This window comes from Nyctereutes procyonoides, unplaced genomic scaffold, assembly GCF_905146905.1.
Source record: "Nyctereutes procyonoides isolate TBG_1078 unplaced genomic scaffold, NYPRO_anot_genome, whole genome shotgun sequence".
NCBI lineage: Eukaryota > Metazoa > Chordata > Mammalia > Carnivora > Canidae > Nyctereutes > Nyctereutes procyonoides.
Genome location: NW_026575082.1, coordinates 16,799,017 through 16,942,716, shown reverse-complemented (window position 1 = coordinate 16,942,716; position 143,700 = coordinate 16,799,017). Strand labels below are relative to the sequence as shown.

Below are 143,700 nucleotides of genomic sequence, written 5' to 3'. Positions count from 1 at the left end.
AAGGCAGAGGGGGAAGAATGCTCCCTGTGGGGAGCCTGATGTGCGACTCAATCCCAGGACCCCGGGATCACGACCTGAGCCAAAAGCAGACTCTCCACCACTGAACCATCCAGGCATCTCATAATGGCTCTTGCCCAGTTTTCCCCTCTATGTCTGCCTCCGCACCTGCCCTAGCTCTTCTATGTGTGTCCCGCCAACTATGGTTTGGTGTTCCCCATCTTGGGAGCTGTAACAAACTGTTTTTTTCAATGGTAATCATTTCCTGATCCGCTGACCTTACTAAACTTCAAATTTTCTCTATTGATACACTATATTTGAAGACAATGGACAGCCCTGCTTTTAGAAAATTGTTATGTTTTTATTATTTATTCTTTAATATAACTATTTATTTATCTTATTTATTTTGAGAGACAAAGAGAATGTGCACATGAATGGGGGGAAGGGAGAGAGAGAATCTCAAGCAGACTCCATGGTAAAGCAAAGAGCCTGATGTGGGGCTTGATCCCATCACCATGAGATCATGACCTAAGTGGAAATCAAGAACCAGTGCTTAACCGACTGAACCATCCAGGTGCCCCCATTTATTCTTCTTTTAAAAAAGAAGTTGGGGGAGAGGCAGAGGAAGAGGGAGAGAGAGAATCCTCCAGCAGACTCCCTGCTTAGCCCGGAACCTGCTCGACCCCAGCACCCTGAGATCTTGACCTGAGCCTTAAGTCAAGAGTCAGCTGCTTGACTGAGAGGTTCAGTTGCCCCTTTTTAAAATTTTTAGATGGCAAGAGCAGCAACATCTGGTGTAATAAAGGAAAGAGGCTAACATTTATTAAGCTTGATGGTATTGGGACCTGTGCCATGCTGGTTCTCAGTACTGCTTTCCACTGACTCTTCGCATCCATCCTGTCTAGTTATCATTAGTTTTTTTTTTTTTTTATAGATAAGGAACCTGAGGCCCAGAGAAGTTAACTACTTGCCCGATGCCACTGAGTAAGTGGTGTATATGGAAACTGAATTTGAGTCTGAACTTGGAGAACACAGGATTAGGGGAGGAAGAGAAACAGAAACTCCTAAAACAGAGATTAGGAGTCTGTAATGTCGTAGTGGCCAAGAAGAGAGACTGTCCAAATGAACTGGCTAAGTGGTAATTTCCTTTTCTTAGGACATTCAGAAAAAAGAAATGTTTGGGACACCTGGCTGGCTCAGTCAATAGAGCATGTGACTCGATCTCCAGGTCATGAGTTTGAGCCCTATGTTGATTGTAGGGATTACTTAAAATGTTTGTTTGTGTTCGTTGGTGATGGTTAACAGTTGATTAATGATCTTATCTTGTTCTAAGGTATGTGTTTTACTTTGTGTGTGTGTGTGTTTTAAAGATTTTATTCATGTGTTCATGAGAGACACAGAGACAGAGGCAGAGACAGAGGCAGAGGGAGAGGCAGGCTCCTCTTGAGGAGCCCAATGTGGGACTAGATCCTGGGACTTCAGGATCATGCCCCATGCCGAAGGCAGATGCTAAAACACTGAACCATGCAGGGATTTTTAGATCCCTCTGTTTTACTTTGGATCTAAAAATATAAGGGCTTCACCTAATCACAAATTAGCTATAGTAGAGGAAGAGGCGTGTTGAGCCTCAAGATAGGTAAGATTCCAAGTTAATAAAACACCTGCTCGTACTGAACTAGCAGACCTGCAAGTGGCTGATGTATCTCAGACCCGAGGTCATCCCCATCAGTTAGTTCCGTGTGATACACACAGATGTGTTGGGCATACTGAACAGTACCTTCGGAGTTTTCAGATTGATGCTTTACACGCAAAAACAATGCAGATGTACCTCTGGTTTTTTAATGTGGTCTATGAATGTCATCTCAAAATAGAAGAGATTTAAGGCATCTCCTTTCTGGGATATTGCTGAATTTCCTGCCTGGTTAAAGTCCATTTTCAGCTATGTGATTCATGACACCACCACAAGCCCCAAATTGTTTGAGATGTTGGGCAGAACAGCTGTGCAGGGTCTCCAGCCATGTACTTATAGGATCACATATGTTTCAGGGTGTCTTTATACTGCCCAGTGAATGTGGACGTTAGAGGATGCAACACATGCCAGAATCAGTGAAATGGGCACACACCTGACAAGACCAGCAGCATTTGACGGCAGGCAGCGTGACCAATAATAGGGTGTGCCGGACATCCTTAATATGTCTACTTAGTGTGTGTCCCACCCTCTTTGCTATGAGCCAACAGTGGGAGGGTGGAGTTGGCGATGTGCCCAGCTAGTTACTCACCCCGCCTCCTCTCTCGTGGGTATGGTTGGCCATGTTACACAGGTCAGGAGAGATGAGAAAGGAGAAGTCCCCTGAGAGTTTCCAGAGAAAGCTTTGCCTTTCCTGCAGGATGAAGGCAGAGGCAACAAATCCAGCCTTCACCTCCCCGTCCCTCAAATGGCGATGTGATGTCTGCAGCACAGCAGGTATCTCAGAACCACAAGATGGACAAATTTGAGACGGAAAGCCAACTTGCTAGAATTGATGGAGCAAAAAATAGAAAGCATCTGGGTCCCCATTGGCATTGATGAACAGCTGTCCCAAAGCCAGCTATTGTCTAGTCCCCACTACCGTCGATATTTCATTATGAAAAAAAATTTTTTTAAGATTTTATTTATTTATTCATGAGAGACACACAGAGAAAGAAGCAGAGACACAGGCAGAGGAACAAGCAGGCTCCCTGCAGGGAGCCCGATGCAGGACTCGATCCCGGGACCCCAGGATCATGACCTGATCCAAAGGGAGATGCTCAACCTCTGAGCCACCCAGCCGCCCCTCATTATGAAAAAATTTAAACATCCAGAGAAGTTGAAGGAATTGTACAGTGAACACCCACCACCTGTCTTCATTGTCTTCATTTTATTAGATTTGCTTAATTGTGTGTGTGCCCATCACATGTCCTTCCCACCATCCCTCAGTTGTTTCTTCTAAATTTTTTTTTTTTTTATTATTTACGATAGTCACAGAGAGACAGAGAGAGAGAGAGAGAGGCAGAGACACAGGCAGATGGAGAAGCAGGCTCCATGCACCGGGAGCCCGACGTGGGATTCGATCCTGGGTCTCCAGGATCGCGCCCTGGGCCAAAGGCAGGCGCTAAACCACTGCGCCACCCAGGGATCCCTGTTTCTTCTAAATACAGTTCTTTTTTTTTTAGCTTTTTTTAAAAAATAGATTGATTTATTTATTTATTTATTTATTTATTTATTTATTTATTTATGATAGACATAGAGAGATAGAGAGAGAGAGAGAGGCAGAGACCTAGGCAGAGGGAGAAGCAGGCTCCATGCAGGGAGCCCGACGTGAGACTCAATTCCGGGTCTCCAGGATCACGCCCTGGGCTGAAGGCAGCCCTAAACCACTGAGCCACCTGGGCTGCCCTCTAAATACAGTTCTGAGGGGCGCCCGGATGGCTCAGCAGTTGAGCATCTCCCTTTGGATCAGGTCATGATCCTGGGGTCCTGGGATCGAATCCTGCATTGGGCTCCCTGCAGGGAGACTGCTTCTTCCTCTGCTCGGGTCTTTCATGAATAAATAAATCCAATCTTTAAAAAAAAATAAATGCATTTCTGAGAATACTGCCCCCGTACATTTCAGTATGTATGTCATTAAGTAGATTATTTGTTTACAATCCTTTTTTTAACTGAACATTTTACTGAGATAATTACAGATTCGTATATAGTTGTAAGAAATAATGCAGATTCTTTATTTATTTTTTTAATTTTTATTTATTTATGATAGTCACACAGAGACAGAGAGAGACAGAGACACAGGCAGAGGGAGAGGAAGGCTCCATGTACCAGGAGCCCGACATGGGACTCGATCCCAGGTCTCCAGGATCGCGCCCTGGGCCAAAGGCAGGTGCCAAACTGCTGTGCCACCCAGGGATCCCTGCAGGGAGATTCTTTTTTTTTTTTTTTTTTTTTTTTTTTTGCAGGGAGATTCTTATACACGTTGTCTCGTTCCCCCTAATGATAACATTTTACAAAACTATGGTAGATGGCCATCAGGATATGGGCATGGATACATACAATCCACTGATCTTATTCAGGTTTTCCCTATTTACTTGTACTTATGTGTGTGTGTGTGTGTGTGTGTGTGTGTGTGTTCACATGTGCATCACATTTTATACAATTTAATATCTGTTCAGGTTCATGTACCCATTACTACTGTCAAGATACTGTGTCTTTCTGTGTGTCATTTCTCTTAAATCGAACTTACATAACTTTAATGTTTTTTTAAAAAAATTTTTTTTTAATAATCTCTACACCCAATGTGGGCCTTGAGCTCAATATGCTGAGATCAAGAATTGCATGCTCTAGAGGATCCCTGGGTGGCTCAGCAGTTTAGCGTCGCCTTCGGCCCAGGGCATGATCCCGGAGTGCCAGGATCGAGTCCCACATAGGGCTACCTGCATGGAGCCTGCTTCTCCCTCTGCCTTAGAGAGCTCTGCCTCTGTGTGTGTGTGTGTGTGTGTGTGTGTGTGTCTCTCATGAATAAATAAATAAAATCTTAAAAAAAAATTGCATGCTCTATGTAATCGGGCATCCCCTCACTTCAAATTTTTACCTTAAAATTGTATCTTAAAAATATATAATGAAGTGCACATATCTTAAGGGTATCATTCTGTGGTTTTGGTGAATGCACACAACCTTGTAACTTAAATCCTCATCAAGATATAAAATCTCACCATTCTTCCAGAAAGTTCCCTCGTGTCACTTTCCATTGTTTCGCCCACACAAGGGCAATCACTGTTTTGATTTTTTTTTCTATCATAGATTAGCTTTGCCTGTTCCGAAACTTCACATAAATGGAATCACATGGGAAGTGCTCTTTTGTGCAAGCTTTCTTTCCCTCAGGAAAAATGTTTTTGAGATTCAAGCGTATCGTTGAACATACCTGTAGTATGTTCCCTTTTATTGCTGAGTAATATTCCATTCTACAGATGTACCATAGTTTATCCATTCTCCTGTTGATGAACATTTGGGTTGTGTCTGGGTTTTAACTGTTATAAATAAAGCTTTATGAACACAATTGTGCAAGTCTTTGTAGATGTTTTTTTTAAAGAATTATTTATTCATTTTATTTATTCATGAGAGACACAGAGAGAGAGAGCCAGAGACATAGGCAGAGGGAGAAGCAGGCTCCCTCAGGAGCCCAATGTGGGACTCGATCCCGGATCCCAGCATCACGACCTGAGTCCAAGACAGATGCTCAACCATTGAGCCACCCAGGTGTCCCCAATGTAGATATGTTTTCCTTTTCCTTGGGTAGATAGATGGGGGTAGAAGTGTTGGGTCGCAGATTAGGTGTGTGATTCATTTTCTCAGTAACGTATGAGCATTTCAGGTCCTCTACAACCTCATCGATATTTGGTGTGGTAAGCCTTCTACACTGCATTTTGTTTTATTTAAAGATTGTATTCATTTATTTGAGAGAGAGAATGAGACAGCATGCACGTGTGAGAGCCAGCACGAGGCTGGAGATGCAGAAGGGCAGAGGGAGAGGGAAAAGCAGACTCCCCACTGAGCAGGTCCTGGCATCATGAACTAAGCCAAAGGCAGACACTTGACCTACTGAGCCACCCAGGCACCCTCTCCCACCTTTTAAATCTTAGCTCTCTGGAGGGCATATAATGATACCTTATTGTGATTTTACCTTGCATTTCCCTGATGACTCATGGTGTTGGGCACTTTTTTCACGTGTTCAATGGCCATTTGGGTATCTTTTTTGGTCAAGATGGCAAAACCACGAGATGGGGGCAGCCAGGATCCCTCTATCATGGCTTGGAGGAGAACCATATGAGCAGCACAAGTTGTAATGTGAATAAGAAAGAAACTTCTGTTTTGTGAATCCACTGAAATGCCATCCTATTTGCTTCAAGAATTAAGCTATGGGGCACCCAGCCAGGGTTCTGGGATCAGGCCCTGAGTGGGGCTCCCTGCTCGGTGGGGAGCCTGCTTCTCCCTCTCCCTCTACCTGCTGCTTCCCCTGCTCATGCACTCTCTCTGTCAAATAAATAAAATCTTAAAAAAAAAAAAAGAGCTAAACTGTATGTTATGTTTTTTAAGATTTTATTTTTTCATGAGAGACACAGAGAGAGAGGCAGAGACACAGGCAGAGGGAGAAGCAGGCTCCCTGCAGAAAGCCCGATGCGGGACTCGATCCCAGGACCGCGGGGTCATGCCCTGGGCCCAAGGCAGAAGCTCAACCACTGAGCCACCCGGGCGTCCCTAAACCGTATATTAAATTATACCTCCATACACTTAATTTTAAAAAAATAAAAGGAATGGTGGAGGAGGGGTTGCTCCTGAGAAGACAGGAACTCAAAGGGTTGCTGAGCTGACCCTGGACCCTGCCCACCCAGGACTCTGGGCAGGGCTCTGGGCCCTGAGTTTTCATGATAGGATTTAGTCCTATCTCGAACATTTGTAATAGTAACGAAATTGTGCTTCTCCCCAGAGGTCATCAGGCTTAGGCTCTAGACTAGAGCGATACAGATGGGCTGGAATTACTTTACATGGTTCAAAAAACCCCAGCACCTGGACTGTAAAATTGAGAGGCCAAATCTCGGGCTTCCGTGTGGGCTCCAAAGCGGCTTACCTCTCGTGGTCTGGGAGCCCCTGATTCTGGGCCTGGCCGCCTGCAGAACTCAACTGAGACCGCCAGGAACCCCGAGAGGCACAGGTATTCCTGAACACTCTGGACTGTCCTTGGCTGCACCTCCCTCACTCCCCCAGCCCTTCTCAGCTGTATTTGAAGTGCTTGCAATTTGAAGAAGTGAAGAACCAGCAAATACATAGGGTTGAAATGAAAAACGTTTTCTCCAGGGTTCAACCAAGTCCTGGGGTTAAGACTTGTTAGTGGAGCCCACCTGCTAACCTTTTAAATAGATAAAAGGCATTTCAGTCTCTGGCCATGAAAAACTATAGGCACTCCCCACCCCCTCTTTGCCTCTCCTACACCCTGCTCCCCCCACCCCAAAACCCTATAATTAAAAAGGCTCTTTTCAGGCTGGAATACAATTCAAGCACAATCATTATGAAAACCCTGCCCTGTTTCTGTGGTTACTGACAACTCCCTTTTGTGTAAATCTCATTAAATCAAACCAGGGACTCCTGATTTTTTGGGGCCATTCTCAGGGAGAAAAAACTACGTTGATTTTAGAAATCATGTGGCAAATCTCAGGTATGAGACCCCTCTGAATTCGAAGATAATATTATTTATCATTCTGAAACCACTGACAAATCAGCCATGAAATATTGATCATGGTTTTTGTCCCTCCACGTGCTTTCTCTACCATGGCAGTGTTCTTACGGTTCCCTCTCCTGTAGAAGGCAGCTTTCTCTGACAAGCTGGCTTATTTTTAGGCCTTTGAGAAGACAAATGAAATCACTGAAAATATTGCTCGAAAATGTTCCATCCATTTTCATCCTATACATTTTCAGCGCTTAGGAGAAATTGGCTTCTCACGTGAAAAGAATGATTCCTATTCAAGCTGGAAGCGGCAGTGGGTTTTCCTTATACCTTGAAAAGCTTGCAACGAAAAGTGGGTCTCATAGAAAATCAAAGCCAACAGTGAAATTTCCCTATATCTTACAGAGTAGCACACAACATAGAAAACTTACACTTTCTCTCTGGGCCTAGAGGTTGTGTTAGCTACGATGCGTTTCTCCCTTAATTTACCTCTTTCTCATCCCATTCTAGAATTTCCCAAGTCCTTAGTTGTAAAAACATTCCTCTTGCCCTTTGACTTTTTCCATCAGAAGATATAAATAGCTCAGACTGCCTTACCCTCAAATGCACAGACTGTATCAGGCCCTGTTCCAGGCACCAGGGCCCCCTGTTCTGCTCCCTGTGGGTTTACGTATGCAAATGCCTTTCCTCGCATTCTTCCTTGCCACTGTGCCAGGTCCCAGGGACTGGAAACCGGCTCCTCGGGGACTTCATTTATTTTTGTTTTTTCAAAGATTTTATTTATTTGTTTGAGAGACAGAGAGAGAGCATGCGGTGGGCAGGGAGCACAGGGAGGAACAGACTCCTCACTGAGTGTGGACCATGATGTGGGGTTTGATCCCAGGACCCTGGGATCACAACCTGCGCCAAAGTCGGCTGCTCAACAGACTGAGCCACCCAGGCGCCCCTTGGGGACTTCATTTATTTATTTATTTTTTTGGGGGGGGACTTCATTTAAAGGATTAACTTCCACTAATTCATGGATCCTTTTTTTTTTTAAGATTTTATTTATTTATTCATGAGAGACACAGAGAGAGAGAGAGAGAGAGAGGCAGAGACACAGGCAGAGGGAGAAGCAGGCTCCATGCGGGGAGCCTGGTGCAGGACTAGACCCCAGGACCCCGGGATCACACCCTGAGCCAAAGGCAGATGCCCAACCATTGAGCCACCCAGGCGCCCCGATTCATGAGTGTTAGGTAGGGATCTTCCCCATGCTGGGCCTTGCTCCAGTTCACACGTATTTGCTCACTTAGTACATGGTTGCTGCAATCAGTGACCGATGTGTCAACTCAGGAGGGACAGACACCAGGTGGGAAGAGGATAAAATATCCCGAGTGTGCCCATTCAGGTACTAGCTGGAAGAGAGACTCGGGAGGCCACACTCAGGCGTGAGCGGCCCCTCTCCGTGTCTCCAGGCTCTGCCCCCTCCACCCCCCCCCAGCTGCTCCCTGGCCAGGCCGCTGCCGGAAGTCTCCTGTGCCTATTTTATCCTGCCTGTTATTACACAGCATTGTTTCCTTTGTGTTTATCCAGCACCAGACCCCAAGGTGTTATTATTTTGGGTGGTCCTCCAGCCAGCACACTGCTCTGCCCCGGATGCCCTTTTACAAATGTGAAGAGAACCTCTCTTACCCACGGGGAATACCAAGGATGCACTGAGGCCCTTGAATCTAGACTTGTGGGGCCTTGGCCCTACATACTTCACGGAACAAAGATAACCTTCTGCTAGAATAAGTCACAGATAGAGATGAAGAAAGAAAGCTTTAGATCAGAACCAGAAATATCTTTACCCTGAATGAGATAGCAGAGACCTAGGAAGGCCTTGGGAGGTTGATGAGCGGAGGAGAGTATCAGACAAAGGGAGGAGGGAGGAGAGGGCAAAAGGGAAGAGGATTACAGAGGTACACCCTTTTGTGAGATTACATAGTGATTAGCACAGTGGAAATGAATATTTATGAAGCCTGCGTTGATTATACTGTATTACGGGAAATCATTTGAATAATCATGAATATGTTTCCATGCATTTGGACCTAATGGGATGGTTTTCCGTCTTTAATGAGGCACTGGCGCGTGTTTGAAGAGCCTGGGAGAGGGGAGTGGAAACAGAAAGCAGGGAATGAACAAAACAGGTCACTGGGTTTCAGCCCATGGTTTTCTCACTGCATTGCTCTCTTATCATTGCAGCCCTGCCTGGATAGGTCTGAGGAAAGGATGTCGAAAATCATGAATTGGGGGCCCATTGGTGCATAAGCTAAAGGGTTAAGTGACTTTTCCAAGGTCACACAGCTATGTAATGGCTGAACCAAGGCTTCTGATACGTGTCCCACAGCACTTCCAAGTGCATGGGGTGAATTAACATCCCCGTCCAGGTTATGCCTACCGTCCTGCCACAATCATTACGGTATTATGCTTTTCACTGGTAAATGTGTTAACACCTGGGATGATAAATGGTTCCTTTGGTTAAGCGGTTTGAGGAAGGCATCCATTTATTTATTCTAGGTTCCGGCCCTGGTGGGATGATGGCAAGGGCCCATGAAGGATGGTGGCAGGAGGGCAGGTGGAGGGAGACAGGAGAAGCATGGAGAGAGGGCAGCCCTTCTATGTTCTCCCGAGTTGCTGGGTGGCAGGGAGGAGCAGAGGTAGAGGAAGGGCTGCCACAGTGTAGATGGTTCAAGATCAGCATATGGAGGTGGATTTGCTTCTCAGGGAGGACACGCATGAAGCCAGCCATGCATCAAGCAGGATGCCAACTCGGTTATTTCCAACCAAGAGAACCTGAGTTCCCCTGGGTGCAGGCTTGCTCGCGTGGGCAGGGCACCCCGGGGGGAGCCTGGATGCGAACCCTGACCTGGTCCTGGCGGCTGCGAGGTGACCTTGGGCCGGCCCTCAGGGCTCTCCGAGGCCTGGGCTGCGATGCGGCCAGGAGCATCCTGGAGGTGCCCGGCCCTGGCCACAGGCGGGGACTAGTGCGCGGGAGGGAGTAGCTGACTCACTGCTAGCGGCTCCCCCACCGCGGGAGCGGGCACCTGCGGCCCAGAGGCCCTGGGTGGGCGCCATCAGAGGAGGACAACAGGACGGGAGTCTGTTTTCCCCTGGTTCTAAGCTAACCACCCCCCTTTGAGTGATTGACGCATTCTTTCTTTAGATATGCTAATGCCCTCAATTAGAGTACAGTCTAGTCTTTCCGTGGCAGGCTGGGTCTCTTAGACAACTTGGCCTATTTCGGGACTTTTCATACGAGATTCTTTTTAATAGTTCACCCCAAATAGTTCACTCTTAACCTTATTTCTCTGCGTTGCTTCAGGAGTATCCCCGTCTGGATAAGGCCAGAACCAAGGCCCACTGGGGCCTCCAGGTACCCATTAACAAAGATATATGTATTTTTTTTAAATCTACTGAGACCCAGATTGGTTTCTTTTTTTTTTTTTTTTTTTTTTTAGATTTATTTATTTATTCAGAGAGAGAGAGGCAGAGACACAGGGAGAGGGAGAAGCAGGCTCCATGCAGGAAGCCTGACATGGGACTCGATCCCGGGTCTCCAGGATCACACCCCGGGCTGCAGGCAGCGCCACACTGCTGCGCCACCGGGGCTGCCCAGATTGGTTTCTTTTTAAACGGGGAACTGTATCTCACTTTCCCAGTCCATAAACTGGATTGTCTAGTGAGTTGTTAGGAAGAGTGAGTGAAGTAATCCTTGAAGAAGGATTTAAATGAGAAAATCTTGGGTGTCATAGAACTTGCTGTACGGTGGGTCCTCCATAACTTTGTTGACTGTATCATGGTTATGGGTACTCTTGCCAAGTGCCAGGCACTTTGCCCTTCTTTGGGAATACAGGGGTGGATCAGACAGGGGTCCTACCCTTACTGAGCCCACAGTCTACAAGGGAGAAAGGCAAATAAGCAACCCTGGTGATGTGGAATAAAGGCAACGACTGGGGACATAAGGGTGTTATTACTGGAGCTCCTAGCTGGAGGACCTAAGTCACTGACAGGGTCGCTAAGGTTCCCAAGAGGAAGTGGCCTCCACCCTGTGACATGAATAGTGAGTAAGAGCCCAGCAGAGGTAGAGAATTGGAGTGCCCAGGTCCAGAGCTCTCAAGGCAAGAAAAGACCCTCTTCCAACATAAAGACCCCCAAGAACTACGGGAGTGTTTCTTGCCAGAGGATTTGGGCCTGAGAAGACGCTGGGAAGGTAAGCAAGGGTTGGATTTGGGAGGGGTTGAGTAAACCACATAAAGGAGTTGGACTTTGTCCTAAGAGATGGGGAGTGTTAGGAGACAGGGTTCCACAGGCTCCACAGAAATTAAGAGTGTAGAGGGAAGGGCTTTGGATGACTCAGGGCTTTCAAGCTTGGACTCCATGTTGAGCAGTGATCAACAGAACATGGCGCCAGACCATCTGGGATTGAGTGCTGACTCCATTGTTGAAAGATGTGTGTTGGAGAGGCCTTGTTTGTAAACTGAGATAATAATCCCAGGTTCTCGTGAGAGAACGTGGGTTAAATGAGATAATAGGCACAGAGCAAAGGACTTTGATAGGACCTGCCATAGAGTAGGTGCCGCAGAGCTGTTGGGTGTGGTCTTTGCTAAGATGGCTCACACGCCAAGAAGTCGGCCAGGTCAGAGGCAAGGCTGGCTCTGTAGAGCACACCTGAGGGATGCAGGGGAGGGAAGCTTACAAGCTGCCAGAAGATGGGGACTCCAGGAACTTGGAGCTCCTCCTCTCAGGTTAGTCCTGCTTCCTTACCAACTCAGTTACTAGGTTTCCAGAGCTGATTAGAAAAGGAAGAGCCTCCGGAAGCAGATCCCCTAGGAAAGGCTGAAGGTACCCCAGGCAGCTCAAGGAAAATCCAAGAGATCCTAGGAGACACGGATGCAAGAACCACAGAAGTGGAGCAAACCGGTCATTTTGAGCACAGGGGGACTCCTGTCCACCCGAAGCACACCGAAGCCTTCACTCTGTTCTAGTACAACTACCGAGAGCACAAAGGTGCCGTGCAGAATAGCGAGCGTTTGCCCGATGAGACAGGAGAATGTTTTATGAACTTCAGAAATCTTTCTATGTGGGACAGACCGTAATAGATTCATTCACCAGAGGTCTTTTTTTTTCCTTTTTTTTTTTTTAAGATTTTACTTATTTATTCATGAGAGACACAGAGAGAGAGAAGAGAGAGAGGCAGAGACACAGGCAGAGGGAGAAGCAGGCTCCATTCAGGGAGCCCGACGTGGGACTCGATCCGGGGTCTCCAGGATCACACCCTGGGCTGAAGGCGGTGCTAAACCCCTAAGCCACCGGGCTGCCCCATTCACTAGAGGTCTAACGCAAAGCAGCCCAGTGCACGATCTCTGGTGTTCCTATTCTGCACTATGGCCCCGGCGGGCCTGGCTGTCTAGGTCTAGGTCTGGTACCTGTTTAGCTTTTTCTTTCCGGGGGTTGCTTCTTGGATCTTTACAATTTCCCGGGCAGGTTTTCAATAGGATCGGCGTAGATTGCCAGCCTCCCGTTCTTCCTGTGTCCCACCGCTGTGGTCCTGGTACTTGGTCATTCATTCCCTCCAAGAGGCCCTGAGATGTATGTGCACCGCGCATGACAACCCTGGAGGGTTGAGGCCCAGCAACGCTTAGAGGAATTAGCAAGAAAAAAAAAACATGCACAGCATTTTGTATATATAGGTAGCTGTTTTCCCATGGGTTCTTTTTGTTTTGTTTTCTTCTCTTTTTTTCTTTTTTCTCCAGATGCGTGGGGTATGGAACAGGAGGAAGAAAACAAATCCTGGTTTCCTTCCGGTTGGAAAGTCTTCAAGTTAAAACCGTGGCCAGAAGCGCTCATTTTCTGTCGCTAGGGTAGAAAAGGTGTGCTTTTGGAGCTTCCTCGGCCTCTCTGGCTTCCTGCCTCTGGAAAAGACCCATAAGAGGAATGCCACGGGTCACAAGAGTTACTTAGCTGAGTAAATACACATGAGTGATTGGGGGGGAATTACAAAGTCTCCTCTAAGTAACCGAGTCAAAGCTAACAATGCTTGGTTGTCAGAACATCAAATGAAGCTGCCTAAACTATCACCCTAGACACGTCCAGGCATTTTAAAGACTAGCTGTTGAGGACAGTATTTGATGGATGTAGTTTTGTTTTCTAGCTTATGGGAACCAGAGCTCAATGGAGGAATAACAGAGTGAATGCGGTTGGGAAGGAAATCCGGTGATTGTCGATGGTGGGGGGGATGCTTGGCAGGACAAGGAATGGATAGGGAGGGGGTAGGTATAAAAGAAAAAAAAAGGATTGTTTTTACTGCCCCATTTATGGCTCAATTCAGATTTGTGTCAGTAGGATTTGTAAGCTGTCCTTTGCCTGGGGTTTGGCAGGTTGGTATGTACTGGTGGTCTTAATCCAGTATCTGGACCAGAAAGCAAACGTTTACATCCTTGGAATCCCCGTTACAATTGAAATTTTTCCAAGGAGACAGCGGAAGCCAGATGGGAATGTGTTGTGCATTGCCCTGTTAGCACTAAGTCCTCGGTCGGTGCCGTCCCTCCTCCATTCCGTAACACTCGCGAGTGCCTACTTTGTGCTAAGCCTGAACACTAGAGGCTGGGGATTTAGAGCAGTGAATCCAACAGACCACGTCTTTGCCTCATGGAGTCTATATTGGAGTGGGCGGGAAAGATGTAATATAAGTAGGGCCATTAGCTTATTTAGTAAATAAGAATATAAGACACTGGGGGATGGGGGTGACTGGGTGACGCGCACTGAGGAGGACACTTGATGGGATGAGCACTGGGTGTTATTCTATATGTTGGCAAATTGAACACCAATAAAAAATAATTTTATTAAAAAAAGAATACAAGACACTCAGTTAAATTTGAATTTCTGATGATGATCTTTGAGTCTAAGTAGGTTCTGAAGATGACATGAATTTTATTTGGCAGTCTTAAAAATAAAGCCAGGTCGTGGTAATGCTATAGGACAAATAAAGCAGAGTAAATGGCCAGCTGGAGATGTAAGGGTGCCATGGTAGTTAGGGGGGGTCAGAGAAGTCCCCTTTGAGCAGGTGACAACCGAGCAGAGAGGTGAGGGATGGAGCCAGGCAGGTAGGTGGCCTTTGGAAACATCATCCAAGGGAGCAAGAGTTGTATGCGGAAGGCCTGTGGGTCTAGCTTCAGGACTTGGGCTCTGGCCCAGCAGGCACTTACCTCAAGTGTGCTGGTCGACCTGGGGTCTGCTCACAGTTGGATTAACCTCCCATTGGCTAATGCTGCCATATGCTTATCAAAGTCCAAGTGGTTGAGTGGGAAAGGACAAGGAGGGAAAATGAAGCAGGGTGGTGTGGGGGATTGTTGAGCATGGCCTGAGGATGGAATTCAGGCTCAAAGCTCCACACTGGGCATCACTAGGTACGTCATGCTAGGTACGTCACTCCACGCTGGAGAGGCCTGCTGGGGTCTCCGAAGGTAGGTCAGTCGTCAGATGGAAGGACTGCTTGAAATCCCATTCTGCAGGCATCAGAGTTTGGCAGGAGTCTGAGTGCCCCAGGTGTTTCTCCACCGTCATGCATGCTTCAGCCATGTAGCATCCTTTGTCGGGAAAATGCCCTGGATGACAGATCAAGGATGGTTTTCCAAATGCTACATAGAGAGGCACAGCTCTAGAATGAAGGGAGGCCTTCTCTGGCCTTGTATTTGTTCATGGGCTTTTGCTGTTTAATTCTAAGTGCTTATTTACACCTTTGCTAGGAACAGTAATACAAAAGGAAGGTTTTTTTCCCTTCTGTAACAAGCTTCCTAGCAGGAACAACAGAAATATTTTAGAACAAAATAAGGAGGTTAAGAGGGGTGTCTGGCTGGCTCAGTTGGAGGAGCTCAGTTGACTCTTGATCTTGGGTTTGTGAGTTCAAGCCCCACATTGTAGAGATTACTTAAAAATAAAAAATCTGGGCAGCCCGGGTGGCTCAGTGGTTCAGCACTGCCTTCGGCCCAGGGTGTGATCCTGGAGACCCAGGATCCGGTCCCATGTCGGGCTCCCTGCGTGGGGCCTGCTTCTCCCTCTGCCTGTGTCTCTGCCTCTCTCTGTCTCTGTGTGTATCTCTCATGAATAAATAAATAAATAATCCTTAAAAAAATAAAAAATATTTAAAAAAATAATAAAGTGGAAAAAAAAATAATAATAAAGTGGGATGCCTGGATGACTCAGTGGTTGAACGTCTGCCTTCATGCTCAGGGCGTGATCCTGGAGTCCCGGGATTGGGTCCCGCATCAGGCTCCCTGCATGGAGCCTGCTTCTTCCTTTGCCTGTGTTTCTGCCTCTCTCTCTGTGTCTCTCATGAATAAATAAAGAAAATCTTTAAAAAAATAAACAAAATAAGAAAATAATAAAGAGGTTAAGAGACTAAAAGTCGAAACACAATTCTTTTCCCATATCTGCCCAACACGCCCTCAGATCCTACTCACCTGATCATGCAGGAGTCCTATGATTGTCTTGGATTTACAGATAGCAAGATTTGCCCCTCTCTTATGGCAAGACACTGGATTTACTAAGGATAAAAGGATCAGACCTTTTCATTGAGATTTTTCTTATTTGTCCAAATGTTTTGTTATTTGGTAGATTCCAGAGGGGAAGGCCTGGGGAATACTGCTGCAAATGGTCCCTTTCCTCTCTGGCCACCTGGCCTTCTGACCTCAGACATGAAGGATAAGACAACTGGCTACCCCAGCCCCAACCCGGTATATTGAGAACTTAAGCTACACCTACTATCTGCATTAACATTACTTTGCTATTTCATTGTCTTAATTACCATTTCAAACTTCCAAAACTTTCTTGCCCAAGCAAGCACTTTGATTGTTTCTTAGAGGAAATTCTTCAAAGACTCATCACTCTTTCTTTCTTTTTTTTTTTTTTAAGATTTTATTTATTTATTCACGAAAGACAGAGAGAGAGAGGCAGAGACACAGGCAGAGGGAGGAGCAGGCTCCATGCAGGGAGCCCATGGGAGATATGGGACTCGATCCCGGGTCTCCACATCCCGCGCTGGGCTGAAGGCGGCGCCAAACCACTGAACCACCCAGGCTGCTCTCATCATTCTTTCAATGGAAAGAACACAAGTGTTTGTGCTCTAAAATTCTTCAAATCCTTGTCTTTGTTGTTCCCACCAATCCCGGACTCTTACACCTCTTAGCCAAGGTCCTGCATTGAGGGACCCACCTTAAGCCAGGCTTCCATTTCTCAGTAAATTCTGACCTGACATCCATCCTCTCTCCATCTCCAGACACTGCCTAAGCTTTCACAGCTTTGCTCTCTTACTCGCCATGGTAAACCTTGAACTTGGCTTTGCCTTGTCAACAGGTTGTGTTGGTTATGTTTGGGGAGCCAACTTCTGACAAGAGGGACTTTTCCTTTCCTTTTTAAAGATTTTTATTTAAGTGAGAACCTGAGAGATCACAGAGGGAGAGGGAGAGGGAGAAGCAGACTCCCTGCTGAGCAGGGCGCCTGATGCCAGGGGGCTCCATCCCAGGAGCCCTGGGATCATGACCTGAACTGAAGGCAGACGCTTAACTGACTGAGCCACCCAGGTGCCCCAAGAGGGACCTTTTTCTTTTAGAGAGGAATAACATGGTGCTATGCATTCAGTGTAATACTCTAGTTGCTTAAGGGCGTTGGTGAGAAAAAGAGGTTGGTGATTAGTTGAGTCTCTGTAAGAGACCAGGTGATAGCTGCTTAAAACCAGGCACCAACTTAGACAGGAGCAGGGTGAGTGCTGTGAAGGCTGCAGGAAGAATTGGCCCCAATCATCTCGGGGTTGGGGAGGGACGAGTGGTAGTATAAGGGATGGAGAAATTAATGTGGTGCCATTGAATAATATGCTGGTGGTGGAGGATGGACGAAGAGGAGGTACATTTTTGAACTTCTTGAGTTGAAGACAGTTGTCAGTGATTTCTGTAATTTGCTTGGCAATTCACTGTGATCTGGAGTTAGAGGAGAGATTAGTGCTAGACACAGATTTGGGGGGAGCGTCAGAATAGATATTTGAAATTGTGAGTGCAAATGTGTTTACCCGACAGGTGCAGATTTAGAAAAGGAGAGGTTCAGGGTGCACCTGGCTGGCTCAGACCATAGAGCATGTGACTCTTGATTTCAGGGTCATGAGTTCAAGCCCCACTTTGGGGGTTTAGAGCTTTCTTAAAAAAACTGGGGTGCCTGAGTAGTATAGTCGATTAAGTGCCTGACTCTTGGTTTTGGCTCAGGTCTTTATCTCAGGGTTATGAGCTCATGCAGTGCCAAGTCTGAGATTCTCTCTCCTCCCTCTGCCCCTCTTGCTCGTGCATTCTCTCTCTCTCTCTAAAATAAATAAATCTTAACAAACAAACTCCAAAGATAAAACCTTGAGGAAATTTGTATCTAATGTAGGAATGCAGAAAAATCAGCTAAGAAGAAATCCTTTGAAGGAATGATCTTAAAAAAAAAAAAAAAAAAAAAAAGGAATGATCTTTATGGAAAGGAGAAAAACATCACGGAAGTTAGGGGAAGAGAGAAGTTCCAGAAGGGGCTGGTGGGAGGTGTCCCATGTAGAATTCCCAAAGTAGAGAAAATCTTTCAGACTATCCTTTCATTAAGGGAGACAGACAAAAAGGGGTCAGAGGGTTTACTTTATGCCCCGAGAGAATGTGTCATTTGTTATTCCCCTTGACTTGAGTTGTGTTTAGAAGGTAAGAGTAGGATGTGCTAGTTAAAAGAATCTAGACAGATGGGTAGCACCTGGAGGGGCATATTTATTGCTTCCTCCGCAAAGCTACTGAGCTTTGTGCACGGTATCTAGTGCCTGACGAAGCTTCCCTGGTTGTGGTTTATGCTCTGACTTTTCCATGGCTACAGCTGAGTTGACAACACTGTGTCATGCACTGGGATGGACAAGATGGGAGAAACCATCAGGGAAGAGGCACAGTCCGAGAGAGATAGGCCAGGAACTCTCTGTGAGTGATGCAATCCAGGCAGCTTTTTACAATTTGGTGAGAGGCTGGGGTGGAAACTCAAAAAGAGTGTGATGATGTTATTTATCTGATGCTTGAAAAAGTTGAGCTTGCCCACTCAAGGGAATGTTTTGAACCCACTGGCTTTTTTTTTTTTTTTTTAAGATTGTATTTATTTATTCATGAGAGACACAGAGAGAGAGAGGCAGAGACACAGGCCAAGGGAGAAGTGGGCTCCATGTAGGGAGCCCCATGTGGGACTCGATCCCTATCCCGGGTCTCCAGGATCACAGCCTGAGCTGAAGGCGGTGCTAAACCGCTGAGCCACCCAGGGATTCCCAGCACCCCCCCTCCACTGGCTTTTAAACTCCTGCTCAGTGACACCTATATGTTCACTCATAAATTCAAAACAGGGAGTACTATGGTAATATGTCATTACATTACAAATTATACACAAAAATAGAAGTCAGAGGAGGTTGAAATGATGATGGACTAAACAATGTCATTAAAATTTAGTTTTCTTTATGGGCGCCTGAGTGGCTCAGTTGGTTAAACATCTGTCTTTGGGTCAGGTCATGATCCCAGGGTCCTGGGACAGAGTCCCCTATGGAACAGGGAGTCTGCATCTCCCTCTGCTTCTGCTCCTCACCCCAGTTCGTGTTCTGTCTCTCTCTCTCTTTCTCAAATAAATAAAATCTTTTTAAAAATTTTACTTTTCTTGGGGATCCCTGGGTGGCGCAGCGGTTTGGCGCCTGCCTTTGGCCCAGGGCGCGATCCTGGAGACCCGGGATCGAATCCCACGTCGGGCTCCCGGTGCATGGAGTCTGCTTCTCCCTCTGCTTCTCCCTCTGCCTGTGTCTCTGCCTCTCTCTCTCTCTGACTATCATAAATAAATAAAAATTTAAAAAAAAAAAAAAAAGTTTAAAAATTTTACTTTTCTTTAGTAGCAGTATGAAGTATTTTGCTCTCATTAAAATTCTGAATACCGAACATTCTTCTGTTTTGGAAATCTTGGAATAACACATTTATGATAAAGCGATTTGAAGACCTTGTTCTAAATTCAGTTTATTTCAACTTTACTTGTTTTAAACATTGTCCTCGTGGGAAAAGATGCTTCACAAAGTTATGTACTATAGGAAGAGGTTGATTATTTTCACCTTAATGATCATGCTCATTTTGCTTTTCTTTTTTTAAAAATAGATTTTATTATTATTATTATTATTTTTTTATTTATGATAGTCACACACACAGAGAGAGAGAGGCAGAGACATAGGCAGAGGGAGAAGCAGGCTCCATGCACCGGGAGCCCGATATGGGATTCGATCCCGGGTCTCCAGGATCGCGCCCTGAGCCAAAGGCAGGCGCCAAACCGCTGCGCCACCCAGGGATCCCCTAAAAATAGATTTTAAAGTAATCTATACCTAAGTGGGGTTCAACCTCACAACTCCAAGATCAAGCATTGCATGCTCTTCTGACAGAGCTAGCCAGGCGCCCCATAATGTTAATTTTTCAATCCCACCTACCAGCTAAGCAAAAGATTTAGCTGAAATTTAGTTGATGAATCTGTTTCCCAAAGTTAGCCCATTGCTCCTGCAATGTAAATTGCATTTGCATTTTTATATTTTAAACAAATATAGACTCAAGCACCCTGAAAGTCTTAATGTGCGAACTGTTGCTAATGGTTTAGAAAATTGTCTTTGACATTTTAAGTGTACATATCTGATGGTTGTCAAAGGTAATATTCATACATAATTTTTAGCACCAAACTATGAATGATTTCCAAACATCTGTTTCTAAAATGCTTTCTCCATAGCATGAGTTTTTTTCCTGAAAGCAATCACTTTCTTTTTCATGGCTAAAGTGTTCTCTTTACCATAAAGTGACAGATTAAACATTTTTTGTTCTAACAAATAACTTTCTGCCAGATAGCATATTATAGACAGCATTTACCAAAGAAAAGATCAGCAAACTTGAAACTCCTTTTTTTAAAAGGACAGTGAATAATTCATCTTTAAGTTCTTTGCCATGACATTGCAAAACCACTGTGTGATACAAAATATTCCAGTAGTCATGCCTTCTCTTTCAAAGGGTGATAAAGAGTCCCTTATAAAGAGACAGTTGGAAAGTCCTTCATACCCCCCTTTTAAAAATGAAATTGACTTCACTGATAATATACAATATACTGTAGTACAGGGTCAAGGGCAGGCCACTCCAAGATGGACCATGCTGGCTTGGACATTATTTCGAGTTAAAAGCAATCCAAACCTAGCAGATTCAGAAAAAGCTCTTTGCCTCCCCCTCAACTGCCTGGCTGTACCAGGAAAGGAGGTATTCAGAGAGATTCCTCTTTACCTAAGAAATTTATCTGCATAACAGAACAAGCTTTGTTTTCCAAACATCTCCTCTCACCTTCCTGCCAATGGTCTTTTCTCCCGTTTGTGTCCTCAGACCCTACCAGTCTCTTTAAAAAAATGAGCTCCTTTCAAGTACCTCGTTGCCAAACTGTTTGGAAAAGTACCTCGTTGCCAAACTGTTTGGAACTTCCATGTCTGCATGGATTCCTCTTTTTTTTTTTAATTTATTTTTTTGTAAGTCTTTTTATTTATTTATGATAGTCACAGAGAGAGAGAGAGGCAGAGATACAGGCAGAGGGAGAAGCAGGCTCCATGCACCGGGAGCCCGACGTGGGATTCGACCCCGGGTCTCCAGGATCACGCCCTGGGCCAAAAGCAGACGCCAAACCGCTGCGCCACCCAGGGATCCCTGCATGGATTCCTCTTACATATGTTATTAGATTTGATTTTCTCCTGTTAATCTGTCTCCAACCTTTTTTATTCTTAGTCCAGCTAGAAGGACCTTGATCTATAAACTTCTGGCTTCAATTTCTTGGCTTCAGTAGCTTATCTGTGAATGGTTCGGTGCTGAATTTTGTGGGTTGGAATTTTTGTAATATAATCCCAGAATTTTTAGATTCCTGTAAGGAAGCTGCTTTTTTAGTTGTTACTGTTACACAGTTAAAAAAAAAATTATATACATGGGGCGCCTGGCTGTCGCAGTCAGAAGGGCATGTGACTCTTGATCTCGGGGTTGAGTTCGAGCCCTACGTTGGGTTCGAGCCCCACGTTGGGTGTAGATTACTAAAAACAAACAAAAAAAAACTTAAAAAAATTATATGCACATATTATTCTGGCTAAAGAAGTCATTTACTGTTAAGAATACACCATCCCTGCTAAACTTTTTATTGAGTGGTTTGTAAAAAAATAAGCTTTTTCGGAAATGTCCTCATGGAACAGGATCAAACATATACCCTGAGCAGCGGCATGTTAGAAATAGCTGCACTTTTCTTCAACAGTAGAGCAATCCTCCCACACTGTGTAATTTATTCTAATACGTGTTTCTTCAAATCTACAGCAATATTTTCTAAGCGTCTTCCAACTGTTTGCTGACAAATGAATGTATTTTATTTTGTAGTCATGTTTTCTAGTTATTATTTTCATCTTTGAACATTTGTTTGTATTTTCTACCTTTCCAGGAATAACCAGTAGTTTCCCTAGTGAGTTGTGGCTTTGGGTCTTTTGGCATCAAATAAATGTATCATTAAGTTTAGCAAAAATTGTAAAGTACTTGACCATCTCTTATCTCTAAATGTCATTTAAAAGAAAAAAAACCCAACCCCATTGGTGTTTAATCAATCGTGATGTTCTGAACCCCTGATTTTTACTTTATTATTTATTTATTTATTTATTTATTTATTTATTTATTTATTTATTTATTTATTTATTTATTTATTTATGAGACACAGAGAGAGAGGCAGAGACACAGGTAGAGGGAGAAGCAGGCTCCTTGTGGGGAGCCAGACGCAGGACTCAATCCTGGGACCCCAGGATTACAACCTGAGCCGAGGGCAGATGCTCAACCACTGAGCCACCCAGGCATCCCTGAACTCATAACTTAAGGGTTTTATTTAATTATTTGAGAGAGAGACAGAGAGAGTGAGAGAGAGAGCACACAAGGAGGCAGGGGGCAGAGGGAGACCGAGAAGCAGAATCCCCGCTGAGCAGGGAGCTGAGGCTGGGCTCCATCCAGGACCCCCGGATCAGGACCAGAGGGAAAGGCAGATGCTTAACCGACTGAGCCACCCAGGTGCCCTTGAACCCCTCAGTTTTACATGTCTTTCTGTGTGTGGTGGCAGTGGGGAGACCTCAGTGAGCCAAAGTTATGTGTTCCTGATCTCACAAGTTTCTTGTCTCATTAGAGAGCCAAATACACCTTAAATATGGGGTGAAACAGACAATTTAGGGACACACATCACGGGCACCCAGACTCAGCTTGTGTATGGGGAGGAGAGGTCAGGGAAAACTTCTTCAAATGAGTGACATAAGTTAGGCTTAGGTGTAAAGTCAGCTCCTGGGAGTTAGGTAGACCAAGGGGGTTGGGCAGGGTGGGAGATCTCCCAGAAAAGGGAAAAAGCGAGGTGAAGGCCTGACTGTGGGAGCCATCAGGTTTCATTCAAATCATAAAAAGTTCAAGGAGGCTGCTTCTTGGAATGGAGGAGGGAGGGGCAAGGGAGGTAGACTGGCAACGGGGTTGCATTATTTACTGAGCCTGCACCTTATTTATTCTAAGGATAGGATGGAGAGACGTGAAAAGTTTTGAGGAGAGGGGCGGCAAGGTGAGATCTTTAGAAAATTTCCTGGAGAATGTACTGGAAGATGGCCAGGTTGGAGGCACGAAGATCAGTTAGGGAAAGGGAACCAAAGCTATGGGTGAGGTGTGGGGAGAAGTGACTAGAACTAAAAGATATGGGAGGTTGAATCCACAGCACACCATGATGGAGTAGATGAGAGGGAACGGTGTCATCAGAGAGTGGAGTCAATGAGTGTCATCAGAGAGTGGAGTCAGTGGGGAGCTGGGTCTGGTTTGGTGGGAGTCTGGGGCCGAGTGTCCTGGAAGCAAGCTCTGGAGATACACATGTGAGGGAGTGAGGAAGGCAGGATTAGGCTGAATGAGGAGTTGAGCCACGGTGCCATGAGACCAAGGAGCTCCTAGGGTTTACAGGAACTGGGTCGCTTTTCAGAATCAGCCCAGATTAGGCAAGAGGGCTACTAAGCCCTTGTATCTCTCTCTTTTTTAAAGATTTTATTTATTCATGAGAGACACACAAAGAGAGGCAGAGACACAGGCAGAGGGAGAAGCAGGCTCCCTGCAGGGAGCTCAATGCGGGACTCATCCTGGGACCCAGGATCACGCCCTGGGCCAAAGGCAGGCGCCCAAACCGCTGAGCCACCCAGAGACCCCCCCTAAGCCCTTGTATCGGTATGTCAGCCAGACATGGGTTGCTTGCTATCTGGGACTGGGGGCTGGGGGTGGAAGGGGTTTGGGGGTCGAGGGGGTAAAGGGGGTGCAGTAATCTTAGTGGAGACACTTCCCAGGAGCTGGCACAAGTAAGTCCCAAGGCAGTTTGCAGGGAGAAACTCAGCTGTGAAAGGTCGACAGCCAATATTCTTAGCAGCTAGGGGATGGGGGGGCAGGTGGGGAATACATCCCCAAGAGAGTTGCTGGACACTGGAGGACCCACTACAGTGGCAAAAGTTCTAACATTTACTATGGGACATGTTTACTTTTAGGCGCCTGTGAACTTATTATCCATGCCTTAGTTCACAAGTAACTAGATTTTATTTATTTATTCACAAGAGACACACAGAGAGATAGACGCAGAGACACAGGCAGAGGGAGAAGCAGGATCCCTGCAGGGAGCCTGACATGGGACTCGATCCCGGGACCCCAGGATCACGCCCTGGGCCAAAGGCGGCACTAAACCGCTGAGCCACCAGGGCTGCCCTAACTAGTTAATTCCTTCCTATCTTCCTTTCTTCCTTCCCAATCTCTACACCCCACATGGGGTTCAAACACACCAAGAGTCGCATGCTCTAGCAAGTGAGCCAGCCAGGCACCCCAATAACTCGTTCACTTCCAACTGTGGGATGTACGTGGCATTATGCTAACTGGTGAGGATGGTGGGGATGTTGGGGATGAGGCAGAGGCAAAGATGAAGATTCAAATAGCACAGTGCCCAGGGAGCGTCTGTCTGTACCGGAGAGGACCAGTTCTTCCCTGGTGGAACCGAGTCCTCATTGCCTGCCTGTTCCCTTCTCCTCTTTAAAAGATTAATCCTGATTGCCCTTCTTTTTCTCAGATACCTTTCTCAGATAGCTTCCCTTCCCTTCTCTTAGGATCAGAGTGTAGGAAACAGGCCGAAACACCAGTTCCTTTCAAAGAATCTCAGACACTGAGAATCACAAAGCATAAGGAAATCTTACAAAATTTTCAGCAGGCCTTGCCCTTTGGCCCAACGTTCCTGAAGATGATTCTATGCTGGTGTACCAAACTCCAGGCGCCTGGCTTTTCTTTGATTCTCTAGAGTTCATCAAACAACACTTTCCTTTGTCTCTATCCTTCCCTTTCCTTGGGCAAGGTTGGCTTTCCAGCAGTTAGGCCCTGAAGTAAGAGATAAACCTTAGTGGATCCGTCTAGTGGCCAGGGCTCAGGAAGTCATTCAGCTATCTGGGGCCTCCTACATAAAGCCCAACTTTGAACTGTTAAATTAATTAAACAATGAGGCCAAGGGACTGAAGTGGCTCGAATGACACGGTGGCGCCCGTGTAGGCAAATCAAAATCTAAGCCTGTAAATACCTCAAGGCTACATAGTGGAAAAGCTAAAGACGTCCAATCACAAAACAGTCCATTGGGCTGCAAGCTGTAGCCAATCAAATAATTTCTTTTCTTTGTTTCTGCACCTTCTCTGTCTCCCTCTCCCTGGGCTCCTGTGGGTGGAGCGCTCCTAACCACTTCCGGTTTGGTACTGCCCAATCTGAGTTGATTTTTGCTCCAATAAACTCTTAAAATGCTTAATATGCCCCAGTTTATCTTTTTTGCAGACCGAGACCCCTCTTCCCCCACATTGAGGTCTCTGAGTGAAAGGGCTTTGCGGGCATTTCCAAACTAAGGTTCAAGAGAGGGGATGTGGCTTTGCCACAGAAAATCTATTTATAAAATCACTAACAATGGATAAGGGGAATCCTTTCCCAGACCTCCCCTCAGTCTATTTCGGGTAGGCTAGTAATAATTTAAATCTGATTATGGCTTCCGTCAAGGGTATATTTTTGGAAAATACAGAAAAAAATCCTGATTCTACCAATATTTTGATGTTAAAAAGATGGATTTTCTTTTCTTGGCTGGTCACTCAGCTACAGATCTTTAAATTATAATGCTAGTGTTGAAGAGTGTAATCATTCCTTTAAAAGCAAGCCAGCAAATGTAACCTATTAAACTCTATAACCGCCTAGGCTGACCTTAGTTTTGAGGCAAAAAATGTGTAGCTCAGGTCAGGAGGCTGTCAGTTTAGGAGTGGTTTGCAAGGCCTCTCGATGGTGAGATAAAGAAAAAGCTTTTTCTTCTCGTTTTTTGGTCTCCTTTTCCTCAAGGAACACACCTTTTGTGAGCTTTGTCTAACAAAGGAATTTCCGAATTCATAGTGGAATTTGGAGGTGAAGTATTATGTGTAGACTGATATCTATATGCGCTTGCAAAGCCGGTTTCAAACCACAAAAGGATTAAAAAAAAAAAAAAAAGAAGCCGAGATTTTGCAATATACTGATTGGAAGAAAAGCTAAGACATTGAGAGTTAGCAGTAAAAACAGCAACAAACAAAATCCCGAACGATTTGGAATTCCTTTAGTTTCTGTTTGGCATAAGAATAATATGATTTCTTTGTTCTGTTCTTTCTTATCTCCAGCACTCAAATAAGCGTTTATTTCATTCGTGCAGTCAAGTTACTTCTATTGTTACCCAAAGCAGAATGGTGGCCAAGATAGCCTTACATATGTAGATAATAGAACGAACCTTTGTGTTGGTCTTTTTGATCGTGGGGTGGTGTCATTTTTTTAAAAAACTGACACCAGAGAGTGTCTTTTTCTGCTGTGAAACTCAGTAGTTTTATAGAATGGGCTAGGATGGGTGGTTTGCTTTTAACTATTGGCCTACCTGGCAAGAGGGTTTCTCTGAAATCCTCTTGGTAAAAATAGAATTGAAGACAACGTGCGAGAAATCATTATTTTATTTTATTTTTTATTTTTGGCTGTTTATGGTTTTTAAAAGCAGATGCAGCATTATCTGTTGCCGTTTGCGCAAATGATGAATTGTGCTTTCAAACTAATTTCCTCCAGCGAGTCTGACCCAAACGCTGGGCTTTGTAAAAAGCTCTGCTCCAAAAGTATTTGGCATTACGAAGCCACGAGGCAGTGGTACAACTGAAGACTCTTTATGATAAAAATACGAAGTCCAGACTTCAGTTTTGGCAATACAGTTCTTGTGACCATTCGAACACTGCTGTGCTGTGCTTTTTGACTCTTAGGAGAAGGAATGGGGGAGGGGCAAGGGAGTATGTTAAGTAAACAAAGATCCCAAATCTAGGGAGCCTAGGATTTACTAGGATATGTGCATTATGAAATTTCGTATGTTGGAATATGTACAGTGTATCAAGGTTTCAGATAAGTAGGTCCTTGTGTGCTTTTCAATGCATGGAGTGTTTTTACTTGCATGCCTAATAGAGGCCCACCTTTGGGAGAAGCAAAAAAAAAAAAAAAAAAAGGCCTCCTTTCAAATGAAATCAAGCCCAGGTAAAGTTGAAACTCAACCCACGGAGCTCTGGCACCGTTTTCAGGCTAAAAGAAGATGAGAGTTTCAATTTCATCATCTTGTAACACTGATAAACGTGATGACCCGGCTGACAAAATTTGCAGATTACAAAGGTCTTTCTAAACACGTGTAAATATGTGTGCCAATTTACGTGCAACTCCAAACAATTTGCTGTTTGAAATGAAAGACCCAACCACTCTTCCGCGAGGCAATCATTCGGTTCATTTACATGAAAAGTCTTAAATAGCAAAAATGCTACTTTCAATTTACATCACAGTGTCCCCATAATAGAGAACAATGGCTCCCTCAATGGAAGTTCGTGCAAAGGGAGAGGCATACTGAGATTCCAAAACAAAAACAGAAACAACAACTTTCCAGCATACTTTGCAAATATTAACCAATTAATCTAGTTTAAAACATAATACACAGCCACAGCTTCCCATACAGGGAGTCTTCCGTGCTATTCGGGTAATATTCGTTATCTCTAGAGGCCGTCCATTCACACACAAGTGAGCCTTTTTAAGAGCTTCTGGTGACATTTTTTTTTTTTTTTCAGATCCTTCCATTTTGTCCTAGTTCCAGGGCAAGCACGATCAGCTTGACGTGGGGTTTCTTTCTCCTTTTAAAATACCTTTCAGCTGAGTGCACGTCTGTGAAAGAGGCAGGACCTGGGACACAGGGCCCGGGTAAGGAGCACACCTGATGTGCTGGGAATGCACTGTCTCCTCCTTGGACGTGTGAAACGGTTTTGCACACCTCTGTGCGGGGTGTGCAGATGTATCTTTCTGCTTTCTGTAGGCTATGACCACCTGCTGTATGTACAACATGTGCTTGCTAGATTTGTACACCGTCTCCCTTCTTGAATTTAAAGGCCTGGCTAGTACATCTTATTTACTCAGTATCATTCCATTAGGAGAAAAAAAAAAAAAAAAAAGCAAAAAAACCCCCAAAAAAAACAAAACAAAAAAACCCCCCAACAAAACCCACACAGCCCCACAAGAACTGAACATGCCATGTTCCAATCTGGCCCCAGTGGCTTTTTTCTCTGAAAGCAAAACGTGTGTCTTTTACACCAACCAGGGCTCCCCCCCACCCCACCCCAGGGGGTGTCTTCCATTCTTTTGCGGCTCCAGTTTAAGGCGAAAAGGGCTCCAAAGCGCAAGTACACAGAGGGAGAAGCCCCTGCTTCCATTCCACCTCCAGGGAGGAGTTCAGATTTAATGTGAAATGAAGGTAGCGTGCTCTCTGCTCACTGGCCTGCCACCATTACGGGGACCACAAAACAGCACCTTGGCTTCAAGATCCCGGGCAGAGGCTCGCGGGCTCTCTCGACCACCTTTGGCGAGGCCTTGCATCCTTCCACTCGAGTAAGTTGCGGCTTGGGGCCACGGCAAAGGGCTGGGTGAGAGCCCGAAATGTCGTTTGAAAAAAAAAAAAAAAGAGAGAAAGAAAGAAAGAAAAAGAAAAAAGAAAGAAAGAAGAAAAACAAAGCGAGCCCACAAGCAGCCTCCGCGCCCCCCGCGGCCCCAGCGCTCCGGGGCCTCGCGCTCTCGCCGCCCGGGCCCCGCGCCCTCCCTCCCCCCGCCGGCCTCCCCCCGGCCGCCCCCTCCCCCTCCGCCGCGCTCCCTTTTGTTCGCTGCCGCTCGGGCCGCCGCCGCCGCCGCCGCCGCCGCCGCCGGCCCGCAGCGCCCCGTAGGCCCCGGCGAGGCTGCCCGCCGCCCCGCGGCCTAGAGCGCGCCGCCCGCCCGGCCGGCCGGGGAGGCGCGGGGCCCGGGCGCGCGGCGGGGCGGCGGCGGGGCGGCGGGGCGGCGGCGGCGGCGGGGCGGCCCGGGGCCGCGGCTCCGCACACGCACACGCAGCCCCCGGCGGCGGGGATGCCGCGGACACGCCCGTAGCATGGGAGCCGCCGCCGCCGCCGCCGCCGCCGCCGCCGCGACGACGACAGCAGCAGCCGCAGCCGCAGCAGCAGCCGCCGGCGGCGCCGCGCTCTCCGGAGGTCGTCCGCGCCGCGGCCCAGGCGCCCGGGCTTGACCGCCGCCGGGCCGACCCCGGGCAGGGGGTGGGTGCGCGCCCGCGGGCCGGGGGGCGCGGGGGCGGCGGGCGAGCGCGGGCGCGGGCGCGGGGGCGGCGGGGGCGGCGGCGCCGGGGCCTCGAGCGCGGCCCCGCGGGCCCCTCGGCCTGGCCGCCCGGGCCTGGCGCGCCCTGGCCGTGGGCGCCCCGGCCTCGCGCCCCGCCGGCCTCCGCGGGGGCCCCGAGGTCGAGCGGGCTCGCTAGGCCCCGCAGCTGCCCCGAGGGGGCCACGTGGGCGCCCGCTCTGCCCCCAGGGCTCCTTGCAGCCCTGCGAGGCCCTCTGCCTCCTGCCCCTGGACTCGCGCGGGTGCATGGGCTGGGGCGGGGGGGGCCCTCCTCGTGTCGCCCCCACCTCCAGGCACCCGCCCTCACTACCCCGAGGTGAAGGCATTTGGACTCCCCCCTCCTCTTCCACCTCCCCCCCCACCCCCAGGTGCTTGAAAGAAGAGAAGGTTGGAGGAGGAGGAGGAGGAGACTTGGGGGGGCTGCTGCTGCCGCCGGTGGTGGTGGTGGTGGTGGTGGTGGTGGTGGTGACAGGGCTGGGAGAGAGAGAGGGACGGGAGGAGGGGGCTGGGTGGGGTGGGGGTGACAGGCAGAGAGGAGCCTGGTCAACAAGCCAGCACCACTCTGCGAGGAGGCCGAGGCCGCTCCCGCAGCCGACGCATCCAGTGTGAGGAGACACACATAAGCTTGCTTTCTTGGGGGCTCTTTGTCAGCCACCAACACAGAGAACACACACTGACACACACGTACACAAAGATGGGAGCCAGGTTGTGGGAGGTAAGTGGGGGAAGGAGAAGGAGGGGGAAACAGTGTCTGCGGTGGGCTTTTGGGGTGGAGGGGCCGGGGGGATGGGCCCTCAGGGGCTCTGGGGTGCTGGTGAGGTGAGCCTTTCCAGGGCTGTGTGCTTGTGCGCAGGGGGAGGGTGTGTGTGCGTGGGGGGGGGACACACGATGAGATGACCTGCCCCTCCTCACGAAGACCTAAAAGGGAAAAAGCAACCCCCAGCGAGATCCCCTCCGTGCTGATGATTTTCAGGGACTTGTTGGCAACTCAGCGAGGGTTGCCATAGCTTTTTTATGTAGGGTGACCAGAACCGGCTGAAACTGGTTTGAGGCAGATCAGCTCCTGAACACAATGCAGTCACTGAGCTACTACAGTGGGATAGCAGCTTCCTCCCTTCATGGCAGCCAAAAGCAGAGGAGCTTGCAGGAAGGTACCATCCCAACACAGTATGTGAATGCACACTTAGACACCACACAGCACTGGTACGTGACTAATGGAGCCCTTAAAAGATTCTGTGTAGAGAAGATGGAAAAAAATGTGCAGGTTTGCAAGGTCTGAGATTACTTGGGCTTTTCCTGCCTTTTTCTTTTGCTTAAGGGATGGACAAGGAGCTGAGATTTATGACCCTTATTAAAGAAAAAATGTGCCTTGCTAGGGTGGGGACACTTGGTTTATGCAGTCTCTCTCTCTGTCTCTCTCTCTCTCTCTTTCTCTGTGTTTTTAACAAAACAAAACCAAAATGAACTGATGGGTTTGTGATGGTAGTTTGTTTGTTGCTGGAGAATGCTACTTTGCATGCTTTTTTTTTTTATTTTTTTTTCTCTTGCAGGGGATGTTCTGTTTTGTGCTTTTCCTTTTAGAAGCTACTAAAGGGTGTTGGGGATACTTCTGACTATTATGAAGGCCAAAAGGTAACAATATTGTTCTAGGAAATGAGCATAAATGCGTTCCAGTGATGCTGTAAGGCATACATGCTGTCTTTTTTTTCCTTGTAGGCCTGTTGACTGGGGCTGCTTTTAACCCTTTCATATTTGCAGAGAATGCAACCGTGTGACAGTAACTGAACATTGGGCCAAAGTCTTTCCAAAAGGTCAAGGTTCACAAGGTGAGAGATGATATTTTGAGCATGAATTTAAGTGTTTATTTGAAGATCCATGCAGAGACAGGCAGACAGTAGTGGCTTGGTACCCTGGAGATGATTTTTGGGTTCAGAGTGGAGAAGAAAATACTCTTAATGTTATCCACATTTAATGGGATTAGAGTGACTTTATGATGGTGTTGCTATCAAGACAAAAATCAGAATGACTCCATTAACTCGCATGTGGCTGGTCCTTTAGAAGAGGCAGGCCTGGAAAGAGGCAAGTTTAGAGAATAGTAGGCACCAGGGCCTTGTGGAGAATGCACTTGTTTTGCATAAGACTGAGGCAGCACACATGTAGCATTATCCCGATGATGACAAAAAAAAAAAAAAAAAGAAAAAAAAAAAGGAAGGACTTGGCCAAATCGAGGCAGCCTAGCCTCCTTTTTTTTTTTTTTTTTTAGGATTTGAGGCGTCTGAAGGTAGATCTGCCTTTTGTTCATTCATCACCTTCCTTTTTACCTTGCGCTCTGTGTTAACCTGAAAGGTTTTTCACTCCGAGTCAAGTGGTGGAATGGCTTTTATTGATTTTGGGGGCTGTTGACGGTGAGTTTGCCATTGGATTATTTGTGGCATACATTTTAATGTGGAATGCTAATGCAGTACCAGGAGGAAACCGGCTAGTCTGGCTTCATCTGTGAAAAGATGCCTGTTAACTCAGAGCTTTGTAGCAGGAGATGGTGGAAAATGTCTGATGCCTTGAGAGCTTGCAGTTAGATTCGAGCTGGCGTTTTCTGTGTACCCCCAAAGCCAGAGGTTTTCGAGGAGCAGAGAGAAGAAAGCAGTAATGAGTCTAACAAAGTGAAGAACAAAGGCTGTGAGCGCTTACAAGGGGGAACACTGAACATTTTGCCTTGGGGTTCCTCGTGAAAAGAGCTGCAACTTCCCCAAACAGGAAGCCAGCAGCTCCAGAATCCTATCCAGTAGGATCTCAACAACAGAGAGAACTAGTTCTGTTGTCCTGGTTTGGTAGAAGGACAGTCAAGAGGAGCCCATAGAGGACAGGATTGAAAATACATTTGTCCCCTACTTTGAAGAGGGTATGTTGTTCCTCTTCTGATGTGCGCAGAGTAGAGCCTTTTCAGAGATGCCGAGGATCTTAGAATATGTTAAGTTGTGTGCTGGCAGTTGGTGGGCAGAGTGTCTGCAGTGAAGGGTGTCAAGTATGCAAGGGTTTTTATTGTTACGGATTTTTTTTTTCTTCATGGGATTGCAGAGCATCCAGTGTGTGATAAAACTGGCAAAAGGGAAACGAGTGCATGGTTAGCTCAGAATACTTTGTGTAGTATTTAATAAAGATAAATGTAATCTCGGCCCGATATACCAGTAAATAGCTCACACGATGGAACAAAATTCTTTACAAATCACTGTGCTAAAATTGGTTTTCAATTCTACATCATTTTCGACTGCCAGAGGTTCTGTGCCTGAGTGTGGTAGAAATCTGCTTGCATAGCAGATCGCAATCCACGTTGCATGATATGCTGCTCCTGCTTTTCTGGTGCCAACTAAAACTCAGATGGCTAATATGATAAACCTTAATTAGCTTAATACAATAAGCTGTTTTATAATTTAGTCCTTCACTCCTGTCTTTAGAAAGTCAGTGATTTTTAACTCTGACAGCTAACCCCTTGCAATGAATGTTTCTTGGTAGCATGTTTCAAGAGCCCTCTTTGTAAGGCATTGCATGTCACAGAATGTTCTGGTTTGCTCTCTCTGTGGTTTTTAGCTTTGTTACCCCCCCCCCCCCCGCCCCCCTCAAGGCTCCTGGAAAATCGCATTTGTTTTGCATTTCGGCCAGTCTTTCCAGCTGCAAGTGCTGTTTAAGCTTGGAGAGCTGGTTCTCCAGGGCTGCAATCAAGGAGCTCATCTGTGGACCGAGGTTTGTCTCAGGTGGCGATCTCCTGCTGAGGTATAACAATGTAGCAGGCCCAGGTCTCTGGGCGGGGGAGACAAACCGACAGTTTTCTGGGCTTGGGAATGGGAAGTGAGTGTGGAGAATGAGCAACAGCATTCTGCTTCCTGGAAGAGCCAGGAGAGAAACTGGGTGGCACCCACACTAGGGGCCGGGCCTGTGCCCTTGCTGTCACCGTCGCCATGCAGACTCGCCACACCTGGAGCCAGCCAGAGAGCGCCTGCGGCTGTCTCCAGGAATGACAGATCCGCCATCCCCTCTGCAGGAGGAATGTGTGGGTTTGGCTGAGGAGGATACTCTGGAAAGAGTGTCATTGGGTGTTGAACCTTTGTTTTCATCCCTTGCTTACTTAGAACTATTTTTTCCCGTGTTGAAAAACCTTAGAGCCTGGACTTTTAGGACTCTTGGGCCTCCTGCCTGGTCCTGGAGGGGAGGCTTGTTTCCCCCCCCACCCCCCCCACCTCTTTTCTCCTAAAGAGATTCCCTGCCCCACCCACCTTGACCTCTGTAAAGAAGGTTTTAGGAGGGAGGCAGCCAACCTGTTGATGGTATTTCCTGCCTGTACCTTTGAAGAGGATGAGGTAGAGAATTGTCGTTCCCCTGCCCCTTCAGCTCTTCCTTTGAAATGTTTTCTTGGGTCTGTCTTCTGTTGGGTTTGAGTAACCTTCCTCCTGTCCTTGTTGAGCTCCATCTAGCTGTCCACGGCTGGAGAAGAGGTCGCCCTGATGTGGGACTGCAGGACAGTGGCCAGTGCGAGGGAAACCGAAAGTATATGGAAAAGATTTGGGGTGGCTCCCTCCTCAGTCCCCCAACATCCCTTCCTAATCAGTACAGTAACCACATCCACGGTAAACATTAAGGAAACCTACACCTGTGTGTTCATTCTCTTCGAGGGATGATCTTTAACCAAGTCGTGGTTAAATAATTAACTTTTTAAACTTTAAAACGGACATACGGTAAAATTTCCTCTGTGGTATATAGTTTTATGGGTTTGGACACAAGCGTAATGCCGTGTGTATCCACCACCACGGTCCGCGGGGGAATGGTTCCATCACCCCCACGACTTCCTGCCGTACATCGGTCGTCAGATACTTCCCACCCCAACCCCTGGCAACCACCGATCTGTTCTGGCCCCATATTTGGTCTTCTCCAGAATGCCATACAACCAGCTTCTTTCACTTAGCAGAGTATTTGAGACTCATCCATGATGTCGTGTCTATTTGTACGTGCTGCTTTTCCATTGTCAAGTTGTAGACCGCTATATGGACGTACCACAGTTTGTTTATCCGCTCCCCAGGATCTGTGGGTTGTTTCCAGGTTTGGGTTGCGTTAGAATAAAGCTGCTGTAAACATTTGCATATAGACTTTTGTCTGAACGGAAGTTTTTATGTCTCTTCCCTAAATATTTCGAGGTAGGGACATGGCTGGGTCCAATGGTAAGTATGCAAGAATTAGAAGTCTGAATGAAGACACATTGAGCTCTTCGCAGCTCATGAGAGAGCTCTGGCCTTGTCAGCTGCAGTGAAGACTTCCCCAGTACGAGATTGCAGGGAGCCTTATCTGAAGACACACGAGAGATGATTATGATAATAGACCACTCACTAACGGGATGACATGCTTTATAACCCAGAACTAATCGGAATTAGCCAAAAGTGGAAACAAAAAACTGCCAGTGGTAAAATATCCTTTATTTCCTACAGCAATTATTTTTAATCTCTTCAGAAACATTTGGCAGTTTAATTTTTACATTTGTCTTCAGGTTCAATACCACGCCAAACAATAACAGAATCACAGTTTTGGAAAGTGGTACCGAAGATCTTTGTTGAAATCTGAATTGCATAAACAACGTATTATTGATTCTAATTTGTCTGAGTTATTGACTGCCAAAATACGGGGTCGCTTTATTATTTGAAGTTACTGTTCAGGTTATATCCTTTTAAGGAAGTGGAAATATTTAAGCAAAATCTAGGCAGTGAATTGGGGAGATTTGGGAAGCGTGATTTTTTTTTTCTTTTTTTAACTTCCTTTTTTTTTTTTTTAAAGATTTTATTTATTCATGAGAGAGAGAGAGAGGCTTCATGCAAGGAGCCTGATGTGGGTCTCAATCCCAGGTCTCTAAGATCATGCCCTGGGCTGAAGGCAGCGCTAAACCTCTGAGCCATCCGGGCTACCCTCTTTTTTTTTTTTTTTTTTAATTTCCAACATTTTTTAGAGGATAAAATAGCATTCAGGAATGGTAAGAACAAACAGACCCAAGGTTATGGTGCTGTGGACAGAGGAGAGCCCTAGAAGTGGGACTGATCTTAATTTGGGGATTATTTTATCCCTTTTAGACGAACTGAATGTTTACTGTGCGCCAGACATTGTGCTAGGCGCCAGGAGTATGAGGGGTAAAAGAACCCAGAGAGAAAACTCTAGCAGGAAGTAGCCTAGGTATGCTATGATAGGAATGTGAATGGGCCACCTAATGTCCAGTGTCAAGAGGGAGGAGCCCCTGAAGAGGTGGCTTCTGTGCTGAACTGGGAAAGACAAGAGTAGGTATATCAGGCAAAGACTAGGGAAGGAGTACAAGAGTCGGATGGAGCAGTTTATGGAAAGGCACTGAGCAAGCCTGGTGGTGTGAGCGGGGGCGGGAGGGTGGGGTGGAAAGTGGTTGAGTAGGAGATGACATTTGGAGGCAGGCAGGGGCCAGACTTCTGAAGGTCGTTCTGACGGTGCATTCCGAGTGGGAACTTCCTCATGTGGGCGGTATTAGCAGAAAGCTGGTCTCCAGGCAGTGTCCGAGGCTGGAATGGAGACTCTCTAGGCTGGAGGCAGGGAGGTCAAATGAGGGTACCACCACAGCAGATCCAGGAGAGAGGAGAACCTGACCCGAGGCGATAACAGTGGGATGGGGCAGTAGAGGGGGCAGCTGTGTGTACCCGATGAGAAGGCGGGCCCTGGTGGAGAGGGAGGAGCAGAGGATGGCACCAGGTTTGCTCCTTGAGGCTCCTTGCTACTGGTGGCTTTTGCCTGTGAGCTGCTGTGTTCAGCAGGCAGGATAGATTTGGAGGGTGGATGTGAAGGGGCTTGATACAGTGAGTTCAAGTTGGGTTGAGTTGCCCATAGAGATGCCCTTCCTCACCAGGATCTCTTTGGGCTGGTCTGGACTGGGATGAATTGGCCTAGAACAGAGATGATAGAGAAGAAAGGTGTAGAAAAGGTTGAGTTTGAGGTTCCATAAGATAAGGAGGCTTTGTATAGTCAAAGCCTGAAAGAAGGAGGAGCTGAGGAACTTACTTAATGATGCATGCTTTGGAAAATTGGAGGGTAAGGCATTTCCAGAGAGGCAGAAAGTAATCACAGTAGCTGACTTCTGCAGACACTGCAGCCCGTCTGGTGGGCCTTTGCGCTTGTTGTCTCATGTGATACGGAAACAGTGAGAGGAGCTGGGTGCCTTTATTCCTTCCCGTGGTGTAGGTGGGAAACAGATGAAGACCTTGGCCAAGGCCTGCCATCTCAAAGGAGACTAGAGGCAGAATTTGAAGCCTGTTCCTCACCACTAGGCTGTTCTGCTTTGGGGACCAGAATTGGTGGGGATGAGGAAACCATAGAAGGTGTTTAAGGGTATGGAGGCTAGGAGGTGGAGCCTGAGAGAGGGCATGGGTAGGTGCTAGACAGACACTGATAAGGTTCACATTAGAGATTGTGGTTGATGATGACTGAGGTGAGAACATGAAATGGAGAAGTTTGGGACACAGTTGAGGTTCCCTTGTAATTAGCTCTGTTTTCTCCATTGACCTCACTCATCATGGAGAGAGGACAGTATGTACATCAGAGATGGTGCAAGAAATAGTGGTTGAAAAGAGTACAGTTTTACTGGGCACTATAGGGTGAAGATACAAATTGGAAGGGAGAAGGAACAGAGAGGTTTTTGTTGTTATTTGTTCTTTGAAAAGGATAAACTCAAAGTAGTGCCGAGAAGAATCTTTTGTTCAATAATAAACACAGTTAAAGAATTCCTTGAATCATCTGCAGACAGGAAGTTCTGAATTTTTCCTCTTTTAGAATGAGAGGGCGAGAGCAAATCCTACTTGATCTAAATCTGGAGACTGAAATAAGTAATTTTTAGACAGACTCACAGTGGCCTTTTTAGCTGTTCTGTCGTCCCTCCTAAGTAGCCCTTGGTCGATGGTCGTTAGGGACAGGAAATGCAGGTTTTTTGGTAATGTTTTCAGTGAGGTCTCAGTACAACTTTACGTAATTAGAGATTCCAGGCATCTTGCAGGACATAGAGAGGCCTGAAGATAAAATCAAGGTGTAGTTCTTGAATGTTTTCTCAACCTAGCCTTTTCTTTTTGGGACACAAAACTCTTGCTTACCAAAGGCTGACTCATTGGTCTCATTATGGGTATTGATTTTGATAGTTTGCCTCCATGAGAAGCAGATTCTTTCTAGGGATCTGAATCGTAATTAGATGGTTGAAAAACGTACCAAGTCAGAAAATTCAAAGCCCTCTGGGTTTTTTTTTTTGGTTGGTTTGTTTTTGCATTTGTTTTTGTTTTTAAAGATCCCCGAGCTGGAAATAGTTCAAATATTTACACTTACCTCCTCCTTTTCTGGAGTGAACCCAAATTGGGCAGAGGGGAAGGGTCAGTAGGTGGAACTAGAACTCAGCACCCTGGACTCCCAGTCTAAGATAGCTTGCGTCATTACTGTCTCTCTGCCTTCCAGCACTTATTATGTGTTGGGTGGTGTATGAGCCAGCTCAGAAGTTACAGTCCTTACATCATGCGAACCACACAGGTACTCATTGGTAAGCTGGTCTTTAGCAGTTTTGCTGATTTAACATAGCAAGAGTGGAAGAGGTAGTTTGAGGTCTTTAGTTTGAGAAGTGATCATGTCTCGTGTTCTAGTTAAATCTGGGGGCTCAGCCACGGAGATCTTCAGTGGCCTTTGCCTGGCTCTCAGTGCCCTACACCTGTCTGCCGAGCCCTTGATGACCTCAAGCTGCATCCTACCACTGTGGGACCTTGAGCGAGTTCCTTAAGTTTTTAGGCCATACTTTTCTTGAGGGTTGTTAATGAAGATTAAGTGCATATAAAGTGCTTAGCAGAGTGCCTGGTACACGGTAAGTCCTTCCTCAAATCTTAGGTATTCTGTGTTCCTCAGCTTCCCTGGATTAGGGGAAGGGCCCTTGCTCTGACATTCTTTTTTCAGCTTGGAGGGTGTTGTTTCTTCTGTCCTGCCTTTTACCTAGTTTTTAAGTAACTTTGTTTTGACCCATGAAAAGACACAGTGTCTCCTGCGTTGTCTGGTGAGGTCTTCAGTGATAGCTGCCCTATATCCGGTTTAAAGTGGGGGAATAGAGGCATGAAGGTAGTGTCCTTGTTCTCACCGGGCTGTACGTTTATTTGTAGTTGGAACATGTTGGGTAAATTTTGTCAGTAAGGTCTCCTACTTCAACTGTCTTTGTTTCCAGAAAAATCCACCCTAGTCACTGATGGTTATAGTCTAGTTGATGTAATTTATGTTAACCAGAGTTACAAAGAAACAAAACCTGATTTTGAAAATATGGCAGGTTAGCCCCCACCTCTGTTCCATCCCTTTTTCCCATGGCACTTTGCTTTCCACATTGCTTGACAGCGACCAGATATTCATTATCTTGCACCGTGGGATTTGGTGGTGATAGAAGATTGAGTGTAGAAGGAATCGATGGGTAATATTTTCATGTCTAAAACTTCTCTGTCAGTATAGTGGGTGCTAGCCTCATACTGCTGCTAAGTGCTTGCAGTGTGGCTAGTCATATCTGGGATAAGCTGTAAGCATAGACTATATACCAGGTTTTGAAAACTTAACACCAAAGGATAAAAAAAAAGAATGTAAAATATTTCACTAATACTTTTTCATGTTGATTATGTGTTGAAATGAGGCTATTTTAGTTGAATAAAATATATTACTAAATTAAAATTTTATCCCCCCCCCCCCTTTTTAAGTGTGACTTAGAAAACTTAAAACTATATATGTGGCTTTCATTCTTTTTCTGTTGGACTGAGCTGGTCTGGAATGTTGGATGGACATCTAAAGAAATTTAGCAGTGAAATTTCCCTGGTGCCCTAATGTGTTCATGTTCATTGATCTTGAGTTCCCCTTTTGGCTGGAAAAGATAGTGTGAGAATGATGCAATGTCTTCTGGTTACAGAAATTTGTGTTCCCTTGGTTTGGACTTCTTTTGTCTCCCAGATATTCGTAGTTCATCTCTCTGCATTACTGGATCTAGACAGCCATGCCAGGCTGGTGTCTGCTTCTGAATGGAGAGGGAACCAGTGTTTATCCCAAGTTTACCGTGTGTTAGATGCTTACACTTAACGTCCCCTGTGAAGTATAATTAACATTTCTGGGGGCACCTTGGGTGGCTCAGTTGGTTAAACATCTGCCTTCAACTCAGGTCATGATCCTGGGATTGAGCCCCATGTTGGGCTCCCTGCTCAGCAGGGAGTCACCTTCTCTCTCTCTCCCTGCTCCTGCTCTCTCTCTCTCTCTCTCAAATAAATAAATAAAATCTTAAAAAAAAAAAAAAAATCTCTGGTGAGACTCCAGTGACTGGCCTTGGATTTGGACCAGGGATGAGTTCGCTCTGAAGTCATACCACTTTTCCAAATAACAGTACCTGCTTGGTGCTGGTGTCTTGGACCTCTTGCTCAGAGTCCCTTACCTGTTCCTGGGTACCCTCGTTTAGATAGCATTTCTCACACTTTAATTTGCATGCAAATCACCTTGGGATTTGTTAGATGATACAGATAATGATGCAGTTGGACTGAGTGGGCCCAAGACTCTGCATATCTAACTAGCTCACAGGTCATGGTCATCTGCTGGTCCCTGGACTACACTTTGGGTAGCAAGACTCTCCACTGTTTCCCTTGGTTTTGGACCTGCTTCCTTTGCTTCCAGAGTGATCTGATTCTCCAGAACTTGCATGACTCTGCAGGGGCTCACCCTGTCTTTGCATATGATACCAGTGAGTACAAATGGTGTCAGAACTGGTTTTTGGTCATAGGTGCTGAGACTGGCATGATTTCCACGTATACATGATCTGACCAGATCAGTTTATTCCTGTTCGTACATAACTGCATCATTTCTTTATTATCTTAACTCCTTGACACCTGTGGTCTGATAAAACAGAAGATAATTTTAATATTGAGATATGTGGCAGAGGTATTTATGTTCAGTCTTTGTGATGAAGACTGGCTTTGAATTGACACTTGAGGGTGACTGTGCCATGTTTGGTTCAGAGTATCTGATGAGAGAGGAGGACTCAGCAGTTGGCCTGCCACTATTTCTGCTTTTGTGCCTGACAAGGAATCGAGGTGACTTGTGACTTTTCCTTAGAATAGGAGTTACGGTGAGCCACCTCACGCAGAAGTGTTGAAGGATGGTTGTTCATCAACATCACCTGCTTCTCCGGCACATGATAAAGACAACCACCCTGGAGTCCTTGGATCAGGAGGTCTTGTGGGAAGCTCTTGATCTTTGGCCAGACAAGAAATTGAGTTTCAGGAACTAGCTTTTGGTGTATTATGTGTTTGAACTCTAAGAGACTGCAAATTTTTTTTTTTTAAAGATTTTATTTATTTATTCACGACAGACACGGAGAGAGAGAAGCAGAGACACAGGCAGAGGGAGAAGCAGGCTCCGTGCAGGGAGCCCAATGCGACTCGATCCTGGGACTCCGGGACCATACCCTGAGCTAAAGGCAGGTGCTCTACCAATGAGCCACCCAGGTGTCCTGAGACTGCAAAACTTGAGTGTATTTTTAATTTAAAAGTTTTTTTAAACATTAAAAAATTTTCAATCTCTAAAAAATTATTTTTTTGAGAGAGAGCACACGAGCAGGGAAAGGGGCAAAAGGAGAGGAGGAGAATCCTCAAACAGACTCCTTGCAGAGTAGAGAGCCTGACATGGTGCTCGATCCCAGGACCCTGAGATCATGACCTGAACTGAGATCAAGAGCTGGGCATTCAACTGACTGAGCCGCCCAGGTGCCCTGTAATTTTTTAAATTAAAAAAAAAAAAATTTTATTTAAGTAATCTCTACACCCAGTGTGGGGCCTGAACTCATAACCCTGAGATCAAGAGTTGCATGTTCTTCATACTGAGCCACCCCAGGTGCCCCCAGTGTATTTTTTAGACTTGGGGATATGCACTGATTAGATAAACGAATGATAAAATGATGTGTGTTACGCGAGCTAGCTTACCATCCCTATCTCTATAAGAAAACTCCATTTCACAGAAATTCTAGTTGAATCTCAGATCTTATTGGAAATCTGGACTCCGAGTTCTATGATATACGAATCTGGCACACCGAATAGGATTTTTAGTTGTTGGCTAAATCTGTCGGCTCCCCGTTTGGCGCAGAATCCTGTGCCTGGTGTGGTGGGGGTGTCTCCCTGGCCTGTGAGCGCAGCTGCTGAGGAATCACAGATTGCCGGCAGTGGGGAATGGGGTGGAGTTGGGGGAATAGCAGAAATGCCGGGTGTTCAGGATGGGCAAGGCCCTTTGTCTTGGGGCCAGCCCTGAAGAGAGGGGTTGGCACTGTGGATGTTCATCTGAGTTGGGGGTGAGGTTGGAATGCAGTCCAGAGCCTTCCTGGAGCATGCCCCATGTCAGGATAAGTTAGGAGTCAAAAATTAGATAGAGGGCAGCCTGGGTGGCTCGGCGGTTTAGTGCCGCCTTCAGCCCAGGGCCTGATCCTGGAGACCCAGGATCGAGTGCCACGTCAGGCTCCCTGCATGGAGCCTGCTTCTCCCTCTGCCTGTGTCTCTGTCTCTCTCTCTCTTTCTCTCTCTGTGTCTCTCATGAATAAATTAATAAAATCTTAAAAAAAAAAGATTAGATAGATGCTCAGAGGATGTCAGAAGGCAAAGCAAAAATGGATGGTCACATGTCTAGGGGACAGGCAAGAACCAGCAGAACAAGTGAGTCTGTAAAAGTACAGGACAGCAGCAGCCAGGTGGTAGGAACTGTGTGTGCTCATGGGGAAGGCCATGGGGTGATTGTGGGGTGCATGAGCAGGTGACCCAGTGAGGGTAGCATGAGCTACCAATGCCGGTGATCACTGGGTATAGCTGAATCAGAACCGACCTCACACGGCAGCCTTCATGTGATGCGGTGAGTGAGGACTCTTGTTGCTCAGGTGGCCAAGGTTAGGAGAATGATTGGGATGACAGCAACTCTTTATACACAAGATTCACATGGAAAGTCATGAAAACACATGCCAAACTGTTTGGAGTTTACGTAACCTCACAGGACACATGATCAAGACATCACATTTCAAACTAACACCAGAAGAAAAGGAGCTGATTATAAGGCCATGGCTGCTGCCGGGAGGAGGTCCCGTGTCTTCTTGTGCTAAGATTACTCTGCATTCTTTTCGGGGCCACATATTCTCTGCTGTCTCTCTCTGTCTCTCCCTTGGTAGAACTAACTGCATTGCGTTCTCTTTCTGGTGTGCTTGACAAATGTGGCTGTCCACAGCCCCTGTGTCTCCATGTCTTCATCAAAACTACTAGTAACACTGCCCGTATTTCTTAGGCCCCTTCTGATTCTTCAGGCCACAAGCTAATTGGTCCAGGTCTAATCAGGTGTAGCTTGGAGGGCAGAGTTGCTGCTAACCCTAAATGGGTGGTAGTTTTCATTGGGCTAATGAGACACCCCCAAGGGTTGGTCTTATTTTATGCCTGAGAAATTTGAGGCTAAGCTGTTGGGAGTTGGCATGCATACCTGGGTCTTTCTGACCCCAATTCTGCACCCTTTACCACTCTTCAGTATAGTAGCTAAGGTGTACGAGCTGGAATCTTTGTCAGTTTGTTGTTTACTCAAAATCACAAAAAACGATGTTTAGCTTTCAGCATTTGCTCCGTAAATGTATAGCAGCAGCCGTTGTCTGAGTTAAGCATCAGACTGAGACGCTGGAGGTAGGAAATTTGGGCAAATGGCTGGAGGAATTGTTCAAGGCTAATGTTTAGGGTCCCATGGGTACATGGATGTATATTTGAGGCCTCTCCTAGGTAGGGGTGTGAGTATGTGCGTGCGTGCACGTATGCGTGTGCACACGTTTGGGGCCCCTCATAGGTAATATCTGTTTGGCAAAAGGCAAATCTGGTTTATCGGGCCAATGTTAATTTTGGGAAAGATGAAACACATAGTTTAGCACTTGAGTAGTAATAATTAGGCTTTGATTGTTTTGATTTAGATGATTCATAGAATTGTAAAACATTTCTGTTCCTCCGTCTAAAGCATTAGGACATTGTCGACCTCCGCTGGAATTTCACATGTACCTCTAACCTCTTTGGTTACACGGTGCTCTTAATTCAGGTCATGGAGGATAGGAAACATTTTTTCTACGCCTGTTGTGCTTCTCACAAGACCTTGTGAGGCTGCCTATCTGCAAGAGGCACTTAAGGATGCTCATAATATCGCAGGTAGTGGTTGGGAATTCTAATGGCATCAATCTTATTATCCTCTATCTGAGAGCACTGGAGTTGTGGCTTCATTTCTTCTAGGACTTCCTCTATGCTAGACTATCGCAGACCTTGTTTTGATGTTATGATAACTCAAAGTAATTAGTACTTAACCATATTCCAGATATTCCAGATAGGAATAAGTACCTACCTGGATTTTTTTTTTTTTTTTTAAGATTTTACTTATTTATTCTAGAGAGAGAGAGTGAGTAGAGTGGAGAGGAGCAGACTCCACACTGAGGACAGAGCCCAACATGGGACTCGATCTCACAACCCTGAGATCGTGGCCTGAGCCGAAACCAAGAGTCAGACGTTCAATCGACTGAGCCACCCAGGCTCCCCTAGACTCTTTATTTAACCTTCACAGTAACTGTGAAGTGGATCTTATTTTTTCCATTTTACACATGAGAAAACAGAAGCTTGAAGAGGTTAAGTAACTTGCCCAGAATCTTGTAACTTGTAAAGGGAAGAGCCAGGACTTGTTCTAATTTGTCTTACTCCAAAGCCTGTGCTTTTAACCACTGCAGCATACTGTGGTTTATAGGTGTCATTTCTACAGCCAGTCGGTGGCAGGCTCAAATATCTTTGAGGTTCAAAGCCGCTGCTTCTGGGTCAACCAGTATTTCTCCTATTGTCAAGATCCATGAGGTATTTCTGGCTCACTCCACGACACTGATGTGGCTCTGGCTACTGAAAGTAGGTAAACATTGAGAGATACCTTGCTCCCTTGCCTTAAATTTTCTTCCTTGACCACATCTATGTGTACCTCCTTGAGTGCCTGTGCATCCTACAACACAGATAGCCTCCTTTTGGCAGTAATTGTAGACCCAGCTGAACAAGGTTTTGATCATCACTTCTGTGGTGTTAAAGTTAAGGCAGAGCCTCTTTAGAATTACCTTTTTATTCTTCCTTCGTATTTGGAGATGTGTTCCCTTGCTAGCTCTTGAGTTGTCTTGGGGTTGATGCGGAGGTTCCCTGCGGAGTGGAGCTACCTGGAGAAACACGGAGTTTTTTTTTTTTTTTTTAAGATTTATTTATTTATTTATTTATTTATTTATTTATTTATTTATTTATTTATTTATTTATTTATGATAGACAGAGAGAGAGAGAGAGAGGCAGAGACACAGGCAGAGGGAGAAGCAGGCTCCATGCTGGAAGCCCGACACGGGACTCGATCCTGGGACCCCAGGATCACGCCCTGGGCCAAAGGCAGGCGCCAAACCACTGAGCCATCCAGGGATCCCCAGAAACACAGAGTTAAAAGTCGTTCTGGGAAAATGGACCGGAAGCATCTCCCCGACACTCCACTCCAGAACGTGTTCCCTTTTGCTCCTACCATCTCCCAGGGAGAATAGTTGCTTACGCCTTGTTTCCAACGTGTCCCCATGATGGCTCGCTCAAAAGCTTATGGCCTCCAGTACTCCTGGGTGATGCTCCCAGCTTGGGTCCCCAGAGTGAAGATTCTTCCCACTGGGCGTTCACAGCAGCACTTGAAAGTTCAGGGAAGAAAGCTGTGTGTGCGTGTGTCTGTGTGAAGCACACATGTGCTTAACCCAGCTTTTCCCACATTCCTGGGCTGTGTAATCCCTTCTTTCTGGCGGAACATTCCTGGGTGAACATCCTTCCCGCTGTCAGTTGTCACTGATGAACTTAGTGAAAAATGGGAGGGCCTCGAGAGGAGTTAGGGCAAGAGCTTCCTCCAATCTCTTCCTTTTAATATAACGATTGGTGAAACGATGTGATTCATACTGTGTTTTTCTGCTTTCTCTCTACTCCAGGAAGAGAATTTGTGAGCGAGTTTATTTGTAAAGTCAACAGCCAGTAGGCCTACTGCGAGTGATAACTTCGGGGCGATGCTCTTTTAGTTGTATGGCGTAGTACCTTTCATAATTCCAAACACGTTTTAAGTGAAACTGGTGTCTGGTGAGTCGTTTGATGCTCAAGTGAGGGCCTCACTCTGGAACGTGAGAGCAGTTGTGATAAGGAGGCAGAGAGCCTTTTGTGCACGCCCTTCCTCAGCTGGTGGAGAGGAAGGGGGCCTGGGTGAGCTGAGCTGAGCCAGAGCAGTCACCTGCCACCATCCCCACCTAGAAGTCTGGTGTGGATGACCTGGGGGATGGGAGGAAGGCAGGTTTATGGTGATTTTAAGAGGATTAGATCTTGGTGGGAGCAGGACAGGGTCATGAAGGGAAAATCTCTTGTTTATTTGGAGCCAGATTTTTCAATTTTAGCTCTACAGACATTTGGGGATTCACAGTGCTGTGTTGTGGGGCTGCCCTGTGCTTTGCAGGATGTTTGGCAGCATCCCTGATACTGAGCGCGCACCCCTGACCCCCTGCCAAATTGTGATAACCAAGAATGTCTCAGGACCTCGCTAGAGATCAGTGTTGGCAGTGGAGGAGAAGGGGCGAAATCACCCCACTTGAGAACCATGGACTTCAAGCCTTAGAGCCAGAGCAATACTTCAGAACTTCGGGTAGTTAAGAATTCCAAAGACCTCCAAGGGAAGCAAGCAAGCATCTTGAAACTGTACAAATCCCCTGAGAAGTGCATGATAACCTGGAGCTACTGGTTTTCTCTTCCGTATTGTCTAGAGCTAGAGGCCTCAAAAACATTTGCAAATATTTTAAATTTAGTATTTAAGATGAGAAAAAAATTGCTGGTAAGATGAGTAAGAAACCACAGAAAACAGACTTGCTGGTTTGATTGTAGCATTTCAGGGACAAAGGGTTCCATGCAGGATTTAGGGTTTATGTGTGAAAACGGAGAAGGCTTATTCAGGTGACAAAGGGAAATTACTTTGAAGTTCTCCATTGTATACCCAAACTATCAATTCTGATTTAGAAAATCTATACTTTGCTTCAAGATAGAATTTGCTGAGATGCTGCTAAAAAATGTGGTATTTAAAAAATGCCAGAGGAATGCTAAAGCTTTTATGGGTTTTTCTCTTGAACGAGGAATCCTTTGTTTTAGCGCTTAAATGGACAGGTGATTTCTCAAGTTTGATATACTGGAATTCACCAAACATGTTTCATTAAAAAGAAAAAGGCGCTTTACATCTAACTAGTAGTGAAGAAATTTACGATTTTTTTCCCTTGCTTTCTCACGAAACTATTTGAGCAGAGGCTGTAATGAACTTTCCTGAAGCTTATTGATGGTGACCGGTTTAGCCTAGACCCTTTCAGTATTTCTGTAAACTCATTGATGAATTAGTAAATCGCCAGCACCAGGGTCTTTTAGTTAAAAGAACATAAATCCAGTGGGAAATGGGGTTATAGCAAAAGTACCTTTCACAGAACTTACCAAGATTGATAACTTGATCCCAAAGTTCACAGGAAATAGAAACTTGCTTCCACTTCCCTGTAGGTATGAGATTTTGAAAATGCACACCTAGCCTGGTGGATGAACTTCGAAAAATATTTCCCCCCTGCCTTCCTATCCCCTGCTCTTTCTGGATTTGAGTGTCAGAGTGTTTGGTGTGCATCCTACACCTTTCTGTGAACTTGACATATCTATTCATTTTACATTTCTGTATGTATGTATACATTTCTGTATGAAAAATAAAATGCAGTATGCTTTTTTTTTAGTTTTAATGTAATTTAGATACTGTTTTATGACCTGATTTTTCCCCCCTACTAAATGGTGTATCTTGATTGTTCTGCATCAGTACGTATGATACATCTACCTTGCTTTTTTTTTTTTTTTAAGATTTATTTATTTACTATAGAGAGAGAGCAAGAGCGAAATATTTTTCGAAGTGAGGGAGGGGTTGAGGGAGAGAGTCTTCAAGTGGATGCCCCACTTAGCGCAGAGCCCAGCTTGGGGCTGGATCCCAGGACTGGTGAGATAAGCTGAGGCTGAAACCGAGAGTCAGAGGCTCAACTGACTGGGCCACCCAGGTGCTCCGCATCTACCTGACTTTAATGACTGCATAATTTTCCATAATAAAGAATATATTATAAATAATGTGAGTGTACTTAACGCTATTGAACTACGTACTTGAAAATGGTTAAGATGGTAAGTTTCACATTATATGTATTTTACCGCAGTTAAGAGGACGTACCGCAGTTGATTTAATCATTTCCCTGCTGATGGACATTTACATTTTTTCCAGAGTTTTGCTTCACCAGACATTTTTTAGACTGATGCCTCCCATTTAGGGAGATATATTTTTTTTGGTTTAAAACATGCCACCCCCCCCCCCCCCCCCCCCCCGCAGCCTGGGTGGCTCAGTGGTTTAGCACCGCCTGCAGCCAGCCCAGGGCGTGATCCTGGATTCCCGGGATGGAGTCCCACGTCGGGCTCCCTGAATGGAGCCTGCTTCTCCCTCTGCCTGTGTCTCTGCCCCCCCCCCCATCTCTCATGAATAAATAAATGAAAATCTTAAAAAAAAAAAAATAAAGCATTGCGCCTATGCCATAAGATCAATGACATGTCATCCAGAGACAGGAAATAGGATCCTTGGCCTTTTTTCCTTTGGGGGGGTAAAAAGAAAGGATAAGAGCAGTTTTTTTTTTCTTCCTTCTTTCTGAACTTTAAGGATTTATTGGCTGTGGGCGTGCTGCTGGGAGAGAGAGAATCCCATGGTAATCTCCTTAGCTGAAGGTTCTCTTTCATTATTCGCTAGCTCAGTGGGTGTCTGTCTGGGCAAGCCCTTGCCCCAAGCACCTTTTTATTGTCATACACTAGATATCTGCAGTGACGTCAGGTGGATTACCTGGTTTCCAGAGGGATTCCTGGAGGTGAAATGAAGGACAGCCCTGGGGAGGACGTTTCTATAGGCAGGTTTGGCTAGCCCGGCAGCCTGGGTTGTGCGGCCTGAGAACTGAGCTCACTGTTCAGGTCCCAGCAGTGGTTTGGTACTCAGCACACTCTTACTTCTGTGCTGGAGTTTTTCAAGCCAGAGCCATTGCTTTGAAATGCTAACCTGAGGGCAGCCCTGCCCTTTAAATTTACATTCTGCTTTCTAAAGAAAAACCTGAGACAGGTATTTTTGGAAGCTTTGTATGTTCAGTAAGTAGATATTCCACTGCTCAAGAACCTCAGCGCTCTGGGCAAGTCAGCGCAATTCTATTTTTGACTCTTGAGCAAGCAAAAGAAAAACAGTGGTCATGTGAATTGACTGGAGGTGCTGAATTTGGGTATGTTTGGTACAGGTTTCGTCACAGGGTGCTGGATCCAGCACCCTGTGTCCTGTGCCTCTTGGGTCGCTGAGATGGACTGGTGGGAGAAGAGGGGAGATAGAGAAAGGGTCTGATCAGCTGCAGCAAGCAGGGAGGGACTTGTCACCGTCCACCTGGGCCCCCAGGAGAGCCACAGAGCAAAGCAGAAGCCCCCCACGTGTGAGTGTGCAGGAGCGTCTGGGTCATATGAGACAGGCCAGTATTGCTAGAGGTGGTGAACGTGTCGTCTTCCAAATCCTAGACCCTCTCTGAATGCCGGAGACCATGCTGAGCTGGGGGTGAGCTGTGGTCAATCCCACTTCCTGAGGAAGTGACTGAGGTGGCCAGCTTTTGAAAGCTGCTTCACCCTGCAACCCCCCCCCCGGGGGGGGGGAGCCAAGAGGAGTCAAATCACATGCACATTGATTTTCCTTTGAGCAGGGGCTTTGAAATGAAAGGAGCCCTCCACAGAAGTTTCTGTTAGGTTAGCGCTTTGCTTTCAAAAATTATTTCCCTGCTCTGCTATTGTAGTTGTCTTGCTGGGGATGTCCTATATTCTGGGAAATCAGAACATCAAGGAGGAAATCAGAACATTGAAGGAGCAGAATGTAGTCCGTAAGGGTTTTCTGGGATTATGTTCTAGTCTAGGTTAAGAAACCCCATGTAAAAAAAAAAAAGAAGAAGAAGCAGCCCATGTATTTTATTTTATTTGTTTTTTGTTTGTTTTTAAACCCATGTATTTTAAAGGACTTTAATCATTTGAATAATAAAACACACACAAAAAACTAAAAATAAAACAATCTTTATGGAACGTTTAATTTTATAAGGGCATACTCAGGATGGAATTCTTAGTTTTTTTTTTTTAAATACTTAAAATTTGAGAGAGAGTGTGTGTGTGTATGTGTGTGCGAGTGGGGAGGCAGGGGAAAAGGTTCCGGAGTAGACTCCGCTCTGAGCACAGAGCCCCACGTGGGACTTGATCTCATGATCCTGAGATCACCACCTGAGCAGAAGAGAGTCAGGCGCTTAACTGACTGAGCCACTCAGGCACCCCTTAGATAGTTTTCTTTATAGAGGAAAATGTGGGAAACTGAGTGTTTTGGAATTTGTATGTGATTTTAGCAAAGTACGAAGGAAAACTAAATATTAAATCTCTTAATTCCACATGAAAGGGCCGTTTTGAACATATCCTATTGTGGCTCAATATCATGTGTTTTCTAATTTTGTGAATATGAAATCTGATATTTTCATTTCGAGGTTTTTTGGTTTTGTTTTATTTATTTATATATTTTTAAAAGGTTTTATTTATTCATTCATGAGAGACACAGAGAGAGAGGCAGAGACACAGGCAGAGGGAGAAGCAGGCTCCAAGCAGGGAGCCTGATGTGGGACTTGATCCCGGGTCCCCAACGCCCTGGGCCAAAGGCGGCGCTAAACCGCTGAGCCACCCGGGCTGCCCTGTTTTGTTTTGTTTTTAAGTGAGAGTGTATCTGAATGTTTGCCTCTCCTGGCCCCTCTTTCAGCCTAGTATGGACTATATTTTCTCTTTTCTTGATTTTCTTTTTTCTCCCCACGCATTTAGGTAACATGCAAGAGTTAAAAGATCTGAAGTTATTTAGATAGAGGTAGAGAAGCCCTGAAGTTCCTTCCCTGTTCCCAGGTAGCTGGCACAAATAAAGGGTGCTTGTTCAGGCTTTACCTGAAAGCCATCGGATTGTCTTTCTTGAGCCGTGGAACGTATATCCATATGTTATGTATTTTACTTTTTCTTCATAGTACTTTTACTTTGGCTCTTCATACATATTTTACATTTTCTATAATATACAGTTATTAAGAGAATAGCAGTCACATTAACTTGAACGTTCGATTTAAAAGGACATTTTTTCCAGACGTAGAGCAGGTGCTTAAGAAATATAAACTCCTAAATAAAATTAAGTACTCTTGTCAGTACTTTAACTGTTATAACCTGGGCTTATCCAAACATTTGCTTTTCTTCTACCCATAGGGCAGTTAGTGTGCCCAGGGCCCCATTTCTTCCCTGGAAGGGTGGTTATTACCTGTTTAACGACTTCTAGGTATTTCTTTTTTTTTAAACTTTTAATGGTATCTGTTATCTGCTTGCTAAAATTCTCATCAGCCTCAATTGGTCTGGTAAAAGAATTCTTTTCTCTCTCTCCTCCTCTCTTTTTTGAGAAATAGAAAAATGTAACAAAAAGTATAATATTAATTGCATTTCAAGTATGACCTGTATCATCACCAGCCACTATTTTAATTGTGTATGTCTCTCTGTACCCACACCCTATTCCTCTCCCTGTCCCTCCTCCCACCTCCTCCCTTTCCCTTACCCCTCCTCAGCCGCCTCCCCTCCCCTTTCCCTGCCTCTCTTCCTCTTCCTCATCCCTTGGATCTCTTAGGCAGATTGCTCCTTCTTTTTTAGAGGGACCTGGGACTCCCCCCACCCTTTTGTTTTTTAAAGATTTAATTTATTTATTCATGAGAGACACACAGAGGCAGAGACTGAGGCAGAGGGAGAAGCAGGCTCCATGCAGGGAGCCCGATCTGGGGACTGTGGCAGAAGCTCAACTGCTGAGCCATTCAGGTGTCCTGGGACCTGGGACCCTTGTACTTAGGAACATTTAAAAATCAGCAGATAAATGGGTTGTGCTTTATAAATGGGGTTAAAAAGTTTTCTTATACTTGGGTTTTGGTCTGTGGTTTTGCATATGTAAGAAGCCTCTTGACTTAAAATAGGAATTTGACTTAAAAGTTTGACTCAGGGTACCTTAGAGAGTTGACTAGCTACCTTAATATGTCTTTCTGACCAGTTCTTTTTTTAAAATTGCTGACTCATATGAATTTCTTTCGCATCCTCAACCAGTGTTTGCCTTTTCTCTTGAAGCTTGGTGAGCTTCTGGATTCATCCTCTCCTTGAACTGGGGGAAGTAGCTTATTTTGATAAGGCTTCCCTTCAGGCTAAGATCCCTTCGGAAAGTGGAAGTGAAAGCGTACTGAGATATCAGATATGGATAAATACAGATAAATATATTGCACATTTATGAATAAATGCTTATCCACAGAGAAGCCTAGTTTACTGTGAAGTCAAGAATTTGTCATCTCTCGATGGATAGAACGACAGAAGCTAAACATAAGGGTTATGATTTAAGAGTGAGAGTAAATGACTTTAATGTCTGTTTCCTTCATCTTTCATTTTACCACATGAGTTAAAAATACATCTTCAGAATTTTAAAGCAAATGGGTGAAACTCAACACTGTATATCTTAAAGGTTATTTTTTGAAGTGTTCTTATTTTTGCAAGAATTCTCCAAGAAAGGTCTCTCTCGTGGTTCCTTGCCTTGGCAAAATCTTTTTGGAAAATATCAAAATCTAAATTTAAAAGGGTATTCTTGAACAAATGTATGCACTGAATTAACATGAACATATGTCCGGCATGATGGAAACATGCATAGACACGGAAAGATATTGTTGAATGTGACAAAGCCTATTATGTTAAAAATGTATATGTGTATTTATATTTATGCGTATGTATGCATTTAGAATTCTGTATATCTCAAATGTTATCAGAGCTTACCTCTGACTAGTGGGCTTCCTAAAGACTTTTGCTTCTATTTTTGGGTTTTAGAGGATTGACGAAGAGCATATACTACTCTTACAATAAAAATGGTTTCAAAATCTAGGGATGAAAGAAAAGTATTATTTTTATTTTGAGTAAATAAAAGGCAGCCCTTTGGCTAAATAGAGCTTTTTTTCAAAGATGCTACCTTAGCATTTCAGTTAAGAGGTGCTTCTAATGGAGTGGCAGTGTTTACATGGAGATTTTTGAATCTGAGACGTTACATTGGCTAGAACCTCCCTGGAGCAGGAGGTGATTGAGCTGTAGGCAGTGAGATGCCATTACTGTAACAATGGCATGAAAGAACTCCAGGTTCTCTGGCTGGTGGATGAGTTGGTGGGGTTCTCAACCTGTAGTTTCAGCAGCATCCAGTCAGCAGAAGGGAGGGAGGAAGATAGGGGTGGAACGTTGGGAGAGGGAGAGAGAGAATCTTAAGCAGGCTCCGTGCCTAGTGTGGAGCCTGACGACATGTGGCCCGATCTCAAGACCATGAGATCATGACCTGATCTGAAACCAGGAGTCACATAAAAAAAAAAAAAATGAAACCAGGAGTCAGATGCTCACCCGACTGAGCCACCCAGGCGCCCCCGTGGACAGAAAGTCTTAAGGAATGCTTGTCAATAAAGACAGCAGGTTGGCTAATCCAGCTTATCAGATCAGCACTTTCTGATCTGTACTTCAAAGGTTAAAAAAAAAAGAATAATTGGAAGTTTCTTTGCGTTACTTCAGACCTCAATGAATCTTTTTCTATCATAGAGTACGGATAACCCTTCGTTCTTAGAAATGAGCTAATTGGGAAGCTGTATACGTTTCTGGACCTAAGTGCTTATTACTCGATCTGTTAGAATTGCCCGAAGACCTGGCTTACCCATGAAATGGTTGGCCTTAATCTTCTCTTTCTCTCTAAATATTCCCCCTCTCTCTCATGCTTCTTGTGTGTGTAACCGAGAGAGTAGTGATTGCGTGGTGCCTTGGTAGGCTTGTTTTTACTTATAGCTGAGTGGTTCCAGAGTAGCCTGATCCTTCAGAAAAGCTCCCAACATGTTCACCAGGGTCACTGTGGCTTTTTCCTTGTCCTGTGTGGACTGTCTTTGGTTGCGAGGTGGGACAACCATTTCCTCTGATTCTATTTTTTTTTTAAGATTTTATTTATTCATGAGAGACAGAGAGAGAGAGAGAGGCAGAGACACAGGCAGAGGGCAAAGTAGGCTCCATGCTGGGAGCCCGACGTGGGACTCGATCTGGGGACCCCAGGATCGCGCTCTGGGCCGAAGGCGGCACTAAACCGCTGAGCCACCCAGGGATCCCCTCCTCTGATTCTAGACTCGAGGAGGAGTGGCTCTGTGGCCCCCCTGCGTCTTGCCGGTCCCTTTGTGGCAGATTGCTTCTGTCTCGTTCTTACTGCCCATCAATGGGCAGTAATGGCCTTGTCATTCTCAGCACTTTTGCCAGGAAGCATAAATATGTGATTTTCATCACAGAAGGCCTTTCCTCTGTTTAGGAGGGGTTGAAATAATAAGTGAAAATAATATTCTTACTAATCAAATCCAATAAACCGTGGCTTTTTCTGGGTGTTAATTTGCGAGGCTTTAAGATTATTGACCTCCTTATCCTTCCCTAAGGAATTAATTAATCATTTGCCTTTTCTGCAGTTCTGATCCTCCTTTTACCAGCTTCATTTCCATTAGACTTGGTCTTCCTCTGTGTTTAGGCACTCCTTGGCATTCTGTGAACTGAGCTGGTTTATCAGTTTTCTGTAGGTATCTTGGCAGCTTTATCTAGATTCATACTGCACCCTACCTGGAGTATTTTAGAAGTTAACCTATATTAAGGCCTTGGGGGTAATTGGAATCATAAGAGATGTGTTCTGGGTCCTGGAGAGAAGTTGATATTCCATTCCACGGGAAAGACCAAAGGCATCTACCCAAACTTTCCCTTTCTTCCCTCAAACCCTGTGGCATAGGGCCGGTGAGCAGAGGCTCGTTTTGGGCTATTCTGTATAAATTGTTCTGTAAGTTCGATCCAAATTGGCTTTCCCCACATGGATTGTCTGCTAGGGTGCCCTGGTCACACCTGGTATCGGTGGCACTCTGCAGAGCAGTAGGCATCTTCTGGACACCCTGCCATCTGTGCTTTGTGGAATGGTGTCTGCTTGCGGGCTGCCAACGAGTAGACTCACTTCTTTACAGCCATGTTTCCCAAAAGACATGGGGTAATGGGGTACCTCTGAGTTGCTCTTAGAAGAAAAAGAGAGTCAAATAGATTTGGTAAACGTTTCATACTCCAATACCTCTTTCTGATTCAAAAATGTTTATTAATGAGGGTGCCTGGATAGCTCAGTCTGTTAAATGTCTGCCTTTGGCTTGGGTCTTGATCCCACTGTCCTGGTCCTGGGATTCAGTCCCACATTGGGTTCCCTGCTCAGCAGGGAGTCTGCTTCTCCCTCTCAATCTGTTCCTCCACCTGTTTGTGCTCCCTCGAGTGTTCTCTCTCTCTAATAAATCTTTAAAAAAAAAATCTCAAAAGATGGTGGGGATGAAGATTTAGGGAAACCTTGTGGTAAGGAAACCAGTTTAAATGTTATTTAACCATTTTACTCCAGAATCTTCCTTCCTTCCTTTGGGGAACAGGGATGTGGCTGTGTGTTGGAGCTGCCCCTCACTGGCTCGCTCGCCCACTGCATGTACCTCCTCTTAGGCACATCAGCGACGTATTAGTAATCTGAAACCTATCGTGGTGGGAGTACCTAAACACAGAAATGGATGAATGCTCGAAATCAGGGCCCTGTGCCCCTCAGACTGCTGTTTGCTAAGGGTTACGAGTCCTTTGCTGATATTTATCAGGCTATTTCCCTGAAGATGGTCACAAAAAGGGTACTGGACATTGGAATGCATTTCCAAAATCTTCATTTTCTTTCTTTCTGTCTGTCTGTTTTTCTATCTTTCTTTCTTTCGTAGTCTCTGTGCCCAGCGTGGAGCCCAATGTGGGGCTTGAACTTAGGACCTTGGGATGAGGACCTGAGCTGAGATCAAGAGTCAGACGCTTAACCAACTGAGCCAACTAGACGCCCCTCTAAAATCTTCATTTTAAAATCCATCATTACTTGTCCTCCCCGTTCCTCTCTGGTCAGTGCAGTTTTTTCTTTTTGTTTTTTGTTTTTGGTAATTGTGGGTAACATCTGTGTAACATCATGGGTTTTCTTCTAACCATCCGTAAGTATACAGCCCAGTGGCATTAAATACATCACTGTCTGCAAAACTTTTTTATCACCCCCAACAAAAACTCTGTACCGGTTAAATGATAACTTTCCTTCCCACCTTCCCCCACACTGGTAGGCTCTGCTCTGCTTTGCGCCTCTGTGTATTGGCCTGTTGCAGGCACCTCCCCTTGAGTGGAAATGCAGCAGTTTTTATCCGGCCTGTGTGCTGGGGTCCCGTGGAGCCGTCCCTGGTGTCTGGGGTGGAAACTGAGAAAGGAAGGTTGCAGCACACGCCTTTCAGACACTGGTGTCAAGGGGATGCCTTTCTTCCTCTGCAGAATTTTTGGTCCTTATGTACCTCTTACTACAAACCATTTCCGGTCCCTCTTTAAAGGTGTTATATAAATAAAACAATGATGGGCGATGTCGATAAATGTTAGAAAGATCAAAACAACTGAACAGGTTGAAGCAGGTCGGGATTGCTCATTTCGAGGAGGCTTCAGGAGGCTTTGACGGGTTGAAAGTCAGATGAGGCTCAGGAATGGAGCGAACGGAGGTAAACCAGCAAGAGAACAAGCTGGGAGATGAGACCGGAGCCCCGTGTGACCTCACATTTTAAATCGGGCGGCCTGGTTAGCTAGAGACATAAAAGGCTACACGACTGCATTCTTCAAAGGGCCATGGTTTTGTTCTGGGGTCAAGTCTTAGGTTGTAAGCCTTTTTCTTTTTTCTCTCTGTTTCTCCCTCCCCAGGGCTCGAACAGAAACACACAAAAAAAAATTCTCCGGGTTGGAATTTCTCTTTGATACTCACCCCGGTGTAAGGGGGGATTGTCATTAACATTTCATTACATGTGCTCTTAGGTTTGGTAGTTTTGACAGAAAGGTTCAACTGCTTCCGAATTAAACAAATACTTTTTTATGAGCTGTGTGGTTTTCTAGAATACGTGATCCAAAAGTAGTTGGAGGCTGAGCCCTCCCCCGCACCTTTCTTTCCTTCCTTCCTTCCTTCCTTCTTTTTTTTTTTTTTTAAATTCTCACTGGGGAAGGGTCTTCTCAATGCACTGAGGTTGGGAGAAGAGAGACCTAAAAAAAGAAAAATACATTTAAAAATTCTTCCTGAATATTCATGAAACCTAATTTTGCAATAAAAAAATGACTATTTCTGGGTTTTCAGTTATGTAACACTTTTTTCCGACAAGTAATGGAATATGCCATATTTCACTGTAAACAGCTTTTAAGACCACACTAAATGCAGTCATGCCCTAAGGGTTACAATTAGTGAACTGCTTTCTAATTGTGACAGATTTGCATTTGCATTAGGTAAAGCCATGAGTAGATTTTATGCAAATTTTTTTTTTTTTTTGAGAAATGCTTTGAGGAGCAGAGTGATTTTTTTTTAAGTTGTTTCTATTGAGGGAGGAGATGTGAAATTAAGATCATAACCTCACGATTTCTAACAGTTTCAATTTTTTGTGAAAACACGGACACAGCTTTAGAGGAATACCAACAAAGTCTTCCAGTCCTCAGCCCTGTGGACGGTTAATTTCACCTTTTTGATCTTCTGTTAATTGACTCTCTGGTTTCTGAATAATACCTCACAGTGCTAACTTTGGACTTCATTTTAGATGTTACCTCCTGACTATCCTGATGGAGGTCACAAGCCTGGGCTATGGAGGCCGAAGGTGTGGGTTTTTGTCCATCCTCTTAACATTTACTGGCCATGTGTCCTTGAGCAAGATCCTGAAACTTTCTCTGCCTGGCCTATAAAGTAAGAATAATAATAATAGTAATAGTAATAATGGGCCCCAGGCCACGCCTTGCTGTTGCAGAGCAGAGCCTGGGGCAAAACTATAGAAGACCAGCTGGCTAAATTTTTAAAAGGTATAATGAAATATTTAAAAGACATATTTAAATATTTAAAAGGTATATACCATATGTCTAAATATTTAAAAGGTTTAAATCCAGCTGTATCTGGGGCCCGGTCCCCATTCCCATCCATGGCCTTGGGAGCCTGCCCCTCAGGTCCCAAAGTCTGAAGGTGCCCTCATCCTCCCAGCAGCCCTGGGAGCCGAGGGAGCAGGTGGCAGCTGGGCCGGAGCCTCTGGGACCCAGCTGCTTCCCAGGGAGCCTGGATGGGTGGAGTCTCCATCCAGCATAATTTTCTAGAACTTCTCTCCCACTTAACCCTTGTGATTGAAAACATGCAGGCATTTGTAAACTTGGGCCTTGGTGCCCCTGGGAGTCAGGGAGCTCTGGTACCCCAGGGCGGAAGCTGTGGTCTCCATATCCACACACACCTTCCCTACTGCCCTGTCTCTGGTATAATTCTTATTTACCCAGCCACTTTCCAAAATTAAAGAAAAAAACAAAAACAAAATGAAACTCATAAGAGACCGAAGAGAAAAACAACAACAACAACAAATTTCTGTTTAGTACTTGAGATAAATAGCTGTCTAAAGCCCAAGCCCAGGGCAGGGCCCCCTTCTGTCTGGAGACAAGGGTGCTGAGTACTCCAGGGGCCAATGGGGGAACCCGAGTAAGCCCGCGGCACAGGAAACAGCGCACAGTTGTTTTTGTATTTCTTAAATTTTGGGGTGGTTGTTTAATTTTGCCCTGCCACAGACTGTTTGTTTGATGTGCTAGGCCATGAGAAGTAGAGGGTTTGCTAGATTTAGCAAATAGAAAATAACAAGATGCCCAGATAAACAATGGAACGTACTTCTACGAAAAGACAAATCATTGTTTATCTGAAATTCAGATTGAACTGGGCATCCTCTATTTTATCTGGCAGCCCTGTGCAGTCCCCAGCGTCCCAAGACTTGGCCCCTTTAGTCTTGGGAGATATTCCTGTATTTTCTCTTTGATAACGCTCAGTCTTTATTTTTTCTTTCTGAAACACTCTTATTAAGTCAGATGTTGGACCAACTGGATTGAACTTTTAATATTCATGCCTTTTCCCTTTCGTTGTCTGGATCTCTTTTCAAGTCTGCATTCCTTGACTTTACTTATTTATTTTTACCCATTTTATCTTTTATTTCAGTTATTTATTATTTCTAGAAGTTCATCCTTCTTCTCTGGGCGCTTGTTTTCCATAACGTCCTATTCTGTTTCCTCTGAGGACATTATTTGTGTATACATTCTTCCACTCTTTGCAGCACTTCTGTCCTCTTTCTGTTTTTTAATTCTTTATTTATTCTGGTCTCTTTCCTGTTGGAGGCATTTCCTCAGATGTGACAGTCTTGAGTTAAGGATGAGGCCGTGAAAAGCTGATTGGAAGCTCTCGCTTCCCCATGAGACTGTCCTTCGGGGGGGGCGGGGGTTCTGTGATTACTCACAGAGCTGGACCCCTCATTGCAGGATCCCACAAGTCAGCATCTGGGATCTTCTCATTGGAGCCTTCATTTCTTCGGAGATTTGTCCATACGGAAGGCCACAGGCCTGGCTTTCTGTCTGCTACTTCACACCTGTGGCTCTGAATCCCAAGCCTCTGTGGCTCAGATGACCTGCAGAATTTTCTCCTTGCCCTCCCCTGGCTGTGCTAGCTTGCAGGGGGCCAGGAAGTTGTACACGGGCTCTTTATCCACTCCCTATTTGAGCCCTAGCCTCCTCCTCCTGCCATACATGGTGTCTCCTTTGCTGAGTCCAAGGCCTGAGCTTCTTTCAAGTTCCCTAGGACCAGGGCACCTGGGTGGCTCAGCAGTTGAGTGTCTGCCTTCAGCTCAGATCCTGATCCTGGGGTCCTGGGATCGAGTCCCACATCAGGCTCTCTGCATGGAGCCTGCTTCTCCCTCTGCCTGTGTCTCTGCCTCTCTTCTGTGTCTCTCATGAATAAATAAATAAAGTCTTAAAAAAAAATTGATGTTCCCTAGGACCAACTGTCCCGTCTCCTTGGCAGCCTCCTGCATGACCTTGGGTTGTAACTTCGTGACCCTACTAAGCCAGCTGCCACCCCTCTGTCCTCCTCCTTTTCCTAAAACTTTGTTGGTGTCTTAAGTTGATTTGACTCCCTTCTTGCTGTCCTTGCCTTGTGTGGGTATATGATCCAGGTAGTTTTTGGTAAGGACTTTATTTAGAGATACAGTTCACCCATGTGCAGGGTACAGTGGTTCTGCTTTGTACACACAGAGTTGGGTAGCTGTCTTCATGGTCACTTGGAGCACTTTTGATCCCCCAGAGAGAAGGACTGTCCTTCCTCACTGCTCTCAGCGCCCCCAGTCCTGAGCAGTACCAGATACTTTCTGTCTGTATTTGCTATTTTTTAGCTTTTTAAAAATACTTTAATGTCATCTTTGTAGGATTTCAGGAGGGAAGGAAAGAAACCCATGAATTCAGTCAAAATGTTTCACGGGAAGCTCTTGCCCGGTACAAAATATTAATACACAAAAAACGCCCTGCCTGTTTTTCTACTTCTGCATTCCAGGGATTGACTGGCGTGCCCCTGATAGACATGACAATTTTCTTCCACATTCCCTCTCTTTCTCTTTCTCTCCCTCTTTTTTATTCCCTTGTTTAATGTCTTTGCTTGACCCGGACCTGGATCTTTTGGAAGCTGGAAATTGCCAAGCCTAGATCAGTTGCCTTCCTGTCTTCTTGGCTTCTAGCAGTTTTCAGGTGTCTGAGGAGTGGTTGTACAGGGGAGCTGACACGGAACTGGAGGGTCAGCCTTCGAATCCAGGTCCCCAGGTTATTTTGTGGGTGGAGGAGGTAGAGGCTGTGTGCTTGTGAAAGTAGTCTGCTTTCAGTTGCTTAATAACTTTTTTTTAAGATCTTTTTTTTTTTTTTAAAGTAATCTCTACACCCAGCATAGGGCTCAAACTCCTGATCTCAAGATCGAGAGTTGAACGCTCCACCAACTGAGCCAGCCAGGCACCCCTCAGTCGCTTAGTAGTTTTTACTCTCATACGTCACTGCTCAGTCAACACTTGCTCTCAGGAGAGCATTGCTGTTGGCGGTTGTAGAGCATGGACTGAACCAGTTGGGGAGAGAGGACACACGCACAAATGCGCACCTGTTGGAAGGGATGACCAGCACACCCGCTAGAGTGGGGTCACAACTTAGCATGACCTCAGAGGTCATCCTGCGCAGATGCTAACCTCTTCTTGGGGTGGCTGCCAGGGAGCCCTTTCCCTGTGTCACCCTGCCTTCATAGCCGCCAGACCCCGATCTTCTTTCCCACCCCCATGGCCGCCTCCCTTCCTCTTTCCATGAAGAAAGGGCAGCCATTCAACTTTCCAGAGAACTAGGTGACTCTGGGTAGATAATTCTGCAATGTGATGGGGTCTTGGCCCCCTTTGCTTTGACTTTTCTCTGAGCCCACTTTGTCCATCCCCTTCTCTGACTTCTCTTGGAGTGTTGATTCATTGGTGTGGGACTTGGTGACTGCTCCTCTGAGTGGGGCTCCTGGCTGGAGGATTATACTGAGGGCTCTTGGCCTGGCTTTCATTTGCCTTGACGTGTTGTGGCTGCTCCTGCTGGTGCTTGGCCTCTCATGGGGCCCAGTCTATGAGCCATGGCCTGCTGTTGTGTCCAGTCAGTGTGTGAATGTGGTCTAGTGGTGTGGGTCGGGCCAAGGTTGGGCAAGGAGTTGTTGAGATTGCAACTAGTTCTTGGGCATGCTTGACCGGGAAGACAGACTTTTGAAATGAGGACAAAGGGTTATGGGACAGTCAGAGAGACAGACCTATTGAGGGATTTTGCTTTGTGAGTTGAAATTCTGCTGCCTTTCCAGAGGAAACTGCATTCTTTGTCCATGTACAAACTCCAGGCCACCCTAACGATGGCCGATGCTTGGACTGGGGGCACCTCTGCAGTGGGAGAGAGGCCATATACTGTGAAGTGAGATGAGACTTAGTAAGGAACGAGTGCCATCGCTCTGTAAAATGTCCTCCTTTTCCTCCAGCCAAACCATTACCTCCAAGCTACTTCACCTTCTTGCCTCAAAAACACATTTTTCTTTTTTTTTCCTCTTTTGTTTTACTGTTCTAACAGATCAACAAAGAGAAGAAGAAAAGAGCAGGTTGATGCTGATGTGTTTGGTGCTCTCCATATATATTACTTATTTTGACTTATGCAGCAGTCCTGTGCGGTGGCTGTTTACTGTTGGTTTCCATTTTGAAGATGATGAAGTTGAGACTCTTCTGTGAGAGAAACCTGAGGAATGGGTTCCTATGCGTGGCTGATGGAGCAGGGTGTGTGTTGGGGGGATTCTGGGCCAGAAAATAGTGTGACCTGAAAAGGAAAGATGCATCTGTAGGAGATACTTGCTGGGCTGCCCCAGGGAAGTGTGTGGCCCTCGCCCAGCTGGATAGTCTTCGGTGTCAGGCCAAGGAGTTTGGCTGTAGTTTGGAAAGTGATTTGAGGATTTTGTATAGAGGGGATTGATTAATTGGGTTAAAATAGAATTTAGAAAGGTGAATCTGGCTGTTCTGAATAAGACAATGTTGAAATGGGTGTTGTCTTTGTCTAGGGTAAGGTGACATGGTCCACAAGTAGAGCAGGGAAGGTGTTCTAGAGAGCATGCATGTGATGGGACTGAGGAGAATGTGCAGGACTTGGTGGGAGAGAAATAGAGGTGATACTCTTTTTTTTTTTAAGATTTTATTTATTCATGAGAGACACACACACACACAGAGGCAGAGACACAGGCAGAGGGAGAAGCAGGCTCTATGCAGGGAGCCTGACGTGGGACTCGATCCTGGGTCTCCAGGATCACATCCTGGGCTGAACTCGGCGCTCAACCGCTGAGCCACCAAGGCTGCCCTAGAGGTGATATTCTTAATTTTAGTGGCTGAGAGAAAAACAGTGTAGGGAGAGGGAAGTCTGATTTTGAGGAATAGATGGAGAACCCAGTGGAAGAGACCTGAATGACATAGGATTGTAAATATCCCCCCGGGCCCTTTAACTGGATATCTCAGAAAAACAAAAAAACAAAAATTAGTTTTGAACTCTCTGAAGTGAGTGACTATTGGATGATGTGCAAGTGTTTCGTGAGTCAGTTGTTTGTGAGAGAGAGGGAGAGAGAGTATATGTATCAAGTCTGAAGTCCAAACCTTGGAGAATGTGTGCATTTAGAAATCGCCATGTAGAGGTTTTTAAGACATTTTTAGCCTACGTTCGGGGAAAGTTCAATTATTTGTTTTTTATTCCTCTGCAGGTCTTCCGCTAGTAATGGTAGTATTTTTTGATTTTATTATTTTTATATACTCTTCTTATAAAAAATTATATAGTTAAGGGGTGCAGGGACTCCTGGGTGGCTCAATGGTTGAGCACCTGCCTTCGGCCCAGGGTGCGATCTTGGAGTCATGGGATCGAGTCCCACTTGGGCTTCTTGCATGGAGCCTGCTTCTCTCTCTGCCTGTGTCATAAATAAATAAATAAATTAATTAATAAGTAAATAAAATCTTTAAAAAAAGAGGGTGCATAGATGCCTCAGTTGGTTAGGTCTCTGATTCTTGATCTCAGCTCAGGGCTTGGTCTCAGGGTTGTGAGTTAAAGCCCTGCATTGGGCTCTACACTGAGTGTGGAGCCTACTTTAAAAAAATTATTTAGTTAAGATGGTAAATTTTGTGGTGTGTGTATTTTATCACAATTAGGAAAACTTAGATGTACACCTTGTTCTGTTTCCTGCATATGGGCCATTAATTACATTGGCTTTGTGATATATGTGGATTTTAGTATATGATTGGGAAATTATTTTGCATATAATTTATTTAAAGGGAAGCAGCAATTTCTATTTATGGCTGCTAAAGTTTGGAACAGCAGATTCCATTTACAATGCTATCATGGAAGGAAAGAGTGACTTTAATAGAAGATACCTACATCATGGTGAGAGGTGTAAACAATTCATTTATTTCCATGTGACCTGCACAACCAAATCTTTATTTAGGAGGATTTTTTTTTCAAGGTGGGTAGGGGCAGAGGGAGAGAGAGTATCTCAAGCAGGCTCCATGTCCAGTGCAGAGCCGGATGCCAGGCTGGATCCCAGCACCCTGAGATCATGACCTGAGCCGAAATCAAGAGTTGGGTGCTTAACCAACGGAGCGGAGCCCTCCAGGTGCCCCCGGAGGAACCTAATTTTTTTTTATAGGCTATTGTTTTATTTTATTTTATTATTATTATCTTTAAAGATTTTATTTATTCATGGAGACACACACAGAGAGAGAGAGAGAGAGAGGGAGAGGGAGAGGGAGAAGCAGAGATAACAGAGGAAGAAGTGGGCTCCATGCAGGGAGCCTGACATGGGACTCAATCCTGGGTCTCCAGATCAGGCCCTGGGCTGAAGGTGGCGCTAAACTGCTGAGCCACCTGGGCTGCCCCCTAGGCTGTTGTTTTATATATTAAATTTTCAGCGATCCACTTGTCACATTGTCTGCCATTAGGCAAAAAGAGACACCAAATAAGTCATTTATCATCTTTATAGTCTGTGGCTATCTGTGGTAGCAGAAGATCATCCCAGTCATACTGGGATGCAGAAAGCATGGAATATGCAAACTTTGGGAAATTCGATTTCTTTGTTTCGTTTGTCTTTTTTTTCTTTCCTTTTCTCCGTTTGTTATGTTTTGTTTTAAAGATTTTATTTTTTTAAGTAATCTCTGCACCCAGTGTGAGACTTGAACTCACAACCCTGAGATCAAGGGTCGCACGTTTCACTGGCTGCGCCAGCTAAGGTGCCCCGGGAAATTCTATTTCTAATCAACTTTGGTTTAAAAATTGTTAAGTCATTTTGATTAGTCAGTGGCTGACCTTGAGGCAGCTTATTGGTAAGAGGATAAAAGGGAAAATTAATCTCCATATATACAGAGCTGTTAGGTAAACATTTTAGTAATGCCTTGTTTGTAATGCTGTTGGCCTGAGGTCTCCGATTTCTTCAGTTTTTACCTGATGCCCTAGCCTGTCCCAGCATCCCATCCAGGATGTTATATTTCTTTTTTTTTTTTTTTCTTCAGGATGTTATATTTCGTTATCCCGTCTCCTTACTCCTCTCCTTTCTTGGCTGTGATGCTTTCTCAGAGTTCCTTTGTTTTTCATGACCCTACAGGTTTGATGAGTAGTGGGCAGGGTATTTTATAGAATGTCCAGCAACTGGGATTTGTTCTGTGCCTTTCTCGTGGTTAGGCTGAGGTTGCATGTTTCTGGGACATGGCTGTACAGGTGAGTTACCACTGTGGATGTTGACCTTGGTCATCTGGCTTGGAGAGTGGTTGTCAGACGTTTCCACTTAAAGCTACTTTTTCCCCCTCCCCTTTCTGTACTGTCCTCTTTGGAAGAAAGTCACTTTAAGGAGTTAGGGGTTGGGGTTGATTCACCTCCATAAGAGCAGAGCATCTACATAAGTTAATTGGAATTCTTCTGCACAGGAGATTTATCTGCTTTATCTCATTTATATTTTCAGTTTCATATCATAGACTCACTGGTTTTTATTTTATACTTTGGGTTATCATCCAATACTACTTTATTTGTTGCTCACATTGTACAAGCTTAGGCCACAGGGAGCTCTTTCAGCTGACCTTTGCATTCCTTTGACATGACCCTGTCAGTGTAGGTGTGTTGTTTTGGGGACACTTACTCATTTACTGGCACAACCAACATGCTCCGGGTCATTTTGTGCATTTCCTGCCTGATCCTAGAATCAGCCTTTTTTTTTTTTTTTTAATTTTTATTTATTTATGATAGTCACAGAGAGAGAGAGGCAGAGACACAGGCAGAGAGAGAAGCAGGCTCCATGCACCGGGAGCCCGATGTGGGACTCGATCCCGGGTCTCCAGGATTGCGCCCTGGGCCAAAGGCAGGCGCCAAACCGCTGCGCCACCCAGGGATCCCTAGAATCAGCCATTTCTCCAAGAAACCCTAGTTCCCTTTTGTGAAGAATGGTGTCAAAACCAAGATCCTTGTGCCGGCTGTCCCCACTCTTGGTCTTTGCAAGGCATCTGCCCCAGATGGGCTCACCTTCTCGCATGACTCACTTTCTTCTTTCTCTCATCCAGTCTTTCCATAATACTGCCCGGGTTGGTTTCTGTGTAGCTGTCTGATTTTTAGAAGACTACATCAGTACAAAATTATTATTATGGGGTGTCTGGGTGGCTCAGTCAGCTGAGTATCCAAGTCTTGATTTTGGCTTAGGTCATGATCTTGGAGCCTGCTTGGCATTCTTTCTCCGTCTCCCTCTGCCTCTCCTCCTGATCACATGCATGCCATCTCTCTCCCTCTGTCTCAAAAAAATAAATAAAATCTTAAAAAAAATTATTATTCCTTGGATGAGGAGGTAAGCTGCTTTTTTATGTGGTCTGAGTTCCGGTATCGATACTACACAGGAATCTGGCAATAGGATTGAATTTGGGTTGATGATATTTTTGGTCTGTGATTTATATCTTTTATTACGGCTCCCAAGAATTTTTAAAGATTTGTGAGCCTTAGGGAGATAGTTAAAAACTCATTAACATTAAATTTTGAGCATTTGGTTTTATGAAGGCAAAATAAATACATGAAATAAAATGGACTTGGGAACTGGAGGTTTGCGTTTGTCTTTCCCAATTTACAGTGTAGCTTCGATGATAGGGAATGCCAAGGGTAGTGACAGAGTTAAATGAGGGAGATTAAAAGCAAAGTGTAGGCGACTGGAACAGTATGAAAATTCACATCTTCAGGATGTAATTTCTTCTATATTTATCCTTCATGGGAAACCCTATATGAGAATCACTTTGTGAGTGTGAAAATCTTGAAACGGATGGAGGTATACATTATTTTCTCTTCCTCAAATTAACATTAATTATTGATTGATTTTTTAAAAAAATTAACTAAAACTCAAAACTTAAGAGTTTTATATAAATTCTTAGAGCTCCCCTTGCTTGGGCTCTGGGGATTTGGAGAAGGCACATCTTTCAGGTATGACCTTCTCTGACATTCCACTCATCTGCAGAGGAGAGAGCTGCTGTTTGTGGGAAGTTGTGCAAACTCTGAAGTGCTGTGTCTGTGTCAATGTAGTTCTGCTGTGGTTTGGAAGCTGTAGGGATCCAGTGGAGTTAGATGAGGGTGCCACTGCACCTCTGTCTGGGCATCTCTTCCATCTACCACCCTGGTTCTGACCTGGTGGGTTTGATTTGTGCCCCAGCTTTAACCCTGATTCTGACTGAGGCTCACAGCTCCGTGTAGGGACCTTCCATCGCCCGGCCCCTCAGGATCAGCCTCCCCACTTGAGAGTGCTGTCCACTTAGCTGCTTTCCTTTTCTTGCTCAAGTACAGGTGCCCTGTGACGAGGAAGGTTAATAATCCCAAACCGTTCTCCACACTGTAATCTTGAATGCTCAGCCAGGTAGGTGTCCTGGCTCTAGTTATAGGATTCCCTTTTGGTTGTGGGATGAAAAGAATAGGAACATTCCTTGAAATTTTCTGACCAGGGGCCACTCCTTGTTTGACTTGGATATTTTCTGTGCTTTTTGTGCTGTGTGTTTGATTTTGGCAACACTCTTTCTAAATATCTAGCTAAGTACCAGTCCTCCCCATGTCCCTGTTAACCTCATTTTTTAGGTGGAAAATTTTCTTTTCTTTTTTTTTTTTAAGATTTTATTTATTTATGAGAGAGAGAGAGAGAGAGAGAGAGAGAGAGAGAGAGAGAGGCAGAGACACAGGCAGAGGGAGACACCGGCTCCATGCAGGGAGCCTGATGCAGGAGTTGATCCCGGGTCTCTAGGGCCTGATCCTGGGCTGAAGGTGGCACTAAACCGCTGGGCCACCCAGGCTGTCTGAAAATTTTCTCTTTAAAAATTTTTTTTAAAAGGTTTTATTTATTTATTTAAGAGAGAGAGAACACAAGTGGGGAGGATAGGGAGAAGCAGGCAACCTGCTGGGGACCCTGGGATCATGACCTGAGCCTTAGACTCTTAACCAGCTGAGCCATCCAGGCGCCCCTAAGTGGAACATTTTCTGACACAAAGAAGTCTTAGCAAAGGGAACGTTGGTGCTGGAATGGACCAGTGCTGGCAGGGCGGGTGTTTTGTCCTCCTACTTGTTGTCTGCATTTTGTGTAGCTGGGACATTAAATGCTGTCTTCACCAGGGTTTGTCCATAGAAACGAATTTATTTTAGGGAACTGTATGGATGGGTTCTGTATGCTTTTGCTTATTACTATTAGCTAAGAGACCAGAGCGTAGGTTGGTAAGTTAGCTCATGTAGCAGCAGAAAGAAGTAAATATAGGATATTCATCATCTCCCTCTGTGCGTCCATTCATTATTCAGTGAACAAATACTTCTCTTACAACTGGTAAGCAAACCATATGGGAAAAAGTTCACACTTTCTAATAATCAATAATGTAGAAATTGGTATATAATAAGTTATCTTTTTGCTGCCTCAGACATTTGCTAATAAATATTTATAAAGTTGAGGGACAGGATGCACTTAAAATAGCTCTAATGGATAACGGCAGCAACAAAAATTGGTATAGCCTTTTGGGAAATCATTTTGGCATTTATATTATGGATCAGGGGAAAAAAGGACTTTTGGTTAGCAGAATTTGGAGACTACTGCATTCCTCTTTTCAGAGATTTAGAATATTCGTTAGCATGATAATTAGTCGTCCTGCTGAAAGGAATCTGTTCAGTGTAGAAAAATCCAGCATTTACTATGTGTATTTTAGCCTTGTGTTTGTGAAAAGCCTAATAAGATCCTACAGAAGTCATGTCTGTTTCATAGCATGTGAAATGCTGCCTGAGGGTTTTTAATGTTTTCGCAGAGAAGGTGAATGTCATCGGCATAACACAGGACTCAGGAGAAACAGGTTGGAACGTGAGGGATTTAGGTTAACTTTGACACGCGGTTGGGGGAGCCCAAGTGGATCTTAAACTGGCAGTTTGGAAAGGTGGCTCTTAACAGTAGAATTAGGACTGAATGTGAAATGCAGGAGTTCTATGAATGTGCACGATGGTTGTGATCACGGGAGTTGCCTCAGCTGCCCTTGAACCAAGGTAGATACACAGTTTGATGGGACCCCCTGGGGAGGAGGGAAAGGCTGAGTGTTGGGAGGAGCCTGGTGGGCTCCTGGTGGTGCTGTGGGGTCTACGGGAGGGAAGAACGGTGGGGCACGGAATTCTTGCTGCAAGACCACGGACAGTGAGAGAGGGCACAGCCCGCAGGACGGGGCCGTGGTACAGGTGTTTTCTACCTACGAGGTGCTGGCTCGATTTCATTTAGTAGCTGTACACTATTAAATGATAGCATGTATTTTCATTTAACTATATTTTGAAATGATTATAACTTACAGAGAAGTTGCAAAAAAGCAGAGTTTCCAGGTACCCGTTTTACCCTGACCACCTTGCATCATCATAACAGTCATCAAAACAAAACAGCTATCACCGGTGTAATACTGCTAAGTAGATTACAGACCTTATTTAGATTTCAGCAGGTTTTGTACCAACTAGAGGAGAGTATGTGCAAGTTTCCTCTCTCTGCGGCCTTACAGCCTGCAGTCAGAACTGTGTCTTCCCGGGACTTCAGCAGGTTCTTTTCTTCCCTCCCACTTCTGCATGCTGATATTATCGACTGTGATGCAGTTAGGTTCTTTGTTAAAGTTGCTCCTTCATTTTGGGCCTCTCACTATTCCTGGTCATCCCCCTACCCCCACCCCATTACATACAGTAAAGTTCTCTAGGTTTCGACAAATACAATAAAGTATGTATCCACCCCCAGAATTGTGATACAGAACAGTTTCTTCATTCCCAGATTCCTTCCTACAGCCTGGATTTTAGAAGTGGCATCAGGCGAGTGGATTGCAGAGGCACTGGGAGGGAGCTAGAGATGCATAATTTGTCCCGGCCATCAAGCCCTTGAGTAAAGGCAGCGTGCTCGTGATACAGGGCACTGAGGGTGGTCCAAAGGCTAAGATTAGGGGGAGGTCTCTTTGTGCCAGTAGATAGAGATGACAGGCAGGCCCGAGAGTGCAGGACAAGGCAGCAAGCTCACAGTGGATTTGGAGGATCGGCTTGCAACCGCCAGTCGTGCAGGAGTGAGAAAGGTCAGAAGGCAGGAAGGGCTCAGGGAGAGGTCTCACCTGATGCTCACTGTCTCTGAAGCTGACTGCAGGGAGAGGAAAGCACAGAGCAGCTGAGAGGGAAGGTTAGGAACAGCCTCTGACCACTGGCAGCGTGGGAGTCAACCATGTGGAAGAGAGCATTGTGGAGCCAAGTGAGACTGGGGCTCCGGGGGTGGGGGATCAAGAGCAGGGATCTGCAGTCTTCTCTAGAAGTTCTGTGGGCTGCTAGAGAGCCTTAGCGGGAAAAGCCAAGGAGCTCTTTATGGCTGAGCTTTGAGATCTTGGATCTAAGGGTGACCTTCCTTAGGGGGGATGACACAGGATGTATGCCAAAGATTGCAAGTTGAGCTTCTGGAAGGGCTGAGGTTTGTGGGGACCCTTTTTGCTCATGTGTCAGGACATTTCCCTGGCTTCTCTGCAGGGCTGGGGAGAGTGGATGGGCCCAGGAGGGCAGGGAGGCACCTGTGTGTATTGCCTTTGAGGGCAGTGCAGAGAGCCACAGGGAAGGGCGGGTGGATTTTATTCTTGTATCTCTCAAGGTTGTGCCCTGTTAGGTGGTGCTGTGTTTATGTTTCCAGAAGGGGTTTGAACTTTCCCATCAATTGTATCTCAAATCAGGAACACTGAGTATTGACTGAAGAAAGAAACACTAACTTGGCCAAAGTATCTGCATATTGAGAATTGATAAAAGGATCCTACTGAGATGGATAGGAGGATTTAGTGAAACAAGTAAATATTCTGGATAAATAGCAGCTGTTTTTTCTTATTAATTCATACAGAATTAGCACAATGTATATCCTGTTCTTGTCACCTTGTATGTGAAATTAAAGATTTATTTATCATAGAGAAAGAGAGAGGATCTCCGGCAGACTCTGCTGAGTATGGAGCCCACGTGGGGCTCGATCCCACCACTCTGAGATCATGACCTGAGCTGAAATCAAGATTTGGCCGCTTAACTGACTGAGCCCTCCTTGCGCCCCTGAAGGGTCTTCTCACACACCCCATGCTACCTTGGTGTAGGCTGTGTAGAACATTAAATTCTTCTGCCCTCATTGGGCAACATGATCAGGACCCCAGCCAGTGCAGAAAAGTAAGGGGTGGTGATGCGATGTGGCAGAAAAGGAACCTGTGCACCTTCATTACTCTGTTGAATTCCTCTTTAAAAATAAGGGCTTCAATATCCAGATAATGCTAGATTCATTCAGAGTCCGTTTAATGTGGAGTAAAAAGATAAAAAGTGAGCACTTTTCTTTAGCATTTTGTCACTTGCATGGAGCCTTCAAATGACAAATTCTTAGGAGATTCTTGCCATAGATCCACTTATCATTGCTTAGCATTCCTCAGAGCTGCGCACACTTGCAGATGTGTGCATGTATGTGTATGTGTGTGCGTGTGTTTGTTACTGTTAATTTGAAACCTAAGTGTTTGCCAATTTGGGGGTCCAGCCTTGTTGACCTGGTGCCCCTTCCTAGAGAAGCACTGAGACAGAGGCTCTTCACAGCTGCTCCAGGGACAGAGCCATCAGATTATTTTTGTTCTTTTTTCGAAACTCTAATAAATGGACATCTGTTCCCAGCTGGTTTAGGGAAAGTGAAGATGCATGAGGCGGACCTGTGTAACTGAACTGGTTTGGTATTTGGAATGAAATTGCGCTAAGAAAGTATTTTTTGTTTTATAAGCAATCCAGATTGAAATGGGTTAGAAGCCAGAGGCAAAAGAGATGTGATTTCTTTCTTTTTTTTCTTTCTCCCCCTCCCTTCCTTTTTTCCCCTGTCTCTTCTTTTCTTTTCTTTTCTTTTTGTGGTTGAGAGATGTAATGATAATGATGGAGAGCCCCGAGAATGCTAAAGGTGGGAGAGAGATTGGTGATAGAGGAAGAGCTGAAGGTTTGCATACTAGTATAATGGGGGAAATGTAGACAGCCAGCAGAAACCAAGGCCCTTTTATGTCTTTGAAGACTTGTAAAAACTGGGGGTGCTAGATTAATTTTTTCTGAGGAACAAATTAAATATGAAACACTGCTTAATATTAGCATGTTACAATGATTTTTTTATATCTGGGGGTACCTGGGTGGCTTGGTTCATTTAGCCTCCAACCCTTTCTTTTTTTTTTCTTCTTCTCCTTCTCCTTTTTCTTCTCCTCCTCCTCCTCCTTCTGCTTCTTCTTCCTCTTCCTCCTCCTCTTTCACTTCCTTCTCCTCCTCCTCACAGAGAGAGAGGGAGGGGGGAAACAATCTTTAGCAGACTTCATGCCCAGTGCAGAGCCCAACGCAGGGCTTGATCTCATCACCCTGAGATCATGACCTGAGCCGAAATCAAGAGTTGGACACTTAAATGACTGAGCCATGCATATACCCCAAGCCTCATCTCTTGATTTCAGCTCAGGTCGTGATCTCAGGGTCATGAGTTCAAGCCTGCATTGGGCTCCATGCTGGGCTTAGAGCTTACTTAAAAAAAAAAAAAAAAAAAAAAAGAGGGACATTTTATATTGGAAGGAAAGATAAGAAAGTTAGAAATATGAGTTAGATTCACGACTGTGTTGAATTATTTCTTCAAAAAGGACTTCAGTGTCTAGACAGTTCTAGAAAATAGTGACAAATACAGTGCCCCCCAGAGAAGAACAGACCTTGTATCATTTATGGTTGTTTACTGAAAAGTTTGTGTAAGACTGTCAAAGTGGTCAATATATATATACTACGTTTTTCTTTAGGATTATTAGGATTTAGAGTGTATTGATTTTTCATGTAAGAAAATGTTAGTTTCTCCATTTAAATGGCGAATCTGATGTGTGTTCACTACTCACATTGACCTTCGCATGTTCATTTCGGAGGCAGAACCTTGGCGGGGTCAGGCCTGGAGTTAGGCTGGTTAAGCAGGGTAGGCACGTCTGGGGGAAGATCTGAAGTTAGCATTTGCCGGGTGAGTGACACCTGAGCCCTTTATACTGCCGGCCTCTAGTTTAAAATTGGGAAACAATCCACGAAAAGCAGTTTGTTTGGGATCCCTGAGTGGCGCAGCAGTTTGGCGCCTGACTTTGGCCCAGGGCGCGATCCTGGAGACCTGGGATCGAATCCCATATTGGGCTCCCGGTGCATGGAGCCTTCTTCTCCTTCTGCCTGTTTCTCTGCCTCTCTCTCTCTCTGTGACTATCATAAAAATAAATAAATTAAAAAAAAAAACCGTTTGTTTTATTGCAAAGTATAAGAGGTATGATTAAGGGAGGTGAATAGTTTTTTCTTAAATTTTTCTTTGGACTCGATAACTTTTGACTTTTGCCAACAAAGACGAAATAGCTTTCTGTAATTTTAAGAGGCTTTGGTAAGAAAGGAAATGTTTTGTCTGTGTCATAGGAGAGAACAAAGTGATCACGTGACAGACTCGCGTTCTTTTCATTGCTGTTCTGTAAACGGGCCTAGCACCCCCCACCCCCCATATTTCCAATGTCTCTGGGTGAAAGGACCTTCTGCATTAAGCACAAATGCTGTTAGTGAATCATAGTTTATTTATGTGGGGTTTAGTTTTATTTTATTTTATTTTTTTTTTATTAATTTATTTATTTATGATAGTCACAGAGAGAGAGAGAGTGAGAGGCAGAGACACAGGCAGAGGGAAAAGCAGGCTCCATGCACCGGGAGCCCGACATGGGATTCGATCCCGGGTCTCCAGGATCGCGCCCTGAGCCAAAGGCAGGCGCCAAACCGCTGCGCCACCCAGGGATCCCGGGGTTTAGTTTTAAATTAAAAGACTGTTAGTGCCTTTGAAGGAAGGTATATTTTATGGAGTACAAATGAAATGGAAGACACTGTTACAACTAAAGCTAATTGTGCCTGAAGATCAAGCCGTCCAGGGAAAGAGCAGCTAAAGTGAGCTCTCTATTATCTTATTTTTTTTATTTTTTTCTATTATCTTTTAAAGAAGAAGACTGAAATTTATGTTTGTAATGTTTTCAAAACAGCACTTTGAGATTGGGGTGAAAAAATGGACAGAAAACTTTCAAACGTAAACATTTCTCTTTATACTTGATATAACTGGGGGTTATATCAAGTTATACTTGATATAACTTGATATAACTCTTGTGTTAAACACACTCCTCCCCCCCCCCCCCCCAAGAGGAGAATTTGCCCTTGCCTTCCAGAATGCGGTAAGGGAACGTGTAATAGGACAGTGTGATTGTGGGTATGAAAAACATTTCTGGAAACCAGAAAAAGAAGTGTGGAGTTACAGAGAGCAGTATTCATTACATTGGTTCCACAGCCCTGCAGAGGTGGGTCCACGCGCCCAGCGATGCTAGGTCTCAGGCCTGGCCATGCGGTGTCCTCTGCATGGGCTTTGCACTCAGGCTTTCATGCCTGTCTTGCATCTTCCACTTTCCATTTGAATTCCTTCAGGTGAACGGGGAGGGCTGACTCATAGTTTTCAAAATCACTGCTGACCTTAACCCTCTTCAAATGTCACATTTAAAAAATAAAAAAATATATTTTATTTATTTGAGAGAGAGTGAGTGTGTGCGCAATGGGGGAGGGGCAAAGGGAGTGGGAGAAGCAGCAGGGAACCCGATGCCCGGGCTCAATCTGCCTGGGCTCAATCTGCCTGGGCTCAATCCCAGGACTCTTGGATCATGACCTGAGCCGAAGGCAGACACTTAAGTGACTGAGCCACTCACGCGCCCCGAAATGTCCCATCATTTCACCAGCAAGTCTGCCCTCTTCCCATAAGAGAAAGTGTCAACCTTAGGTTGACCCAGAGGAACAGGAGAGGGGTGTGTATGGCCACATTACTTACTCCAGCATCGGGAATATTTTCTCAGCCCTTGGGGGCATTTGCAGGGTTGGGGTTTTCCAAGCTTTTACTCTGCTCTAGTTGGGCAGATTGGAAAAGATGTGGGTGGCGTGGTGGGGACTGTCCTGCCGCTGCCAGTGATTTGATGCTACTGCTACAGTGCGTGAGTCCCTGTGGGTTGATAGGTCAGGCGGGTCCCTGTCGTGTCACCAGGAGAGGAAGCTGATAAGATTCATTTATTAATCTTCCACGTATTCATAAGAGTACGTGCCAGTTGCACTGCGGATCCGGGCTGTCAGTTGCTCAACAGGCTTTGTTTTATGTGAGATCTTTTATCATTTCTTGTGGTTGTGTGTCCTGGGCCTACCACCCATGAGTCTTTGAATGGCCTTTTATGTTCTTTTTGTTCCTGAACCCAGTGCCCTCTGGAATGAGTGATGTGAAACTGGATGATGTCTTTTGCTCACTCACATGGCAAGGAAAGGGCACATGACATATATCCAGTGTCACTGCAAAGAAAGGATGGAGAGACTTAGGCAGAGCCCATCTTCCCCCCCCGGGAACATTTAGAGCCTGGGTCCAAGCTTTGGATAGGTGGGGGCTTAAACAAAATAACTTTCAGCGTTTCAATTCTTTTCAGACTTTTTCAACTCTGGTGGGAGTCGGGCAGTAGTTTATGATTCTGTGTCTTGAGCTCTCTAAAAACCACGATCTACAAACTTGGATCAACACAGTTGGTAGAGATTGACCACAGGGGCTGGATGCTTTGCAAATGGTGATTTTATTTTCTTAGTTTTTGCCTATTTATTTTTTAGAATTTTATTTATTTATTTGAGAGAGAGCGAGCATGCGTGCACAAGCAGGGGCAGGAGCAGAGGGAGAGAAAAGCAGACTCCCCACTGAGCAGGGAGCCTGATGCGGGACTCGATCCCAGGACCTCGAGATCATGACCTGAGCTGAAGGCAGATGCTTAACCGACTGAGTCCCCCAGGTGCCCCTGTTAATGGTGACTTTATTGTGAGGTTTCACTTATAACTGCCATATGCTGCTTAATAAAAGTAGTGACTTTCAGGGATTGTTCCTAAGGGGGTGGACTCTTGCGTGGGTACCATCTGACAGATGGATTTTTCATTCCTCATATTTTGAAGTTTAGATGTTAGATTTCATTCTAAAAAGAAAATCCTGATCAGGGACTTGGCACTGAGTATAACTCATCAGGGATATTTTCACAACAATATCCACTTCAAAGTGTTGATGTTTTCTTTGCTCCACATGTCTTTTCTGGGCTGTGGTTTGATGCTGGGGGTACGTTATTCCCTGTGGGATCCCTCAGGCACCTGGCTGAGGGAATGGTCGCCCCAGGTATAGTCTCTTGATGCTAGGCAAACCATCTAGGGAAAAGCATATGTGACTTCTGTAGTTCTATACTAACCGAGCCATAGGTGAACGGAAGGTCCTATTGAACCAAGCATGCCTATTTCATCTTTTTTTTTTTTAAGATTTTATTTATTTATTCATGAGAGAGAGAGAGAGAGAGAGAGGCAGGCAGAGACACAGGCAGAGGGAGAAGCAGGCTCTATGCAGGGAGCCTGATATGGGACTCCATCCCAGGTCTCCAGGATCACGCCCTGGGCCGAAGGCGGCACTAAAGCGCTGAGCCACCCGGGCTGCCCTCATTTCATCTTTAATGCTAGTTTTTCCCATCCAAATAATTAGAAGTGTTTGACTGTGTCCTGCAATTGGTGACCAAGCTGAGGAGGGTGTGTGAGCACCCACTGGTGGATTGGAGTTACATGCGTTTCCACCAGTATGCATGTTGTCGCCTCAGTAGAAACCCTTACCTTGACCCCGTATAGTTTACAGATTGTACGAAATGAAAAATCATTTTATACTTTTGTAAAATGTGGGAAATAATTTTCCGGTGATTTAAAGCAGATATAAAGAAGGAACAGTAGTAAGTCCTGGAGATGAAAGAGTCTTAGGAATCCATATCGACAAATCAGTGAGGCTGGTTCTTGCCCTGAAAGTTGCCTAAAGTCAGCCGTAACCCTCTTGCCTTCCAACACTGATTTTTGCTTGCTATTTTCCTTGTCTTCCTGACTGCTTGCCTCCCTCCACTGCAGAAAGAAGGAATAGGCCCAGAGAGATCCTCCCTCACCTTCTGAGGGTCCCAGAGCTAGTGAGCGACAGAGCAAGGCCTAGGCCCGTCCTTCTGAGAAGGCCAGGATGCTGGCCCCTGACTCATGATGTGTTAGCCATGTGGCGTTTATGGCACAGAGGTGATTGAGACATTGCCATCTTCAGTCAGCTGACGGGCTAGTAGGTACGAGGAGACAGGTATACACACGTGTGGTGCTGCATTCCAGAAGATAATAGGAACAGGTGGCGTGCTTTGGGGTTCGTGCAGGTGAAAGATCTCCCCTGTGGTGGAGTTTCACCGGATGGCCACAATCCCGTGTCCTCTGCAGGTGGGGCGAAGGGTGCCCTCTAGAGACCCCAAGCATTTCATGTGTTTATAATCCTTCATCTTTAGTAATAGCTGTGACCATCTATTTTCCCAAAACTCTGTCCTCCTCGGGTTTTGCCGACATTAATGGGGGCCCCTCACAAAACGTTCCCCACCCCGATCCAGCCCCGGTGCAGGGAAGCCCTGCCTTCTCCCAGGCTCTGCTGTGCCCTCGAGCCCATGTTGCTACATGCTGAGAGCTGTGTCAATGGCAGGGCCGTTCTCAGCCACTTGGACAACAAGTGTGTTGGATGAGTGGCAATTAGGAAATGGCCGCGTGTCACCTTAACCACTTAAAGCACTGAACCAGGGAGGGAGAAGGAAGCGATGCTGTACGTTTCTACCAGGAGAGTATTTTTTTCCCTGACATAATAGAGAAAATTAGGGTTAAATAAAAACTGATAGTGTAAGCTTCTTAGGAATTTGTTTTCTCTTTTTTTCTTTTTTAAATCTCAGGTGGATGGGATCCCTGGGTGACTCAGCAGTTTAGCGCCTGCCCTTGGCCCAGGGTTTGGTCCTGGAGTCCCAGAATTGAATCCCATATCAGACTCCTTGCATGGAGCCTGCTTCTCCCTCTGCCTGTATCTCTGCTTCTCTCCTTCCCTCTGTGTCTCTCATGAATAAATAAATAAAAATCTAAAAAAACAAAACAAAACAAAACAAAAAACGCAGGTGCAACTTTACTAGCAGTAGATACCCCGTGATGGGTTGGGATGCTCATTTGTGATGTTGGGATGCTCATTTGTGATGTGGGTGAACTGAAATCTCTCTAATTGGTTTTTGGATTGTCACATATTCCTTTTAATTTGATAGGCCAAATGTGATGGCGACCATAATAACGCTAATTTTGCCAGTAGAATTGAATGCTGTAGAGGTTAAAAGAGGTTTGGGAGTTGCGTTTTGTGAAAACTGTGCGATGAATCCAGTTGATATATGACAAATGTTCTGGCCGTTACACCAAAGCCTGTTTTTCATGCCGTGCTGGTTCCAGTCCACTTCATTCTTGTTAGAGAGGTGTCCTGCTGGGGATCCCTGGGTGGCTCAGCAGTTTAGCGCCGCTTTCGGCCCAGGGCGTGGTCCTGGAGTCCCGGGATCGAGTCCCACGTTGGGCTCCCTGCATGGAGCCTGCTTCTCCCCCTGCCTGTGTCTATTTCTCTCTTTCTCTCTCTGTGTCTCTCATGAATAAATAAATAAAATCTTAAAAAAAAAAAAGAGAGGTGTTCTGCTGGTGCTGTACAGCACTTGGGGGAAATTTAGCTCGAAGCTGCTATACGTGTGGCCTGGTGTGTGTGTTCGCTCAGAGTTTCCTGGTTGTAAGACGCGTACACTTACCAACCTGCTCTTTCTTGCTCGTCATCACCGTGTCCGTGTAAGTCCCAGAGGGGTGTGTATCGCATCCTGACAGAGTGCTCATTGCTGATGGAAGTGTTTGTGTTCGTTTGACAGAACATCTGACCAAATCCATGACCATGGGGGATATGAAGACCCCGGACTTCGATGACCTCCTGGCAGCATTTGACATCCCAGATATGGTCGATCCGAAAGCGGCTATTGAGTCTGCGCACGATGAGCAGGAAAGCCACATCAAGCAGAACGCGCACGGAGATGAGGACTCCCACACGCCCTCCTCTTCCGACGTGGGCGTCAGTGTCATCGTGAAGAACGTTCGGAACATCGATTCCTCCGAGGGCGCGGAGAAGGACGGCCACAATCCCACCGGCAACGGCCTACACAACGGCTTTCTCACCGCGTCCTCTCTGGACAGTTACGGCAAAGACGGAGCCAAGTCCTCGAAAGGAGAGGCGCCTACCTCAGAGGTGACTTTGAAAGACTCCACGTTCAGCCAGTTTAGCCCCATCTCCAGCGCTGAGGAGTTTGACGACGACGAGAAGATAGAAGTGGACGACCCCCCGGACAAGGAGGACGTGCGTTCCGGCTTCCGGTCGAACGTGTTGACGGGGTCGTCCGCCCAGCAGGACTACGACAAGCCCAAGGCGCTCGGAGGGGACGGCGTGAGCAAAACTGGAATCTCTCCTGCGGGCAACCTAGAGAAAAACAGAACTGTTAAGAGGGAAACGGAAACAAATTCCATAAATCTGAGTGTTTACGAACCCTTTAAAGCCAGAAAAGCAGAGGATAAGCTAAAGGAAAACTCTGAAAAGGTGCTTGAAAACCGGGCGCACGACGGGAAGCCGAGCTCAGAGAAGAGTGAGCCCGGCCTCGGCGGCCTCGCGCTGTCGAGGTCCAAGCCGTCGTCCAAGTTGTCCTCGTGTATAGCCGCGATCGCAGCCCTGAGTGCTAAGAAGGCTGCCTCCGACTCCTGCAAAGAACCGGTGGCCGACTCCCGGGGATCCTCTCCGTTACCTAAGGAAGCGAACGACAGTCCCAGGGCCATGGAAAAGTCTCCTGAATCCCAGAGCCTCATCGACGGGACGAAGAAGGTGACCCTGAAGCAGCCGGATAGCCCCCGGAGCATCTCCAGTGAGAACAGCAGCAAGGGATCGCCGTCCTCTCCCGCAGGGTCGACACCAGCAATCCCCAAAGTCCGCATCAAGACCATTAAAACATCTTCTGGGGAAATAAAGCGAACAGTGACGAGGGTGTTGCCAGAGGTTGATCTCGACTCTGGAAAAAAGCCCTCTGAGCAGGCAGGCTCCGTGATGGCGTCTGTGACGTCCCTCCTGTCCTCGCAGGCTTCGGCTGCCGTCCTCTCCTCCCCGCCCAGAGCACCTCTGCAGTCGGCGGTGGTCACCAACGCAGTCGCCCCTGCGGAGCTGACCCCCAAACAGGTCACCATTAAGCCCGTGGCAACTGCCTTCCTCCCGGTGTCTGCCGTCAAGACGGCGGGATCGCAGGTCATCAATTTGAAGCTCGCCAACAACACGACGGTCAAAGCCACGGTCATATCTGCTGCCTCGGTTCAGAGCGCCAGCAGCGCCATCATCAAAGCCGCCAACGCCATCCAGCAGCAAACCGTTGTGGTGCCGGCATCCAGCCTGGCCAACGCCAAACTCGTGCCAAAGACTGTGCACCTCGCCAACCTTAACCTTCTGCCTCAGGGCGCCCAGGCCACCTCTGAGCTCCGCCAAGTGCTAACCAAACCTCAGCAGCAAATAAAGCAGGCAATAATCAATGCAGCAGCCTCGCAACCACCCAAAAAGGTGTCTCGAGTCCAGGTGGTGTCCTCCTTGCAGAGTTCCGTGGTGGAAGCTTTCAACAAGGTGCTGAGCAGCGTCAACCCAGTCCCAGTTTACATCCCCAACCTCAGTCCTCCTGCCAACGCAGGCATCACGTTACCGACCCGCGGGTACAAGTGCTTGGAGTGCGGGGACTCCTTTGCCCTCGAAAAGAGCCTGACCCAACACTACGACCGACGCAGTGTGCGCATCGAAGTAACGTGTAACCACTGTACAAAGAACCTCGTTTTTTACAACAAGTGCAGTCTCCTTTCCCATGCCCGCGGGCATAAGGAAAAGGGGGTTGTGATGCAGTGCTCCCACTTGATCTTAAAGCCAGTCCCAGCTGATCAAATGATTGTCTCTCCATCAAGCAATACTTCCACGTCGTCGTCTGCTCTTCCAAGCTCCGTGGGCGCCAGCACACACACTGTAACGAAAATTCAGTCTGGCATAACGGGGACAGTCATATCCGCTCCCTCCAGCACACCCATCATTCCAGCTATGCCTCTAGATGAAGACCCATCCAAGCTCTGTAGGCATAGTCTGAAATGTTTGGAGTGTAACGAAGTTTTCCAGGATGAGACGTCGCTGGCTACACACTTCCAGCAGGCTGCAGATACGAGTGGACAAGTAGAGTATCACTTACATTTTGGTGTTTCGGTGATGAATCTGTAGACATGAGTGCTCTATACAAAGCCCTCTGTTTCAGGGGTGGGAGCTCAGCTAAATGGGTGTGTGTGCATGATGTGTGAAAGAAAGGATTGTTTTCATAGACTTGAATGAACAATGTTGAAATAGGAGTCTTATTTTAAAAACAATTTTTTTGGAAGGTGATTTTTGTTTCCTTTTTCTTTTTTAGACAAACTCTATGTACCAGTTGAGTTATGGAGCCTTAGACTTAGATAAACGAGTTAGTAGGTGATTGGGTCATTGGTGTCCATATGTGGGCAGTCTGAGATCTGGCTAATGCCGTTGTATTGGGTGTTCACATCAGGTCACATCACCAGTATTCCTAAGCTGTCTACAACAGTTTTGGGATTTAAAAAAAAAAAAATTCCTGTTGTTATTTAGAATTACTGTCTTGTATAGTTAAACAGACTTATTTGGTACTCAGTTATGTGGTGTGCCTACTTCACGATGTTGGTCTGGAAGTATGTTCAGTAATAGTCCTCAGTGCAATGAATTTATGCTACAAATGGAAAACCACCTCCATTTGAATACAATACCTTTGCATTTCTTTGCAGGGGTTTTTGTTTTGTTTTGTTTTGTTGTTTGTTTTTTTGAGTGAAGTGTAGGTTGATGCTGGTGAAGTATATGTCACAGTGGGTTAATGCTGGTGAAGTTCGTGTCAGTCCTTCTATCTTCTCTCATTTGCTGTTCTCCAGGAGGCACCATTTGGCCAATAGATCAGTGTGTTTTACATATATATGATACTTATCATTTGGAAGAAACTGGACATGTCGAAGGAACCAGATTCAAGCTAGAGAGACCATATGATTTATTGTTTAAAGTAGATAACTCGTGAAATTGGAAGGGGGGTTGCTAGTTTGAGCTAGTATACTCTGGTTCGAGTTTCTGTTTGTGAAGACCCAGCAGTGAGCCAATCTTTGCTTTATTTGCCTCTGTACCTTGCTAACCAGGGAGTTGATGCTGCAGTCCAGATGTCTGGTAGTTCTGCCAGGATCAGTTCCTCAAGCGCGAACAGTTTTTGGTGGGATCTTGAGTTTGGGGACCGAAAGATCAAGAATACCTCGATATTTTTTTTTCTTTGGATTTTCAGTTTAGTGGCGATGGAAATGATAGTTCTGAGAGCATTCTTGCAGCATTGGATGCTAAATGTTTCATTGGCTGGGACAGTGGAACACTCAGCAGAGTGGCCAGCTAGTTCAGGAAGGCGGAGATTGGCATGCTCTTCTAGTGTATCCTGGTGACAGGGCTTGGGTTCTTTCAGGTGCCCTCTTAACCTTGTCACGGCTTCATCAGAAAGGTAATATTTCTTCTCATCTCCAAAGGATGCAGTTAAAAGAAAAGCTATTTCTTCCATTCAGTTTGTTGTGTGGCCTGGTTTCACCGTCTGCTGGTGTTCTGTGTGGGATGGTGGACCAGGTCCTGGCTTCGGGGGGCCCTCCCCGCCTCTGTGTCATGTGCGCTGCTCACTAGCTGGCATTTTGAGCTGCCCGCCCATAGTCTGTTCTCTTTGGGGTCTCTTCTTGTCCAGGAAGGAGAAAGGACATGGGCACACAGGATATTTCCTTCCTCCACGGATTCCCTAGCTTTGGTTCTTTGTCGACCGTCCAGGCTCAACAGCCAAACCAGAGTCGGATTAAGGTGGAGGTTGCCCTCAGGGAAGGAGCGTAGCATCATTTCTCGTGTGTGTGGCTGCTTTGCCTTGACTTTCGCCTTTTGCTGGGACGAGTGTTCAGTGTGGCTCGCCCGTTTCACCTGGAACGCTTAGGAGTGGTTCATGGCAGAGTAACGTTGACTCTAGGGCCAACTGGACATCGAGCTAGACACCTCGCCCTGCCTCCCAGGCACGGCCGGATGGCAACACAAACGTGCCCCCTGCTGTGCCCTCCCTGTTCCCCACTTCTTGTCTTACTGGAGGCCTTGCCCAGAACGCTGCCCACCACCTCCCGTAATTTCCCTTCTTCTCAGACTGGGCCAGAGGGGTTCTCTTGCAGACCAGCGGGCAGCCTGGCCCCTTGCCCAGCAGCCCAGCCTGCGTGGCTCTCAGTGGGAGGGCTGCCACTTCGCCAGCACGCACTTTAAATCACGCCAACCCCAAGTCTCTCCCCCTGTCCAGGACGTTGGTAGGATCCGTGTGGCTCTTGCCCTACCAGCCTGGGGTGTCGTGGAAGCTGAGGGGGGGCGTCCTCCCCCATTGCAGTCACCGGGTGTGGCATCAGGTAATGGTGGGTGGTGGAGGTGGGGCCGAAGACCGGGAGAGCAGACGAGAGAAAGGAAGAATTGTTCATCTTCTCCAGTTTGCCGTTCACGTGGCCGTCACACACCTTACAGTTTGTGGACTTAAATCCAGTTGGGAAGAAAATCTACCTATGTGAACTGTTCCCTCCCTGCGGGTGGCACTTAAAACCCTCCCGTCTTCCAACAAACTGTAGAAGCCGGACCGGTGGCCTCTCAAGCACCAGTCTTTCTCAGACCCTTCTTTCCTCTGGTCTAGCACAGTCAGGTAGTTAAGACCTTACTTTCCATTGCTCTGTGGACCTCCCCATTCTTGGTAAGACATCAGTGAACCGAGAGAGTGGACTCCCTCCCCTTTGTCACCACCCCCTGTGGCTTCCCGCTCAAGCTTTCCTGAGCTTTCCTGAGCTCTCCTCTGGCAGTGTCCCTAGGTGTGCAAAGTAGTGTTAGTTAAGTTAGGGAACCATCCACAGCGGATGCCTGCGCGGACCCTGCTGCCACTGTTGGTTCTGAAGGTTAAAGAGTGTGATGTTGGGGCCCCAGCAGGACTAACGGGCCCACTACCCATCGCTCATTGCCTGCCAGCTTTAGACTGTACCAGGCCCAGAGAAAGGACTAGGCCTCCTGGCAATGGGCTGTTCTTCCTGCCTGCTTTCCTCCCAGCGTCCCTCCCTTCCTCCTTCCTGCCCGCCTCTACTTGGAATCACCATAATCATGTAAAAACTTTTCCTAATAATGCCACAGTGTTCTGGGTCCTCCTTATCAAATCACTGAATTTTTAAAATTAAAACTTTTTATTTTGACATAATTTTAGATTCATGTAAGACATAATACAGAGATCCTGGGTACCCTTTTTTTTCATTTCCCCCAGTACTACACTTTGCAAAACTGTAGAACAGTATCATAACTAGGATATCGACACCGGTGCACTGAGTCTGCGGAATATTTCTACAACCGCAGGGATCTCTCCTATTGCTTAGCCACCCCTACCCGCTTCTGAACCCCCCAGCAGCCACTAGTCTGTTCTCCATTTTTATGGTCTGTTGTTATTTCAGGAATGCTTTGTAAATAGAGCCATACCATATGTAACCTATGGGAATTGGCTTTTGTATTCCGCGGGATTCCCTGGAGACTCATCCAGGCTGTGGCATGTACCAGTAGTCTGTTCTTTTAGATCACTGAGTAGTGTTCCATGTGAGCTGGTTCCACGGGGTATTTACCTTTCAGCCTTTGGAGGACAATCTGCACTGTTTCCAGCTTGGGGTAATTATGAATAAAGCTGCTCTAAACATTTGTGTACAGGTTTTTGTGTGAACCCACATTTAAGTTTGCTGGGATAAATGCCCAAATGGACAGTTGCTGGGTCATATGATAGTTGCATGTTTATGTTTTTAAGAAACACTTTGCTAGAGTGGCCAAACCGTTTTATATTGCACGGGCAGTGTATGGGTGACCCGGTTTCTCTGCGTCTTCGCCGGCTTTTGTTGGTATTTTCCATTTTAGTCATTTTGGTAGGTGTGTGGTAGCTGCTTGTGGTCTTCATTTGCAGTTCTCCAGTAACAAAGGATGTAGAACATCTCTTTCCATATATATGTTTATGTGTCCTCTTATATCCTTTCTGGTGAAATGTCTCCTTGTGTCTTTTGCCCATTTTTCTAATTAGATCGCATGTGTGTTTTTAAACTGTTGCGTTTTAGGAGCTCTTGTATTCTAGACACTCACTAGTCCTTTGTTGGGTGTGTGGTTGCAAGTCTTTTCTCCCAGTTGTGGCTTGTCTTTCCGGTTTTTAAAAACTTTTTTTGAAGTACTATTAAACCTCTGCATCTTTAAAATAGGTCTTTGGAAGAGCAAATGCTTTCAGTTCTGATGAAGTCCAGTGTATCTGTTTTCCCTTTTATAGCTCATACTTTTGGTGTCAAATCTGTTTTTTGCTCTAGATCCTGAAAATATTTTTCCTAAAAGTTCTGTAGTTTTAGGTTTTTTATTTAAGCCCATGATCCATTTGGGTTAGTTTTTGTATAAGGTATGAGACGTATGCTGAGTTCTTTTATTGTTGTTTGTTTTCTCCATGCATGTCGTCTTCTTCTAAGACCGTTTGTCTTTCCTCTGTTGAATTCCTTGGCACCTTTGTTGAGTATCAGTTGGGCATATGTATATGTTTAAGTAAGCTCTATGCCCAATGTGGGGCTAAAACTCAACAACCCCAAGATCAAGAGTTGTACGCTGTATGGACTAATCCAGCCAGGTGCTCCTCATTGGGCATATTTGTATGTGGCTATTTCTGGGTTCTGGGTTCTGTTCCATTGATTTACATGTCTGTCCCTGTACCAGTTCTACACAGTCTTGATTATAGTAACTATAAAGTATCTTGAAATCTAGTACGTGATATGCCCAACTTTATTCTTTTTTCTCAAAATAGTTATTTTTTCTAATTGAAGTATAGTTGACACTCGACTTATTTTTAGCTATTCTAGTTCTTTTGCTTTTCCATATAAATTTTAGAATAGTCTTGTCTATATCTACAAAATCTGGGATTTTGATAGGAATTAAATTTAAACCTGTATATGAGTTTGGGGAGAATCAATATCTCTACTATGTTGAGTCTTTCAGTTCATGAACATGGAATGTCTATTTATTTATTTATTTATTTATTTATTTATTTATTTATTTATTTAAAATTTATTTGAGAGATAGAGGAAGTGTGCATATGATCAAGGGGAGCAGTAGAGGGAGAGGGACAAGCATACGCCTTGCTCAATCCCACAACTCTGAGAGCGTGACTTGAGCCTAAATCAAGTCAGACACTCAACAGAACCCAAGCTCCTCTCTCCATTTATCTAGATCTTTTATTTTCTTTTATTTTGTGCTTTTCATCATACAAGTCTTCTAAATGTCTTATCCTGCTCTTTTCTTGTTTCCTTCCTAACAATTGTAAATGGTATTGTGTTTTTCTGTGTTCATATGTTCATTGCTGATATGAAATACAGCTAATTTTTCTATATATATCACGTACTTCCTGACTTTGTTGTACTTGTTTATTGGATTCAGTATTGGGAGGATAGCTTACATTGAGTTTTCAGGTATTGAACCAGCCTTGCATCCCTTGAATGAATCCCACTTGGTCAGGCTGTAGTGAAAAATTTTTTTTTAAGATTTTATTTATTCATTCCTGAGAGGCAGAGACACTGGCGGAGGGAGAAGCAGGCTCCCTGCGTGGAGCCCGATGCGGGACTTGATCCCAGGACCCTGGGATCACAACCTGAGCAAAGGCAGATGCTCAACCACTGAGACACCCCGGTGCCCCTGATTCTTTTTACATATTGTAAAGTTTATCTATTAATATTTTATTAGTGTTTTACATGTATATTCATCAGGGTTTTTATTTTTATTTTTTGGTACTGTCTTTTATTGGTTTTGGACAGGTCAGTATTAGTTTTATATAATGCACTGAGAAGTGTTCTATTTTCTGAAAGAGACTGTACAATTAGGGTTCATTCTTCTTTCAGTATTTGGTAGAATTCTTCAGTGAAACTTTCTGGGTCTAGAGATTTCTTTTGGCATTTTTAAAAAATACCTTCTGGGCTGGTAGAAGGGCTCCATCACTTGGTGTAGGGATGAAAGTCCCTCTTCCCTGCTGACTTTCTCCGATACCATCTAGGCAGAGGTGTTGGGACAATTTACTACCATTTGCAAGAGCGTAGAAGTCTGGGTTGCTCCTGGACTTGGTATGGTGGATGTGCAGCCACAGTGTTTAATGTGGTATTTGGCTGGAGTAGAGCAGTCATTGTCTAAAAAGTTTTCTAATTTTTTTTTTTAAGATTTTATTTATTTATTCATGAGAGACACAGAGAGAAAGAGAGAGGCAGAGACACAGGGAGAGGGAGAAGCAGGCTCCATGCAGGGAGCCTGATGTGGAACTCAATCCCGGGACTCCAGGATCATGCCCTGGGCCGAAGACAGGCGCTAAACCGCTGAGCCACCCAGGGATCCCCAAAAGTTTTCTATTTTGTTAGCCTGACCTTTCTCTGGTCCTTTGACTCGTGAGAGGAGACTTTTTTGGGGGATTTTTTTTGGGGGGGTCTTGGTGTTTCTGGGTTGCCAGCTTCTTCAGCTCCAAATGTGGGCACGTGAGGCAAAAAAGAAACTGAGAGAACTCATCACTGTGTCATTCCTAGGGTTCTGAGGTCTCTAGCCAGCCTCATTTCTTCTCTCTGTTTTTCAGAGTCTTTTAATGTCTATTTTATACATAATGCCCGGAAGTTTCACCTGTGCATGGTGGAAGGAATAGGTAAAGCTATTTCTTTCCCCCTTTCCTGGAAATAGACATTTCAAACTGTTTAAATATCCTTTATCCTTTAGAGCTGGTGTGGCTTTAAAGAGAGATCCCATAATTACATCGTTAGGCTCAGCCTGAGCCTTCCAGCTTGTGATTCTCAGTTGTTTTTTGGAACTAGGTGTCCTGGAAGCAAACATCCTACTCGACTCTCCCGGATTCCTCTCTTCTCTCTAGTTGAGACATTTCCATGCATCCTTGGCTCTTAGCCCACCCATGAAAGCAATTAGGGATAAGGAGGCGAATCTCTTCTTTTCCCTTTGTTGTCTGTAGAACCCAGCGTTTCTCTTGGGAACCACGTTTTCTTGGTTGAGCACAATCACCATTACCTTTTCATCACTCAGTTTTCTCCCCATTTAGATGTTGACTCCCATTGCTGTTGGAATGGGTCCTTCCAGGAGTTTCCCAGGGATGCTTGTTGGAACTCAGCAAAGGGTCTCTTTTTCTGTTAACACCAAGTGTGGCCGCATGTGCTGGATCTCCTCCTGCCATCTCCCCAGGCATGCGCATTCACCCTTTTGAGACCTTTCGAGAAGGTCGTGGGATGAAGGAGGGTTTTGGTGGCTTGTGCTGATTTCTGCTGTGCCAGTTACTCCTCCTCTCTCAAATGTTCTGTGGCCAGTCTGTACAAAAGTAGCGATTGCCACAGACCATCAGAGTGCCACTTTATAAATCACTGGCCTCTTGCTCCACACACCTGCTGGTAGAGGCCTCTACCAAGAGCTGGGTTGGAATGTAGGGTTTAGCTCAAGGCCCGCCGGCCCTACATTCCCCAAGCCAGAATCCAAGTCATGGAATTCCGTCCCACTCTGCTATGTGATAGGGGCAGGGCTCCAGGCACGCTTAGCCCATGTCCTGACTGCCCTGCCTATGTCTGCTGATCTCCCGGAGGAGCAAGCAGCTGAAGGAGAGGGTGGGATGGCAAAGAATCTTGGGTGGGTCATTTCCCTGCCCAACCACGTGGAACCAAGCAGTGCAGTGAAAATGGAGTCCTGCGGGCCCTTGACTTTGTAACACCAGTAAATCTGCCCTGTTTGGAGGTCTTTATTCTGACCTATAATAATCCCTGCTCTGGGGCACATTGAGAAAAGGAGTGGGTGGAGGGGTGGAGAAGCTTCCTTATTCTCCATGAAGTATTTAAGAGCTGACAACTGTACTGTTAATAATTGATACTAAAATGTATCTGAATGGAATGTCTTTGCTTCACCTCTGGTAAAACCATGACTAAATTTAGCCAAGTACAGACTGGAAGTGCCTACTATATAACCTCTTAATTGGTAGAATGTTTTCTTCCTGTAGAATGGACATAGAATCAGAAAATGTTACAGGTCCTTTGGTCAACTCTTTTGTTTTACAGTTGAAGAAACACATGCCCAGTGAGTAGCAGAATGGGGACTCAAGGCAAGATTTTTTTTTATAGCCAATTCATTATTCTTTCCGCTTCGTCACGCCGATAACCTAGAATCTAGAAGCATTTTACAGGGGCAGAGACCATAAGAATTATAAGAGAATGGAATCTTGGGTTCTAGCCAGGTCAGCTCCAAAAGTACAGTTAGAGGTGACTTTTCCTGCAGTGGTCCTCATTTTCCAGGATCGCTGATTCAGTTTAGTTTCTGAGCATCATTAACACAGCACGAAGCGTATATTAAATTATCGTAAGCAGCCCCAGTCTGCTCTTCCGAGGCATACTCTGCCCAGGCACCTGCTCTGGAAACCCTGGAGCCCACCTCAGTGCCCTCGCCCACCCAAAATATTACTAGCCGGAGACTCTCCACTCTTGCTTGGTCCTGCTCTTCTTCTAAGTGACCCATTAAATTCTGGTCGGACCACTCCAATCCCAGTTTGCATTTCGACATCATCAACCTTTTCTCCCGTGATTATCATCTGAGTAGATTATATGTGCTGACCATACCGCTTTCTGCAAATCTGCTCTTTCAACTGTCAACTCTTATTAGAAAAATTTTTAGTGCAACAGAATGATTTGAGGACAAAACCACCACAACTCACCAGCTTGGAAACCAAAGTAGGTATATAGTCCTTTCTGTTTGTAAATCTTGCTTTGTGTTATTTCTCACTTAAGTGTGATCTGAAATGAAAGGCTTTGTGTTCTCATCGTGAATAGGGATGAAAGCAAGAGCCAGAAAGCAAGCCGGGATACTTTATTATTACTGGTATTATTTTTGGGGCAATTTTGCTGTAGTCAGAAGACCTCAAAACTGCCGTCAATGGGACAGAAGTAGTTTACGTAGCTCAGGGGCTGATTATTAAGCCGGTGGTGTTTTGACCTTCAGACCCATTGTTTCAGGCTGCTGTCAGCTTTGGTGTCTTGGTATGTAAGCCCAGTACATGGTTTATTTACTCATACTTCTCTGGCTTTTCTCACCCTTCCCAGACAGTTTTTCTCCTTAAAACAAGAACTGAAACACATAGAATTCTTTCCCTGGTTACTCAGATAATTCCTCTTGCATGCAAGGAGGATGCCAAGCCCTAGCATCCCCGAGTCCTCAGTACGACCGTGATGTGCCCCATTCCCCTTCCTGCCAGCTGTGTCTGCGCGCCAGCTGCCCGTGGCAGTGCCAGGACCGGGCGGAGAAGGCACAATATGAGTAATTGTCACATATGGAATGTGATTACTTTTCAGCTTTATCTTCCTGTCTCTTTCTCATGTTACTTGACTTTCGAAAAGTAGTATCTTACTTTAAAAAGTCGCAGTTCTCTGAGCAAAGGAGTCTGCCCCAGAGTAGGAAATTTAAGTTTTTATTTAAATTTTAGTTAGCTGACATAGAGTGTAATGTTAGAATTTAGTGATTCATCATTTATGTATAACACCCAGTGCTCATCACAAGTGTCCTCCACACCTGTCACCCATTTAGCCCATCCCCTGTCCACCTGCCCACCTAATAGCCTACTATTGAGTGGAAGCCTTCCAATAACATAAACAGTTGATTAACATATTTTGTATGTTGTGTGTATTATATATCATATCCTTATCATGTAAGCTAGAGAAAAGAAAATGTTAAAATCACAAGGAAGATAAATTACCTTGCAGTACTATAAAAAATCCTCATGTACGTGGACCCGTGCAGTTCAAACCATGTTGTTCAAGGGCCAACTGTATACTTTTTTCTATTCAAACAGTAAGTACTGCCCCATTAAACTGCTTTATCCTCTTGTAAATAACCTCAACTTATATAGTAGAGAATTAGAGTTTTAAGATATATTGTAGTTCCTTTGATTTACAAAAAAGGAAGGAAAGTCAGATTCTTTTATACCACAAAGAATCCTGGTCTGACCCTATACTAGTATATCCCCCCAAATCTGGAGAATGGGTGTTATTGCCACAAATTCAAAGTGTCTCAGAGAAGCTAATGGGATATTCTCTTTAGTGCTGTGAAAATGCTGTAGCACTGTCTCAGGAAGCAGGGGGTATTCACAGCATTATAACAGGTACAGTGAAGCTAAACACCTTCAGGGAGTACAGTTAGGCACGAGTCATATGAATTTAAAACTATTGGTACCACTCAAGTATCAAGGAAGAGAATATCTACGACAAAAATACCATGCTTTTTCTCAAAATGGAATAGAGGCAAGAAGTGGAAGCAGGTACCTAGAGAGAAATGTGGAAGTAAATACAGTGTATGTGTATGAACATATATACATGTGTGTGTGTATAAGTTATAGATAAGGTCTTTACCCAGTGTGATTCCCCAGTGATGGAGTATCCCATTTCAGTAATTGCAAAATATGGATGCATTTTCACTTGGGGCAGTAGTGTGTACTAGCTCCCACTTTCTGGAACTTCTGTGTCCAGAGTGGGTGAGAAGCCCCAGCCAGGGGAAATGGGTGAGTGCAAATACTCAGAGTTAGTCAGTGGCCAGGAAGGAAGAGGGGTGGGACAGCCGCCAGCAGCCCTCACAGAGCTCCCCCAGCCGGACCTCCCCACCACACAGGTGCATCACCAAGGGAATGCTTCCCCTCTCCAGGAAACAGGTCTGAGCAAGGTCGGTATTGAAATGGTGGCATTTGTTGTTGCTGTTACTCTTCCCACGTTTTCCGTGGCCTTTGCATTTCGAGAATTCTGTTGTAAAGAACACTCTGTAGTTCATAAAATCTTGAATCATTTCGATAATCTAACCTGCTAGCAACAAAGCCTTTTCATTTGCCAATATTTCCGTGACTGTTTTATATATTTTTAGAGGTATCATAAACAAGCAAATGCCCAACAGGGCAGAGTAAATAATTTATTGAGAATTTTGTGCGTATTACAAAGGGTATTTGTTGATATACCTTGACAAGAGATAATGTGAAAGCTATTTTGTTTTTTTTTTCCTTTTTTTTTTTTTTTTAGGTTTTCTTAGACTTACGTTGCTGTTTTTCCCCATTATCAAATAGCATAACAATATTGCTGTAGATAAAAGAGGGGCTATAGAGGCAGCTGTAGATCCCCTCGAATCCTAACATGATGGTCAGGCACTTCTGATAGGTTAAGTAGTGAGCTCCTAGGTCCAGCAATGTATGCAGCTTCCCAATGATTTCACTTACCTATGTCCTAGATTGTTATGAGAATTGAATGAGATGTTGCATTTACCTGTATTTAAAGTACTTAGTTCATGACTTGGCCTATAGTAGAATGGGGTCCCTATCTCAGTTGCGCGTGGAAACGCAGATGTTATGATTCACTGCCTGGGATTAATGACCATGTGGGGAAAGCAAATAGAAGACCTGAGTTCAAAGGAACCAGTGATTACCTCTGATAGTGTAGACATCAACGGGATCTTCTAATGCATGAAGGTGCAGATGACTTTTCCTTGTTGTGGCTTGTTTTAACCCTGGCTGTATGCGTTGTTAGAAAAGGAACTTTTTTTTTTTTTTAAATGATGCTGGCCTCATCAAAGCTGCCTGTGATGTTCTTATTTTGTGATTACAATAAACGTTTTGTGGGAAAACATTTGTATTTTTAGTCCTTTCAGAAGGAAAGTTGGACAGAATTTTCAAGCAAGTTTCTGGTTTTCCAAAGTTCAGTTGCTCAGAAATTTAAAACCTTAATTTTGGGGGCTTGATTTAAATGCTAAAAGAAAAAAATGTTTTAAAAGTGTTATGCCTCTTGTTATAAAAGGTCATTTTAAATCTTAGCCAGAGTCTGTATTTTGAGAATTTCTTTAACTGACTTCAGTACAAATTAGACATTTTAGAAGGTAGTATATACTTGTTGCATGAATGGCTAACTAGAATTGGAATACGTTTATCTCGTGCTGTGTTAGGTTTGCTTTGGGAGTGGACACAGTAAGTCTTCACTTTGTATTTACCTTAAGTTATCAGTTTTTGAGTTTTAAAAATATGCCATGATTACTGTTTATACCTAAGGGGATGAAAAAAAATGTGTTTTCAGTTTTAGTGTGTTTCAGTTTTTCCTGATTAGTGAAGTGTAGAGCCTTTTCGAGAGAGCATTTCTGTCTTTATATGTGACTAGATTTTAAGGTTTGTAAGGTTTCAGTTTAATATTGAAATTTATGTATCTGAATTTGAGTTCATTGGTTATCTTATAAATCCTATAAACTCTAGCTCATCCATTGAAAGATGATTTCAAGGGGAAGAGAAACAACTAATTGCTGTGGTCATTCTTTTGCATTTCTGTATTTTAGATTTCAGGTAACTGAAGTGACTGGGAAAAGAAAGAAAGAAGCTGGATTAGTCTCTGATTAATTTTAATATTCTGAAGAAAGTTTTTTATGAGTTGTGGGAACTGGCTACTGTTGAGATAGATGCCTGTAAACTTGTAATTACACATTAAAGCTGACTTGCTAATGTAATTTGTAAGATGACCTCCTCTAATGCCCCTCCTCTGCACTGAACAAAATGTAAGAGTAACAAAATTGGAAGTCGGCCTGAAGCCGACATTCTCTTGACCTCATGTTTTGGGATGACCCTGACAACGTAGTGGTACATACTATTTTTATTTTCCAGGGCAAGGGATTTTTACATTAAACGTTTAACTTTCAAGTTTGATGTTTCCTTGGGTTTAGAATCTGTGCTAGCAGTATTTGAAATTAGCGATGTGCAATTATTTTGGGGTTTAACCACGCTTCTTTGCATATTAGAAACAACTTCGTAGGACCAACCCTGTTTCCCCCTCTGGTTTATCTAGAAGACTTGCACTATCTGCCAGATGCTGCTTCCTAACCAGTGCAGTTATGCATCTCACCAGAGAATCCATCAGCACAAATCTCCCTACACCTGCCCCGAGTGCGGGGCCATCTGCAGGTCGGTGCACTTCCAGAGCCACGTCACCAAGAACTGTCTGCACTACACGCGGAGAGTTGGTTTTCGGTCAGTATATTGTTCGCTTAAACGTGCAAGTAAAGCCTGTTCACTCGTAAACCGCACAGCGTTTCGCGCGGTCTGTGCACACCGTTTTCAGGGTCATACAGTGATACCTCAATTAACAGATCCTTTGGGAACCGAGTTCATTTGTGGTAGAGTTGGTCTGCGTGAGCCCTTGTGGTGTTGGCCCTCTGGTCCCTACAGAGCTGAGGGTAAACGGAGCCTGTCATCCTCCAAGACTGTGCATGCAGCCACGTTCGGCTTTGATGAACCACTAGAGCCTTTTCTTTCTGCACCCTTTCCAGCACCCTTCTCTTGTCACGCTCTCTGCATTTTAACTCCTATAAGAACACCATGCATCTCTGTACCCCTTAATATGTCTCCTCTGATCCAAACAGAAAAGGTGCATGGTCCCTTCCTTTTACTTCTTCCTGTTGAAGGATTGGGTGTTTGTCTTTTCCTAACATCGCTCTTTGTGGAAGAACCTTCCACCTCAGGTAACCTTCCTCTATCCCTTCTTCCCCATTACCCAGGTCCGGGCATTTCCCTCGTCTCTGTACATCTTAGCTATGGCCCCCCTCACTGCCCACCCAAGAATCTCAGATAACGTCTTCTACAACATCTGGCGAATCTAATGTTCATTTAGCTATCATTGAGTGATAATGTATTTGAACTTGGCCTTCTACTTTGTGACCTTCTGAAATGCATTCCTGTGCCTTTTATATTTTGACTCCACGGAGGTCAGCCAAGGAAATATGTCGTTGATACACAGTGTCTTTGTTAATAGAGGTATTACTGTACTGTGTGTTTATCTTAAAATTAAGTGTTTGGTTGCCTGTAACTTGAATGTTAGCCTGTTAATACAGTGATGTCTTCGAGTTATACAGTTACGATATTTTATAAAAATGAAGTCTAGATGGCATAATTGGATGCTTTTATTTCAGTTAAATTTAGGTTACAGCATCATCAACTCCTTGGTGGCTCTGTCCATTTTTCTAACACTTAGAGAGACTTCATTCATATTTTTATCTCATGCCTCCAAACCTGTGATGGGCAAATGCTTAATGCGTGGGGATCCACCCTAGTAGGAAATGTTTGGTTTGGAGATTAAGGAGCTAGAGTTTTTTGCCACTAGTTTTGTGGTAATTCATGTATTCTTTCCTATGCCACGGTGCCTCTGTCTGTAAAATTGTTGTGGTGCCTGGGATATTACAGAGTAAAACAGGATGATCAAAACGCATGCTCTGTGTGCAGAGGAAAGCCACACATTGAAGGTGCCCTCCTTCCACAAAACCCATATACCACTGATACGTTGGTTTTTATCCCATGTTTTGAAACTGTTATTACTGGGTTCTTTGTTTAATAATGGAAAGCAGTTCTGCAACATTTTCTCTTGTGCTCTTCTTTTAACAGATGCCAAACTTTGCTCAAATGTTTATTTTTTGAGTATAATGAAAGTAAACTTAGGCTGGAATGAATAAAGGAAGCAGGACTTCTGCAATTCTCGCTATTCCTGGTGTCTTTCCTAAATTAAAACAAGCTCTACAGTCAAGCTAAAAGTAATCAACGCCGTTGGAAAAGCTTATCCCTTGCCCCCCCCCCCCACAAAGTTACTTAAATTTGGCATTTGGAATTTAAAAAATTTGTGTTTAGTATAGTTCTTTTTTTCTTGGAGTTGAGGCTTAGAAGAGCTGTAAAAATACTACTATGTGTGCATTCTGCTTAGTTCATGTTTACCTCTTTAGGTGGGAGAAAAAAAAATGTTTGACCTTAATTTTCAAATAATGATCCAGCCTAATACTTGACAGGGACTTAGCAGTCCCTTGGCCTTGTTATTTCTACCATGCTCCTTTTTGGCTCTGTATTTAATCAATTTCAACTTGTTGTTTTCTTTGGCCAGAGAAGTCTCTCTAACATAGTTCCCATGCCTTACTTGTTTCTTATGACTCATCGTGCTTTGTTCTTTCTCCTCTTGATCAAGAGCATCTCCCAGATACCGAAGGGGTCACTCGTAGCTCCTGGTTGATTTGGTAAATGTCCTATGTTTCTATGAATTTTCCTACTTCTTGATCAATTAGATCTGCATTTAGAAAGGGAAGGGGGTTTATAGGGTTGCATACTATAAACATTAAAAAAATACATATTTTTTTTAACATGAAGAGAAACTTGATTGGTACCCAGAACACAAAGGACCTCAGGTACATGAGATATTTATTAATAGACAGGATTTTAGTAGCATTAAGATATCATATGAACCCTTCAAATTCTGTCATCTTATATATTTATCTTGTTTCCAGTCTTTGTCGGCCTCTGTTGTCCCTGAACCTTTTTCTTCCACCTGTGAGCAGATATTTAACACTCTCTCTTTTCTTAACTGGTTTTTAAATTCTCTGCTTTCTGTCCTCAATGCTAAGGAGGGTTTTCCCTTGGCTTCCATGGTGCTCTCTGGGCCACACCTTTGCCACCTCCTCCTTCAGCTACTGTCTAAATGCTTTCACTTCCTGTTTATTTTCCTTGAGATTAAATCTTCCTCCCAGTCCAGGCGACTTGAGAGAATTAGTTCTTTGTTTCTTTTTGCCCTACCTAGGTCTTTGCCCTTTGAACACCACCTTTCTGCCCTTGATGAGAAAATTTTCCTGTTGATGGTGCTGGTGGAGAGGGTCCTTCTGTTTCGTTAGTAATCCATTTTTGTTTTCTGTGATCTTCCTCTTACGGAGCAATCATAGGCCTGTGGGGTTGGGAAGGACTAAAAAGTGACTGAGTTTGGCTCTTCTCCTTTTACAAACGAGAAACTGGCCCAGGGAGGATCAGTAACGTGTTTAAGACCACACAAGTTCATATTAACCCAAAATAATTTCAGTGTGCTTGGGTGGCTTTATCACCTAAATAATAGTTCAAGTAGGTAAGATAGAAGGGCTTTCCTTATTTTGTTACTGTTTAGTGTTTTTAATGTATATGCTGCTGAACATTATGTCTTAAGTCATTTAAAAAGTTAATGCACGAATTATGATTTTTATGGAATGCTTGCAAAGCTTAACATGCATGCTCTATGGAACCCCTGCACTTTGGAGAATGCCCCTCCTGTGTGACTTTGGAAGCATCTCCATGAATTTGGAAGGGAGGTTCTAGGAACCAAAGTACCTTAAATTCATGCAGAAGTAATGGAGCACTGCCTGCTGGAAGGCAGGCCCTGTCTGCAGTGCCCCTTCCCATGTCAGCTCCCACCTTCATATCCAGGAGTATGTCTGCTTAGGTGCATGAAAGATTTACCTCCACAGACTCTTAGGCATGTACAGAGACCGCCCTCAGGTAGTTTTCAGGTGTGAACAAGAAACAACAAACAAGGTCATCAAATGGATGTGTTACCAGTGTTGCTGAGAATCCCTACATGAGAAAGAGGAGATTTGGGGAGCATTGCAGTTAAGTGTCAGAGCTTGTTTCTGAAGGACTAGATTTGGTTAGCTCGTAAACTAATCAAATTATTACACATTCAAGAAGTAAAGAAGTTAACTGGAAAGACTATTTAGTGATGTTGATTTTCAGAAGTTATTCATGTTATTTCTTAAATGTAAGTGTACTTGAGCTTATTTTCCAGGAGACAGTCTAGGTAGTTAACCTTCTCTACTCTCTAGGCCCCCTTAATTCCAGGTACATTGACCACATCAGTGTATCCAAGGAGACCGTTGCCATGGCTTTGAAGCCATACTGATTTGTTCTCACATGTAGATTGAGATAGGGAAGATTTCTTCCATTGAAAATGCCATTGGGTAGAGGGAGTGGTGAGGAACCTCAGAGCCTGGGGTTAGAATCCAGCACTTGGGAGTGTTCTCCAGAGTCACAAGCCATAGAGTCTTGCCGAGTTCCCTGGCCTTGACACAGCTCCCACAATCCATTGGTCTCCCCACCATCTGGAACCTGGCAGCTTTAAAGATGCCCAAGAAGTAGACCATTTTAGTTTTATTTTTCTTCTTCATGATCTTCCTTCTTAAATATATAAAAATAATTTAATCTGTTATAAATAGAAAAAAAAAAGACCTACTTCCTAGAGGCCATTGAAACATGCTCGTTCTACGTGACTTTTACGGTTACGGTGCACGTGCGTGAGGGCCCCGTGCTGACGACCGCGTGTTTGTTTTCCTGGCAGGTGTGTCCATTGCAATGTCGTGTACTCTGACGTGGCCGCTCTGAAGTCTCACATCCAGGGCTCTCACTGTGAAGTCTTCTACAAGTGTCCTATTTGTCCCATGGCGTTTAAGTCTGCCCCAAGCACACATTCCCATGCCTACACACAGCATCCTGGCGTCAAGATAGGAGAGCCAAAGTAAGTCCTGCTGCCTTCTGACTTTTATGCCACTGCTTTGTTAGTGATTTAGAGGAGGGAGTAGTTCTGTGGAATAAAACTGAAGATAAAAAGAATTATGCCGCCACGTAGACTTTGATGTTCCATGAAGTACGGTTGCTAGCTCATCACTACCTAAACTGTTCAGATCTTTGCAGGTGAAGCCTCTGTCCAAAAATGTCACTTATTATTTATGCTCTTATCTTCAGTTTTTATGAAGCGAGTGAATATTGATCAATTTCTGTTCTTTTTCTTAAGATGATTTTAACAAAAAAGTTCTAGGAGAACTGTAAAATACTGTCATCTTTTTTTTTTTTTTTAATATGGTTTCTTATAGGATATGCTTTTCGTCATAGCCTTAATACTAAGTCAGTTTAAAACACTGGTTACTGAATTTAACTTCCTAGCCAGTATAAGTCCTTGATTAGCAAGGGCAGATTTCATTTTTGTCTTAATCTTGTTCTTAATTTTGTCAATTTTTCCTTTGTCGAGTCTTTAATAATGAAGTGGTACTTGAGCAGACAGGGCTGCCTGCCTGCGTTACAGGCAGCTTAGCAGAGAAGTGGGAGCATGGGCTTTGGGTTCCAAGTCCCACCATCCACCCACCGGCTGTGAGGTCTGGGACCATCATGTGCTCTGTTTCAAGATCATCCCCCCCCCCCCCCCCCATAAAGTGAGAGTAGTCCTTATGTCCCAGGCTTTGTGAGGCTAAAGGAGGTGACATTGAAAATGTGTCTGGTGCACAGAGGGGCTCAGTACCTCTGGTCCTTTCCATACTTCCTCTTTGTTGTGTACCCAGTACGGGATTAGGTACTCGTGGTTAAGCTCATTTCATTCCCATATTATTTATGGCAATGTGGAATTTGGTTGTTGTGTGAGGTTAGATTTCCTGCCCAAAGCTATTGGTTGTTTGCCCATAATCCCATAATCAAGGAAGTATCAGAGGGAAGACGTATAGATGGCCCATGTTATATATATATATATCTGGCTTTTGTGGTAACAGTTTGGGGAAATAGTAATGACTGAACACTATAGGTGTGACCCTGTTTACTGAAAAAACAAGGCTAAAATGGGATTCTGTTCTAGAAAGACCTTAACTGTGAACTCTGGATCCTCAAAATGAAACACACTGCAGGTTAGGTCACCCCATATGTAACTTGGTATCTTGACCTTGAAGATGGACTTAAGTCAATTCTAAGGTCTTCACTATTCAAGGTAGTAAGACTTCTAGACACCAAAGCAATATCTTGCCTCTAGTTAGTACAGTTTTTAATTTGGTTCTTTACATAAATAAATAAATAAATAAATAAAACAAACTTTACTGAAGTCTGGAATAGTAGGTGTTACCTGGGAATGAATACAGGGCAGCAAATGATTAAGACCGTAAAACATTATTTTCGTGGTTTGAGTAACACATAGGAAAAATTATTCCAGCATTTTCCTAAAATTATTTTTACTGCAGTGATTCTTTAATAAATACCACCTTTGAAGATACTCATCAACTACTATGTTTTAAACTATAAAACTTAAAAAAATATATATATAGGTGAAATACAACAAAACTGCCAAACCAGTGAACTTGAACTCAACTGTACTAATTCAGTGTGATGACGGTGCTTGGCCGAAGCGAGTCCTTCCTCACCTGCAGCCTGGCTGGGACACCAGGTGCTGCTCGTCCGGCTCCGTGTGTCAAGACTGTACTGCAGCGTGCCTTGGGATCGCTCTTCCCACCACCTTTCCCTGTTCAGGGTCCCGTAAAGCCTGCCTTCCTATGCCGTGCTGGCTTACACTTGATTCAGAAGCTTCCTTTTGACTCTGCTCTATTTTATGTTAGCCCCCCAAATCAGTAGCCCCGATGACAGTGGAGACGGAGGTATAGGAATCTCCTAGCAGAATTTGGTTAATAGGTGGTTATGCAAATAAATGCCTTATCATTATGCACATGATGTGTATTGATTTTTAAAGATGAATAGAAAAATAACCCTCTCCCATTTTCTGTAGAGACTACATGGAGGTCTAAAAATATAGCCATAAAGTCCCATAGTCCCACCACCTCAAAATGAAAAAAAGCAAAGCGCAAGATTTTACTTCCATTTTTTTTTCTTTTAAAGATTTTTATTTAACATCTATGGTGTTTCTTAAGTGCCAGGCACTGTTGCAGTGCTGTGTTTCAGCATGTGGTCAGGCTTGTTACCCTGCTGTCTTAAAAGAAAATGGTGAACATTCTTTAATCTTTTCTGGGTAATCCCAGATCATTTTAAACACCCATTCCTGGATTTTGAGGTGATGGAGGTTTGTGTCTATTTTCATCTTTTCCTTGACAACTGATGAACAGCAGGTGTTTTTGCTGTTTTGTGCCTGCCTTTTATTTGCCACTCTAAATGCATATAAATGGAAAAGAGAGAACTCCAGAGTCTAGAATTATATAAGAGACACAGTTTTTAAACCTGCCTCTAAGAAGTAAAGTGTGTACAGAATTAAAACGGTGGCACGGTGGAGGGCTTTGGAGTCACATGCAGCTGAGGTTGAACCATGGCCCTGGGTTCTATGCAACTTGAAGTAGAGTCTCTCGTTTCTGAGCCTGGCTGTGAAATGGTTCACCTTCTGGAGATGTGCGGCTTGTTGTTTGCTGGATTCGGTCAGTGGTAACGAAGGTTTGTGGCAGTGATTTCAGAGCTTAGAATCTTTGATTCCATTCGTTTTTACATTTGTTTCAAGGGTTGCACACTATTCTGGAGAGGTTAGGTGACTTTAAGTTGGACCTGAGTGTGGGTATTTGGTTGTAGCTTTCTTCTTTCTTTCTTTTATTATTTTTACTAAGTAGGCTCTTGTATTCAGGCTTTTAAGTTGGGCACAACATGGAGCGTAACACGGGACTTGAACTCATGATCTTGAGATCAAGACCTGAGCTGAGATCAAGAGTCAGATGCTCAACTGACTGAGCCACCCAGATACCCTGGTCTTAGCTTTCTATCCACTGCCCCCCTTTTTCTTTTTAACCTCTTCCCCTCCCCTCTTCTCTCTAGTCCCCTCCTCATCCCATTTCCCCTCTCCCCTTAGTCTGCGTATCTAACCATTCCCTCAGTCTTGCAACTAGGGTAGGATTCAATCAAATGCACAGGTTTGGCTTTCAGAACTCTTTACAACTCGACAGGACCTCCCCCAGTGTTCCCACAGCCTGGGGATCCAGCCATACCGTGTTTCTCTCTGTTCCCTTGCCACACTGTGCCCGAGCCTTTCCTGCACGTCTTCTGTCCCCTGCCTGGATGCTTCCTGTGGTTTTATTCCCTTGTAGTCAGGGACTTTGCTCCATCTTCATGTTCTATCTCTTGTGTCTGTGAGGTTCATTTATTCGGGCTTGTTTTCTTTGTTTTTTAACATGAGCACCGTTTTAACATTTCTCAATAGTTTCTATCCTACAGAAAAATTGAGAGAGACTCTGACATCCCTTCACCCAGATTCCCCAGTTGTCTCTATGCTTGACATTTCCTCCCACTGTTTCTTTCTCTGTCTCTCCTTTTCTCTTTCATGTTTAGGAATCATGGGGCAGCACGACATAAATATTGGAGTGTGTTCTGTTTCTCCTCCCAAAAATGTCGCCCACGTACGTCACCCCCATTCACCCCTCCCAGGCAGAGGTTGGTGCTGATTACCTTACTGCCTAATGGGTAGGGTCCCATTAAAATTTTTCTAAGAGGTGAAAACTTTTTTTTTTTTTTTCCTTTCGGATTCAAAATCCTATCCAGGAGCAGGTTTGCATTTAATCATCCTGTCTCATCAGGGTTCTTTCGCCTGGAACAGTTGCTGGCTCTTTCCGTGCCTCTTATGTCTTTGGCCATCCGAAAGAGGCTACCGGCCCCTCGTTCTCCGGGTGACCCCCATCCATCACTGCTTTCTCGTAGCTGGACACAGGACATGCACTATTGGCAGGAGGCTTCTCGTGTCCCATCAGGGACACGTAGTGCCTACCTGAGCTTCTAATGGCAATGCTGACCTCCACCATGTAGACAGACTGGTGTCGGCCTGGCTTCTCCGCTATGAAGCCACCCCCTCCCCCTTTATATTCATTAGCAGTTGGCGGGGCGGTGTTCCAATCTCATACCAGCAAACTGTTCTCAGAAAAATGCTTGAGTAAATAGTTTATCTCCTCTTTTATACTTAATTTGTTAGTCAGTGGAAAGCAAAAGGAAAAAAAAAAATCAAAGCAAACAAAACCCCTCCCCAAAGGAATGTAGCACGAATAAAATGGGCCAAGCCATTTTTCATGAAATAGTTATTTCTAAATATGTAAGAATAGAAGCCTGAGAAAAATTCTTAGCCTAGCTAGTAAATCTTTGTTGTTTTCCTGAGGCTGTTCTTTTTTTCTTATTGCTCTCTGCTAATTACAGAAAAATCAAGAACTATGGACAAGCAAAACAGTAAGAATACTTGTAGGATCATCCGGCAGTGACGATGACAGTTGTGTGAGCTTCTGTATCTTTTCTCACCTTGAAAAAAATGTGGACGTATCGTGTATACTGTCTTTTCCCCTGTTGTTTTAATTTCCACGAGACTCTTTCCATTCATTGGTGCTTGTCTGTAGCATAATTTGTTAAAAAAAAAAAAAAGACATAGTTGCGCTTACTTAACGACTCCTATTACTGGATGTTTGGGCTATTTTCAATTCGAAGCTATTTATAATAGTGAACAAATGGACATCCTTGTCACACTTGGTACAGTTAATGGGTGCCTCCTCTGAGCTAGCCATACAGGGAAGTCCTCCAAAATACCCTTCGTGCCCAGGCGTGCTTGTGATCGGCGCTACATTACCAATATGTCAAGACCTTGTAAAAACACGTGCTGTTTGGTCCAATTAAACATATAAATTTTATGTGGAAAAAGGAAAAGAAAGCTAAATCTGTAAGTTTTTGACCGAGAGCTACAAAGTGAGAAGTGCTTTCTTGAAAAGACTCTGGGAGGAAAGACCTGCAATTTCAGGAGGCATTCCTTTCTTTGGCTGTGCTGTGGAAATAGCAAATGGAATCTCAGCTCTGCTTTTTTCCATCTGTGACTTGTCCCTTCAGTCTGTGTTTCTCTGCCATTTTCCTGAGCTGCTCCCTAGGATTCTTTGTGTGGGTTCTTAGCCATTCTTCAGAGGGAGGCACAGGTGTCCCTAGGCCTCTCCGGAGGATAGTCACAGAAGGAAGGGGACCTACTATGGCATATTGAGCGACCAGGGAATACCTTGTAGGTGGAGGTCAGTCCCAGGGACTTTCCCTGCTGCCTGGGCTTCAATGGAAGGTGTTGATGGCTGGATAGAAAAGATTATGTGCAAAAGGCTTAGGTCTCCTGAATAAGTTTAGGAAAGCTGCCTGGCAGCAATGGCAGGCACAAAAATGATCTGTAGTAGACAGTGTACACCCATTTTAAGCACAATAGACATTCAAGTATTTAAGCAACAGTGCTGTGGATTTTTCTTTTTTTCTTTTCTTTTTTTGGCGGGCGGGGGGTGGGTATAGAATTGTTTACTGGTGTATGGCTTTCCGTATTGAGGACATGTGAGAAATACTGCAGTTTAAATGTAAAGTCACTCCTAACTCAGAAAACTTGGGACAAGTAAGAAATTGTGCAGGAGTCAGAGCTGAACAGGCCCACTTAGTTCATTAGCAGATTCTTTTGCGAGTTCGGGGACCACTGTCCAGCTGCAGTCCTTGTTTGCTTTTTTAAAGAATACTTAAAAAAGAAAGAAAGAAATCAAGAGCGCTTTTGCTCTCTGTTACAGTAACCAGTGAAGATCTTGCACAAACAAGTGTCAGTGATAGATCTATAAGTGGTAAAATGGTCATTAATTTAGACTTCAATGCAAATGTGGTGGAATGCATCTTTACTCAAAATGTTAAGGTGGATCGGCACTCAAGTGATGCCATTTGCCTCCCAAAGTTTTATTTCAAAGCTAAACTGTTTTTATTTTTTATTATTATTTTTTTTAACCATGTTTATGTGTCCTCCTTGCTTCTGCCGCCTGAATTCTTGAGATGCGATGTAAAAGTAGCGGTTCCTTTGGCTTCAGACATGAGGGCTGACTGACATTTCCACGCACTTCTTCTGTTTTAGAATAATATATAAGTGTTCCATGTGCGACACTGTATTTACCCTGCAAACCCTGCTGTATCGCCACTTTGACCAACACATCGAAAACCAGAAGGTGTCTGTTTTCAAGTGTCCAGACTGTTCTCTTTTATATGCACAGAAGCAACTCATGATGGATCATATCAAGGTGTGTGCGCATCTCTTGTGTCCTTTAAGTAAATCTCAGAGCCATTCATTGATCACAAGTCAAGGCCGAGCTGCGGATGAGGAGAAAGCATGCATGCTGTCAAGGGAAGGGATGGAAGCTGGTTGTTGGTACAGAGCAATTTACTGCCATCATATGTTCACTTGAGTGGTGCTTTTTATTCCTGAGCCCTGATGTGCATACCGTGAAAATCAATGTAGAGCAACAGATGAATGCCCTTATTCCAAAAGAAAAAGAAAGTGGTAGCGTTCTTTTTTTTTGTACATGTGAAAATGACGACTATGAAGTTTACTTTTTTTGAGCAGTCCATGTTGTATAGGATTTAGAAATAGCCAGCTAACTCTGATGAATTATATTTTAATTCCTTGTAAATATCAGTGTATTTAGAAAAAGAAGGCTTTCCCTTGAAATTATTTAAGTGGCTAAATTTACTTTATAATTGATGTCCCTAGATCTTTTTTCCCCCCCGGTCTTTTCTTCCTATCAAGGTTGCATGTAAATTGACAGTAAAATGTGCTGGCTACAGCACAGTGTCTGGTCCCTGGCATGTGTTCAGTTAGTGAAATGAGTAAATGTCCAGTTTGGATAACCCTCGCCCTCCAGCCCCCAAAAGGAGCACCTAACTCTCTTTACTGCCTTGTAAGCTCATGAAGGACAGTGCTTAGTCCTAGCCTCCTACCTGCCCACTGTGAGAGGTTAAGCAATTTTATTCCTTTGTGATTAGGAGGTAATATCCATCAGCTCTCAGCTTAAAAAGACGACTTTTTTAAAAAGAGAAAGCACCAGCAGGCCCGATATCATGAACTCCATCTTTCTTGTAGTTCTTCTCTTTTTTAATAAAGGATCTAAGAAAGGTCAATTTCAAGAGCAAATCAGGTCTCTGAATTAGTCTAGTCTCATCTTAGTTAAAAATGAATAGACTGTTAATCCTTGAAATTTCCTGTGTTAAGCATATGTGAGCTCACGTAGCACAGCTACCTATTGCAGAGTACCTGATATCTGCTCATTGGAGGGTCTGCTCATTGGTGGCTGGGCTGAGGTAGTGGCTCTGTGGCATTACTAGGATGAATCATTGCATGAGAGATACACTTCATCATTATCACTTGAAGTACAGTAAAATCCTCTTAAGATATTTTAAAGGTTTTCACTAACACTATAAAACTATCCAGACAACAAATACTTATTTAGTGAACAATCAGGAAAAAAGAAGAAAAAAACCAACCCTAAAACCGCTCATAAAAATGTAGTGACTTTGGAATTAGACCCAGATATTTTAACATATTTTATACAGGGGGGAAAAGAGAAAAAAAAGAAAAGTTACTTCTTAAGAGGCTTTTAAGGTATTTGCTTTCTGGAACTCCTCTTTACATCTGGAAGTGGGGTCATCGACCTTGTGGTTAGGGTCTTCCTTGTGTTAATAGTGAATTTGGAGGAATACAAGGTTCCAAGAATAGAGACTGAAGAGGAGTGGCAAAATCATGTGGCCACAGGACGAAAGAATTGTTTTTATTCATCTGAACCTTTATGAGACTACATGATACAAAAAACAGTGGGAATATTCGCTTATGTTCTCATTTCACGTATGTTCTATACATTTAAAATTTCCTGCCTTTACGTGTTTGGGAGATGGGTAAGAGTAAAGATAACGTTTTAGGAGCACCCTATTTTTGCTTTTATTTTTAAGATCTGTACTAGTTCTTGTGAGTTTTATTTATATGACCTAATACCTGTGCTTCCCAAGGAGAAAGTTAGGATAAAGCAGGGCAAGCAAGGAACAGTGTTTCCCTCCCATACGTATTCATTTAAAGGTAGATCATTATTTGTCTAATTTAATCCAATTTGTATCATTTCTTCTGCCAAAATGCAGGTTTATTCACTGTGTAGGATCCCTATATTGCATGTTGGCATTTACATTTAAAGCAGAGTTTCAAGTTACAAACGTTTAAATTATTTGTTGTTACAGGACCTAAGGAAAAATCAGTTCTAGAAGAATTAAGAAGAATTAAGTTGTATTTCTTTTATTTAAAAAAAGATCTTTGTTTTTAATAAACGATGTTATTTTTACTTCATGATGTGAAGATGGAACGAGCAAATTAGAAATTCCCATTTTAGCATATGTGGCCTTCTTGTCAAGGCAGAGAACTTTTTTGCTGCCTTTGTGTCGCACTATAAGGTCATCCCAAAGAAGAATAATCCATTACTCTCTCCTCAACTTTTTAGTTAGTAAAAATGTATTTGCCGAAAACATAGGAAAAGTTTACTAAGAGATTTTGGGTTTTGGTTTTTTTGGGTTTTAAATGGTTAAAAAGGTAAAAACTTGGCTTCTGTTTTGAAAAATGCCATATTTGAAACCCAAAAGCCTCTGCCCTGCAAGGTGGCAGAGAATCCCGCGTGTGGCATTTTGGCTGTCACATGATCACATCTCGCCAGAGAACATTAGACATTCTCCCAGGCCCTTCTTAAAAGACCATTTTAAGGATCTTCTGGGTAGAAGTGACCGTGCCTGAGAAGGTATGATGGGGAGAGTACCATGAGGGAACCACTTCTAACTGACTTAGGAAAGAATACTCACTTAGGAAAGAATATGGAATCGAGACCTCTTCAGTGTGAATCTGTGGGATGCAGGAGACCTAGAGCCCTTGAGGAAATGTGCCTTTCCGTAGGTTGTAGGTTCAGGACTAAGCCTGAAGTCTGACCCCATGAGAAGGCTTTGTTCAAAGATAAATTCTACATCGAGGCACAGACTGCCTTGCTTCCTCCCCCCCGCCCCCTTTTTTGACTCTGCTTCTAGAACACAAAGCAAAGCACGCTGACCTTTAGAATCAGATGGCACCAATTTTGCCCCAGTAGAATTTGGAATCCTGTAAGCTTAAGTGGGACAGCTATTGTGGCTGTTATGTTAATGATGATAAACGGTTGAATAGCTATAAGAGGCTTTTTGAGTATCTACTGTGTACAGTCCATAAGCCTGGGTGGCATTGGTAAGAAGGGCTAGACTGGAATAGGATGTAGGGATGTTGATAATTGATACCACCCCCCCAAAAACCCAAACGTTTACAAGTATCCCAAGAACATGGAAGGTACGAAAGGGAGGGATAAAGCTTGGCTCGTGTCAGGTGTTTGTCAGAGGTGATTGGCTGGGGGTCTTGAATACCTACTTGTGCATCAGCCTAGTCACACGTTTCTGGGGAGCTGTGAAAGAAAGAGTTTTCTTTCCCAGAAAGAGTCTGTTACAGAGAGGACTCACTCCTTCACTGGGGAAGGATAGACAGCCAGGAATAATTTGGACTCCACACAGGAGGCCCCCCCCCCTTTTAAGAATTTAAAAATGGCACAAGCAAATAAGCTTTAAGAAGTTCTTTGGAACCAGAAACAGATAATTTAGAGCAACCGTAAAGGTTAATTCCCCTCTGTCTCTTTTTAAGTGTATATTTTGCTTAGGTTTTCTTCTTGCTCTAATAAGCAATGTCTCTGAATGAAAATAAAATCATACTGGAATATCTGTAATGTGTTAAGATAGTCCACTTGTGCTTCTCTCAGTGGTAACCATTTGTGATAGATATATTTCTTTTCTTTTTGTAACATAGTCTATGCATGGAACATTGAAAAGTATTGAAGGGCCTCCCAACTTGGGTATAAACTTGCCTTTGAGCATTAAGCCTGCAACTCAAAATTCAGCAAATCAAAACAAAGAGGATACCAGATCCATGAACGGGAAAGAGAAATTGGAAAAGAAATCTCCATCACCTGTGAAAAAATCCATGGAACCCAAGAAAGTGGCCAGTCCCGGGTGGACGTGTTGGGAGTGTGACCGCTTGTTCACGCAGAGGGATGTTTACATTTCTCACGTGAGGAAGGAGCACGGGAAGGTAAGAGCAGAGGGCCACCCCGTTAGTGCAAGGAAGAGCACAGGACTGGCGGACCTCCAGCTCTTGTGTGCTTGACTCAGCTCTGCCAGTAATTAACAAATAAGGAAGAAAGGAGGAGAAAAAAAAAAGTGATGTTTCTGGAAACTGTTAGGAGTATTTGTATGACTTAATGTGATTCTTTTCCTGAGTTTGATAGTGGGAAGGATGCCTACCTCTTTCTTCCTTAAACAATCTAGGAGAAGCTCTGTAACTCAGTCACTGAAAAATCTTGAGTTGCAGTATTTATACAGACAAAAATCTTTCTCTTTTTAAAATAATAAGTACACATCAACTAATCGGGTTTATTTTTTTACATGGCTATTATTAGATGAAAATAGCAAGACGATTTTGTGATACTATTTCGGCAGTCTCAAAGTTGGTTTGTTCCAGTCAGGATCCGGAAAGAATCTGCATTGCATTTGGCTTTTGTATAACTTAAATCTCTTACTCTATAGTAGCCTTCCCTCCATTTTATTTTATTTTTTTAACTTGATATTGTTTTGTTTGGAAATATTGGGTTACGTGTCCTGTAGTTTGTCATCCACATTTCTGGATGTGGGTAATTGCTTCCTTTTGACATTATTTAATTTGCTTCTCTTTATTTCATAGTTCCTAGGAGTTTGATTAGATCCAGGTTGAATTTTTAGATACAAATAGGTGATATATCCTTTTTGTATTGCATTCTGAGGCACCTAATACCAGCTGTGTCTCTTAGGGATACTTTGATCCGTCATTCAGTTCAGATACAGCATGCTTTTAGAAAGACCATCTTAATTGCTTTAACTTAAGGCAATAAAACTAAGTCGTTTTTCTTGGGGAATTTGTATATAAAGTACCTAAGATTTGGCTTGTAATTAATAGACATCAGATCCTTGAAAAGTTTGTTAAATTAAGTGTTCTAAGCATTCCTTGATGATCTTGTTACTATTTTGAGTAACTTGTTTTATCTCACTGCCATCCAGAAGGTATGAACTTATCGTCGAGCATTGATCCCGATGCAAAAAGATGCTTTATTTGATCTGACAACACTTAATTCAGTGTCTTTTCATGAAAAAAATTACCTACAGAACACACATGGCTCTAGTAGCACATTGTGTATGTGATCATCTCAATTTTAGGCTCCCCAAGGGGGCCATGGCGCCTTACAGTAGTCATTGCAAATATTGGGTGGTTCTTAAGGGGCAGTACTTGGTTAATCTACTTTATAAATACATTACCTGTAGTTATCTTTCCAAGCCTGATGTGGTGATTTTAGGAAAAGCCTTTTTTTCTTGGCACCCAAACTGGGTTTTATAAATGCTCAAACAGGAGCAGACTTCAGTCTAGGTCCAGTGCTTTCATTTCTTACACATTTGAGGTTTTTGTAACCATCTTAGAACATATCAAAAATCTTTTTTTTCTTCTTCTTTTTTAACTACCTTTACCTTGCGCATCCGACAGTGATTGGTCTAGAATATAAGATAAAGGGACAGCTCCAAGACAGATTTGGTGGAATGAAATGTAACACTCACACTATTTGCTTGAGGAGGGAAGCGTAAAGCCCTGCCCTGAGCCTGCGGAGCGTGCAGGTGGGCTGTGTGCAGCGCGTGTACTTCCATTAGAGGCGGCCATTCATCCAGAGGAAATGTTGGGCTTAGTAGGATTTTAGGATTAGCATTGAAGAAGTTGAGGCGCTGCCTTTTGGAATGAGGCAGATCAGATTAAATTGCAGTTGCAGTGCTGCTCACTCAGCCTCTGGAGGAGAACTAAAGGGAGGTGGGGAAGGGAAGGAAAGAACTCTAAAGCAGCGAAATGAACAGAGGGCTGAGCGTGCACCCGAAGCCAGTGTGTGTGCCCTTCTGACCTGGACGGGCACCCTGCGCTTGCAGACCACCCACCTGCAGGCTTCTCGTCTCTTCCCGTTCCTTTCTTTTCTTCCCTCCTGTTGAGAACTCTCTTCACCTCCTCCCTTCTGTTTAAACCCCAAACTTCGAATCTCCCACCCTCTGCCCATTTCTGTCCCTGCCTTTCTGATGGCTGAGCAGGCACTTGCTGGTGGCACTTCGGGGTCGTGTCCTCCTCCCTGGGCCACCTTGGAGTGTCCGCTCATCACACCCCCCTCCTTACTGTCGGAGCAACTGGACATTTTGCGGTCGTTACCTTGACTGACCTCTCCACCCTTCCTCCCACAGCATTTCACACGATTGGCAGGTCTTCCTACAAAAGCATTTTCTACCCTAAGTGTTGAATATTGCTCACTCTCCTCAGTTTTCTCCCGGCTGCTGGAGCAGCCATTGGGCTTCTGTTCTGGGAACAGTCTGCTCCCCCCACCCCCCTTCTCTCTGGGAAACTTCAATTACTCTGTGGCTTCACTTCCCATATACATGTGCAGCTAACTTCTACATCTTTGTCTCTAGCTGTGGTTTCTTGCCTGCATTCCAGTCCACCAAACCCAGCCCCTCCTCAAGTGTTTCAGCTTCTGGGATAACTCACAGATGCTCTGGGGCCGTGTGACAGGGAGACTGGAGCCTGTCCCCAGCCTCTGCTGCCACCAAAAGTTTGGTATTCGACCTGACTTGACGACTCCTTCCTTCTCCTGAGCCTGCCCCCTCACCATGCATTTCATACATTCTAGCCCACCTGTTTATCTTTGTTTAGGCAATTCTCCGTTTAGCTTGATGATGATTCTCTCATGTGCAGAGCTGCATCCCCACCAGGCTCCGTTGTCGGGCAGTTCCTGAGATTTCTCTGACCCCCCTTCCTCCAGCTAGTTGTATCTCACGTGGGGCATGCTGCACAAACGCTGCTATACCACCTGCATTTATTTATTTATTTATTTATTTATTTATTTATTTATTTATTAGCTTTTACTTATTTGAGAGAGTGAATGCACATTGGGGGGGGAGGGGAGATAATTTTGAGGATAATGTAACACATTCTGCCAACCGCAATACACCAGTTTGCTTTAGTGTTATTCCTACTTAGTACAGTTATTCTGGATGTGGAGTTAGGAGCAAGCCCACCTGGCATGAATTAAAAATTTATGTCAGGATAATTCACTGCTGTTTCTTTTAAAATGGCCTGTTTCGGTTTCAATAATTGTTTCTGATTTTTTTTTTTCTGAATTCCCATCCAAAAAATTTTTACAAAAAAATGTTTTGTACGGGGTTCTTCATCAAAACAAAGATATTTTGTCTTCAAGATTCAGAAACATAGTTCCAAGGACACCTGGGTGGCACAGTGGTTGAGCATTTGCCTTTGGCTCAGGGCGTGATTCTGGGGTCCTTGGATCAAGTCTCACATCAGGCTCCCTGCTTCTCCCTCTGCCTGTGTCTCTGCTTCTCTCTCTGTGTCTCTCATGAGTAAATAAAATCTTTAAGACAAAAACAACAACAAAAACAAAATCCAAAAACAGAGTTCTAGCTATGCTACGTATTTATTTAGTAGCTTAGTGTCTTTATTTCTCTAATGCATATATATATTTTTACGAATACAAATCCAGTATCCACTTTCAGTGGTTTTTAAGTTTTTTTAAAAGTAATTTGTTGTAATCCAATATTAAGTCAAATAATTAAAAAAATCTGGAGTAGGTAATCCACAAAAATTGATAGAGATGTAATAACTTAAAAATAATTTACCAGATCATATTTTTAGAGTAAAACCAGCTGTGTTTACTTATTTATTTCTTAAGATTTTATTTATTGATCTATTTGAGAGAGAGCATGCAAGTAGGGGGAGGAGCCAGGGAGAGGGACAAGCAGACCCCTCGCTGAGCGTGGAGCCCAACATGGGGCTTGATCCCATGACCTGAAATCATGACCTGAACCAAAACCAAGAGTCGGAGGCTTAAGTGACTGAGCCACCAAGGAGCCCCAGAGCAGCCACATTTAGAAAGGAATGTTAACTTCCATACCGAGAAACCAGTATAAAATTGATAATTTCTAATGTTGATATTATTGTTCTGTTTTGGGCAGGTTTTAGCTGTCTTTTTAAATCAAAAAGCTCTTTGAGGACAAGTTCTAAATATGTTTGTTATTGAGCTTCCGTGGTTTGTGATGTTGCCCATTTGGAAAGAGGTATTGTGTTAGCCACGTCTAGGTTTGGGCATTAAATAGTTTTTTGACCACAGAAATCTTCTCATCTTTCCTGTGTCCCTACTCTCAAATACGAAAACAGGAAGATGAGCTTGTCAGTATCATTATCCTGACAATCACATCCCAGCGGTAAGCCCTTTCCCACATAAATGTACAAATACACAGAATTTTATGTACATTTTTATGGCTCATATACCTCCTGACATTCTTTCTCGGTTGCTTTAGGGGTCTTCTGGAACCTCAAAATAAGATCCCCTCAGTGAGATGGTATCTGAGGTCAGATCACACATTCTGTACTTTCGTAACCTGATACTATATAAAAAAGTAAAAGTTGTCGGTACTTGTTCAGATCTTAAAAATTACAAGGTCTTGTCATTGAGACTTCCTTACTTATTCTGTTGGTATATTCCTGGTTCATCCTGTGCTTTCCCCGCTGTAGCCCTAGCCAACCATTTCTTCAAGGAGACTTGGTTTCTTTTCTTTTTTTTTTTTATAGTAGGCTCCATGCCCAACGTGGCAGTTCAACTCCTGACCCAACTGAGCCAGCCAGAGGCCTCTGGTTTCTTTACTGAGAACAAGAAGCGTATATTTTCAAGAGACTATCCATATGTGTATTTTGATGATCACTTGGCATGGGAAGCTATAATTGGGAAAGAGAGTTAGGGTAGAAAAGTGGGAAGCCTCAGAGTGGCTTCTTCGTTATTTAATGTGAGCTAATAATGTACTTGGCAATTCGTGGATTTCTATCAAGTACTTCTGGAATTGTAATAAGCCAAAACTTGTAAAATATATCCAGTTGTTGGAGGGAATACTTAGAAGACGTTTTATAGAATACGAAGGGAAAGGACAGGTAAAGCCCACTGTTGTCTGGGAAAGTATGTTTACATTTGACCAAGAGAAAGCTCCTCTGTTTTGCTTTTTTTTTAAAAAAAAAGATTTTATTTATTCATGAGAGACACAGAGAGAGAGAGAGAGGCAGAGACACAGGCAGAGGGAGAAGCAGGCTCCATGCAGGGAGCCCGATGTGGGACTCGATCCTGGGTCTCCAGGATCACACCCTGGGCTGAAGGCGGTGCTAAACCACTGAGCCACTGGGGCTGCCCTGTTTTGCTTCTTTAGGGAAAACAGAACCAGTATCATTGAGGGAGAAATGGATGCCGAAGAAAGAAATAGGCCCTGAGGAAAGGTCTGGCTCTTGTAAACAAGCTCTGCGTGGGGCTAAAGAAGCTTGCAGGTAGATTCTGAAAATGGCAGGCCATAGTTCATTCTACCTTATTGAGCCTAAGCATTTCAGAGACCAGATTGTTGCGTAGCTATGTTCTGAGCACCAGGAAAAGGAACTCATTGACGGCTAAGAAAAGATGATTCCAGATATATCTTACTAATTTAACTTTCCTTTTGTTCCCAGTGTACTTGGTGGAATAATCTCCACAGGGAGGGTAACCAGATTCCAGCGCAGCTTGTGAGGGTCTCTCACTTACCACTGTTTTACATAGTGTAGCACGAAAGGGCCTGGCTGAAATACTGAATTTATAGCTGACTCTAGGCTCACTGCTGTGTTGGGAGAAACCTTCTATTTCTGGATGAGATTTTACCTGGCATTCCTATCAGTGACCTGATTGTAGGGCAAGAAGCTGGGAGGGATTTTGCAAGGTAAATCCTAACAAGTAAAGAGCTCTTTATTTAGGTTTTTAAAAAATCAAGTACACGAATATTATGTGGGGCAGATAGGATTTAGCTACTGTATATGTAAAATCATTCTGGCTTTTGACTTTTTTTTTTTTTTTTAAGATTTATTTGAGAGAGAGAACGCATGTGGGGAAGAAGAGGGAGAGGGAGACAGAATCTTAAGCAGGCTCTGGGAACCAACATGGGGTTTGATCTCACAACCCAGAGATGATGACCAGAGCTGAGACAAAACCAAGAGTCTGACACTTAAATGACTATGCCACCAGATGCCCTTTGCTTTGACTATCTTAATACAATCCATCCCTCTTTGCAGCTACAGAGATACAGCGTTCATATTAAGGAAGGTAATGGCCTTTGATTTGGTACCATATTCTAGTTGGTGGTTCTCACTTGACTGTGCATCACAGTCTCCTAGAAGGCTTGGTAAAAGGCTGATTATTGGGCTACACCCCAATAGTTTCTGATTCAGTAGGTTTGGGATGGAACCTGATAATCTGCATCTTGTAAGTCTACCCTTTGAGAACCCCCCTAGTCTATCCTGTGTGGCAGTAAAATCCCTTAAAGCCCATTGATTTATACAATAAAAATGTATTTCTTGCACATGCAGAGTTTGCTGTGAGTTCAGATGTTTCCACTCATAGTGGGGCAACCGTCCTTCCACTGATGACTCAGTGATCAAGGCAGTTTCAGCCCCACCATCTCCACGTAGGTGTCACTGCAAGCGGTTGGGGGGGGGAAGGCGGAGAATCCCACTGGCCTTTACACACCCTTGTTCTGGGTGTGTGACGCACAGTGCATCATTGCCCAAAATGAGTTGTGTGACCAGACCCAATTGTAGCAGACTGAGAAGTGTGTGCTCCTTTGTGCCCCAAAGGGGAGGGAAGGACAAGTAATGTTCATCACTCCTGCACAGTGGCTGCTGGTTGAATGAACTGGTGTGCTCAGGTGTCCACTGCACCCACTTAAGACGGATACGTACTGACCTTATTTCCCTGAATGGAAAGTAAAGTCAAAGATGCAGAGAAGGAAGTAAGAGATTTGGCACTCTGAATGTAAGATGAAATGCCAAGTGGGCAACTAATTTCTATGTCTGAAATTTATTGTTGCCATGAGGGACAGAAAATGAAGAAAAATAAAACATTTTTGAGGAAGATTAATAAGTTATTTGGAAAATGTGACTCAGGTAAGAATCTGTTTTTCCAAATTTGGTGTATGACCAGAAGAGATGTTTTTTCAGATTCTTAGGAAGATTTGCTTTTAGGTGTGAAATGTTTATATCTGGTCAGATGTCTGTTACAGCCATTTAGAAGGCATTTTTCTATAAACTCATGGGCAGTTTCTTCAAACAAGGTTGAAGGCTGCCAATACTTACTTGTATATGCTTGCTTGTGTAGTCTAAAGAAAAAGACCCGGCCTTCTCTCTTAATTTCTTTTATTGCTGCGGCGTGTGTTTTTTCTGATTATGCTGTGCACAGAGCATGTTTTTACACGTCCCATTGGATATTAAGTGTAAAACCCCCAATCAAGGGGTGTACAATAAAATTAATAACGCAAAGTGGTAGGCAGATGCATAAATGTCTTAAAGTCCCAGTACCCAGACCAGTGGGCTTGCCTCCAAAGGTCTGTTAGGATTTAGGTGCTGGTGGGGCCAGAGCTGGAGCTGCTGGGGGCCCTGGTGGAGGGTCCCCGACAAAACCAACTGCTCCGTGATCAGAGCCCAGGAGATGAGACCCATGGGCAGATAACAGAGTTTTCGGGTGGATCTTCACACAGCTGCTGGAGCGATCTCTTAGGAGTTGAGTGGACTCTCCCTGTGGGTTAGAGGTAGAGTCTGGAACCTTCTCCATACCTTCTCTGCTGTGCCTTTTTGATGGCTCCAGCGGAAGAGAGCTGCCCATGGTCCCTCATGAGCACTGTTTTCTTCCTCGACTCCTTGCCTGATTTGCTCCCGTTCAGATTCAGCTAGTCGTGGGCAGCAGAAGCGCCGCGTGCCTGCTGTGCCCTCTCTGTGTGCCTCCACACACCTGTGACTGCTGCTAATGGTCTCCTACCACCTGTCGTGGGAATCCTTTCCTTTCCTTTTCTTTTCTTTTCTTTTCTTTTCTTTTCTTTTCTTTTCTTTTCTTTTCTTTTCTTTTCTTTTCTTTCTTTCTTTTCTTCTTTTCTTTTCTTTTCTTTTCCTTTTCTTTTCCTTTTCTTTTCTTTTCTTTCTTTTTTTTCTTTTCCTCCTCTCCTCTCCTCTCCTCTCCTCTCCTCTCCTCTCCTCTCCTCTCCTCTCCTCTCCTTTCCTTTCTTTTTTTTCTCTCTTTTTTTCTTTCCTTTCTGCCTTCAACACACTGTGATCTCCTTGAGGGCAGGGAAATCCCAGTGAGTAAACATAGAAGCCGGGTCAGTACTGTGGCCTGAGGAAAGTGCACAGCAGGCCCACCCCCACCCCCATGGTGTGCTGATTCCCTAGGCTGTTGGGATCTTCAGTGTGGCCAGTTACCCTCACTGCGTTTTGCAGCCACAGATTGCACCTTTGATGTCACCATGCCTCCTGGCAGGTGTAGGCCTTTGGCCGGAACTGCTGGCCCAAAGGGAATGGACCGGTGTGGGCTCGGTGAACAGGTGCTGGGGCATCACATAAAGAACGGGCGCTACAGGTACCAAGTTGCATGTTTGTGCTCGCAGTCCAGCTCCTGTGAGAAGTCAGCCCCCAGCAAGGCGTGCGAGCCGGTGCTGGTGCCGCCCACCAGCGCAGTGACTAAGATGTTTCCAGACCTTTGTGGTGCATTGCCCGCGAGGGCTGCTCTTATTTTGGAGTCTGAGGAAGACACTTCCTCCTCGGGCTTTTCCTGTTTATCTCTTGAGGCTCAGGAGGTAAAGGCTCCCTTGATGCTCGCTGGTGCTCCTGCCAGACCTGGGGAGAAACCTGAGACTCCGGCCTGTCTGCTCTGGGGGAATGTTACCCGCCTTGCCGACTCAAGAACATCTCTTACGGAAAACATCGCCTGCAGCCAGGGACTTAATTCCCCGACTGCCACAGACCAGCAGTTTCCATTCTGTCTGCTTCCACCGCCCCAGAGCGGTGTCCCCCACAGCCTGTCCTCTAGGCATCTGCCGAAGCTAAGTCCCGTCTGGGCCCATGGGGCTGGGGGAGGAGAGTGGTTTCATGTGTGACTTGTTCCCAGATTTGCTCTGGGATTAGGTTTCTTCATTGGTGCTGAACACGGGCGTTAGGCTTTAGAACATTACAGTACTGTGGCCCTGCTCCATCACGCGGGTAGACGTTTATGTGCCTGCCCAGGAATGCAGCATGCCTGCTGTCATTTCGTTAGGAAAGTACATCCCTAAATCCAGTTGGCAGACCCAACGTTTAGATTTTTAAGAACTCAGCGTAGGATTCTATCTATGTCGGTACTACCTTGAAGCCCAGAGTAATGAGCAAACAATTTCACATGCCTTAAGTGGGGATGGCAAATCCATTCTAGTCATTATTTGACTTAGTAAGAAGTTGTAAAGTAGCACCAGAAGGTAACACAACTCACGAATTCCCACTCAGCTCAGTTTATAGATGGGAAAACTTCAGACCCAGAAGGACTGCTGGACGTTTGTCACTTGTGCCAAGGGCTGGAACCAAGGAGTCCTTCCCTCCACCTCAAGGTCAGGGGATGGGTTTCCAGGTTACGAGTGAGCCCAGATCCCTGTTTGGCAGAGGCACTGGGGCCCAGGGAAGCCTGGAGCAAGGAGGAAGAGTCTGTCTGGCTCTTGAGTTCATTAATTCAGCAAGTCCGCGTCACTGCCCAGTGTGTGCTGCCCATGCTGCCGCAGCTGTGAACCTGGAAGCACTGTCAGGATAGAAAGACTCCACAGAGTCCTTTTTTTGTTTTGTTTTGTTTTTTTCCTTCATAGCCACTCAGAGCCTAGGAACGGCAGGCCTTGAACCAGCACCAGCCAGGCACACAGAAGGGCCTTTGAGTGGCTGCGTGATGCTCTGTCATGTCGTGGCACAGGGTGGCTTCCCGGGACCCTGCGGCCTCAAACCTTGAGCCTTCACAGTCAATGGGACCTACCAGCAGGACCTCACCAATGCAGTTTAATCCGACAGCTGGACAGATTAACCTATGACGTAGGACTGTGAAACCTGTCATGGGTCAGTTTTAGTGGTACCTTTTTTTGATCTCTGTCCTTGCGTGTTTACTTTTTGAGCTTATTTACAGATGTCTTGCAGATCATCTGATAAAAACCAGTGATTATCTTTAAAAGGAATGTTGAGTTTCTTTTCTTTCTTTTTTTTTTTGTGGGAATAAATAATCGTTGAAGGACCCTGCTTAAGTCTTTGGACGGTATATTTTAGTATTTCATTCTGTGGTAAAATTTGTACTTTTGTAAAAGAGTGTTGGGAAAATAAATCTTTCATAGTGACGTTTTCTCTAATTAGAGAAATCTAATTAGATTAAAAAAAAAAGACTTTCCTTTTTCATGAGAGACAGAGGCAGAGACACGGGCAGAGGGAGAACAGGCTCCATGCAGGGAGCCCGATGCAGGACTCGATCCCAGATCCTGGGATCAGGACTTGAGCTGAAGACAGATGCTCAACCACTGACCTACCCAGGCGCCCCTAATTAGATTGCTTTTTAATTAAAAAGGGTTGAAAGATTGTACGAAAAATGTAATTAGAAGAAGAAAACATTCCACGTATTCTTTCCCGTGGTCCCCTCTTAAGGACTGGGTTCTCTGAGAACAGAAGCAATAGAGAAATAATGTGTCGTATGCAGCGGCTGAGAAGAAGGGATAGACCCTTTTATGTAGAAGAAGGGGAGTGAAGCTAGACCAGACCCAGAAGACACTGGCAGCAAAGAGTTTTCCATACTCATGTAGTCTTTGATTCCTGGATGTCTTAGCGTTGGTGAAATGTGGCCGTGCACAGTGCACAGCACCGGTCAGTACCATTTTTCTCATTGTGAGAATCACAGGAAATAATAGGATTTTCTGTGTGAGGACCTCTAATGAAATGGGTATAACATGATGAGGTGAGCCAGTCTCCTCACGGGGAAGGGGCCCAGGTCTGTTTAGGGTTTGTACACAGGACCCCCAAAGCTCTGCTACGTGTCCCCACCAGTCGTGGAGATGGATGACAGAGGTCCCAGGTGACACGCCTGTGGTGACACACACACACACACACACACACACACACACACACACACACACACACCCTCCCCCCCACCCCGACACCCCAGCAAGCATTTCTGAATTTCGTTGCTGTGATCCTGGCAGCTTTGCTATAACGTCAGCCTTTCTTTCAGCACCTTCCTATCCCCTGCCCATGTGCCTGACTTGCCTCTGGACACAGAAACTGGTGGGACACGTTTCTTTCCGGTCTGCCATGGGCTTGCGGTTTGGCCTTTCAGTATTAGGCGTCAATCACAGTGCTGTGTCTTCCTTTTTTGGTTGTATGATGTCATCAGCAAACCAGATAGTCTTATAAACAGAAAGTTACAAGACTGGTTTTGTTTTAAAGATTTATCTATTTATTTTTCTAATTTATTTTTAAAATTTATTTTTTTTTATTAAGTAAAGGCTTGCTTTATTTATTTATTTATCCATTTATCCATTTATTTATTTATTTATTTATTTATTTATTTATTTATTTAGAGAAGATCTTAATCAGGCTCCGTGCCTAGCGCAAGCCTGAAGCAAGGCTTCATCTCTTGACCCTGAGATCATTACCTGAGCATTAGTCTCAGGCTTAACTGACTGAGCCACCCAGGTGCCCCTTGTTTGTTGTTGTTTAAGCAAGCATAGCAACTAGCACATACTTGTCCTTAGGAACATATTTTCAAGGCTGTTACCTCAGCGATCTAGACACAGCACCGTGATCCTCGTGGTACTCAGGACATATTCTGAGTCTGTCCTCTGAAAAACAAACCCTTCTCCTTACTTCATAGCTATGACTTGTTTTTTCCTAGATTGATTACCTACTCTGTTAAATAGATTTGGTTCTGACTTATTGAGCCTTGGCTCTGGTTTTTAGAAGAGTGTGAGACAGTGATCTAAAGTCAGGGCTCTCAAACTATGGTTCACAGGCTGGCCACCCATTTTTGTAAACAGTTTATTGAAACACAGTCACACCCACTCATTTATGTATCGTTGTGGCTGCTTTTGAACTGCAAGGCATAGTTGAGTAGTTGCAACAGACTTTATGGCCTGCAAAGCTTAAAATATTTACTGTCTGGCCCTTTACAGAAAACGTCTGCCAACCTCTGGTCTAAATTTATACTCTGTGTTTAAATATTTCCCCAAAACCACTCTGTTCCAATTTGTAGAAACTTGGATGGTTTAGTACTCAGAGCTTGATGGGTTTTTTTTTTTAAATGCTTTCAGACATACGCAGTCTGAGTTTCCTATGCTGTGCTCAGCTGACTACCAATTTATTTGTATATTCTTGGATGTAGTGAGACCAGATCTCGCTTGTGTCCTAGATATTAAATTCTCAGAAACGACTTTAGCATTTATGACTCACAGTATTCCATACTTAGGGGAAGGCTACCTGTCTGTGTAAAAGACCATTTTCTAGGAGATGTGGGTGGCTTGGGTAGGTGGGTTTGTTTCTTACTCCTTACCCTCTATAACTATAGGTGTAATTTGTGCAAACAGAATGAGAATGCCCAATTTTGTGGGCACATACTGACAGTACCCCGATCTCAGATGAATAGATGAAGACCCGAAATCCTTATGAAGCGTTATATTTTATATACCCTGGTGAAAAGTTTCAGGACCTCTCAGAGTGAAAATTATACCTTTATTCATTTAATACATATGCTAAGGATATTACATATTTCTTCAGTGAATTTCTTTTTTAAAAGCGACTTTATTGGGTTGTAATTTATATGTAATCTCAGTACATTTCTATTCTGTAGAAAAGCTAATTTATTTTACAGGCAACATAGACTATATTTTTGTAACCTGTTCAAATTAATCTGTACTGTTTATTTCTCTTGTTCAGTCTTTGGTTTGTCTGGGCACTTGCATATTACAGAATAATGCACAATTTTGAAACTGTTTAGAACGGGCCATTCATCTGTACTTTGGGCATGTTTAACTTTTAATCATGTTTATTCTCTGTGTACCTTTTTTAAAAAAATTCTATAAATATTTACCAAGTTGCACAGCATTTGTTATGGCGGAGAACAAATGATATAATTCTTGCCCTGCAGATGCTTACAGTTGGGTAGAAAAAGAAAACATAAATATTTTAAAAGCTGCAACTAATATGAGGCTTAGAGGAATCACAACGCAGTATGTAATTAAAACTAAGCGATGGGTGCTTCCAGTTCAGATTTCTGCTCAATACTTGCTGAGGTTCTGTGAATGGAGCGAGTGATAAAATACAGTCCAGGCTTAAAAGAAGTCAAAGGAGGACAGAGTGAAATTAAAAATTAAAGTTGTGCAGATACATGGAAGAGAAGAATTAGAGTCTTGTCTGAGGTACAAGGACGCAGGAATTTGAGCATCCCTGTTTCATGGGGAATTGGCAGTGTTTAGGAGATGCCAGGGAAGGCATCCCAGAAGAAATGCTACCTAAGTAGGTAACTGGAAGACACACAGGAAGAATTCAGCCAGTGTATGAGCAGCAAGCAGAGTACGTGTGGTACAAACCAGCGTGACATTCCAAGTAACTGCCAACAAGTAGTTTTGGAGTGTGAGGTTCTGGAAGGTGCGGAGGGAGGTTAGGATTGGCCAGGCAGGCAAGTCCAAAGACTTGAGCCCTGGAAGGTACAGAGAACAGGAGATGAGTTTTAGGCAAGAAGCAAAACATTGATATGTGTTTTCCAGTGGTTTCCTCTGGTAACTGTGTTGGGGTATGGGCGAGGGAAGGAGAGGCTTGTGGCCAGAGAGGTGAGGAAGGCCACCAGGGGCTGAGAGGTGAGCCGGCCAAAGGGGCCAAAGGGTTCGAATGCTTATCAAGGGAGAGGGAAGGCAGTCTCCGAAGGGCAAGAGAGGAATTCATCATTGGTCTTCAGAAGATGTGAATTTGAGTGACTTTGCACCATTTATGAAATCGTAAGAGATGTAGTCAAATGGTGGGCTGAGGATTAGATTGCGGACAGTCTTGAAAGCCAAGAAGTTTGGATTTTGCCTCACACCTGAGGACAGACAGGTGATGAGAAGCCCCTTGTATCTGCATGTGCGTACCCCTCCCTGACCTGTCACCAGGGTGGCTCTGTGTCTCTGTGAGGCCCACCCCTCTGCACTGCTTCCAGTCCCCTTCTTGGGCCACTGGGGGACCTCACAACCCTGCTTGTCCACTCTCCTCTGCATCTCCAGCTTTTCCTGGATCGTTCTCAAAATCCTCAATTTTGCCATGGTGCCTCTTCTGACTGAGCAGCCTTCCTCACCCACTCGCCTACTGCCACCTTTCCTCTGCTTCCCTCTACAGTGAATGTCCCTGAGATCACTTTTTGTCTCTGTGCTCCCCACGTCCTCCCCTCCTGTTTAGGCGTTCCTGTAGCTGCTCCACAGAAGCTGCTCGTCGAGTTCTGCGTGTCCAGGGACTTGTGCAGAGGGGTTTTGGCGTTCTCAACGGAATCATTTGAGCTGAAGCAGTGGCAGGCCAGGTCCTTGTGGAAGTGCTTTCTGTGCTAGGCCTCTTGGTTCTCCTCCTGCCTCACTGATGGCTCCTCTCTGTCTTTCTCCTCTTCCCAGCCTGTAAATGTTCGTGTGCCCTTTAGTCTCAAAAACTTCTTATACAGGTCCATGACTTTATTTTTATTTACTTTTTTAAGAGATTGTATTTATTTACTTATTTATTTGAGAGAGAGCAAGCAAGAGAGTGAGAGAGAGCAGGAGCAGGAGGAAGGAGCAGAGGGAGAGGGAGAAGCAGACTCCTTGCTGAGCAGGGAGCCTGAGGTGGGGCTCCATCCCAGGACCCTCCATCATCTACGAGAGTGATGGGAAGACAGCAGTGGGTTTGAGCAGAGGACTAATATGATCAATGTATTTTATATGGGTCAGCCTGGCTGCCAAGTGTGGAAGCAAAGAACCAGTGTGGCTGCTGTCTGTAACAATCCAGGGGACAGAAGAAGTGCTATGGGTTTGGAAAATAGAGGTGATGAGAAATGACTGGATCTGGTATATACCTCAAAGGTAGATCTGTGGATGGGCTGAATGTGGGTGACAAAAGAGAGAGAAAAGGGAATCTGTGTATCACTTCACAAAGTATCACTCCAAATTCCTTGGCTGGGCACTTAGTAGAATAGTTACCAGTTACTAACTGGGAAAGTAGGAGAGAAGCAGGTTTAGGGACGGAGAGGAATCAAGAATTGCATTTTGGGGGGATCCCTGGGTGGCGCAGCGGTTTGGCGCCTGCCTTTGGCCCAGGGTGCGGTCCTGGAGACCCGGGATCGAGTCCCACGTCGGGCTCCCGGTGCATGGAGCCTGCTTCTCCCTCTGCCTATGTCTCTGTCTCTCTCTCTGTCTCTTTCTCTGTGTGTGTGACTATCATAAATAAATAAAAATTAAAAAAAAAAGAATTGCATTTTGGGTACATTAAATTTAAGAAGCCAAATGGAGACCTATGTAGAGATGCTAACTAAGTGGTTAGATTCAAGTCTGCATCTTGTGGGGGGGCGGTCTAGGCCATAGACAGAACTCCATGAATTGATTGATTATAGATGCATTTAAAGTCATGCGCCTGGGATCCCTGGGTGGCTCAGTTGGTTAAGCATCCGCCTGCAGCTCAGGTCATGATCCAGGGTCCTGGGATGGAGCCCCACATTGGGCTCCCTGCTTTTCGGGAAGTTGCTTCTCCCTCTGCCTGCTGCTCCCCCTGCTTGTACTCTCTCTCTCTTTGTCAAATAAATAAATAAAATCTTTAAAAAAAAACGGTTACAAACTAAGATGTATAACGCAGACTCATTCTTAGAAGTGCACATGAACATGGATTCAGAGGAGAAATGGAAACTGGAATTTGACAGTGCTTTTTGCGATCGCTGAGATTCAAAGCAGTCTGTTTTCTCGTTTATTTTACAGTAAGTTATTTTTATAATCGGAAACAGTAAGAGAAAATGAAGGCTGTATTACCTGGATGCATCACATGTACTTCACTTTGAAATGGAAGCTGCCAGCCAGGAGTTCCCTTCTATATCCTGGTCCTTTCGCCACCTGCCCCCCTGACCATAATGAGCATTGCATCTGTCTATTGATGGCACCTTCTCTCCAGTCCCACAGGAAGACTTGTTCTTCCTTTTGTCTGAAGTACCCCTCCTGTCTGGCTCCTGTCTGTCCTCTGTCCTCAGTAGCTTCGTTTGTCCACAGGCTCTGATTATCAGTACTTAACCACGTTCACGTCTGTCCCATCTTCCAGAAACAAGCCGTGCATTCTCTGTTTAGCACGTTACCCGAAATTTGCTAGTCTAGCATTAACTTTGTAGAACCTGCCCATATTTTTCCAGTAGATAATTGTGTTTTCAGTGATTCTTTCCTTTATTCATTGACACAATAAACATTTGCTGAGTATTTTCTGTAGCTGAACGCCGGGGGTATAAGGGTTAGTGATGTCTGGCTTCTGTTGTCAAGACATTTACAGGGCACTGAAATTCCTCCTGAAATAGAAATTAAAGACTAGAAACTTGTAGAGTTCCAGGTTTTTCTTTGGAGGAAGAGGTACACTATATAAGTAGATGTCTTGTCTCCTGAAAATCTTTTACCTTAATACCGTTAGTCATCAGAGAAATGCAAATTAAAACCACAGTGGAATACTCCTAGGCACCGTGTAGAATGGCCACAGTGAGATGGCGGTATCGGCAGAGGAGGAGCAGCGGGAGCACTCCTGCATTGCTGGCGGAAACGCAAAGTACAGCCATTCTGGGAAACAGGTTGACAGTTTATTTATTTTACATATGACTCCACAGTCTCGTTCCTGGGTATTCACCCGAGAGAAATAAGATCATATGTTCACGCCACAACTGTACGTGTGTGTTTGTAGGGGCTTTAATCCCTAGCTTCCAAAAGCTGGAAACAACTTAGATGTCCTTCATCTGGGAAGCAGATAAACGAAGCGGAGCCGATCTGTAGCACGGCTTGCTGCTCCACGGTGAAAGGGGATGCGTTGCCGATGCGCTCAGCAGCGCGGATGAATGGATGAATGGTGCAGGTACAGGCCCGTGAAAGGAGCCAGATCCCGAAAGCTACATGCTGTACCACATGGTTCCATTTATGTGACAAATGCAGGAGACAGAACAAGGGAATAGAGAAGACAGATCAGTGCTTGCCAAGAGCTGGATGTAGGAGCTATAAAGGGACATCGGCAATTTTAGGGGTGATGGAACTGCTCTTGGTCTCCACTGTATGACTTTACCAAAATTCATAGAACTGTACATGAAAGAGAGTGAATTGTACGTTTTGTAAATTATACCTCTGTGTCCCAGATTTTTGAGGCACCAGAAGAAGGTTTTGTTTTTTTTTAATTTGGACTATGTTCGCATTTTTTGACTTTGCAAACCATATGAAGGAATAAGGTGAAAAGCCTCATTCCTACCCTTGCCACCCATCATCGCTAAGTTCCTTATGTATCTTAAAATGTCTCTAGACAAGTATCATCATATATGCATATAGGTTCTTTATTTTGCTTCTTTCTCATGCAGAACACAGCTTATGAATATAATTATCTGCACTGATTCCTTCTCCATATAGTGTATGTTCTATTCATATCAGTACATCAAGGTCTTCCATTCTTTTCCACAGCTGCATGACAAGAATGTTGTTGTATGAGTGCATATGATTTATTTTACCAGTTCTCCCTTGATGGAGCCAGATTTCCCCCCATCTTTTCCCATTATATGCAGTGCTGCCCCAAATAACCTCGTATATACAGACAGTTCTGCTATCATGCCTGTGTTGAAAACAGATTTATTCACATGCAGTTGATCTGTCAGGGAACAGTTGGAGCCTAACATGAATTCCGAGTTTGCTCATGTGTGATTACATCCCTGAGAAACACTAGGCGAGCACAGAAAATTGTGGAATGGAGTTGTGTAGGAATACACAAAACTCACAGCGTGCACTCACCTCAGATTGCCGTCCACGACATCAACTTCCCATTGGGTCACACCGGTCCGCACCTGGTATTACACTTTCCTTTCCATGCTCTGATCTCAGGTGACCCTCCTTCCTCCACTTCACAAAACCTTAATAAGCCTCAACCCTCCCATGCCCACTTCCACAGGTACCCTGCGTAACACTGTGCCACTGTTTTTATTAAGTGTGACATGGACAAGTTTCAAGTGTTATGTCCCTACTTCATTTTTGCCAGAAGCCCTGTGATTTTTATTGCATGATTTTGTACAGTGCAGTGATTTATGACCTTTGATATATATGAATTGTGATTTGAACGGACTGTACTGTGTTGGGTGTATCTGTAGAGTAGATTTCCAAGTGGAAAGGTCCAGAATTTAGAGGAGTTCTATCCTGCGGGATTACTGCTGTGATAGGTTGAAGTTTATACAGGTGGCTTGGGTTTTCCTTTTTCATAGAAAGTGTTTATGGCAGAGCTGAAGGGTGTGTGTCAGCATGTGAATAATTCTCCCTTTCATCTTAAATCTGGGGGTGGTTCTGGATGTATGATGGTAGTTGAGGGAGGCAGATAACCTCATGGAGGCAGGAATCTCAGGAAAAGGCCAGAATGGATGTCTGGCTAGATGGATGTCTGAAGTTGAGACTTTTTTCCTTCTACTTCTTCAGAATCACCTGAAACAGAAAGAAGGCTTCAAGCCAAGACAGGAGAAGGTGGTTATCAGAATGGGACGTGTCGGTGTATGTGCCCATGGCAATTCAGGACACATTCACCCAGTGCCCTCCAGAAAGAATGGCCTTCAGAGGCATTGCAAATCCCAGAGCTCAGACCTTGAGCCCAAGGCTAGGGCATTTAGGGCAAAGGAGTTTGTTAAGAGGAGCTGACGCTTTATTTCCTAAAGAATGTGAAGGTAAAAGAGTCAAAAACTAGAGATTAGGGAGAAATTTTAGGAAACGTACCCAAGTGTTTGTTTTATTTGGTATTTAAAGTTTTCAAAAACTTTCAGACCCTGCCAGCTTATTCGTTCACTCCTTCTTTCTTTCTTACTTTAAAAAATTTTATTTTTTAATTTATTTTAAAAAAACTCTTTAAAAGATTTTATTTATTATTCCATGAGAGACACAGAGGCAGAGACACAGGGAGAGGCGGGCTCCCCATGGGGAGCGTGATGTGGGACTAGATCCCAGGACCCCAGTATCATGACCTGAGCCAAAGGCAGACGCTCAACCACTGAGCCACCGAGGTGTCCCCCGTTCACTATTTCCTTAGATAATTCTATTTAGAAACAAACAGTAATTCATAATTGAATATGACTAATTATAAGGAGTCCACTCGAGGCCCCAGTTCCCGCTGTATAAGCTTGTACCACATTGGAGCCAGGAGGAAATAAATGACCTTAGCAGTCTTGAAAACAGAATGACAGCAGACCTTATGCCTTTTCTTTTTTTTTTTTTTTTTTTTATGCCTTTTCAATAGTTTTTTTTCCCCAATTTTGTTTGGTTGATAAAAAATTGCTTTCTGTGTCATAAAACAGCACTATAAACTATTATAACACTGAAGATAGAAGTTAGGAAAATAAATTAGGTAAAGCACCTTTGAATAAGTTAGTATTTAAAATTTAACAAAGAAGGAAGTCGTTTGTTTTCTTAGGTAATGGGAAAACGGCAGGTCTGATCCGGAGACTGGTGTTTAAGCCTGTGATTTTCTTGTCACCAGTGATTTTGAAGCCCTGCTCCATTGTTTGGGGATTGCATGGCTCATTTCTGCATTTTTTCATAAAGACGATGGAGAAGAAGAGTGTCTCCCACATTGTCAACTCTTTCTGAAAATACTAATTATTGATTCAGCTAAGCTGCTCTTTGTTTAATTTTTACCTACTGAGGATTTCTTTACTGATATTTCTCTATTAAAGTTTCATTTCAGGGGGATCCCTGGGTGGCGCAGCGGTTTGGCGCCTGCCTTTGGCCCAGGGCGCGATCCTGGAGACCCGGGATCGAATCCCACATCGGGCTCCCGGTGCATGGAGCCTGCTTCTCCCTCCGCCTGTGTCTCTGCCTCTCTCTCTCTCTCTCTCTGTGACTATCATAAGTAAATAAAAAATAAAAAAAAATAATGAAGTTTCATTTGATATTAATATAATGACACTATAACAAGAAATGGAATTTCAAACCCTTCATCTTAATGGAGAATCCAGTCTGCATTCCTCTGAGGCCTCTTGCCCTGTTGTATGGTTAGGAAGATACATGGCAGTTCTCTACATGTTTTATAGTTATTTGCTATCACTGTCTTGCTTTTAGAAAAATGTCTTGTGTTTTGACTCTCTCAGGTGATCATAACACTGTCCATCTTATAGGTACAAATTCAAGAATTAGATATTAATACTTAAATACCTTTTTTTTGAAACATAGGACTATTCATGACTGTTCTTAAATCTTTATTCTGGAGAAACTTCTTACTCATTCTCTGGCTACATAAATGTTAATCCAAGATGCTAGGGATTGTCTATGTCATGTGATCAAGATGTTTATGAAGGAATACCTTTGGGAAAAGATTGGCTCAGAGGCATTAGTTGGTTATTTGCTTTGTTTTCTCTCTCTCGGCCCCCCAAGATCATTCTCATAATATCCCAGATTATATGCTTAGGAAAATGATAAAAGCAATAGTATGACTTTCACCTTGAGTATAGAGAAGAAACGTCCTTCTTTAGCCTCTTTCTAGGTTTTTGAATACTTGCACAGCCATGTGTTTTATTTAAAAGACAGTATTTTCCACTCTTGAGACACAACTGGATATATAACTTTATTATTATTCACTAAAGAATATTTTCTGAGGATTTCTCTGTGTCCCGAGGACTGTGCTGACTCTCTCATTCCCTGCCCATCCCTCCTTCCCCCACGCCCTCTGAGGAAGGGACTGTGGTGATCCCCAACTCTCAGTTTGAGGAGTGGATGTTTATGGAGAAACTTCCCCAGGATCACACCGTTCAGTTCGTGAGCTGTAGAGACAAGGCACCAACCCATTTGTAGGTCTCTAGAGCCAGACTCCGTCACTTAAATAGCTGTGCTTACCAGTTTGAATAAGGGCATGTTTATCAGGTGATTAGTATAAAAACATTGTTTAAAAATATTTATCATTTCTTTAATCACTTTATGCACAATTGCTTGCTTATCTCTTCTTATGCCAAAAATAGTAATGTTCTTTCACACGAGAACTTGTTTCTACTTAAGCCCCTATTTTTAGTGAGGATTTAGCCAAAATTTATTCCATGCATGAGGCTGACAGTTATTTCTTGATCTAATTTCCTTGTGATATGACATTGTTTGATTCCAGGCTGCAGTGCATATTGTACCCAAAGAATGTGTTTTAAGGTGAAGCCACTAATTTTACTTCAAAGGTTCCACATGAGGATCTGTTGAATTAACATAAGTATGTCATAGCCAAAGTGGAAACTTTTAAGTTTATTTTTATTTCTCTCTGTCACTGTTCGCTAGCACCCATGCATACATATACTAACGGCAGCCTCCATAAAGTGGTTTCAGACTTTTGTGTTCTTGAGTAACTAAATGGTATTCTTCAAAAGGCCTTTTGGAAAACTTTACTCTTATGTAAGGAATAATTAATCATCAGGGGGGAAAGTCAAAATGTCTAAAATCAGCTAGTGATTTAATTTAAAATGGCACACTAGATAAGTTCTTTCTGGATATTGCCAACTAAGTAATGGTTTTATTTGGTATTTATTGAAGAATTATGTTTTCATATAGTGTTTGCTGTATGAAAGATTAAAAATAATGTTTCTATCTCTTTTACAAAGAAAATTTAGTATTTTCAAATATATGGGGGTTTGTGTTGAATTAAAACCATAAGTGTTTTGAGAAAAAAATGTAAAAATTTTGCTCTTAGGACAGTGATCCTCCCATTCTCTAGATTAGACCCTTTGTGGTTACCCCAACCCTGTCCTTCCTTTTTATTGCATTCTAAGAAGCATCTTTTAGTTTTGTCTTTGTATTGCTTAAACAATATGGTTATATAACTTAAACTGTTATGAAGATGTTCTTAGTTTTTAAAGCAATTCTGGTTTTGTTCTCTTAAGTGACTTTCTATCTCTTTTCTTCTAATAAAGCAAATGAAAAAACACCCTTGCCGCCAGTGTGACAAATCTTTCAGCTCCTCACACAGCCTGTGCCGTCACAATCGGATCAAGCACAAAGGCATCAGGAAAGTTTATACCTGCTCGTAAGTTGTAATTTCTACTGTGGGAAGTACAGTGAAAGGCTAAAAGCTGGAATCTCTCCAAGGTTTTTCATATTTTGCCATTAATTTTCCATTTCTTGGCTGCAGTTTATAGATTTCAGTTTTTAGTTATATTCTGTTGTTTTGACAATACAGCTCCTTGGCGGGTTGTAACACTTAAAAATAGTAAAATGAACAAGCCCCTTGCATACCCTGTGTATGTTCCTGGGTTCTTACCTGTTGTCCAGAAGCATATATTTTCTTTACCTGAGCATTTTGGAGAAGTGATTGATTGGCAGGCACACATTTGAATGAGATACTCCTTGGTCTCTGAACGCACAGGGAGTTGCCAGGTTTGTTGGCAGGTTGACTGGCTCTTTGCTTGGTTCAGAGCAGACCTTAGTAGGGCCTGGTCATGGAGTTAGTCCAAGGCTGGACTATTTGTCTAATGCAGGACAGCCTTTCCTCAACACTCACTTTTGGCTAAGAGACCAAATTCAGGAAATTGAGTGGACTAGTATGCTGACGAGTTGGTGGTGCTACTCTGGACAGTCATGAGCTACTTCTTTGTATATGAGAATCAGAACTTATTATATCATTAGTGAAAGAGCTTTATCACCCACTCAACCAGAACATGCCTCAAGTGACTTGATAGAACAGGGTTACTTGCTTTGAGACACTTCTTGTAAAAGAGAGGACTAACAGACACAGAAGCCATGTAGCCAGCGTGTAGTGTGTGGTCAAAGCAGGGCACAGCATACTGTGTGGCTCAGGATGCTCATGAAGGTTGGCTGTAAGTGTGGCGGGGGCTTCACTGTTCTGGGTTAGCTAGGGAGAGTTTCTCGGGTGGGAAAACTGAGACATAGACTTTCCTTCAGTGAAACAGAAGCTCCAAGTGATTTTGATGAGATGAGAACGTTCTGTGAACGAGGCCTACATGTTTGAGACTGCACTGAGAGGTTCAGAGAATGAGAAGGAAGCCCTGGCTGAGAAGAAGGTAGAAAGGGAGCTTTCTGGCCCCTGGCCTGGCTTTGTCCTTCCTCGGATAGGCTTGTGTATCTCTCTTTGGAGTCCCTGTAAGGCAGCAAGATGCTCAGATTGTCCGGCCGATTTCCTTTATTCTTTGGTGTTGGTGCTGGCTCCCAAGGCTGCCCTGGTAACGGGTCTCTAACACGAAATCATCAGGGTGGGGGGCCAGACACTAACAAAATCTCCAGAAGCCTTTTTGAAGGCAGCACATTTGATTCTGCATAAGACCAAGAGGCGTTTTTCCCTCTCACTCACTGCAGCGATATTCTTGATGTCCACCTTACAGCATCGATAGTCCCCACGGTCATTAACTTTTTTTTTTTGTCCATTTCATTAAGAAAATGCTGAATTCTTATCTTCTAAAGGAAAAACTATTCATGATCTACAGGTTTGGGGTTTTTTTTCCCCACACAAGGTGAAGTGAAAACTTAAAAGATTGGCCTATTTGGATATCTGTTCAGTTTCCTACATTTTAATCTCCTGAATGAACACATGATTCTGAGCCCTGTGCTACTGTGTTTGTGCCTTGGTGAGGAATTTGGCAAGGCTAGACACCCTGGCTTACGGCAGAGTGGGCAGGCGTAATTAACATCCACATGAAGGAATCAGGGAGGGACTTTTTTCATATTAAAATATCTCTTAAGACATAAACTCTGAGAGAACACTGAGTCATTGTAAAGAAAACTTGAAATTTGATACTCTATTTAAAAATTAAAGCCGTCTAGAATTATAAATGAAGTAATACCTCAGCCAAACCTAGAAAATAAATCCTCCATCTGAACCGAATTAGGCTGGTCCCATAAGGGCACAAAGAGCAACAGAATGCCTTTTTACAAAAAGTACAAAAATTTTACTCGCAAATTGGAAACTGCGATTCAGAGCGAATTTGCTCTTTTGTTTCGGACCATTGGTATTCATGCAGATGGCCTTGACCCCACGGAGCGTACTGTTGGCTGGTGGAGGTCTTTCATCAGTGAGTATGCTCTTCAGCGTGGGTTACGTTCCAGCAGGCAGGTTACCTCCTTGTCTTTGCTCCACAGGCACTGCCCAGACTCCAGGCGTACCTTTACGAAACGGTTGATGCTGGAGAAACATATCCAACTCATGCACGGTATTAAGGATCCTGACTTGAAAGAAATGACAGAAGCCACCAATGAGGAGGAAACAGAAATAAAAGAAGATACCAAGGTCAAACATTGCAGATGTTCTCTTTACAGTGACGTTGTGTTGACTTGCTCTTTCCATTCATTGTCTTCATTTAAATTTTTCTAAATCCAAGACTCTGCACGAAGGTATAAAGTGATAGGTCATCTCCCTGTACACCCATTCTGATCTTTCATCTTGTTCCGAAAAGGTATTAAGTTCCTTCTGCATCTGTCCAGCAACAGCTTTAGGGACCCACTTATGAATAGAAGCTACAGAATTTTGTGCAGACTCACATACACGGTCTCTTAGCCAGGAGGAACGTAGGGAGCTAGATTCCTTCTCGTTGGCAATCTATCGGTTGTGAAAGGTACCTGGTAAGAAGGAAGAGGTTTTTTTTGTTTTGTTTTGTTTTTAGTTTTACTTTGTAATAGTAAAGGAAAAAAATCACACTTCTCTGCATTGTCCTTAGTTCAGTGGATAGTGAACTTGAATCAGCATATATACTAACCTGTGCATCAGGCATGTGTGTTCCAAAGTGCTGTTCGAGGATGGAGCAGTTCGGCAGACATTAGGGAGGTTCTGCTGTCTTTGGCACTGGGCTGCGTCTGGAATGTACCTGGGTAACAGCCTGTGTGTGCGTTCAGGGAGTTAATCATTGAGTAAATCCTAATCAGAATACAAGTCAGACAGGAGTCGCATTCAGTGGTAATCTTTTCTCCCCTCAAGTGATGGGGTTGGTGGAGGTTGGGATGGAATGAATCTACGTGCAGGGACAGCTTCAGGTCAACAGTGTGTGTGAGTGGTGCCCTGTCCACACGGCAGAAAAGATGGGCCGCCAAGCAGGGAGTGGCCCTCTGGCTTGGACTTTCGGGGAGCTGGAAGTGAGGGGGTTGAATGTGGGTGGGATTTAGAAAGCCGAAAGGAAGGAGAAAAGCATGGGCCGAGGGTCAGCCGTGAGGCGAAGGTGAGCATGCAGGGAAGGTGAGTGTGCAGGGAAGCTCGAGTGCTAGACCAGCCGGGGCCTCCAGAGCCTCTATGCCAGTCACAGAAAAGGCAAAGCCTTGATGTTTTCTCAGCCTGCCCCTGGCCTCCTCTCTGCACCTCCTGCCTCGGTTCCCCGTGCCTGGACCCTTGCCTTCAAGTGTCCCAGTCACTGGGCCACCCCTCCTGCTCCCCTGCTTCCCATCCCCATCCCATGCCCTGCTTTGTTTCCCTGGGGTCTGACACACTGTCGATCTCCTGGCTTATGGTTTCTGTCCTGCTCTACAGGAGCCCCCGTTCCGTGGAGGCAGGGACTTGTTTGTCTGCTGCTGGGCCCAGTGGCTGGGGTGGTGCCTGGTAACATAGGAGCTCGGGTCCCCCGTGTGGAGTGGATGAAAGGCGCTAGACTTGTGGGGAGCAGGGGTTGGGGAGGGGGTGCAGACACACCGCTGTAGGAAACCCCGAATCCCGAAACCCATAGTACTGGTTGCCCTCGCAACTCGGAGGGCCTGGAGAATGGCATTTGTCAGAACGTGTGGGGCAGAACGATTTTCACTCGTGTCGTCCACTTTGTTTTTTCTCAAAGGTTCCCAGTCCCAAGCGGAAGTTGGAAGAGCCAGTTTTAGAGTTCAGACCTCCCAGAGGGGCCATTACCCAACCACTGAAAAAGCTAAAGATAAATGTTTTTAAGGTCCACAAATGTGCCGTATGCGGCTTCACCACTGAAAATCTGCTGCAGTTCCACGAACACATCCCTCAGCACAAGTCGGACGGCTCCTCCTACCAGTGCCGGGAGTGCGGCCTCTGCTACACGTCGCACGTCTCCCTGTCCAGGCACCTGTTCATCGTACACAAGCTGAAGGAACCGCAGCCCGTGTCCAAACAGAACGGGGCCGGGGAGGAGAACCAGCAGGAGAACAAGCCCAGCCACGAGGACGAGTCGCCCGACGGCGCTGTGTCAGACCGAAAGTGCAAGGTGTGCGCAAAAACGTTCGAAACTGAAGCTGCCTTAAATGCTCACATGCGGACACACGGCATGGCCTTCATTAAATCCAAAAGAGTGAATTCAGCTGAGAAATAGCCACAGCCCTTCCGTAAGGAAAATCCCTGTCCACATTGGAATAAAAGAGACATTTTTGTTACAAAAAGTTTGCAGTATAATAGAGTTAACAGTACTGTCTAGGCTGTTGCAATATATTCTCTTTGAGTGTACCTTCCTCACCTCGTCGTGTATATCCTCGATAAGTATTAAAACAGTATTTGAGTTTAAAAGAGTTTGTATATATTTAAATGAATAACTTTTTATACTCTTTGTTACATGTTTGTATCAGTATTTAGTGGAAAATGTTTTGAGGTTTTATTGTTTTCTTTTTTGTTTTCGTTTTTGTTTTTGTTCTTTTGGGTTTTTATTTTGGGTTAGAATTTTTTTCTTTTTTTTGTACTGTTCCTTTGACACAGAGTTCTTAGTAACAGGGGCAGTTCCTGAATTCAAATAAACCATTTTGTATGTTACCGATTTGAATGGGTTAACTAATTACAGGCTAAGATAAGGCCTTTTTTAGTGTTTTTAATTTTTAGAATTCACTACATAAATTGTAGGTATTGTGGGTCTCAAAAACACTAGAGACTTTTAAGTGTCTTAGCACTACCCTCAACGTGCCTGCTCTGAGTCAGCGAGTGCACCTTTTCGCGTGTAACTGCACTCTAGCGTGTGGCATCGTCTTCCAGGCCACGCCACACGGTGTCTAAAGCAGCCCTGCCGGTAGCTTCTTCCCCAGTGGCGGATAAAAAAAACAAACTTGAGCCAGAACTCCCGTAAGGAGCGTGGATTTCCTTAATTCCACTGTAGAATGCAGAACAAAGGGAGCACCAGAGGCTGGCGGTTCTCTGGGCATCTAGGTTTGCACGGCTGGCTGGAAGAGCACAAGGAGGTCACGTCACAAAAGGGCTGGACTACTGTAAAAGTTACACACATGTAGTTAGACCAATAGATTTATATAGTCGAGTTTTTTGTCATGTAATTTATTAACTATTACAAAGACACAACTAAAAATATCAAGTATTTCTCTGGCTCTTGACAGGAAAAAAACAAATCACAGTCGACTTAACAACCCTTTGCTATCTAAAGAGTTGGCATTTCCTGTTCTGGGTGCTACTGCCAAACGTTCTGGTACTTGGAGTTGGGATGTACAACTTCCACCACCGACCTATCAATGCAGCGAAGTGCGTGTCGCGATTGGCCTTGCGGTTACGCACCGGAGCCACTGGGCTTCAGTTCGGTCGTTTCGATAGGCATCTTTACAATATCAGCAGTTCCGCTTCATCGAAGTGCAGCAGGGGTATTCCTCTGTCCCTTCCGTTTATAGTTCTCTGGGAGAGTTCTATTTTTCAGTTTTTGTTTCTGTGTTTTCTTTTGCATTTTATATCTTGTATTTATCCCTAAACATGTTTTGTACCTTTTTTTTTTTTTTAAGAAAAGAAATGCGTTTGTGTATATATAGATACTTGCATGATATACTGTAGTCAACGTTCGGTTCCTCAAAAGGTCTTGCTGCTGTCAGGTGTTATGCACTACATCCATCATAACTGTATTAAACACATTTCATATGTAAATAAACGTGGGACATTGGCCCTTGTGCTTCTGTGAGAGAGTTATTGATGGTGGGTCTCTGACATCTTCATGAAGGTTAGGAAGTGATTAATTGCAGGGACAGACTACAGGATATTGTAGATTTCTTCCCCCTCGGAGGAGTGGCATATTCGTTCTCATTAGCAATCAGCTCTTTTGTCACTTCCTCGTTGACTCCATCAACTCATGGGTATAATGCCAGGGCGGGATTAAGTATTCCTACACTTGAAATTCAATTGCTGTTACTTGTTATATTTATACTTGTATTGCTCTAAGTTGTATTCATAGCACTTTTCATGTGTTTCTGCATTTGAACCTTGCAATAAACCTGTGTGGTGGGCTGCACGGGTCCTAATAATCTAGTTTTACAGTTTGAGGAAGCTGAGCTCAGATTCCGTTCTTTGCCTAAGCCCTCACAGCTGGTAAGTGGCTTTGCATATTAGAACCCAGATATTCTTGCTCTAAATCTTAGTGCTCGCTCTCTGTGTTTATGTACATATTGACAAATATTCACTTATTCAACAAATAAAAAGTATGTGCAAAACACGATACTAGAATTTTTGTTTGTGGCACTATGGCTCTTATAAGAAAGTGGAAGTCTCTACTCTTCACTACCCAGAAATGCTTGCAGCTGTAAAGTAAGCATCTATAAATGCCTAGTTGAGCATCCAAGAAAGTTTTAAAAAAATGCCCTGAGATCCGAAATGAAGACGAAATTGAAATCCAGAGTAGAAAAACAGCACAGAAGCCTGGAGCCCTGGGAGGGAACCCAGATGGCTCAACTGAAAAGAGAATTGGTGAACTGGAAGATCAGTCGTGATGAAATTACTTGGAATACACCGAGGTAAGGAGATGAAATCTATAGAAGAGATTAGAAGTCAAGAAGGACAAAATTACATAGTTTGTAGGAGTTCCAGAAAGAGGGAACAGAATTGGGAAGGACCTGTGTGGAAAATTCTTAGCCATTAAAGACAGGAATACTTGAGTTAACACAGTGAACACTGAGCAGAAATCCACAGTGAAATTTGTGAGCTCTATCCGTTTGTCATTAGTGGCAGATTTGGATGAAGTTGTGGATGTGAGCACTTGAGAAACGGTATGTTCAGACCAAAGGCAGAAACTGAGGCATGCTCCATGAATTCTTAGGAAGCCCATGTCCTCTGTTGGATGGGAAAGTGGAGCTGAGGCTTACAGTGTAGGCTCAGGCCAACATGTAAAAAGCCTTGAATGATGGACTAGAATTTGTACTCCGACAGAGATGAGTTTTTTGGACAGAGGAGTGATAGAGCCAGACTAGTCAGTGGCTGCATTTAGGGTGGAAGATGGAGGAGCTTATCAATAAGGATAGGTTAGGTTATGCAATAGTTAACAGTCCTAAATCTTAGTGTGTTAAAACAGCAAGTCTTGTTCTTGGTCACATTTGATGTTTGTTGTTGGTTGACTAGGGACATAGCTCCAAATCCCCGTGTCCCCTTATTCCTATGGTCACAGAAGTTGCCAGTTCCTTTGACAAAGGGAAAGTGCCAATGGTCTGGCCCAGAAGTGTGAGATGTCTTTCTTCACAGTTCACTGGCCAAAACCAGTCCTGTGATCCTACCGCTTCACAAGGAGGCTGGAAGTACAATCCTGTGTGCCCAGAAGGCAGAAGGCTGCACACGTTTGAACAGCATAAATGGCCATCACAGTAATTGGCGTAGGCATGGTGCTGCCCAGCCATGGTCATGAGGACTTAACCCGAGGTGGTGAGAGTAGGCCTGGAAAGAGGCTGTGGTTGCAGGTGGCATTTCAGAGGTAGTACCAAGAGGATTCCATGCTGTGGGGCACAGAGGAAGGGAAGAGAATTCTGACTTACTTGGGTGACTTCTTGGATTTTTTTTTTGCAAGGTTTAGATGACATAAATAGAAATATGAAAGTCAAAATGATAGCTAGATATGGGGAAGTTGGCACTTTCGACAATACAAGATACGTTTTTGCTGAAGGTGTGGTTGGGTGATTTTATTTTATCAATAATTGAGTAACAGTAATGCATAAAGAAGAACACCAACAAGGGGATGAAGATTAAGAAAATGAGAAGAAGGAAGATGTTGGCTTAGACTACATGGCGTAGACCACTTCCTCCCAGACACATTGCCTGCCAATTCTTGGCTCCTACTCCAGTAAGTATTCCAAAGAACAACTGTTCCATCCAAAGCTCCGGTGGGCGTCTCTCTGGGTCAGCGGGCTAGTGATTTATGTCCCAGGATCTTTGACCAACAGGAAAATTGACTGTTGGAATCTTTGGCCAAGATTAATATATTATTTCATGTTAATGTGTTCATCATCCTGTGAGCACTGTGATTTTTTTTTCTTTTAATGCCGAAGTGGAAGGGGGGGGAAGGAAAATGTGTTTGAAGAATTTTGTAAAAATAGGACTTAATGAAACCATTCGTCTATCCCAAAGAATGGTCTGAGAATGATGAGGGATGTGCTAAATGTGGAGAGCTGCTTGTGGCATTTATAAATGTTACACAAAAAAACCACAGTCACTTGGGAAACATGATGAAAGGGACCCCTGTTGGAGCTCTTCAGTCTAACCTACATTTCCTACACAAGGAACGTAGGTGTCGTTACCTTAAATACGTGGCTCCTAATCTATACAATTCTTTCCTTGCCTAAATGGACCCTTGACTCTTCTTTACTTTAAGTTTCTTCTTGCAGTTAACAAACCTCCTGTCCCTCCAGCGTTCATTGTAAACCTTTGGGATAGGACAGTGTGAACCTAGGTCTCTGCAAAGGAGAGACCTAGGAGCTTCTAGACTAGCCAGTTGTAATTCTATCGTTACCAATACCCCCAAACCTCTGATCTCGATTGAGTAGCCCCGCCTTGGTCCACATGAGTCGGCTTTGAAGCTCAATCTGAAACTTGGCTACTGCCAGTCTTCCCTATAAAACAGAACATTGTCTTTTCATATCCGTTTTTGCCTTCTGTCCCAATAGATTTTGATGAACACTTTAGTGGACTCAAAATACTGGTTGATAAAAGTTTCATCATATTAGCCTGTTTTTCTAGGCATGTGTTCATTTATATTCACTGCCTTCATTGGAAAGGTAGATCTGGGAGTCCCCAGCATTAGATCCTTTATGAATTAGGGTCTTAGCAGGACACAGCCAGCACACAGAGAAAAGTTTCACTTCAAAGAAATTAAGGAAGGGACTATTACAGAAGTGCGGGCTGGAACAGGTGATAGATAGCAAGGCACCCGGGGACTTAGCAATGGTGGGGAGCCCTCACCTCCTTCAGGCCTGCTGAGCCGGGGCGGGTCTAGAGCCATGGAACAGGGCCTTGATCAGAGCCCTGGCAAAGCTAGAAGAGTGTAGGATGGAAATTATAGGGAGGCTGTTGAGACACTTAAGGATCTGTCTTCTGCTCCCATTGGTCAAAGCCAAATAAAAGCAAGAGGACAAGCAAGGCTCCGTAATCTCTCATATCAGTGTGCAGGGCACAGAGCGGGACAGAGAAGAACGCATGAAGGATCTGGGTGGAGAGACCTAATAATTGGAGACACCGAGCATGTACTTTTGGAAGCACCTGCCATATACTTGTTTTATTGTCCACATGCAGTTTATCCCCTATAGGCTTGCTGTTAGCTGCGTCAGGGTACTTTGGGTCCACATTGGCTTTTTCTTTCTAATTACTTCTCCAGGTTTATCCTGGAATTATACCCTTTCCTTAGTGGTTATTTTTACCTAAGGAAACAGAATAGCGTTTCCCAGAAAATATTCTTTGCTAGTTTCCAATTCAATTTGCGAGGTTAGTTCTGACTCCAAACAGTACTATTTATAATGTTTCGCAGCATTTAAAGGAACTGATTATTCAATTTGCTTTGCTATTTTATTGCGAGCTGCTTATCCTGGAGCTTTTCTTATAATTGTAAATCACACTACTGTGGCAGTTCTGTTTCTAAAACTGTCCTTTGCAAGACTATGTATTTAGGGGAGCTCTATAATTACAGTCCACTATCACACCTCCAACTCAGTTCCAGAAAGTGTGGGTTTAGTCCAAGAGTAATTTTCTGACCTCCAGGGTCAAGTCAAGTTGGATTGGTTATTTCTGAGTCAAGTTGGATTGGTTATTTCTGAAGAATAAATTTTTTTTTTTTTTTTTTTTTAAGAACAAGGAAAGCAGATCCGCTGACTGGAGAGGATGGTGTGATGTTGACAAGTCGGGAGAAGGCAGAGCTGCATGTATCTTAGGGCAGAAGAGTGTCTCTCAGTAGGGATAATGGACATCTATCCTTGCTCTTGTCAATTCTGCATCGGACCCCTTCCCGGGGTTAGGGAATGTGCCATGGCTTGAATCTCAGCAAGAGATGGGTCTTGCCTCCTCCTCCTGAAACCAGAAGGTCACTCGTTGACCCCCAGCAGCCGAACCTCAGGCATGGGATGGCCACCACTTGGCCAAAATGATGCTTCTGCTTTGACTCTCAAGTGCAAGACATAAAAAAGATGGGACACTTTAAATTCACTCATTCCGGTGGCATGGTGGCAATAACATTGCTCAGCATCTCTGTTAGCAGGCCATCAGTCGGCCTTCAAGGAACCACTGAACCGTTTGGGATCCAGACGGTGCCAACATCGTGGTGGGACATTCAAAGCTTAGGCTCCCGCTTCCCTCTGTGTAAGACACCATGGAAGCAGCATGACGGTATTGGTTATTTTTTTTTTATGATTTTTTTATTTGTTCATTTGAGAGAGCACAAGCAGGGGGAGAGGCAGAGAAAGAGGGAGAACAGACTCCTCGCCAAGCAGAGAGCCTGACGTGGGGCTCAGTCCCAGGACCCTGGGAACATGACCTGAGCAGAAGGCAGATAGATGCTTAACCATCTGAACCACCCAGGTGCCCCGGTATTGGTTATTTTAGAAAAGACTCAACCAAGGTAAACAAATGTGTGCCATCAATAGCCATGTAGACCCCAGCAGACCTGTCCCCACATCCTGCCCCCCCCAACCCGAGTTGTTCCTGTCACACCCTGTTCCCATTCCCTTCCCAGGGCCTGGCACTGGCTGTTTCCTCCGCCCGGAATGCTCTTTGCTCAGTTATTATTCCCACATGGGCCTCTTCCTTTTTTTCCGGTTGGTTCCAAAGTCACCTTCTCGGAGAGCCTTTCCAGGTACCCTTGCAGGACCAGGTCCCCCTCTGGCAGCAGCACACACCCCTTGTGGTATTTAGCAGCCCCGGTACATGCTCACTTGTCAGCTGTCTGTCCTCTGGATACATGTGCTGAGCTTCTGCATGAGCTCTACCTGCTTTGTAATCTGCGGTTGCCATTCCCTCTCATCAGAAGAGGCACAGCCTGAGAGCAGCAGGTTCTAGAACATTCTCTTTTCCCCATCAGGTTGATCCTTACTCTTGTTGGCAAAGACAAATGCTTGTTCCCTCAAAGTCAGTGCCAGAGGAAGAGCGGCTGAGTGCTCTTTCCTGGAGAGCTACTTACTTGAATAAAATGACCGTGGCATTAATAACAGCATCAGCTGATTGCTGCTGCCTCGGGAAATGATGAAGCCCTGCTTTCAGGAAGGGAACGCATAATTTACTTTCATGTCCTATTTTTATGCCCAGCGCATTGCCTTGCATGAAACAGGTGCCTACAATGTCTTCATTAAAAACCAAGTCTCTGTGAACCTCCACTGGTCATGATTTTATTTCTCAGGGTTTGGGACAAACACTAGAAGGGTCCTGAGCTATTTATAAATTGCCCAAAAGTAAGATTCTCTTTTTCCTTTTACAGGGGTGGTATTTTAAAAATCATTTTAGATGATTTTTATTACTAATGATTAAAACGTGGATGTGTGTTCCGCTCATTATGTATTTTCCCCCAGATGACAAAAGATGGGAGTATTTAACACTGATTTCTAAGAGCTGTACCATTCCTAGTTTCAGTGACTATAGACCCATTGACAATGGAGTTGGAAATTGATGCAGGAATCAGAGGGTTTTTTGCTCATTCATTTTTTTTAAGTTTAAAAAAAATTTTTTAAAGTAATCTCTACACCCAATGTGGGGCTTGAACCTACAGCCCTGAGATCAAGAGTCACACGCTCCATGAACTGAGCCAGCCAGGCACCCCTGTTTACTTATTCCTAAATATGCAAATTACCTAAACCTCTAATGTTGGGAAGCACCCCCCTCCTTTTTTTCACATAGGAAGATAGTTAAGCCCAGGAGATACATTTGGAACTGAGAGCTCGAAAACTTTCAGTTGAGTCCTATTCATTTAGGACTCAAGAGCTCTCATTTAATCTTAAGAAACAACTGTGTGAGGGAGGATGGTTTTATAATTTCACAGATGGGGAAACTGAAGAAGTCAACCACTTAATCCTTGTTTCTGGTGCTAAATTAAATCTCCTTTTTAGTGGACATTGCTGCATTCTCTATATAGCTCCAGGTTGGATCTTATCTTTCATTTCCTTTTTTTTTTTGCATTGAACTTTCCATTTCTGCATCAATTTAAGAACAACTGTAGAGTGTGTGGTGACAAACTAATGCATTAATTGCGGGAAATAATTTTGAAGGAAGACTCCAAGGGTTTCAAGGTCAGAGAAGACTTTCAAGGTTGTTTGTATAAGAACCATTTGATGCTGGATCTCTTCTCTAACACCCCGATCCAGTGTTCCTCCACTACTTGAGCACTTCCAAGGTTGGAGAGTTCTGTACCATTTGAAAGAGCCCAGTTCATCTTTGGGTAGTTTTGGCTACTAGAAAGTTCTTTTTTATTGTTTTAAGTCCCAGGGTGCCGAAAGGGCTCAGTCATTTGAGTATCTGCCTTTGGCTCAGGTCATGATCTCAGGGTCCTGGGATCTAGCCCCTCATCGGACTCCCTGCTTACCAGGGAGTCTGCTTCTTCCTCTCTCTCCTCTGCTCATGCTCTCTCTCTCTTGAATAAATAAATAAAATCTTAAAAAAAAAAAAGACTGTCCCTTTGTAATGATGTATTAGATCTAATGATCTATTTTTTCAAGGAACTACTTGGCCTGTGTACCTGAATCCTTTTTTCTTTAGTCCAATAACAATGACAAAGAATAATAGTAAGTTGTCACAATAGTTATTGTCTATTAAGGGTCTACTATAGGTCAGCCACTGTAAAGTCTCCTTGTGTATACATTATCTGGGTGTCTAGTGTATATACTATCATCTGCCAGGTGTGCAAGGGGCATTTAGAATATAAACATAATAGCTAATACATCTCAAGTATTAATGATAGGCCAGATGTTCTCCTAGTATCTTGAATGTTTTATTTAAATCACAAAATAATTCCAAGAGGTTGAGACTATTGTGATCTTAATTTTCCAGGGGAAGTAAACGAGCAGAGAGACTGCCCTGGACACAAGTGTCAACTTTGCTCTTAGCTGTGATGTAAAGCCCCTCTCAGAAAGGCACAGGGGAACGAAAGGAGCGCAGTCCCTGCCTGCATGGAGCTTCCAGGCTATGGGAGAGGGGAACACAGAGGTAGACATACTCCAGTGTGAGGGAGTGAAGGGAGTCTACAAAGGCAATGGGGGAGCACAGAGAACAGGCACCTCTCCTCACCTACGGAAAAGCCCAGGAGGACTTCCTGGAAGAGCCAACACCTTAGGAGTGGGAAGGTAATGCCTAGGAGGTGGTGGGCTTGGAGAGGTGTACCAGGGACCGAGGGCATAGCATGAGCAAAGGAACAGAGGTGAAAGACAGTGGAACATGTGTGAGGGAGAGTGCTCTGGTCTGAATGTTTGTGTCTACCCCCACATCCATATGTGGAAATCCTAAGCCCCAAAGATGGTGGTATTTGGGAGTGGGGCTTTGTGGAAGTGATTAGGGTCAGAGGGTGGAGGCTTCATGAATGCAATTTGTCTTTATAGAAGAGACTCCAGAAAGCTCCTTCCCCAGCTTCACCCTGTGAGGGCACATGGCCGTGGCCCTGGAAGAAGTTCTTCACCAGGTTGTGTCCGG

The 143,700-nt window shown here is 44.4% G+C and overlaps 1 protein-coding gene across 14 annotated transcripts; it reads left to right on the top strand.

Moving 5' to 3' along the window:
• The first annotated feature begins 28,197 nt into the window (after positions 1-28,197).
• On the top strand, positions 28,198-135,733 carry LOC129514481 (zinc finger protein 532). 14 transcript variants are annotated; one of them, XM_055333057.1, is made up of 12 exons: positions 28,766-28,980; positions 30,607-30,688; positions 30,815-30,882; positions 31,320-31,337; positions 78,072-80,434; positions 93,205-93,386; positions 97,525-97,701; positions 103,813-103,975; positions 107,581-107,862; positions 129,839-129,951; positions 132,018-132,165; positions 133,691-135,733. In XM_055333057.1, the coding sequence occupies exons 2-12, from the start codon at positions 30,675-30,677 to the stop codon at positions 134,183-134,185; spliced, it is 4,023 nt and encodes a 1,340-aa protein (XP_055189032.1). In that variant the 5' UTR covers positions 28,766-28,980; positions 30,607-30,674; the 3' UTR covers positions 134,186-135,733. The 14 variants fall into 14 exon arrangements, with proteins under 14 accessions (XP_055189041.1, XP_055189032.1, XP_055189040.1 ...); XM_055333058.1 differs by lacking the exon at positions 28,766-28,980 and adding an exon at positions 29,860-30,207; XM_055333056.1 differs by lacking the exon at positions 28,766-28,980 and adding an exon at positions 29,860-30,259.
• The last annotated feature ends 7,967 nt before the right edge of the window (positions 135,734-143,700 follow it).

What these genes read in the sequence shown, in the direction of transcription:
- LOC129514481 (XM_055333057.1), top strand. An exon ending in CTGCAGATACGAGTGGACAA is followed by an intron (nt 80,435 to 93,204) that starts GTAGAGTATCAC and finishes TGGTTTATCTAG; the next exon opens with AAGACTTGCACTATCTGCCA. An exon ending in ACGCGGAGAGTTGGTTTTCG is followed by an intron (nt 93,387 to 97,524) that starts GTCAGTATATTG and finishes TTTTCCTGGCAG; the next exon opens with GTGTGTCCATTGCAATGTCG.